We start from the raw sequence: 144,179 nt of genomic DNA, 5'->3' as shown, positions 1-144,179 counted from the left end.
ATTTTGACCTTCCCATGTCATGGGAATAAACAATGGCAGTTATACAAACAATTCAAAGGAAATTAAAATAATGGCAACCTCTGTGACTGTGACTGTGATGCATTATCCTTCCTCATCCTTCTCGACCTATCTGCAGCCTTTGACACGGATGATCGCACCATGCCTCTCCAACGCCTCTCCTCCGTTGGCCAGCTGAATAAGGTTTCTCTCGCCTGGTTCTATTCTTATCTATCCAGGCATAGCCATAGAATCAAGTACAATGGCTTCTCTTTGCACCGTTACCTTTGGAATCACCCAAGGATCTAACCTTGGCCCCCTCCTATTTCTCATCCACCTGCTGCCCCTCGGCAACATCATCTGAAAACATGACGTCAGGTTCCATATGTACGCTGATGACACCTAGCTCTACCTCACCGTCACCTCTCTCAACCCCTCCACTGCCTTTGTGTTGCTACATTGCTTGTCTGAAATTCAGTTATTGATGATCGGTGGTTTCTGAAAATATTTATCAATTTCGTTTGTACAACAAACATTTCCTTTTGACCTATTCTAAGCAATCACATTGCTGGCCAGTACAATGAGTATTTTCAGAAGGTTAAATGTACTCTGACTTTACACCTTTTTGTTATTCTCTGTCCAACCACATGGTGCACATATGTCAGGTAACTTATATTGTGCAGTTATACGAATGCAATTGTAAACTAAGAATTACACTATTAACCTACACTGACTCAATCATGTGAAGTCATTGTGTAAATGTTCATTTTAAGTCTGCACCAGCTGAATATTCCAAACAAAAATGCAACACAGTGGATTCCACTGCAGTGAGCTTTCTGAAATTCCAGAATGATAAAGTAATTTAAAACAAAAATAAAACTTCAAACTACTTCTTTTATAGTTGCAGTTGATGATCATAAAACATTGCTGAAGCTAGCATATTCCCTTGTGAATTTTATAACAAACAGACTTGTGCACTAGTAAAATTGATAATGAGCATGATTTTGTCTAATTCAAGCTCTCCATTGTAAACCTTTTGGACGAAAAATTCGGCTTCGCAGCGTCTGATTTTTCACCGCTACGGGTGCCATTTTGTGATGAAAATGCCGTCCGCACGCACACAATTCGTGTGCGTGCCGCGCCTGATGCCATCTTGGCGAGGGCGTTAACATCGGCGCTGAGAGCGTGCGCCAGGAGTATGTAGAGTAGACAGATCCTGATGGCGTGCAATGCTGATTTAACGCCAGTGATACCTTTTTCATCCTCAACGAGGGAACTAACACCTTGTGTTAACGTCACACAGCCGAACATGTGTTCTGCAGCTGCAAGGACCCCCTACCAGTGATATTTAAGGGAATCATCATCTGCCCTCAGGTTAGATGCTGATTAATTTCTACTGGCTCTGTGTAAGTTTATGGAAGTGTTTGGAGCTTTCTAGAATTGTTTGAAGTTGGTGAGGTGAGGGCTGGAAGTGGAGAAGGCCTTGGCTCTAACTTCAAGGGTTTTGGTCAGACCACTGTCATGGGTGCTCGAGTTGTCATTCCCCTTGGCCTGCAGCATGATGGGGATATGGAGCAGAGGGAGCGAAGAAGAGGACAAGCTGCTTGCAGAGGGAGGAGGAGGGGTAGGAGGGGCCTCAGCAGGAGACTTTACCCACTTAGGGTCTGCTGAGCAATTATTTTACCTCAGCCTGAGCCTCGAGCAGTGTGTGAGGTATCTGCACTTTATGAAGGATGTGCTCACAGAACTCTGCCACCTCTTGCAACCAGACCTGCAGCCTCACACCAGGGAAAGGACGTTGCTGCCAGTGGCTGTGAAGGTGGCCGTGGCCCTGAACGTCTTCATGTCGGGATATTTCCAGGCTGGAGCAGGCGACATCTGTAACATCTCCCAGTTTGCCACCCACTGATGCATAAGAGAGGTGGCCGACGCTCTTTATGCCAGGAGAGAGGACTTCACTGTGTTCTCTCTGACCAAGAGAAGCAGGTAGAGCGAACACGTGGCCTTGCCAGGATAGCAGGTTTTCACGTGATGCAGGGCACCATTGTTTGTATGCATGTGGCTTTGCGGGCACTGCATCTAAATGCTGAGGTGTACCGCAACTGTAAAAGTTATTGCTTGCTGAATGTGCTGTTGGTGTTGCTCTGCACGTGATGATGGTGAATGCTTAGTATCCTGGCAGCAGTCATGATGCTTTTATTCTGCGCCAGTCTACTGTTCCATCAGACAAGCCAGAGGGCGGCTACTGGGCGATGTGGGCTATCCGCTGAACATTTGGCTCGTGACTCCACTCTGCAACCCAATCACACGTGTGCAGCAAGCATAAAATGAAAGCTATACTGCCACAGGGAATCTGATCGAGCAGACCGTTGGTGTCCTTAAACAATGGTTCCACTACCTGGACCACTCTGCTGTACACACCAGAACGCGTCTCAAGATTTGTCCACAACCTCGGCATCATGAGGGCATAGCCCTTACCGCCAGGCATACGGCAACCAGCTGAGAAGGGGAAGAGGAGGAGGAAGAAGTGGCAGAGAAGGAGCAGGAAGAGAAAGAGGAGGAAGGGGAAGTGGAAGAGGAGGAATAGCCAGAGGAAGAGGCGGCAGGGAGGAAGCAACCCAAACAGCCTTTTTCTGGCCAAGCTGTCTGTGATTGACTCATCTGACTGTGGTACCAGTGAATACAACTCCAATTCAACAATGGTGCTATACCTCACTTTCCCTCTGTTACTGACCATCACAGCATGCTCTTGGCTACAATGCTGAAATTAAAGCTAGCACAAAAGAACCACTCCAATCCAACTTTGTACACCAATCCATCCAATGTTACATAACAAAATCAACCAATCACCCTTATGTAATCCCTTAGTGCCTGTCTTGTGTGTGCCTTTACCTATCATGGTGTTCCTACGAAGTGCTACTCCAGTGGCTGCAGCATGGATGGTGGAAGGCGGCTGACTTTCAGCGGGAGACGCTGCAGATGGCCTTGCAGGATGAGCTCGAACAGCTCCGGCTGTAGACTGCACCACCTCAGCATGGACAGCACCAGTCTGGGCTAGCTGACTGACCGGCAACAGCAAGGGCCACTGGCAGAGTGGCAGTGGTGGGAAGACGAATGCTGTCACCCTGAGAGAGGATAGTAGGGTCTTGTTCCACGGAACCACCGCCACTCCCCCAGCATTCCTAGTTATCTGTTGAATGGACAGACTACTGGACTAGCTGTGACACCCTACACGCCCCTTTCAACACTGGTAAGTGCAGCCACAGAGGCAGCAATCTGAGCTTGTGTGGCAGCAAGCTGACTCTGCATGACAGAAGGCTGAGCTTGCACTGCAGCACTCGGGTGGCTTCTGCTTGTGCTCCAATGAAAGCCAAGACATCAGCCATCAGATGCTGCATCATGGTTGGGTCCACACGTCCGCTAATGGATCTGCCCACCCCTTCCATGCTGGAAATCATGGGCTCAAGTTCTGCGCAAAGCCCTGTGCAAGGTTGGTTCCGGACTCCTCCATGCTCTTTGATGCACAAAGCATCTCATTGAGTACACCCATCAGCATTCTTCTGTAGGCCGCCCCATCGAAGTCCTCATCTGAGTCCTCTGCAGCAGAACTCGTGTGCGACCGCGCCCTCTGGGGAGCTGGCACCTGCGCTATCCTTTCCCTCTGTCTTGGCTACAGCCCACATGCCCGGTGACTCACCACATGCAAATCCGCCTCTAGCCTACCCTCTAAACTATGTGCAGTGCTCAGCAGTATACCTGAGCTGGTGACTGTGAGCGTCAGATCTTTCTTCATCATCACTCTCCTCTCCCTCTTCCTCTTGCACCTCTGGCTGGGCAGATTGGATTCTTGGGTCTCTGAAATGTGAAAGGCACAACGGGAGCATTGTGATGAGGGGAGTGGGGAGAAAGCAAGAAGTGCATTCGTACTCCGTGTGCAGCTTGTAAATCAGAAAATATTGTGCGATGAGGGGCAAGTGGGATGTGAGAAGGAGGATTAGGTATGAGAATACCGGCATCTTGTATTCTTTCAACCCTGCCATGGCCACGAGCTCAGCGTTCCCCCTCCCAAGTATTGCAGCACCGTCTCCTCCATAGGGGTGAGGTTAAGCAGGCACACCTGTTCCCCAGTGGTTAGGTGCTGCTGGCACCAGTTATAATCCACCTTTTCTTGCAAGAGAAAGGAAAGTCTGTCCGTGCGTGTGGTGCAATGCGTTTGGGGTGATGTGCCTGTCATGGTTGAATAGCTGGCAGTGTGTTCAAGCTGTGACATGTGAGTGTGAGGCTTTCAGCAGTGTCAGTGTGCGAGGGTGAGGTGAAACTATGAACGTGTCGTGTTTGGTAGAGATTGTTAGTAGACGAGTGATGGGCATGTGGTGCATTGGGCAGTGTGTGAGGCTAGTGGTGCAGATGGTGGGATATGGCATTTGAAGATGAATTCACTGACCTTGACAACTGGTATGTGGTCATTAAACTTCTTCCTGCACCGCGTCCAAGTCCCCTGGGCTACATTTCTGACATCCACCACAGTGGCTATCTGCTTCTACTGCACTTTGCATTGTTGCCTGGAGCACCCACTGGTCCACTGTGGGAAGCGGATCTCTCTCCTCCTATCCACCTCCTGCACCTCCGGTGCTGCATCCAAGAACCTTGGTGCACGCTCGCTGTTGTGTCATCATTGGCTGGTTTTCCCTGCCTTCCCCAGCCAGTTGAATGAGCTACTGCAGGAGGAATGCACCTCCCCTTTAAGAGGTGCAGACTGCCTTTAAGAGTGCAGACTAGCTTTAAGTGGTGCTAGCCTAGCACAAACTTGGGACCCCTGCTGAGCATTCGGCCACTCAGCAGCGGGTTCAGCGCTGGGCTGAATGCCATGAACATGGAAATAAGCAGGTAGCACAAAGTTCACGTACTGCCTGCATTCCTCCGAATGGGCTATCCTTTGATTGGTCACACATTGCGATGTCCATGCCCATTTTCAGAGGCAAATCAATTTCTAGGCCTTAGGCTTTTCTAAATATGCATCTCTAGAGCAACATTTAATTTTTTCAGACTGGTATAGATGCAGTATTTCAGGTTAGGATAAATAAAAATATACGCCAGCAGAATAGTTGATTTTCCAATTCCATACTAAAATCAATTGACCGAATGATGTGCCCATCTCACAGCAGCCAACAGGTCATATGCACACATGCTCAATCCTCTTTTTAAAAAATTCATTCATGGGATGTGGGCGCCACTGGAAAAGCCAACATTTATTGCCCATCCCTAATTGCCCTTGAGAAGGTGGTGGTGAACCGCTGCAGTAGCAGTTTGGTACAACTGAGTGTCTTGCTAGACCATTTCAAAGGGCAGGTAAGAGCCAACCACATTGCTGTGGGTCTGGAGTCTTGCTGTGACACTTTCTGCCAAGAAAATACTCAAAACAAATAAATACTATTCTCTTTTTAAAGGTGCATTTATACTGCAACTTTAGCATCGCTACAAAGCAGTTTGCGCTTTGCAGTGATGTTAACTGGCTAGTGTAAAATTCCCATGAGGTGGTGGTCTAACGCCACTTGGGTTTGACACTTCACACAGTATGGCCTAGAAATTGGCCCACTTATCGCCACGAGTCACCCCTGCGATCCGGTCTAACAATGGCAGCCGCCACTCTATCGCCCTCCTGTGGCACGGGACTCACTGGCACTTTAGTGAGGGCCTTAGGGCTGCCGATAGTAACGTTGGCCCTGGAAATGTAAGTTAAGAGAGCCTGACGTCAGTCAGTTTGCAACAGCGACTTAACATCATCTCAGCGAACTTGGATTTTAGAGTTCACCACTGGGTCCTCGGCTCGCCATGAAAACCCAGCGTTCAGCAGACTGAAGGAGGTGCTATCAGCACCTCTTAAAGGGACACACATCTTGCAGGTAAGTTTGCATTTAAGCATTTTGCCTGGATTGTTTTTATTTTCTTGAAAGATTTTTAAGTGTTCAGAGAGCGCTACTGGATGCTTGCAAGGCCTCCGATGGTAAAGGAAGGCCTCTGACAAGACAGAAAATGCTTGAAATACTCAACAGTTCAGGCAACATCCGTAGAGAGAGAAACAGAGTTCACATCTCAGGTTGAGATGCTGCCTGACATGCTTAGTATTTCCAGCAATTTAAGCTTTTATTTCAGATTTACAGCATCCGCTCGCAGAGTGAACAAGAAAACGTAGAAGAGAAAGACGCAGAAGAGGAGGAAGCAGAAGAAGGGGATTACACAGGATTACATAGGATATATGGCACCGAAACAGGCCATTCGGACCAACCAATCCATGCCGGCGTTTATGCTCCACTCAAGTCACCTCCCGTCTTTCCTCATCTAACTCTATCAGCAAAACCCGCTATTCCCTTCTCCCTCATATGCTTGTCTAGCATCCCCTTAAATACATCTATACTATTCGCTTCAACCACTCCCTGTGGCAGCGTGTTCCACATTCTCACCACTCTCTGGGTAAAGAAGTTCCTTCTGAATTCTCTACTTGATTTCTTGGTGACTATCTTATATTGATGGCCTCTAGTTTTGCTCTTCCCCACAAGTGGAAATACTCTCCTTGAATCTACTCTATCAAAACCTTCAATAATTTTAAAGAAGAGGATGAAGCAGAAGGAAGGATGCAACCCAGAGAGCCCCTTTTTGGCCGGGATATCCAGGATGGAATCATCTGCCTGTGGTACCTGTGACCACAACCAGAAATCCCCTCTTCAGCATTAGTCCCACCTTACCTTCCCTCTGTTACTGTCCATCACAGCATCCTCTTGGCTATGATGCTGAAATTAAAGCCATCACAAAGCAAACTTTCCAATTCAACTTTATACATCTATCCATTCACTATGAGATCAAGAAATCAACTCATCACCCTTATGCATTCCCTTAGTGATTGTCTTGTGTGTGCTTTTGCCTATCCTACTAATGTCATGCAGTGCTACCCCAGTGGCTGCAGCATAATTGGTGGAAGGCTGCTGACTTTCATTGGGGGACACTGCAAATGGCCTTGCTGGTCAATCTTGAGGAGCTGGTGGCTGGGAATATGAAGTCGAGTGTCGGTGTTGTTTCTTCTTCTTCCTCTTCCTCTTCCTCTTCCATCACTGGATGGGAGAATTTCAAGGCCTATAACTTTAGCATTGTTTCAAAACTGGGTTACCAATTACCAAGGGGTCTCTTTGACCTGCTAGGTGCTTTAGAAACCTATGCAAATTTAAATGTTTTAGAGAATGTAAACACTGTTCCATGCTCTCTAAACATGCAGAGGATTAAAATGAATAACCCCTGAAAATGAGCATGGGGATCGTGGTACGCAATTAACCTGTGCCCATTTATTATGGTGCAGGCTGCAAGTTAAATTCATACTACCTGCTGCTTTACATGATTGCTGCATGCAGCCAGCACTACCCACGCTGTTCATTGGCTGCATAAATCAGAAGGGGGCTCACAATTGGCTAGCATACTTAAAGGCAGCCTGCACCTCTTAAAGAGGTGGTGCATTGTGGCTGGAAGAAGCGGTGGGAGTTGTCTCAGAACTGAAGCTGGGCTGTGATATTTTGAGGAATGGCTGAACATGTGAGAAAGCGAGCACCAAGATTTTCTGACAATGCACTGGCAGTTTTGGTGCGAGACGTGGCGAGAATTATAGACATCTTGTATCCGCAGGGGACAGAAGGCCCTTCAGTCATATGCTCATGAGGCAGTGGGAAGAAGTAATGGCGGAGGTCAATGCCAAGCGTGCTTCTCCAAGAAGTTTAACAATCTAACATGGGTTGTCAAAGTGAGTGAATTCAATCTTCAAATGCCATATCCTACCAAATGCAGCACTAATCTCATCCATGCTCAATTCCCTATACCCCCATCACCCATCTACCAACAATCTATTAATTAGTACTCATACCTTCAATTCATATGCTTTACCTCACTCCCACACGTTTAGCAGTGTTGCAGTCCTTGCACCAACAACTTCAACCATGATAGCCACATCACCTAAACCTATTGAAGGGCACTCATTGACACACTTCCATCTTCCTTGCAGGAGAAGGTGACGTACAACAGCAGGAAAGAACTGGAGGAGGACAAGCGTGTTTGCATGTTTTAACCCCCATGGAGGAAACAATGCTGGCCATCATGGGAGGGTCATTGCCGAGGCCATGGCCAATAGCAGCAGTGATGGATCAATGATGAGAATATCTGAATACATAATCCTTCTTCTCTCGCCCCACCTCTCCCTCATCCCTCAATCTCTTCTGACTCACAAGCTGCAGATGGTGTAGGCACAATACTCTTACTTTTCCTCTCCCCTCACCACAACCCAACCCTCGTCCCTTTTTCATTCCATATACTGGAACCTTCCCAATTGGAGGAGGAAGACGAAAAAGACAGTGAAGATGAAGAGACACCGTCACTCGATCTTACACCAGCTCAGAGATTGACAATGCATGTATTTTAGAGCGTAGGATAGAGGAGGGATCTGCGCACGGTGAGACACCAGGCACAAGCGCACGGCAGCCAATGTGGGGAGAAAGGATAGTGCAGGTGACAGCTCACTGGAGAGCGAGATCGCACACAAGTTCTGCTGCAGAGGAGGCAGACGAGAAATTCAATGGACCAGGCTACAGAAGGCAGCTGATGGGTGTACACAACTAAATGCTTGGTGTACTGGAAAACCTGCCACATAGCTTTGCACAATGTTAAGGAGCTTGGAGGAGTCCAACTCCAACTTGTACAGGGATTTGGGCAGAGCTTGGAGCCCATCCTTTCTAACATTGATAGGTGGTCAACTCCATCAGGACACTTTTGGAACCCATTATGGTGCAGCGTCTGATAGCTGAAGTCACAGCTTCCATTGCAGCATAAACAACTTCCATCTAAGGTCTGTGTTTTACTTCCTTTATTCATTCGTGGGATGTAGGCGTCATTGGCAAGGCTAGCATTTATTGCCCATCCCTAATTGCTCTTGATAAGGTGGTGGTGAGCCGCCTTCTTAAACTACTGCAGTCCATGTGGTGAAGGTGCTCCCACAGTGCTGTCAGAGAGGGAGTTCCAGGATTTTAGAAACATAGAAACATAGAAAATAGGTGCAGGAGTAGGCCATTTGGCCCTTCTAGCCTGCACCGCCATTCAATGAGTTCATGGTTGAACATGCAACTTCAGTACCCCATTCCTGCTTTCTCGCCATACCCCTTGATCCCCCTAGTAGTAAGGACTTCATCTAACTCCTTTTTGAATATATTTAGTGAATTTGCCTCAACAACTTTCTGTGGTAGAGAATTCCACAGGTTCACCACTCTCTGGGTGAACCTGTGGAATTTGATCCAGCAATGATGAAGTAACGGTGCTACATTTCCAAGTCAGGATGGTGTGTGATTTGGAAGGGAACGTGCGGGTGGTGGTGTTCCCATGTGCCTGCTGTCCTTGTTCTTCTAGGTGGTAGAGGTCACGGGTTTGGGAGCTGGTGTCGAATAAACCTTGGCGAGTTGCTGCAGTGCATCTTGTAGGTGGTGCACACTGCAGCCACGGTACACCGGTGGTGGAGGGAATGAATGTTGAAGGTAATGGATGGGGTGCCAATCAAGTGAGCTGCTTTGTCCTGGATATTGTTGATCTTCTTGTGTGTTGTTGGAGCTGCATTTATCCAGGCAAGTGGAGAGTATTCCATCACACTCCTGATGTGCCTTGTAGGAGGTGGAAAGGCTTTGGGGAGTCAAGAGGTGGGTCATTTGCTGCAGAATACCCGACCTCTGACCTGCTCTTGTAGCCACAGTATTTATATCGCTGGTCCAGTTAAGTTTCTAGTCACTGGTGATCCTCAGGATGTTGATGGTTGAGATTCTACAATGGTGATGGCATTGAATGTTAAGGGGAGGCGGTTAGACTCTCTCTTGTTGGAGATGGTCATTGCCTGGTTCTTGTGTGGCGCAAATGTTACTTCAAGCCCAAGCCTGAATGTTGTCCAGGTCTTGCTCTGGGCATGGACTGCTTACTTATCTGAGGAATTACGGATGGCACTGAACACTATGCAATCATCAGCGAACATCCCCACCTGACGTTATCATTGATGAATCAGTTGAAGATGGTTGGGCCTAGGACACTGCTCTGAGGAACTCCTGCAGCAATGTCCTGGGGCTGAGATGATTGGCCTCCAACAACCACAACAATCTTCCTTTATGCTAGGTATGACTCCACCCAATGGAGCAGTTTCCCCCTGATTCCCATTGACATTCGGTCAAATGCCGTCAAGGGTGACCCCCCCCCCACCCCCCCCCCTGGATGTTGATGGTGGGGGATTCAACAATGGTAATGCCATTGAATGTCATGGAGAGGTGGTTAGTCTCTCTCTTGTTGGGGATGGTGATTGCCTGGCACTTGTCTGGCATGAATGGTACTTGCCATTTTTTAGCCCTAGCCTAGATGTTGAACCCATCATGGTGCATCGTTTGATGGCCGATGTCACAGCTTCCATTGCAACACAAACAGCTTCCATCAAAGGTCTGAGTGCTCGACTGGAAGCTCAGACTGCTGCCTTCCAATCTCAGACTGCTGCCATCGTGGCTTTGGTTACAACTGTTCAAAGTGGTTTCCGGGATATCACAGCAGCCCAGCATCTATTCTACAACGGATCAGTAGGATTGCTGAGGCGCCGGCCCGGGAGAGTGGCAGTGGCTCCATGGAACAGGAACTTGCTGTTCTCGCTCAGGAGGACAACATTCCTGCTCCATCTCTGCCACTCTGCCTTCCTTTTGGCCATCGGCCAAGCAGGCCAGATTGCTGCAACCCAGACTGCGATGATGCAGTCTGAAGACAGGCCTGCTAGGCCCAGAGCTGCTCAAGGGCATCCTCCAATGCTATCTGCAATCTACTCAATTGAATGTCAGCAGCCTTCCACCATCCACGCTGCAGCTACTGGGAAACAAGAACTAGGATAAGCAAAGGCACAGGGAAGACAGGCACAATGGTACGCACAAGTGTGATTAGATTAATTCTGTGTGCATTATTTAATGATTGAATTTATAAATTTGGATTGGAATGTGCATTTTCTGATGGTTTTTATTTCTGTGTTGTTGGAGAGAGGACAATGTGATAGTGATAGAGAAAAGGAGTGTGGGACTGTTGGTGACTGGGGAGGTATGGCTGAGGTTACTCGTGTCACTCATGAATAATGTGATCATGTAGAGACCAGGCAGAAAGGGGCTGTCTATAATTGTAGCCTCCCTTCCTGTTCCTACACTTCTTCTTTTACTTCCTCCTCCTCAAATTCCTCTACCTTCTCCTTCTCCTCCTGCTCTTGCTCCTCAGCTTCTCGCCTGATATGTAGTGGCAAGGGCTGTTCCCTCAGAATGGCTAGGTTGTCCAACATGCAGCATACTACCACAAATCTTAATACCCGCTCAGTTGAATCCTGTGGGCCTCCTCCAAAACGGTACTGGCAGCGGAAGCATTGTTTGATGGTGTGGCCTACAATGCTCCTTGTGGCATCATGGCTCTCATTATAGGCCTGCTGTGCATGTGTGTGTGGGTTCCTGACCGGAGTCAGGAGCCATGTCAAGAGGGGATAACCCTGTCGCCCAGTAGCCAGCTTTTGCCATGGTGGGTCAAATACATGTGGCACAAAGGATTGCCGCAGAATGAAAGAATCGTGCCTACTGCAAGGACAATGGGTATTCACCTGCATGGTGCACTGCCTGTGGTCACACACCAGCTGGACATTGAGGGAGTGGAAGCCCTTTTGGTTCATGAAAATGGCCGAGTTCGGATGAGGAGCACACAAGGCAATGTGCATGCAGTCAGTGGCACCCCGCACCATGAACAAGCCTGCAATCCCTGCTAAACCTCAACTCTGGCAAGAGGAATTGAGATGAAAGTGTTTCTCTGAATATAGAGAACCTCTATTATACAGCAGTGCACAGCAAACTGCGAGATGTTGCTTATATCTGCAGCCCTTACCTCTGTGGCCCGACCTCGCCCCTGCTCTCGGTGGCCCGACCCTTGCCCCCTTACCTCTGCAGCCCGACTTCACCTCCTTATCTCGGTGGCCCGACCTCGCCTTCCCTTACCTCGGCTGCCCGCCCCCGCACCCCCCCCTCCCTCTCCCCCCACCAACTCCACCTACCCTGGCCCAGGCAAAGATGTTCCGAAATCCGGAAATACATGGAATCCGGAACGGCCTAGTTCCCGAGGTTTCCAGATTTCGGACGTCACACTGTATACAGCAGTGCACAGCCAACAGTGAAATGTTGCTTATATCTCCAGCCGCAGCCTGAAAGGAGCCAGGTACATAAAGGTTAAGAGCCACGGTTAGCTTGACAGCCACAGGCAATGTGGTCCTGGCCCTGTTTTGAGGCTGAAATTGAGGCTGCAGCTGTTGGCAGATTTCACTCACGACCTCTTTAGCAAAGCAAAGACGTCTCAAGCATTGGTCATCGCTGTGGTTGAGGTAAGAGAATTGTTCCCTAAAGACCCTTGCCGGATATGGCCATCTGCTGAGAGCCCTTCTCCCCCTCCTCCTCCCTCTTCTAGCAGCTTGTCCTGCTCTGCTTGGCCTCTCTTCATTCTCCCAGTCACGTTCAATTCCAAAAGGAAGACCTACCAGGCCACCTATTTCTCGAAGCAACTTCTTTAAGCACACAATTTTAAATGACAAAAAAATAATTTAAGACCAACCACACACTCCCTGTAGATTATTCAAACTTTAGCCAAGTATAGAAAATCTTCAAAAATGTGTCTAATTGCACCAGCAACCAGAAGAAATAATCCAGCAACTAACCGATATGTAGTTCATAATCCCTTTAAGTAGCGCTAGTGGGTGGTCCTTCATGCCATTTAACAGCGTGTTCAGCTATCTACTAAGATAGGACGTAGGCTGGAGCTATTCACAAATGGCAGTATTGGCATCAAATCAGCGATGCACATTGATTGACGTCATAACCTGCCTGCTCTGCATGCTGCCGTTAGTTACTTGTGCGCAAACCTCTTTACCAAGATGGTGTCCTGCGCACTTCCTGTCAGAAAGGTGCGATTGCAAGGGAGCGGAGGAGGCCAAAAACTGGTATATTCTCCATCACAATATCCTTGTTAATACTAATCTGACTGACAAAGTAACACATAGGCCTCTTATGGGGTCTTAACATTAAATTTGCCTTATCAATAAAATATGATCCCCTAGAGCCACAGTCCTCCTAGGATCTCTTAAGACCCCATAAGAGACCTATGTGTTACTTTGTCAGTCAGATTAGTATTGACAAGGATATTGTGATGGAGAATATACCAGCTTTTCGCCCCCTCCGCTCCCTTGCAATTGCCTCTAACTCCTCCCTGGCCACTCTCTCAGGCTGAACCAAACTGTGTGCAACCATGGTGTCCTGTTTCTCCCTAAATAAGGTTCAAAACCACATCACCTAGGTCACTTAATTCCACGTCATCAACTTATCTGCCACAGAAACACTTAACCGTGCTAATGTCAGTTCCAGGCTTGATTACTCCAATGTCCTCCATGGTAGCTTTCTGACTATCATCCTCCATAAACTCCAACTTGCCCAAAGCTCTGCTGGTTGTATCCTGTCCCACACTAGGGGCTAGATTTTACACTTTTGTGCAGATTGCCCAAAATTGGGTGTTATTTCCGGCGCGGGCGGTAAAAATGGGTTTTCAGATCGCTGGCTTGTCGCCCATTCTTAAATCCCCTAGTCTCCATTTTTGAAATTGGGCATTACCACGAGCGATGTGCAATGCGCGTTAGCGTTAAATCTCTCTGACCTTCTGCCATAAAGTGTCGCCGTCCTTAGCAACGGCATGACAACGCTCAATTCCCGTGATTCAGGAGGTCAGAGTCATCATTACATGCGCAGAAGAGGAGACAGAGAGAGAGGGAGCAGAGAAGGAATGAAAGCATGTGTGGCTGTGGTGTGTGCTTGTTTGGCTGTTGTGGGAGACACGAAGGAGATTCACCAGCAGCAAAAAGCCTAATAAGCACCAAGAACATAGTTGACACTGAATTTTTGTCCAACAAATAATACATAACTTGGAAGGGATAGAAGAGGCCTTGGAGCTGGTAGCCAGGAACACTGGTGGCAGAGGGCTCCCAGTGGTCCCGGAGCATGGCACTGCACCCCAAGGTGCCGCACCCCCATTGCCAACGACACATGAGAGCCAGGAGCAACATCTTGCTTCTGGCTCAGAGCATGTTCCCACCTCGTGACCGTCCTCTCCCGTATCTGTCCAAACAGCGGTTCAGCCATCATTCCCCCCTAATGAAGCAGCGCCTAAAGAGCTCTTCGGCCAGGCGACTTGGAAGCAGGAGGGGAAGGGGAAGGGGTAGAGGTGGGGAGGAGAAGCGGGGGGGGGGATGGATAGTGGGGTGCATGGCTATAGGTGTTGTCTGGGGCATATTTTTAGGTTGCTGCTGCTATTTTGGTGGGTTGTTTTGCATTTGTGTTCTGTTTTGCTGGAAATGGGGACCATTGTAATGATGTAAATGTGATAAATTTGTTGTGGGCTGGGGCGGGGGTGGGGTGGGCTGGTTTTTATGATTTCAGACAAATAGTCGGGTTAAATGTTTTTTATTCAACATAATCTTGTTGCGCATTGGCTCAGATAGCTGCACCGTTACACACTGGTGATTCCTTAACATGAAAGGGTATAATTACACTTAACTTGAATCAACTTAAACTTTAACTGTCACCAAGGTGATAACCACTATTGATGTATGATCTGCACACCCAGCAGTGTGTCAGCTTTGTAAATACCACCAACGTTCTTTCAGACAAAGCGCTCATTTATGAGCTCCTGATGTAAGAGTCTTGCAGCTATGTAGCCTCCACAAGCCCTTTCCTGCATGCTATAGGGGGGCGGGGGCATGGCTTCAGCATCAGCCTGATTGTGTGGCCCGATGTCAGCATCCACCTCCTCGTCCTCCTCTTCCTCTCTCTCCTGTGGACTATCAGACCCTTCTGGCAATTCTTGTCCCCTCCTGATAGCCAAGTTGTGCAGAATGGAGCACACCACCATGAATTGAGCTACCTGCTCAGGGGTGGTATTGGAGCTCGCCTCCTGAGTGGTCCAGGCATCTAAAGCGCTGCTTAAGCACTCCAATGCTTTTCTTGACAATATTGCGAATGGCTCTGTGGCTCTCGTTGAATCAGCCAGGTGGCGAGGCCATATCCTTTGTCACCAAGCATCCAGCATTGGCCTTGTGGCTGATTGGTAAACAAGTCAGATACAGTGCTCTCACGCAGGATGTGAACATCATGGATACTGCCCGGAAATTGAGCATTCACTGCATAGTAATTTGCTGGTGGTCGACAACGAGTTGCACATTCAGGGAGTGGAATCCCTTGTGGTTCCTGAAAACCTCGGCATCCTGAAAAGATACCCGCATCGCGATGTGCATACAGTCTATTGCTCCCTACACCTTGGGGAAGTTTGTAATTCGGTAGAATCCTAGAGCCCTCTCAGTCTGAGCCTCCCTGGTCATAGGGAAGCTGATAAATTCCATCCTGCATGCGTACAGGGCTTCAGTCACCTGTCTAATGCAACAATGTGCGGCATGCTGTGATATACTGCAAATGTCGCCAGCTGAGGCCTGAAAGGAACCCGACGCGGAGAACAACAGTGCCGCGGTGACCTTAACCTCGACGGACAGTGCAGCCCTGATCTCACTGATAACCTCTTTGTGGAAGCGCAGTCTCCCAAGGCAGGTGGTGTCACACAAGTTGAGGTAAGACCGCTTCTCCCTGTACTTGCGGGGTTGTAACGTCTGATCCTCCTCATCAGTCTGTCACATCTTACATTGGGCTCATGATACTGTTAACTGTACCTTCTGCCATCTCGAGTCTGCAGCGTGTGAGTGGTGAGAAATGGCAGGCCCCATTCCAACAGCTATCTGTTTTCCACCGATTGTTCACAAAGAATGAATGTTCCCACTAAAACACCTAGTAAATTCCAATCGTCCACAGTATGAAAAGATGTTTGTCCAGATGTTCACATCATCTCCAAATACCTTCAGAGTACATCCGAACTCCCCGAGGTTGAAGCAGAGCAGCCTTTTAAATGATGCGACCTGTGATTTAGAACATGGCGTCCATACCACTGTGAATAGTTAGTTCAACTTTTTCCCAGTGTTTTTTTATCGGTGAGCAAAATTGTCGGCAAGATGTGTGCGAGGTGCCGAAAGTAAAGATGGGCAACATACTGGGCGTTAGTTTCAGCAAATATGATCTTTACAACAAAAAACAGTGGGCAGGCGGTATTATTAAATCTCGCCGTTAATTACATGCTGAAAGTAACGCTGGGAGATATTATGGGCGTTGGTTTCGCCATTCTGATGATTCCGCCCCAAAAAAGTGGGTGGGTGGTTATTTTCTCCCGGCGCTACGTACATGGCGAAAGTAACGCTCGGCGATAACTGTCCGAAAAATGGGCGTCAGTTTCCATTTTGTGGCTAAATGGGCGATATCTGGGTGTTACACCTCATTTCAGCATTAAAATGGACGTTAAGTGGGCGTTATGCATGGCAAAATAATGGAACATCTAGCCCTAAGTCCTGCAGCTCATCACTTCCACGTTTACTGACACGCACTAGCTCCCAGTTCTCCAACACATTCAATTTAATATTCATTTTCTAACCTACAGATCTCTTGGCCTTGCTCCACCCTCTCGCGGAATCACCTCAAGCCCTATATCCCACCTGGCATGTTCTGCTCCTTTGTCTCTAGCCTTGTGTGCATCCTTACTCCTTTCACTCCACCATTCAGCTGTGACAGCCTTTCTTTCTGGAATGCCCTCCTTACATCTCTCCGTCCCTCTCCATCTTTAAAAACTCCCCCAAAACCATCTTTCCAACCAAGCTTTCGGTTATCCCTCCTGATTGATCCCTTCCTTGCTTGACATTCATTTTTCTTGTTTACCTCCATTAGCAAAGCTCTTTATGGTGCTTTCTAATTTAAAGGCACTATATAAATGCAATGTGTTGTTATTGTTGCTTGCCTGTATTTCGATGTTTGCCCTTATAAATCTTATTCATTTTTATTGTGGCTTTTGCCCTGAGCCTTCATTAAGATATTGACTCGAACTTAGCAGGAATCAAATCTGAGATGGGTTGGCTCCTACAAAAGGGCAAAGGGTTCTTTGGGATTTTCATGCAAAAAGGAGGGCCATGAAAAAACAGCGCCATGGAAACATTCACAAAGGCACATGGGAAATCTCCTGATTTGCCACATGACCAGTCCACCCTTGATCAAATCTAACCTTAATAGGCCCCAAATGTGCACTAATTTCTTGGCTATTAATCATTTCTGGTACACAGCTAAATACTAAACCTAGTCCAAACACCCACTCTAGTATAGTGCCTCACTTCACACGTCAGATTATGAAGTAGTTACTGATTAGCTCTATGAAATTATTTTCGCCCTTTCCTTGGTTCTATTTGATCCGTCCACATCATGTCTAGTGTACAGAAATCTCCCACACTTATAACATTAAGATTTGTTTGTATAATGTATGCACCTGTGAGCATGCTCACGGACTCCCAGGCTGCCTGCATTTTCTGCGGTCTGGAGAAGTCCGTGTTACACGTTTATATAAAATGTGTGAGGGTGCAGCACCTCTTCCATTATTTGAAGGGGCTGCTCTTCGATTTCTGGCTACACTTCAGTTCCACGCTCCTGATCTTTGGGCACCGGGGGTGAAGGGAAGCGGGCAGGTCGGAGGGCCTCCTCGTAGGACTGCTCCTGGGCCTGGCCAAGGTGGCCATTAACTGGTGGGTGATCGAGGGGGTCATTCAGCCCGACTGCCTTCCTTTCTTCCATGGCTACATTCGTGCCAGGGTGTCCCTGGAGATGGAGCACACAGTGTTCACTGGTACGCTCGCGGCCTTCCGCGAGAGGTGGGCGATGGAGCGACTGGAGTGCATAATTTTAACAGGGAACAACATTTTAATGAATTTGATTTGTCAAGGTTGCCTTTAATGTTTATTAGTTAATTTGTGCCTTTACAAAAGGGGGCACTTGATTTAAATTTATATCAAAATAGTTGTGGAGCTGTTGCACTGTGAATGGCTTAGTCAGTCACGTGATGTTCACAAGACTCAATAAAACCCCAGTTAATTGAGTTTAGGTTCTCCATGCTGAGGCATGCAGATGTGAGCCTGGGGAATGAACTGATAGTGTTCAGTTTGTTGTTAAACCTTCGCTAATAAACCAGCTAGTTCTTTACAGCAAATGTGAAGCTATGAATTCTTAAACAAAGAACTCATGAAGCAAATACACTACATTGTGCAACCTTTCTTAGTTGCAGGTCTCAGCATCTGTTGGTTCACCTTGAGTTACAGGTCAGTAACAGTCGCTATATTTTAATCTTGCTGCCCTTTTCGTTACTAATTTCTATTCAGATGATGCATTTTGCCATCATCTTTTCTGTTGTTATCTCTAGTTCTTCAATAATTGTTATATCATCCCTTATCAATATAGTTACTCCTTTGCCTAACTGAATAAGTCCATTAAAAGTTTTCATTTAAGGCTTTTTGCAGCTGTTCGGGGAACAGTGCTAGAACATTGGTACAACACCACTCTCATAATGCTAGCACAGCAATGTAAAAAGAGCTTGCAGATTCAAGTACCAGGAGCCATTGTAACCTTGGTACCAGAGCCTGGTGACTCAATCATGCTGACAACTATACAAATTAATTGTTTTCCAAATTAAGCCCTAACCAGCAGATGGCAGCATTATCCTCTCAACCTTTAAACATTGAGGCCAAGAAATTTGTTGATGTCGTGCCCATTTTACAGGCGTAAAACGGGCACCTTAGTCTCTAATGTGTCAGGCAGTGTGCACGTGCACATTCTGCGCTAGAAGTGTACTTCCCGCCATATTGGTAAAGGCTCCAGTATAGAAGATACCCAGGGTCCACATCTGAAATAGGCTTTAGTCCTCATCCTTCTCGCCCGCCAACGTCTGTTTGAGGATCCCTTCCCAAAATTGGGCAGCCATGGCCGACAGTGTTCAGGACAACTCTGTTTATGTGCGACCACTGGAGACCATTGTAGGTTGCCATCAAAAAGTTTTTTAAAATACGGAACTGAACCTGGAGCCAGAAGCAGCAGGGGTGCTCCTCCGGGCTCCACAGCAGTCTCAAAGACCGTTGCCTAGCCCAGCTCAGCCCTCTCCGATCGCCTCCTCCCCACCCCTCCTGATTGGCCTCAAACCTCTCGATCGCCCATCCCTCCCTCTCAATCTCCCCCGCCCTTCCCCCCAAATTTCCACTCTTCACTGATGAGAGCAACAAAAAAACAGGAAATCAATTCATCATAGAGACTCCTCCGTGTACGAAGAAACCCACTTTTGACATATGTATTTATACACGCGTGTATTAGCAGATCTCCCATGGTGTTGCTCACTGTGAATCAAAAAATATGCTGGTATAGGACAATAGGAATGTTAGTCAAAAAGTGTGATGAAGAAGGTGTCACAGGAAGCAAGTATGATGCTTATAGAAAGCATATATACAAGATTTTCAATATATTATTAGCACATCCTCCATGGTGTTTCTCGTAATGAATTGGGGATTGCACAGATTTAAAATAACAAGAGTTACAGGAAGTAAGTGTGATATGTACAGGAAGCTCGTGCTATATGTAATATATTACTAATGGGTTTTAAGATTCTAAAGGGACTAGCCACTGTCGATCATGCCAAGCGATTTCAGCTTACCCAGAACAGTAGAACCAAAGGACATGGCCTGCGCTTGAAGGCAGAAAATTTAGAATTAATCTATGGAAATATTTCAGTGAGCGAGTGGTTAATCTATGGAACAAGCTCCCTAGGGAGATGACGGAAGCAGATAGAATTGATTTATTGTTTCAGAAAATAACATTTTGGGATTCAGTGTAGGAGCAGTTTGCGACCTGACATGTGGTGAGTGTAGTATTCTTGGGAGGAACAGGGGAATTTAGACCTTTGGTTCCCAAAGCTCTCCACAACTGGTGTTTACCTCACGTCATGTCTGAGTCTGTTGTAAACTGATTGATAAGAGATTGATTGGATGGTTAGTCAACAACTCCATTATCATTGTATTGTGTGACTGCCAGGATGGTAGAAGGGGAACTAGATGGACATTGGTCTTTTTCTTGGAATAATTGCTTCATGTTTTGTCCTGGTTTTACTGACTTATCTACTTATTTTGAAATTCATTCAGGCAGCTTCACAGGTAAAAAATATTTATTATATCTCACCGCTCTCGGCAAGCCCTGATGTATTGTCCATATACCTTGTACAATAGTGGGGCTGCAATACCATTAAGAACCTGCCAATGTCACTGTTGAGAACAGAGTGACTTTTGCAGGTTCAATAATACAATCAGCAATTGTGAACTGCAATTTTAAAAAAGACTTACATTTATATAGAGCCTTTCACGCCCACCGGACGTCTCAAAGCGCTTTACAGCCAATGAAGTACTTTTGGAGTGTAGTCACAGTTTAATGTGGGAAATGCCTATCTCAATACATCTCTGCCGATTTCAATACAGAGTAAAGTGAATATTTCAATACATTTATGAATTTTAAATATTGCAAGTTCGATTTGTTCCAAAAAAAGTGAAAATCAATAGACATAAAAATGAGAAAGGCTTGCAGTTGAAGGTTGTGGTAGATGAATATTTCTATATTTCTATATGAATATTTCTATAATTAAAACCTCTGTACATTGTTAAAATATTTCATTATTATTCACAAAATAAAGCCACCATAAAGTGATTCCTAGATTTCCATATTTTAACCATGTTTTTAACTCAATATATGTTTAATATGTATGTATTCTCGACAATATGTCTTGCAGGCTCTTGCTATAGGGCACTGGTCCCAGCGTCCACGATTGGCCACAGTCACCAGATCCGCCCATGCTTCCTGCAAGCTGTTATGGTTCAGAGGCGGTCTGTGTGGACAGCTGGTGTGGAAACAAATCTTTCAATTTTCTGATTTTATAAATTGGATAAAGACGATGGAAACTAACACACAAATGGAGAAGAACCAGCAAAAACTATGAAATGCAAAAATGGAAAGAGTGGAGAATGGAAATGTTACGCGAATGAAGTACTGCATTTCAAGCACCACACCAAGACCAGATAGTCACCAGATGGCCAGCAAAGGAAAACATTGTTGAAAAGAAGTGTTTCGTGCCAAAAGTCAATTAATGCAAGCAAGGAATGAGACAAAGAGAAAACTGGAAAGAACACGCAAAGAAAGTAAGAATAAAATGAATTTAAAGGAACATTCTGATCTCACCAAGACCTTTCACAGAGTTTGTAAAGCAGTGGACTGCAATGAGTAATATGATAATATAATTACACTATTGTACATTAACTGGCCTGCTGTTCCCTGAGGGGCTACTGACCAGTACACTCATGAACAGTGCTTCCTCTCTCCTGCTCTAGTTGCATGTCAATCATTAATCTGTTTGCTGTTAGATTTTAATGAATCAAGACCCAGTTTTCAAAAGCTGTTCTCATTTGAAATGATGGTGGAAGCCACGAGGAAGAAAATGTGAGGCAAATAAAATGTTTAAAACTTACATTTTCAGAGAAATAAAAGTTTGGGGAAGATAGATTAGGTCAGGCTAGAGAGAGAAAAGTAAAATTGAAGGAAGGGAAATAAAAGCAGGGCAGAAGGAGAATGGGGACAGTGGGCCAGTTCAGTGAAACAATTAAAAAATTCACATTCTGTTTCATTCAAAATATTTTATGTTTTTGTATTCTAGGTTTAATATTACAGTAATAAAACTTCCTGACATTCGAGATTTTTATTATTCTAATAAAGTATGTTTGGAATAAACCATTCCTACTGATTTACGATTTGACCATTCATAAAATGGAGAATGGAGGAGCAGCATTGAAAGAGGAAGGCATGGAAAACACCGAAACCATTTCAGCTCTTTAGAGTGCCTTTTTAATTGAGAAATAGCCAATGCTGAATCTTCCCCACTTTAGGTGACAGCAAAAGGTGACTCCGTATGAGAAAGATGTTCTGCAAAAACATCTTAAAGATGGCTGAGGCCGAGTATGAGTCAGACTGTACCAGTTCACTGGCACTGAGACCACTAGTACAATATGCACATCACAAGCTTTATTAAATGAGATTGATAAAGAAGTATTCTAATCTTTATGAAGGAACTACTTAATAAGATACACATCTTTGCCCACTTTGATATTGGAGTATGAGGAATATCTTCATCCTGCTTTTGGTGAAGAAAACGGAAGATGGGGAAAAGAGGTAGGGCAAAGACTAGGAAAAGTCACAGTAAGAAAAGCAGACCATTTCAGAAACAAAAGTTTATATAGGGGGACAAGTTAGGAGAAGTCAAAGGAACTCGGAGAGAAGATTAGCCGTTATAGAATTATAGAAGTTTACAGCTCGGAAGGAAGCTATTTCGGCCCATCGTGCCCGTGCCGGCCAACAAGAGGCTATCCAGCCTATTCCCACTTTCCAGCTCTAGGTCCGTAGCCCTGCAGGTTACGGCACTTCAGGTGCACATCCAAGTACTTTTTAAATATGGTGAGGGTTTCTGCCTCTACCACCCTTTCAGGCAGTGAGTTCCAGACCCCCACAACCCTCTGCGTGAAGAAATGTCCTCTCAAATCCCCTCTAAACCTTCTACCAATGACTTTAAATTTATGCCCCCTGGTTTTTGACCCCTCTTCTATCCATTATATCTAGGGCCCTCATGATTTTATACACCTCAATAAGGTCTCCCCTATGCCCCCTCTGTTCCAAGGAAAACAAACCCAGCCTATCCAATTTGTCCTCATAGCTAAGATTCTCCACTCCCGGCAACATCCTCATAAATCTCTTCTGTACCCTCTCCAGTGCAATCACGTCCTTCCTGTAATGCGGTGACCAGAACTGCACGCAGCACCCAGCTGTGGCCTAACCAGTGTTTTAGTTCTTTTCCCCTCTCTCCAACTCCTTGGTAACAGTGTTGTAGTTGCAGTCCCCTACTTCCTCTCCCCTGAAGTATTGAAGCAGTAGGCCCCTTCCTCCTATTCCTGGTACACAGGTTTGCAGGCCTACAGACAGGAGCAGTTGCAGGACCACCTTCCTCCACAGCTCACAGCTCCAAGTGAATAGGCCATGCCTTCAACAGCTCTACAACTATTTTTGTAGACAACATTAATCAAGGCATCATCATCATAGGCAGTCCCTTGGAATCGAGGAGGACTTGCTTCCACTCCCAAAGTGAGTTCTTTGATGGCTGAACAGTCCGATACGAGAGCCACAGACCCTGTTACAGGTGGAACAGATATTTGTCGAGGGAAGGGGTCGGTGGGCCTGGTTTGCCGCGCAATCCTTCTGCTGCCTGCGCTTGGCCTCTCCGTGCTTTTTGCGCCGAGACTCGAAGAGCTCAACGCCCTCCCGGATGCACTTTCTCCACCTCTGGCAGTCTCCGGCCAGGGTCTCCCAGGTGTCAGTGCTGATGTCGCACTTTACCAGGGAGGCTTTGAGGGCATCCTTATAACGTGTCCGCTGTCCTCCTTTGGCTCGTTTACAATGAAGGAGCTCCGCATAAAGCATTTGCTTAGGGAGTCTCGTATCTGGCATGCGCACTATTTGGCCTGCCCAGTGAAGCTGATCAAGTGTGGTCAGTACTTCAATACTGGGGATGTTAGCCTGGTCGAGGACACTGATGTTGATGTGCCTGTCCTCCCAGGGGATTTGCAGGATCTTGCGGAGACATTGTTGGTGATATATCTCCAGTGACTTGAGGTGTCTTCTATACATCGTCCATGCCTCAGATCCATACAGGATATTACTTCAGCACTGTAGACCATGAGTTTGGTGATAGATTTGAGGGTCTGGTCTTCAAAAACTCTTTTCTTCAGACGGCCGAAGGCTGCGCTGGCGCACTGGAGGTGATACTGAATCTCCGCATCAATGTCTGCCTTTGTTGATAAGAGGCTCCTGAGATATGGGAAATGGTCCACGTTGTCCAGGGCCGCACCGTGGATCTTGATGATTGGAGGGCAGTGCTGAGTGGCGGTGGCAGGCTGGTGGAGGACCTTTGTCTTACAGATGTTAAAGCGTAAGGCCTATGCTTTCATATGCCTCAGTGAATACATTGACTATATCTTGAAGTTCAGCCTCTGAATGTGCACAGACACAGGCGTCGTCCGCGTACTGCAGCTCAACGACAGAGGTTGGTGTGATCTTGGACCTGGCCTGGAGGCGGCGTAGGTTAAACAGCTTCCCACTGGTTCTGTAGTTTAGTTCCACTCCAGCAGGGAGCTTGTTGAGTGTGAGGTGGAGCATGGCGGCTAGGTAGATTGAGAAGAGGGTTAGAGCGATAATGCAGCCTTGTTTGACCCCGGTCCGGATGTGGATTGGGTCTGTAATGGATCCGTTGGTAAGGATCACAACCTGCATGTCATCGTGAAGCAGGCGAAGGATGTTGACAAACTTTTGGGGGCATCCGAAATGGAGGAGGATGCTCCATAGACCCTCACGGTTGACAGTGTCAAAGGCCTTTGTAAGATCGAAAAAGACCATGTATTAATCAAGTGCCCCTGGTTAAAGGGGGGCACACTCCAGACACTTTGGCCCCAAGTTTCCACACGCGGCGAAAAAGGCACACCTCAGAGCTGGGCGCCTGTTTTTCGCGCCGAAGATGGCGCCGGAAAAAAAGTGCGGTATTCTCGAGCTCCTTGGAGCTCGATGTCTGCTTGATGTGGCGCACAGGGGGCGGAGCCTACCACTCGGCCGATTTTGTAAGTAGGAGGGGGCGGGTACAATTGAAATGAGGCTTCTTGGTGCCGGCAACCCTGCGCGTGCGCGTTGGACCGTTCGTGCATGCGCAGTCTGAACATTGGCACTCGGCCATTTTTAAAAGTGCTGCAGAAAAAGTGAAGATTTGTTTCTTGGACCCCTGCAAAGGCTTGTATTTTAATTTTCTTGATATTTCTGTGTGTGAGGGGGTGCTTTTAGCAGCACTGCTGAATAAATCACCTGCTTATCTTATAGTGTAAATGCTCTCACATTTTTTTGTATCTGATTTAATTTTGCACCTAAAAAGTGATCCTGAAGTTTAAGTGTTCTTCAGAGTGTAAGATTTTTCACAATGAAACTGTTTTGTAAGTGGTGTTGACAATGCAGCACCCATTCTGCAAATTTAAATATAAAACTGTCGATGTGGCTGCCTCTCCCTGTCCAAATGGCCTCAGTCCCCCTCACAGCTCGAAGGCTGCTGCTGATTCTTTGGCTGCCGGCCAGCCACTGACGCCGCCCCTAAAGCGTGGCTGAATGGCCTCAAGAACCTTAATGAGCTGCGTGTGTCCTGTGTTCATTCTTCGGCTCCCGGCCAGCCACTGACGCCGCTGCAATCCCATGGCCGAATGGCCTCAAGTCCGTCCGGGTGCTGCATCTTCGCGGGGAATGAAGGCCTGCCTCAAGCACCGCAGCTCAGCTCGAAGGCTGCTTGCTGCCTGCCGCTGCCGTCGAGACACTGACGCCACACCGCTGCCTGAAAGGCCTGCCTGAAGCACTTTCACACAGGTAGGAACGTGGTTTATTTAATCTTTTCTTTGCTTATAAATTTTTATTCAGGTTGGATTTATTTGTATAATATTTGTATAAGTATAACTAAGGATTGATTGTAGAATTTAATGACTTCCCTTCCCACCCCCTCCCCCCCCCACCTCGTTCCCGACGCCTAATTTGTAACCTGCGCCTGATTTTTTAAAGTGTAGACAAGGTTTTTTCAAGCATACAAAAATCTTCACTTGCTCCATTCTAAGTTAGTTTGGAGTACGTTTTCACTGTGGAAACTTTCAAATCAGGCGTCAGTGGCCGGACACGCCCCCTTTTGAAAAAGAAATTCTGTTCCAAAGTGAAACTGTTCTACCTGACTAGAACTGCAGAAAACTAAATGTGGAGAATTCCGATTTCTAAGATATTCCGTTCTACACCAGTTGCTCCTAAAAATCAGGCGCAAATCATGTGGAAACTTGGGGCCTTTCAAACCTAACCAGTGTTTTATACAGTTCAAGCATAACCCACCTGCTCTTATATTATATGCCTCAGCTAATAAAGGCAAGCATTCCGTATGCCTTCTTAACCACCTTATCCACCTGGCCTGCTACCTTCAGGGATCTGTGGACATGCACTCCCAGTTCCCTTTGTTCCTCTACACTTCTCAATGTCCTACCATTTAATGTGTATTCCCTTTCCTTGTTAGCCCTCCCCAAATGCATTACCTCACACTTCTCTGTGTTAAATTCCATTTGCCACTGTTCTGCCCACCTGACCAGTTGATTGATATCTTCCTGCAGTCCGCAGCTTTCTTCTTCATTATCAACCACACAGCCTATTTTTGTATCATCTGCAAATTTATTAATCATGCCCCCTATATTGAAAACTAAATCATTGATGTATACCACAAAAAGCAAGGGACCTAGCACTGAGCCTTGCGGAACCCCACTCGTAACATCCTTCCAGTCACAAAAACACCCATCAACCGTTACCCTTTGCTTCCTGCCTCTGAGCAAATTTTGGATCCAATCTGCCACTTTGCCCTGGATCCCGTTAACTCAGTAACATAAGTTCTCAGAGCACAGGTAATAGTTAAATTGAACAAAGAAGCTACCTGATATACCAAGGATTTGCAGAAGGCATAATTTATATATTGCAGCACGTCGCAGAGAAAGACTAAACTAGCTCAAGGTAGAGGAATCAGTTTTCACCTGAGAGTAGGACTACTTCTGAAACAAAGAGACTATAGACCATTCTACTATTATTGTAAGCTTAAATACAAAGCATACAATTACTATCTGTTCTGCTATTAATAAGGTACAAATGATGGAATATTTCTGGAATGCACACTCTCAGCTTGGAACCTTACCAATCCAGGAGTTCATGATTTTCCATCCAGTAGCTTTTGGAGAAATCAGCCTGATAACGTAATTCTCAAAATCAAGAGTTGAACAGTATTATGTCATTTCAAGTAGAACACAACTGCTGCTGTTGGGACACGGATCTGCAGATACTCCACCTATTTTTACAGCTGTTTGTGAAAACTTTCTTTTAAAGAATAAACAACAACAACTTGTATTTATATAGCCCCTTTAATGTAGTGAAACTTCCCAAGGCGCTTCACAGGAGTATTATGAGATTTAAAAATTTGACACCGAGCCACATAAGTAGAAATTAGGACAGGTGACCAAAAGCTACAGGCAACAGAAGGCACGGCCGCCAATGATTGAGCGATTATAATCAGGGATGCTCAAGAGGGCAGAATTAGAGGAGCGCAGACATCTCGCGGGGTTGTGGGGCTGGAGGAATTTACAGAGACAGGGAGGGGCAACACCATGGAGAGATTTGAAAATAAGGATGAAAATTTTGAAATTGAAGTGTTGCTTAACCAGAAGCCAATGTCAGTCAGCGAGCACAGGGATGATGGGTGAACAGGATTTGGTGCGACTTAGGACATAGGCAACTGAATTTTGGAGCACCTCTAGTTTACAAAGGGTAGAATGTGGTAGAACACCAGGAGTGCATTGGAATAGTCAAGTCTAGAGGTAACAAAGGCATGGATGAAGGCTTCAGATGCAGATGAGCTGAGGCAAGGGCGGAGATGGGCGATGTTACAGAGGTGGAAATAGTTATATTGTGGATATGTGGTCGAAAGCTCAGTTCAGGGTCTGTGCAAGGTTGCGAACAGTCTGGTAAGATAAAGAGCTAATAAAGAAATGCAAAATACAAGCCTTTAAAAGAGTAAGTGTGGTATAATTTATGAAAAACACAGGAACTATTCCAAAGAGTGAGAAGCATCCTGAACAAGTTCACACCATAGATGTTCCAGCAGTTTATGAAGTAGGTTCAGAAGTAAACAACAACCTGTATTTATATAGCGCCTTTAACGCAGTAAAATCACTTGAGGCGCTTCGCAGGAGTGTTAGCAGACAAAATTTGACACCAAGCCACATAAAGAAATATTAGAAAAGCAAAATACTGCAGATGCTGGAAATCTGAAATAAAAACAGAAAATGCTGGAAATACTCAGCAGGTCAGGCAGCATCTGTGGAGCGGGAAACAGAGTTAACGTTTCAAGTCGATGACCCTTTGTCAGAACTGGAAAAAATTAGAGATGTAACAGATTTTTAAGCAAGTGTACGGGCAGGGAAAGGGGGAAGGGAAGGTGTGTGATAGGGTGGAAGGCAGATGAAATTAAGGGACAAAAGGGATGATGGTGCAAGGCGAAAATAGATGGTAATGGTCCAAGTTAAGAAACAAAAGTTGGGTCTAGATGAGGTGGAAATGGAAATGGCAGAATTATCAACAGCTGCCAATGGAAAAAAAAATAGAGACAGAGGTTATGGTCTGAAGTTGTTGAACTCGATGTTAAGTCCAGAAGGCTGTAAAGTGCCTAATCGAAAGATGAGGTGCTGTTCCTCAAGCTTACACTGAGCTTCGTTGGACAGAAGACGGAGAGGTCGGAGTGGGAGTGGAGCAGATAATTAAAGTGACAGGTGAGATATTAGGACAGGTAACTTGTATAATAGTAACTGAGCACTAGAGGGACCCCTGGCGGGAGCATGCATACTGCAGCAATTACGTTGCTTGGTCTCCTCTTATATTGTTTGTTCTATCTAAAGGGTTTGTTTCAAAGACTCTGAAATAAAAACAGCCACTACATTACCACACAACTTTAAGTGTATATCAAACATAACAAGAGTCTCTGCGGGAAAAATTGGCCTCCTTTGCGCCTCCTGTTAGCATCTCCGGGGGTGGGGGGGGGGGGGTTGGGGGGATAGCGGGATGCTACCGGCTTTCAGACCAGGCTCTGCGAGAGTATCGATGCCCGCAGACTTCACTTGCAGATTTGCAGAGGTGGTAAACCTTAACACCACGATCTTCTGCACCCTAGAGATGGTGGTGTCATCTGGTGCGCAGCGCCCCGGTACCGCCCCGGATGCTGAATTCGCTTCCGCCCACAGCAGCATCGCCGGGTGTCAACACCGATAGCTGCAGGAGGCGTTGGGAGGTCAGCCGGCCGCTTGGGGAGCAGCAGTTAAAGGGATTGTCGGTGAGGTATGCAAAATTTTTATAATCAAATCACTGTGCACTTTTCTCCAGTCTTCTACTGCCACGATTGATCAGCCCTGCACTCTGTTAGCGTGCTTGGGGCTGATCGTTGCCGATCACAGGTCCATTGCCGAGCAATGAACATAAGAACATAAGAAATAGGAGCAGGAGTAAGCCATTTGACCCCTCGAGCCTGCTCCGCCATTCAATAAGATTATGGCTGATCTGATCTTGGTCTCAACTCTTGACTCTTGACTTCCTTATCGTTCAAAAATCTGTCTATCTCCACCTTAAATATATTCAATGACCCAGCCTCCACAGTTCTCTGGGGTAGAGAATTCCAAAGATTCACCACCCTCTGAAAGAAGAAATTCCTCCTCATCTCCGTTTTAAAAGATCGCCCCCTTATTCTGAAGCTATGCTCCCTTGTTCTAGATTCCCCCACAAGGGGAAACATCCTCTCTGCATCTACCCTGTCAAGCCCCCTCAGAATCTTATACGTTTCAATAAGATCACCTCTCATTCTTCTAAACTCCAATGAGTATAGGCCCAACCTGCTCATTTCTTTATAAAACAACCCCTTCATCTCAGGAATCAACCTCGTGAACTTTCTCTGAACTGCCTCCAATGCAAGTATATCCCTCCTTAAATAAGGAGACCAAACCTGTACACAGTACTCTAGGTGTGGTCTCACTAACGCCCTGTACAGTTGTAGCAGGATTTCCCTACTTTTATACTCTATCCCCCTTGCAATAAACGCCAACATTCCATTTGCCTTCCAAATTACTTGCTGTACCTGCATGCTAACTTTTTGTGTTTCATGTACAAGGACCCCCAGGTCCCTCTGTACTGCAGCATTTTGTAATCTCTCCCCATTTAAATAATAATTTACTTTTTTATTTTTCCAATCAAAGTGGATAACCTCACATTTTCCCACATTATACTCCATCTGCCAATTTTTTGCCCACTCATTTAGCCTGTCTATATCCCTTTGCAGATTCTTTGCATCCTCCTCACAACTTGCTTTCCCACCAACTTTGTATCATCAGCAAATTTGGCTACATTATACTCGGTCCCTTCATCCAAGTCATTAATATAGATTGTAAATAGTTGAGGCCACAGCACTAATCCCTGTGGCACTCCACTAGTTATAGTTTGCCAACTTGAAAATGACCCATTGATCCCGACTCTCTGTTTTCTGTTAGTTAGCCAATCCTCTATCCATGCTAAAACATTACTCCTAATCCTGTGAGCTCTTATTTTGTGCAGTAATCTTTTATGTGGCACCTTATCAATTGCCTTCTGGAAATCCAAATACATGACATCTACTGGTTCCCCTTTATCTACCCTGCTCGTTACATCCTCAAAGAACTCCAGCAAATTTATCAAACATGATTTCCCTTGGATTTGTTTAGTGCAGAGCCCTCTGCATTGGCCGTTCCCTTTAAGGGAGGAAAGGAGTCTGTGATCCTGGCAGCACTGCACTGGACATTACAGTCCCTCTTACCTGGTTTAGCATTCCAAGGGAAGTGGTAGCGCTTGATCATCATAGGCCATCCCTCGAAATCAAAGAAGACTTGCTTCCACTCCAAAAGTGAGTACTCAGGTGACTGAACAGTCAAATATGAGAATTACAGTCTCTGTCAGTCCCACCTGCGACAGTCATTGGAGGAAAGGGTGGGTGGGGAGTCTGGTTTGCCACACACTCCTTCCGCTGCCTGCGCTTGTTTTCTGCATGTTCTCGACGACGAGACTCAAGGTGCTCAGCGCCCTCCCGGATGCTCTTCCTCCACTTTGGCCAGGGACTCCCAGGTGACGGTGAGGATGTTGCATTTTATCAAAGAGGCTTTGAGGGTGTCCTTGAAACGTTTCCTCCGCCCACCTGGGGCTCGCTTGCCGTGTAGGAGTTCCAAGTAGAGCACTTGCTTTGGGAGTCTCGTGTCGGGCATGTGGACAATGTGGCCCGCCCAACAGAGCTGGCCGAGTGTGGTCAGTGCTTCGATGCTAGGGATGTTGGCCTGATCGAGAACACTGATGTTGGTGCGTCTGTCCTCCCAGGTGATTTACAGGATCTTCACTTCCCTCCTGGAGCGCTAAACTGGAAGTTCACGTCCACTGTTTCTAGCCCTCTGTGCTTTGTTACTTTGAAACATCAACGCCAAAGGAGCTGTGCACATGTGCGATTTCAAAACCTGCATGAACATGTAACAGGTCCAGCTTTTACCAACCTACAGTTGATTTTACTAGGTGTAGTAAAATGCAATAATGCTGCATTTCCAATTGTCACGGTTTATTTTTTGTACGATTATACTTCAGCATATGCATGCCTTTTCTTTTTGTACTGTGACCATTTGATTTATACCTAGGCAAGAGAAAAATAATTTTAGCCATCCATTATTTATTAAGCACTATAACCTGTCTTATGTATTCTGCTACTCAAGCAAAGAATGATGCTCATTTTAAAAATCAATTTCATACAGACAGCACTTCCTGATTGTATTTCAATTACCAGAGCACACGGCTCGGAACCTTATAATGTAATCGTATACTACTGCTGACTCATCTAATGGTGAGCAATTATTTTCTAATATAATCATACATTTTCTGATTTTGTGAGTGCAGTTGATGGAATTTGCTGTAACCCAATTATCAGCATATCTCTGAGCCTTTGTCAACAGGATTCGGAGTTCAATGTGAACCCAAATGGTCTGACGTAATGTCCTCTGGTAATTTCAAAGAATCTGAGTAATCTTGGATAATTAAATTAATGTTTGAGCAGAGTTTAGCTAGAATTTCAGTGGTTGTGCTGTCATCACTGCTTGTCCCTGCTGGCTGTCAACTTTCAGAACATGGGGGTTAAAGAGTCAGTGGGAGAGATAGAGGACGCATTACCAACATGAAAGGAGATGCCATGGGCAACAGGAATTGTATCACGGAACTGGAAGATGTCACGATCTTTATACTGAAAGATATTCATTACAGAATTGAAGACCTCAATAATAAGGATCCTAATATGAATTGATTGAGATGTCCAAGGGTGAGGAAAGAAGACTGAACCCACTAGCCTTTTTTCATATGAATCCGGATTCAGTGAGACTGCACCACCAGCCTAGACCCTCACCAGTCAGTAGCACAGGTTGGAGATAGGGCTACAGAATTACAGGGTTGACAGCAGAGTCATGACTCACAGTGCGGAAATGCTGGCAGAGAAACCAATGCACAGAAAGATCAGGCAGCGCATGCTGCGTTCCCTGTGAGTGTCGGAGTCCCTGACTCTGGAATCAACCATTATAGGCCCAATTCAGTGACCCATACTCAGCACTCGCAAGCTTTCACATCACGAGTGCAGCCTCACTGCACTCTATAATTTGCTCTAAAATTTTTCCCCAGGCTTTATATTGGTTTACATGTTGGTGCAGTTATACATTCTGCTTATATGTCATTTACAAGAGCATTCATTAATAGGATCCTGCTGGCATAGACTAGGCCTGTGGCAGGTGGTGAGAGAACCAACAAGAGGGAAAAACTTTCTTGACCTCGTCCTCACCAATCTACCTGTCGCAGATCCTTCTTTCCATGTCAGTATTGCTATGATTGACCAGTCCTTATGGAGACGACGTTCCATCTTCACACTGAGGACACCCTCCATTGTGTTGTATGGCACTCCCACGTGCCAAATGGGATAGATTCAGAACAGATCTATCAGCTCAAAACTGGGCATCCATGGACCATCAGCAGCAGCAAAACTATATTCCACTACAACCTGTAACGCCAGGGCCCAGCATATCCCTCACTCTACCAATACCATGAAGCCAGGCAACCAACCTTGGAGTGTAGAAGAGCAGCACCATGCATACCTAAAAATGGGGTCCCAATCCAGAGTTACAACACAGCATTACATGCAAGCTAAACAGCAGAAGCAGCATGCTGTTGACAGAGCTAAGTGATCTGACAACCAACGGATCAGATCAAAGCTCTGCAGCCCTGCCACATCCAGTCGTGAATGGTGCTGGACAATTGAACAACTAATGGGAGGAAGAGGCTTCATCAACATCCCGATCCTCAAGGATGGCGGAGCCCAGCACATGAGTGCAAGAAACAAGGCTAAAGTGTTCACAACCATCTTTAACCAGAAGTGCTGAGTAGATGATCCATCTTAGCCTCCTCCTGAGGTCCCAAACATCATAGGTGCCAGTTTTAAGCCGATTCACACCACGTTCTATCAAGAAACGGCTGAGCATACTGCATACAGCAAAGTAGGGCAGTGTTCTAGGCCCAACCATCTTCATCTTCTTCATCGATGACCTTCGCTCCATCATAAGGTTAGAAATGGGATTGTTTACTGATGCCGTGTTCAGTTCCATTCATAATTCCTCAGATAATGAAGCAGTCTGTGCTCACGTGCAGTAAGACCTGGACTATATCCACGCTTGGGCTGGTATGTGGCAAGTAACATTCACCACACAGACACAAAGGTGAAGATGAACATAAAAGAGGACTGCAGTTTTTAGATCTGCGTCTGAACCTTATAGCTTTTTATGAGAATGAGACAGTAGATTGTTGATCCTAAGGGGATGATACAAGGTTCCCAATCAGCTGCTTACCCACCCCAGTACAGAAAGAGCCTGAGAATCTGATTAAGAGTTTCAAGAATTGTATGTTAAGCCACCTTGTCCACATAAATGCCAGGCAATGTCAATCTCCAACAAGAGTGAGTCTAGAGAGTCGAACCATATTCCCTTTACATTTAATGAGTGTAATACCATTATTGAATCCCCCACCATCTACATCCTGGACCAGCCACATAAATATTGTGGCTACAAAAGCCGGTCAGAGGTTGGGTATTCTGCAGCGAGTTACTCACCTATTGACTCCTCAAAGCCTTTCCGCCATTTACAAGGAATAAGTCAGGAGTGTGCTGTAATACTGCAATACATCACGCTCCTGACTTGTGCCCATGAGTGCAACTCCAAAAACACTCAAGAAGCTTGACACCATCCAGGACAAAGCAGCCCGCTTGATTGGCACCCCATCCACCACCTTAAACATTCAGTTCCTCTACCAGCAGCGCACTATGACTCCATTGTGTACCATCTACAAGATGCATTGCAGCAACTCATCGACAGCACCTCCCAAACCCGCAACCTCTATCATGAAGAAGGACAAGTGCAGCAGGAGCATGGGAACACCATTACCTCCAAGTTCCCCTCCACGTCACACACCATCCTGACTTGGAAATGTATCGCCGTTCCTTCATTGTCACTGGGTCAAAATTGTGGAACTCCCTCCCTAACAGCACTGTGGGAGTACCTTCACCACTTTGACTGCAGCGGTTCAGAGCCTTCATGCACAGCCGACGTCTCAGCAACACGGCACGGTGCCCCCGAGTCGGCTGCGGGGCAGATGAGACTGTCACCCACCTCCTTCAGGATTGCGCCTTCGCAAGGCAGGTTTGGAAAGAGATACAGTGGTTGCTGTCGAGGTTCATCCCAAGCAGCTCCGTAACACAGGACTCTGTGCTCTACGGGCTGTTCCCAGGGACACACACCGAGACAGACATCACCTGCGGCTGGAGGGCCATCAACTCGGTCAAAGACGCTCTTTGGTCTTGCCGAAACTTGCTGGTCTTCCAGAGCAAGGAGATGTCCACGTCTGCGTGTTGCAGATTGGCGCAATCCAAGATCCAGGATTACGTGCTGAGGGACGCACTTAAAATTGGTGCAGTCGCCACAAAGGCACGGTGGGGAAGGGCCACAGTTTAAAGCCCTTCTGCCACGGTAAACCCGGGGGCAGGAATCAGTACAAAACTCCCCTCGGGCTGTACATGCAACTTCTTTTTCATGTACATGGAGCACCATGATCTGTCAACACCTATGTAGTGCCATGTACAATACAAGGTCTGTTTCATAATGCACGTTGAAAAGAAAAAAATGTAAATGTACCGTCACCCATTCCGTGTACTGTATAGTGATACATGTAATGTAATTTTGTTGAATGTACTACAAGGTATCCCGTATTGTACCAAATTGTACTTGAACTGAAAAGCAAGGAAATGTATCGAACGGAACTGCCGTCAGCACCCAAATGTAGTGTATGGGATTGCTGACCGCAGCTAAATGTACTGAACTGCCTTTGAATGTACTGTACAAATTTTTTATATGAATAAAGTATATTTTGAAAAAAAAACTTTACTGCAGCGGTTCAAGAAGGCAGCTCAGCACCTGCCCAAGGGCAATTAGGGATGGGCCATAAATGCTGGCTTTGCCCACATCCCATGACCGAATTTTTAAGAAGTTATAAGTTGACAGATTTAAATATCTCAGAATCAGGATGCTTTCTTAGCGCTGGCCACAGGTACTCCATACAGGGGAGCACCAAAGCTGATCAACCATATCTAGGTATGACATAGGTTGGATCACCTTCTTCGGCGGTCCCTCGTATCGAGGGTGACTTCCTTCCATGCCAAAAAGGGTTGAGTTCACAGGTGTTTCCATGAAGGACCTGATATTGCAGGTCCCGAACTACATGTTGAAGGGTGGAAGATGCCTGTGCGTGGATTTTTTTAACGTGTGGTGGCCATTGCACACCAGCCACCACACGGGCTTGACAGAGCTCGGTCTTGGTCCAGTGGCAAAGGTTAACCAAGACGACTGGAGACCAGCTCTGCTGCACGGACCTAGTGTGCACACATATCGCAGTGTGGGCTGGTCCGTGCTGCCCCATGACCCTCGGCTCTTCTGGGCCCCGTTCTTTTGGTGTCTGGAGCATGTGAGTGTTTGTTCTATTTTTCTTACTCTCCCGATCACCGCACAGACACAAAGGTGAAGGTGAACATAAAAGGGGACTGCAGTTTTTAGATCTGTGCCTGAACCCTGTAGCTTTTTATGAGAATGATACAGTAGATTGTTGATCCTAAGGGGATGATACAAGGTTCCCAATCAGCTGTTTACCCACCCTGTCATGTATGCATGTTAATATATGTACTGTAACACTAGACCACTGAATGTAGCTTCACCCTGTATACAATATACCTGTACCACCAGAGGGTGCTGTTTTGAGACCTATGGGTCACCTGTACACTACAGGTAACCAAGTATAAAAGGGAGCTCATCTTTTGGTGTCCTCACTCTAGGAGCTGCAATAAAGGACGAAGATCACTACAGTTCAAGTACTATACCCTTACCTCGTGGAGTCATTATTAGAGTGCTTGCATATACTACAACTGGCGACGAGGTTATGAATTTCCACTCACAATATGTCTAACCTAAGTAACTTCCAACAATTCGCTGATGGGGAAGATTGGGATGCCTTTGTGGAAAGGTTAGAACACTTTTTCATCGCCAACGACCTGGCTGGGGATTCACCGGTCTCGCTGGCGAACAAGCGCAGAGCCAACCTGCTCAGCAGTTGTGGGCCCACTATCCATGGCCTCGTCAGGGTCCTGCTAGCCCCAGCGAAGATGACGACCAAGAGCTATGAGGAGCTGGTAACTTTAATATAAGAACAACTTAAACCTAAAGAGAGCATCCTCACAGCCAGACACCAGTTCTCCACCCACCGGCGGCCCGAAGGCCAAGAAATTGCTAAATACGCTGCAGATCTGAGAAGGCTGGCTGCATCGTGTGCTTTTGGTGACCACCTTACCGAAGCACTAAGGGACATCTTCATTATTGGAATAGCCACGAGGGCCTCCTCCACAACCTGCTCCCTGCGGACACTATGGTCATCCTGCAGAAAGCAATCAAAGTGAGCCAGGCCTTCATGATTTCGGTCTTCGACTCCAAATGGATGATGACCCACACCCAGGACTCTAACCCGACGAGTACAGTGAACTGAATGGCGACTTTCAGAGGCAAGACTGCTGCCCCAAGTCCCGCAACCCTGAGTCCGCCACATGGTGCCAACCGGCTAGCCCCGTGCTAGCACTGTGGGGGAAACCACAGGGCCCACCAGTGCCAATACAAAGACTACACCTGCAAAGGCTGCAACACTAAAAATCACCTTCAGCGAATGTGTAGAAAATGTTTTACTCACCGAGTCGCTGAAGAGTTGGCCGATCACCTGGACTCCAGTGCTGATGAAGACAAAGTTGCTCAGCCCCTGGAAGAAGAGTACGGAATATATACCTGCTCCACCGAGAGTTTCCCCGTGGAAAATGGAAGTAGAAATCAACAGGGTTCCGGTTTCGATGGAGATTGACAGAGGGGCGAGCCAGTCGTTAATGAATTAGATGGCCTTTGAGAAACTCTGGGACAATCCCGCTAAATGACCCAAAAAACCCCCAATCCAGGCAAAGCTGCTCACCTACACAAAAGGCACCATCCCAGTCATTGGCAGCGTGGAGGTCCAGGTGTCCCATGGCGGCGCGATGCACAAGCTCCTCGTGGATCGTTGCCGGTGATGGTCCAACGCTGCTGGGAAGAAGTTGGATGAAGCAAGTCCAAATCTGTTGGAGCAATGAAGGCCTTCGGGCCCCGGCGATCGACATCCTACACGGTCCCAAACTTGGATCCATTGCAGCACCTGGAAATCCTACTGTCCGATTAGACTGGGCGGCGACGACACAGACTGCATAACTCAACGAGATGATCCAACCTGAACGACCACACCTCACCTTCCAGGCTCCAGTGGCAGGACTCTGAGGGAAGAAGATCGGCGCAGAAGGTAGATTCCCGGCGTCCGTGGCAGAACCTGGGGAGAAAAGGATCACCGCAGCCTACCTCGTGGAGAGAGAGAAGATGGCGCCCGCACCACGAGGCGAAGCTCCTGGAATCAAGATGGCCGCAACCAGACCATGAGGGGTAGCGTTGAGGGAGCAACATGTGTCACCGAGTGGTGAACTGGATTGGGATAAAGATTGCAAGGTCCTCTTAAAGGAGACTGGCAACCCAGAACAATTAAAGGGACAGTTACACTCTTGGCACAGCGATGTCGGTGATATTAAAGATAAAAGTGTAAAGAATGAATGCAGGTATATAAATGCATTGTTGAATGGTGATGCCAGCAATGCTAATGGGAAAAATGTAAAGAATGCTTCAAAAGATAATGTAAGTGACAAGTTTGCACTGTTGAACAGTGATGCCAGTAATGCTAACGTGACAAATGTAACCTTTGTAAGTGACAAACGTGAAAGTGTAAAGAAGTATAACAATGTCGAAGTAGCTAGTAGTGATTGGAGAACCCCTGGTGGGAAACACCCAGGTCCAGTGACTACAGTGATCATGTAGCCTGCGCTTCCGGGACCAATGTGATGCCCCAGGAAGGGTTCACACACACCCAGTGGGAGCATACCCACTGCAAGGACAGCAGTCAATGGGCAGCACAGCCACCACCATTGGCAATCTGCCCCAGATCGACCCTACCCCCCCTGGTCACCAGGGTCAACACCGGGAGCAAGAGACCAGTACCCTCCAGCGTTCCCGGCGGAACCTGGGATGACCAGACTTCCACCACCAATGGAGGACAAGGAGGCTACACCACCCTGTGGCCCTGCCCACCACTAAACGCCACCACCTACCCATTCTACAAGGTATGTACCTTACCCAAAGAACTTGCTCCACCACTGCGGAATCCTCCAACAGTGACACCCACATGGACTATATATGGGGGGATGGGGGGGAAAAAATGGATGTGTGTAGCCACGAGCACATGGATCACACCTGGCACCCACACAACCCTCACCACAACCTCCCACCGCCCACTACTGATCACCGCCCATGTCATGGCAATAAGGACGTGGGAAATGCTTAGGGGGGAGTGTTGTCATGTATGGATGTTAATATATGTACTGTAACACTAGACCACTGAAAGTACCATCACCCTCTATATACTATACATGTACCACCAGAGGGTGCTGCTGCTGGAGACCTATGGGTCACCTGTACACTGCAGTTAACCATGTATAAAAGGGAGCTCACCTCTTGGTGTCCTCACTCTAGGAGCTGCAATGAAGGCCTAAGGTCACTACAGTTCAAGTATTATATATACCCTTACCTCGTGGAGTCATTGTTAGAGTGATTGCATATACTACACACCCCAGTAGAGAAAGAGCCTGAGAATCTGATTGTTTCAAGGATTGTGTGTTAAGCCATCTTTTTCACTGCTCTTTATTATGCAGTTTATTAGTATCCAGAGGCACCAGACTGAAAATCAAGATTTATGGTTTATATTTGTGATTCTCAGCATTATATATAGTTAGAGACATGACAAAGATTGTGGCATCAGATTATGTGACTTTGCATGTTTTGGGGGAAACTGAATCCATTTGCAGTTTAAGGCCAGAGCTTGGAGACTCACCAGGGACTGAACTAAGTTAAACATGAAAAAAACAATAACAGTAAGCGGCTTTAAATTTAATGATCCATTATAGACTAGAACATTGCAATAGCTTTTGTATGTAACACATCGGGGAAAGGGAGGAATTTCTAGATAGTTTTCTAAACAGTGCAGTCACACCTCAGAGGAAAGGACAAGTGTAGGATGGGGGGAATGATTGTCAGTCAACAGGGCAAGGGGAACCAAGGGAGTGAAAGCAGGAGGTCCCTCGTACATTGGTCTTGTCCCACAGGCGCAAGGTACTTGCTATCTGTGAGGATAAGGATGAGGCTGTGGGGTGGACAGAATGCTAACCATGGCAACATGAAGCAGGAGGCAGTCAAAGGTTGGGTTGGGGGGGGCGGGGGGATGGTGGATGGGGAGAGCAGAATAGAAAGGTTGTAGATATTGGGGATTCGATAATTAGGAGAATAGATAGCGTCCTCTGTACTTGCGACCAGGAGTCCAGATGTGTTGGCTACCTGGTGCAAAGATCAAGGATAGGGCCCTGAACTTAAGGAAAGGTAACTTCGACGGTATGAGGCGTGAATTGGCTAGAGTACACTGGAAAAGGATACTTAAACGGTTGACAGTGGATAAGCAATGGCAAACATTTAAAGATCACATGGATGAACTTCAGCAATTATACATCCCTGTCTGGAGACATCAGTAGTGGGGAAAATGTTGGAATCATTAAGGATGAAATAGCAGCGCATTTGGAAAGCAGTGACAGGATTGGACCAAGTCAGCATGGATTTATGAAAGAGAAATCATGCTTGACGAATCTTTTGGAATTTTTTGAGGATGTAACTAGCAGAGTGGACATGGGAGAATCAGTGGATGTGGTGTATTTGGACTTTCAAAAGGCTTTTGACAAGGTCCCGCACAAGAGATTGGTGTGCAAAATCAAAGCACATGGTATTGGGGGTAATGTAGGGGAAATCATGTTTAACTAATTTACTGGAATTCTTTGAGGATATAACGAGCATGGTGGATAGAGGTGTACCGATGGATGTGGTGTATTTAGATTTTCAAAAGGCATTCGATAAGGTGCCACACAAAAGGTTACTGCAGAAGATAAAGGTACGCGGAATCAGAGGAAATGTATTAGCATGGATAGAGAATTGGCTAGCTAACAGAAAGCAGAGAGTCGGGATAAATGGATCCTTTTCGGGTTGGAAATCGGTGGGTAGTGGTGTGCCACAGGGATCGTGCTGGGACCACAACTGTTTACAATATACATAGATGACCTGGAAGAGGGGATGGAGTGTAGTGTAACAAAATTTGCAGATGACACAAAGATTAGTGGGAAAGCGGGTTGTGTAGAGGACACACAAAGGCTGCAAAGAGATTTAGATAGGTTAAGCGAATGGGCTAAGGTTTGGCAGATGGAATACAATGTCGGAAAGTGTGAGGTCATCCACCTTGGGGAAAAAAACAGTAAAAGGGAATATTATTTGAATGGGGAGAAATTACAACATGCTGCGGTGCAGAGGGACCTGGGGGTCCTTGTGCATGAATCCCAAAAAGTTAGTTTGCAGGTGCAGCAGGTAATCGGGAAGGCGAATGGAATGTTGGCCTTCATTGCGAGAGGGATGGAGTACAAAAGCAGGGAGGTCCTTCTGCAACTATATAGGGTATTGGTGAGGCCGCACCTGGAGTACTACGTGCAGTTTTGATCACCTTACTTTAGGAAGGATATACTAGTTTTGGAGGGGGTACAGAGACGATTCACTAGGCTGATTCCGGAGATGAGGGGGTTGCCTTATGATGATAGATTGAGTAGACTGGATCTTTACTCGTTGGAGTTCAGAAGGATGAGGGGTGATCTTATAGAAACATTTAAAATCATGAAAGGGATAGACAAGATAGAGGCAGAGAGGTTGTTTCCACTGATCGGGGAGACTTGAACTAGGGGGCACAACCTCAAAATATGGGGGAGCCAATTTAAAACCGAGTTGAGAAGGAATTTCTTCTCCCAGAGGGTTGTGAATCTGTGGAATTCTCTGCCCAAGGAAGCAGTTGAGGCTAGCTCATTGAATGTATTCAAGTCACAGATAGATAGATTTTTAACCAATAAGGGAATTAAGGGTTACGGGGAGCGGGTGGGTAAGTGGAGCTGAGTCCACGGCCAGATCAGCCATGATCTTGTTAAATGGCGGAGCAGGCTTGAGGGGCTAGATGGCCTACTCCTGTTCCTAATTCTGATGTTCTTATGTTCTTAAGTACTGATGTGGATAGAGAACTGGTTGGCAGACAGGAAGCAGAGAGTTGGGATAAACAAGTCCTTTTCAGAATGGCAGGCAGTGACTAGTGGAGTGCTGCAGGGCTCAGTGCTGGGACCCCAGCTCTTTACAATATACATTAATGATTTAGATGAAGGAATTGAGTGTAATATCTCCAAGTTTGCGGATGACACTAAACTGGGTGGCGGTGTGAGCTGTGAGGAGGATGCTAAGAGGCTGCAGGGTGACTTGGACAGGTTAGGTGAGTGGGCAAATGCATGGCAGATGCAGTATAATGTGGATAAATGTGAGGTTATCCATTTTGGGGGCAAAAACACAAAGGCAGAATATTATCTGGATGGCGGCAGATTTGGAAAAGGGGAGGTGCAACGAGACTTGGGTGTCATGGTTCATCAGTCACTAAGGCCCCAAGTTTCCACATGATTTCCTCCTGATTTTTAGGAGCAACTGGTGGAGAACGGATTATCTTAGAAATTGGAATTCTCCACATTTAAGTTTTTTGCAGTTCTAGTCAGGTAAAACAGTTTCACTTTTGAACAGAATTTTTTTTTCAAAAGGGGGCGTGTCCGGCCACTGACGCCTGATTTGAAAGTTTCCACAATGAAAACGTACTCCAAACTAACTTAGAATGGAGCAAGTGAAGATTTTTGTACGCTTGAAAAAACCTTGTCTACACATTAAAAAATCAGGCGCAGGTTACAAATTAGGCGTCGGGAACGAGGTGGGGGGGGGAGGGGGGGGAAGGGAAGTCATTAAATTCTACAATAAATCCTTAGTTATACTTATACAAATATTACACAAATAAATCCAACCTGAATAAAAATTTATAAGCAAAGAAAAGATTAAATAAACCATGTTCCTACCTGTGTGAAAGTGCTTCAGGCAGGCCTTTCAGGCAGCGGTTTGCCGTCGGGACTGACCGACGGCAGGGAGAGAAAGCTGCAAGAAGCCTCAGTGCTGATCATGGAAAGGCAATGTGGTTTTATTAAAAAATGTTAAAAATTGAACCGCTACAAAGAATTTGAATAGTCTCAAACAAGTGCATGTGTCCTGTTTATCACAGTCTATCTTTAATTACACACAGAAATATCAAGAAAATTAAAATACAAGCCTTTGCAAAGGTTCAATAAACAAATTTTCACTTTTTCTGCAGCACTTTTTAAAATGGCCGAGTGGCAATGTTTACTTCAGACTGCGCGTGCGCGAACGCTCCAACGCGCATGTGCAGGGTTGCCGGCACCAAAAAAATTCATTTAAATTGTACCCACCCCCTCCTACTTACAAAATCGGCGCAGTGGTAGGCTCCGCCCCCTGTGCGCCGCGCCAAGCAGACATCGAGCTGCAAGGCGCTCGAGAATACCGCGTTTTTTTTCAGGCGCCGTTTTTGGCGCGAAAAACAGGCGCCCAGCTTGGAGGGGCGCCTGTTTTGCCGCGTGTGGAAACTTGGGGCCTAAAAGTTGGCATGCAGGTACAGCAGGCGGTAAAGAAGGCAAATAGTATGTTGGCCTTCATAGCTAGGGGATTTGAGTATAGGAGCAGGGAGGTCTTACTGCAGTTGTACACGGCCTTAGTGAGGCCTCACCTGGAATATTGTGTTCAGTTTTGGTCTCCTAATCTGAGGAAGCATGTTCTTGCTACTGAGGGAGTGCAGCGAAGGTTCACCAGACTAATTCCAGGGATGGCTGGACTGTCATATGAGGAGAGGCTGGATCAACTGGGCCTTTATTCACTGGAGTTTAGAAGGATGAGAGGATGAGAAACGTAAAAGATGCTGACGGGTCTGGACAGATTAGATGCGGGAAGAATGTTCCCGATGTTGGGGAAGTCCAGAACCAAGGGACATAGTCTTAGGATAGGAGGTAGGCCATTTAGGACTGAGATGAGAAGAAACTTCTTCACTCAGAGAGTTGTTAACCTGTGGAATTCCCTGCCGCAGAGAGTTGTTGATGCCAGTTCATTGGATATATTTAAGAGGGAGTTAGATATGGCCCTTACGCCTAAAAGGGTCAAGGGGTATGGAGAAAAAGCAGGAAAGGGGTACTGAAGGAATGATCAGCCATGATCTTATTGAGTGGTGGTGCAGGCTCGAAGGGCCGAATGGCCTACTCCTGCACCTATTTTCTTTGTTTCTATGTTTCTATATCTTGGAGCAACTCGAGGGGGAAGATCCTGCTGTTGTGGTCCATGCTGGAACCAATGACCTAGGGAAGAAAAGAAAGGAGGTCCTGCTGAGGGAATATCAGAAGTTAGGAACTAAATTAAAAAACAGAACCTCATGGGTGGTAATCTTGGGTTTATTACCTGAGCCATGGGCTAATTGGCAAAGGGATAGGTATATCAGGAAGGTGAGTGCGTGGCTGAAAGACGAGTGTGGGAAGGAGGGGTTCCATTTCATAGGTAACTAGCACCATTACTGGGACAGAAAGGAGCTATACCACTGGGCTGGACTCCACCTGAAACAGGCTGCGACCAGGGTCCTAGCGGAAAGATAGATAAGGATTGGACTTTGAACTAGCAAGACGGGGGAAGGATCTGGTGAAAATAATATCATTCTGAAGAAAAAAGAAAAAGGAATAAACTGTCAGGGAAAAAATACAGTTATAAAACAGAAGTGTAAAAAGACTGTTAAAAATAAAGTAAAAGGAACAACGATTAAAGACAAATTAAACTGCCTGTACCGCAATGTACATAGCATCCAAAATAAAACCGGGAAACTGGAGGCAATAATCGGTAGCGAGGAACCAGATGTAGTAGAAATAATTAAAATATGGTACATAAAGAACAGGACTGACAACACAATCAGACAGGATAGGGAAGGAAGAAGGTGGGGTAGCTGCACTAATTAGAGGTAACATAATGGCAGTAGAAAAAAGGGACATAACTAATAGAAGGTTGGAAAAAGAGTCCATAAAGATTGAAATAAAAGATAAGAACTGGCAAGAAGAGGCAGTGAAAGAGTTAGATAAAAACATAGAAATCTACAGCGCAGTAGGAGGCCATTTTGGCCCATCGTGTCCGCGTCGGCCAACAAAGAGCCACACGGCTCTCGGTCAGCAGCCCTGAAGATTACATATAAACCTATGAACAATGAACAATGGTGGAAAGGTAATGAGCACCCAGCCCAACCAGTCCGCCCCACACAACTGCGACACCCCTTGCACCAAAAGATTCTACACACCACCCCAACCGAAGCCATGTACAAGGAATGGAGTTTTTCAATGTGTGCAGGACACCTTTCTTACCTAGTATGTAAAAAGCCCAACAGGGAGCACTGTCTGATACAGTAATGGGAGATGAACCAGAACAGATAAGAGAAGTAACTGTGGGGGAACATCTAGGCAATAGTGATCACAATATAATAAGCTTTAAGATAAAGATTCAGAATGACATAAATAAGGCAAAGACCAAAGTAATAAATTGGAAAAAGGTTGATTTTAAGAGGATGAGAAAGGCACTCAGGAATGAAACTGGTAACAATTACTGACAAACAAAGAAATAGAACAGCAGTGCGAAACATTTAAAATGGTGATCACTAGAGTCCAGGAGAAAAAAATCCCACTAAAAAGCAAGAATAAAACTAGGCAGTAATGGCACTCCATGGATGAATAAAGAAATAAGGGCAACATTAAAATGAAAGAAAAAGACGAGGATGACAAAATGGAGTGCACAAATGATTTCAAAATTAGTCAAAAAATAATTAGAAGACATTAGAAGAGATCAAAAATGATATAAAGACATTGAAGATAGAAAGGGTGAGATAAATGATAAACTAATCAATAGAATAAAGATTAGATAAAACATCAGGATTGCATCTGTGCATATTTAAAGAAGTGAGGGAAGAGATAGCAAAGGCACTATCACACACAAACACACACACACACACACATACATATATATATATATATATATATAATTTAAAAAAGGGAATAGTGCCAGAGGATTGGTGGATAGTTAATGTGATTCCTATATTTAAAAAGGGAGATAGAACAAGTCCAGGTAACTATAGATCGATTAGCTTAACATCGGTGCTAAGAAAGATAATGGAATCCTTACTAAAAGTTGTAGTAGAAAAATATCTAGAAAATGAAAATATAATCAAGGTTAGTCAGCATGGACTTCAAAAGAGGTCATGCTTCTCTAACCTTATTGAATTCTTTGAAGAAGTAACAGAAAGGGTAGATAAGGGTAATGTAGTAGAAGTAATATATTTGGATTTTCAAAAGGCCTTTAATAAGTTACTGCATACTAGATTGATAACTAAGGCCATAACATGTGGAGTCGGGATAAGTAGCAGAATGGATAGCAAGCTGGCTACAAAACAGAAAACAGAAAGTAGGAGTTAAAGGTGGGAAGTGGTGTGCCAAAAGGATCAGTGCTGGCACCATTGTTGTTCACCATTTACAAAAATGATTTGGACTCAGGAATCAGAAGTACAATGTAAAAATTTGTGGACAATACCAAATTGGGGGTATAACTAATAGAGGAGGACTGCGACACAATACAGCAAGACATTGACCTGGAAATCCCGGCCTCCCCAGGTCCGTACGGAATGTGTTTGGACCAGGGACGGCATCGCAAAAGCCGGTTTTCAGCGCACAATGCGCATGCGCTGAAAACCAGCTTTCCAATGTGTCAAGCTCACATCCTCCATATTTCAGGACATTCGCATGGGCAAGATTGCAGTATTTATCCCTATCTTTCCCAGCAAATGTCCTGAAAACTCTTGTGCCCGATAAAAGCAGACACGTAGCCTACTTTTACAGGCATAAGAGCTTTAAAACATACAAAAACATAGTAAAATAAAATTTTAAAAACACATTTTATTGTTAAAACCCCGGCCCACTAAGGTAAGTTTATTTTAAAACATAATTTTTAAAACTTTTTGAAAAGAATCAGAAAAATATGTATTTTTTCTAAGATATTTAATAACTTTAATTTCAATTAATTTTAATTCTGTGAGGTGTGTTCTTTATTTTTTTATTATGGTGTTAAGTGTGTTTGTTTTTTTTTCTCATCAATAGCAATGAGAACTCGTAGATACGGAGTTCTCTTTGCTATTAATGAGAAAGCTGTGGAATACTGTGCCTGACTGGTGCACCTTCTGCGTCCGAACCTCAAAGATGGGAGGGAGCGCGCTTCGCAGCGCAGGAAGAGGCGGCCTCCCCACCGGAATCCCAGGTGCCTCCGGGACCACCAGGAAAATTCGTAAAAATTCTCCGGTCAGAGGTGTTCGTTCGAAAGAAGCCTCCGACCGGAATTTCAAGACCATTAACAGACTTGCAGAACCTGTGTGTAATTGGCAAATGGACTTCAATATAGAAATTATGAGGTGATACATTTTTGGTATGAAGAATAAGGAAGGCACATACTCTGTCAAAAATAACTAGCTAAACAGGAGCAGAGGGATCTAGGGGTACAGATTCACAAATGACAAAAAAGTAGCCACACATGTCATAAAAAAAAGGAAACAAAATACTGGTTCATTTCTAGAAAGGTAGAATTGAAAAGCAACAAAGTTATGTAAAACTTGTATAGTATCTTGATTAGACCACACCTGGAGTACTGTGAACAGTTCTGGTCTCCATATGAACAAAAGTATATAGAGGCACTGGAGAAGGTGCAAAAAAGATTCACGAGAATGATACCAGAACTGAAAGATTATACCCATCAGGAAAGATTGAACAGGGTAGGCTCGTTTCTCTTGCAAAATGTGAATACTGAGGGGTATCCTGATAAAGGTCTTTAAGATTATGAAGGGTTTGATAAGGTAGACGTAGCAAAGATGTTTCCACTTGCAGGGGAGACCAGAACTAAGGGCCATAAATATAAGATAGTCACTAATAAATCAAATAGAGAATTTGGGAGAAACTTCTTTACCCAGAGAGTGGTTAGAATGTGGAACTTGCTACCACAAGTAGTTGAGGCGAATAGCATAGATGTATAAAGACACAAGGGAGAAAGAGATAGAAGGATATGTTGATAGGGTTAGATAGTGAAGGGTAGGAGGAAGCTCATGTGGAGTATAAACACCAGCATGGACCTGTTGGGCCAAATGGCCTTGTTTCTGTGCTGTAATTACCGTACATCTGTGTAAGTCTACAGCAAGATATTAGTTAAGATTGTGATTGAGCGAATGCTTTAGGAAGAAGATCACAGCCTCCCTGAGTTGTCTGAATAAAGAGTGAGGAGACTTGAAAGATCTACAGAGATGAGGACATTTTGAGTTCTTTCAGTATGTCCACCAATTTCGGGCCCTTAGGATTTACAAGCAATCTGTGATTTTATAACCTACTTACAATACTTACATGACAAAGATTACTTAGCAACAACTTGTATTTATATAGCGTCTTTTACGTAGAAAAATGTCCCAAGGGTGTAATCAGATAAAAATGGACACCAAGCCAAAGAAGGAGCACATTTCACAACCTCAGGAGGCCCCAAGGCATTTTACAGCAGTGTTTTTATTTTGAATTGTCATCACGGTCACATGGTAGCCAATTTGTACATAGTAACAGCACTGTGATAATGACCAGATAATCTGCTTTAAATGAGTTGGTTGAGGGATAAATATTGGTCAGGACACCGGGAAGAACTCGCCTGCTCGTCTTCCAAATATTGCCATGTGACCTTCTATGTCCACTTGAGAGGACAGACGTCTCATCCGAAAGACGGCACCTCCGACAGTGCAGCACTCCCTCAGTATTGTACTGATGCGTCAGCCGAGACATAGTGTTCAAGGCTCTGGAGTGGGTATTGAATCTACAATCTTTTGACTCAGTCTGATAGTGTTACACAAAGCCAAGGTTTATAGTTCACAGAAGTGGAGGAGGCTGACCTGTAGAGCTTCTAAGTTATTTTTTTGCAACCCTTTACATAAAACTCCAAAACAGTTAACTGCATTTCAGAGACAATGCATGTGAGTTTACAGAGAATATAATGCTAAATTTTATCATGGGTCATTTTAGAAACTGTTTTGATTCAAGTGTAGCACTGAGCTGCGAATATACCACACAGATGAATTGAAAATGAGTCCTGAAACAAAACAATTCTGGAATCTCAAAATATTTTTCAAGTTTAGACGGGTGACTGTTGCCCTTACACTGTGCTGCCAGCATCTGCTGCAGCTGAATGAGCTGATTCTGCATCAAGTAGAGGCCATTTGTCTGCATAATTCTGTGCCCGTTAATGGAACAGATCCCATTGTTGTTCATGAAGAGTATAGGATTGAGTATAAGGGCTGGTATGACCGTGTGTGCTATCAGTACCACGTTACACTTTTGGGAAGCCTATCACACAGAAAAAGTACAGAGCTCTCTCTCTCATGCTGCTGGCTGCTTTCCATGGGGATAGGGATGAAGGAATTTACCAAGTAAAAACAAAACCATAGCCACGTGTTGTAAGCATCGGCGCACTGCCAATAGTATACACAGCATATCATCTCCATCTGTTGCTTGGAAAGATCCAATAGCATAAAAGCTCATGGCTGTGGTCACTTTGATGGCCACTGGCAGAGCTGAGATCGCCATGAAACTCTGAGTTCTGACGAAGGGTCACAGACCTGAAATGTTAACTCTGGTTCTCTCCACAGACGCTGTCTGACCTGCTGAGATTTCCAGCATTTTCTGTTTTTATTGTCATGGAACTTGTTTGAAGGTCTGGCTTGAGGTGATGACATAATTCTGTGGCTACCTGGTGAAGCATAGGCAGCAAAGGCAGATCTTCTCAGACATGGGTGAGTAGTTCCACCTCAATTTGTATGCACTGATGGTTGGATAAGGATGGTGTGTGGGCAGTCTGTCACACGTGTAAATACATCTTCTTCTTATGCCTTTCCAGACCCACTCTTCCTCTTTGTTTCACCAGCAACTAAACAGATATATAATCTACTCTGAATAATTGTCACTTTTTAACTGAAAAGATTAAATTATCCAATATTTTGAATGAATCAATATAAATAACAGCAACGTGGGAGTTGGGTTTGAAAATGAATTATCAGATGATTTGAATTAAGCAAATTTAAATTAAGAGAAGTAAGTAGACTCTTTTTCTATAAGTTCAGCTCCCAGTTGCCTCCTTTCAAATTTGAAAGTCCAACATTTTTCCAGTCTTTCCTCATAAAAAGAACATAAATAGGAGCAGGAGGCCCTTTGGCCCCTCGAGCCTGTTCCGCCATTTAATAAGATCATGGCTCATCTGATCTTGGGCTCAGCTCCACTTCCCTGCCCAACTTCCCTGCCCACTCCCCATAACCCTTCACCCCCTTATCGCTCAAAAATCTGTCTATCTCCACTTTAAATATATTCAATGACCCAGCCTCCACAGCTCTCTGGGGCAGAGAATTCCACAAATTTACGACCCTCTGAGAGAAGAAATTCTTCCTCATCTCAGTTCTAAATGGGTGACCCCTTGTTCTTAAACTATGCCCCTTAGTTCTAGATTCCCCCACGAGTGGAAACATCCTCTCTACATCTATCTTGGTGAGCCCCCTCAGTATCTTACATGTTTCAATAAGATCATCTCTCATTCTTCTAAACTCCAATGAGTATAGGCCCAACCTACTCAACCTTTCTTCATAAGTCAACCCCTTCATCCAGGAATCAACCTAGTGAGCTTTCTCTGAACTGTCTCCAATGCAAGTATATCCCTCCTTAAATAAGGAGACCAAAACTGTACGTGGTACTGCAGGTGTGGTCATACTCCATCCCCCTTGCAATAAAGGCCAACATTCCATTTGCCTTCCTGATTACTTGCTGTACCTGCATACTGACATTTTGTGTTTCATGTACAAGGACCACATATCTCAGTCTTTTAATACTAGAGATTAGCCTTGTGGTTCTTCTCCGACCTGTTTTCAGGTCTTGAATGTCTTCCTTGTGTCGCAATGACCAGAGCTGGACACAGTTCTCAAAGTGTGGTCTGACCAGAGCACTATACAGTTTGGATATTACGCTTCAATGCTTCACTACTTTGGCTTTAAAGTTTAGCATTGTTTGCTTTGTTCATTATTACTCCACAGTGGTCTGAGATGTTGAGTGTTGAATCTACAAACCCCCGATACCTTTCAATTTCACTCTCAGCCATTTTACTATTTCATGGAGTACTTACATTATGCATTTTTTCCTTCCTATGTGCAGCACTTTACACTTATCCATATTAAATTTCATCTGCATTTCTTCTGCCACTTCGATGTCATTTTGTTGTTTCAAAGCTGTCTGTGGGAGACAGTCCCAATGATATAATAAAACAAAATGTGATACTGGGCAAGTGCATGAGTGATCCATGACTAATGAAGAATTTGATTGAAGATATTAAGAGACATCAATGCTAATTGGTATAGACAGGGCCAGGCCATGTGGGGAAGATCCTAATAACTTTAAACATTTCTCAATATTAAAAGGAACCTTGTTTGTAGCAGTTCATATTCAGGACAAGATTGGAAGCTGAACAGACATTAATGGACTAATAATCAGAAAGAACTGACATGCTGTGTTCCAGGCATCGAGCCAAGCAGTCAGGAGATGATCAGAACATTTAAGAAGATAGTAAGGTACAAACCATGAGCAATGCAATGATAGTATTGTGCAGGCACACTAAACAGGATTACTTTATTTTAAAAAGACGGATTTATGTAGCACCTTTCACGACCACAGGACGTCTCAGAAAGCACTTTACAACCAAGTAAGTACTTTTGCAGTGTTGTCACTGTTGTAATGTAGGAAACACGTCAGCCAATTTGCACACAGCAAGCTCCCACATACAGCAATGTGATAATGACCAGATGATCTGTTTTTGTTATGTTGATTGAGGGATAAATATTGGCCAGGACACCGGGATAACTCCCCTGCTCTTCGTTGAAATTGTGCCATGGAATCTTTTACATAGAAACATAGAAAATAGGTGCAGGAGTAGGCCATTCGGCCCTTCTAGCCTGCATCGCCATTCAATGAGTTCATGGCTGAACATGCAACTTCAGTACCCCATTCCTGCTTTCTCGCCATACCCCTTGATCCCCTGAGTAGTAAGGACTTCATCCAACTCCTTTTTGAATATATTTAGTGAATTGGCCTCAACAACTTTCTGTGGTAGAGAATTCCACAGGTTCACCACTCTCTGGGTGAAGAAGTTTCTCCTCATCTCGGTCCTAAATGGCTTACCCCTTATCCTTAGACTGTGTCCCCTGGTTCTGGACTTCCCCAACCTTGGGAACATTCTTCCTGCATCTAACCTGTCTAACCCCATCAGAATTTTAAACGTTTCTATGAGGTCCCCTCTCATTCTTCTGAACTCCAGTGAATACAAGCCCAGTTGATCCAGTCTTTCTTGATAGGTCAGTCCCGCCATCCCGGGAATCAGTCTGATGAACCTTCGCTGCACTCCCTCAACAGCAAGAATGTCCTTCCTCAGGTTAGGAGACCAAAACTGTACACAATACTCCAGGTGTGGCCTCACCAAGGCCCTGTACAACTGTAGCAACACCTCCCTGCCCCGTACTCAAATCCCCTCGCTATGAAGGCCAACATGCCATTTGCTTTCTTAACCGCCTGCTGTACCTGCATGCCAACCTTCAATGACTGATGTACCATGACACCCAGGTCTCGTTGCACTTCCCTTTTCCTAATCTGTCACCATTCAGATAATAGTCTGTCTCTCTGTTTTTACCACCAAAGTGGGTAACCTCACATTTATCCACATTATACTTCATCTGCCATGCATTTGCCCACTCACCTAACCTATCCAAGTCGCTCTGCAGCCTCATAGCATCCTCCTCGCAGCTCACACTGCCACCCAACTTCGTGTCATCTGCAAATTTGGAGATACTACATTTAATCCCCTCGTCTAAATTAATGTATAGTGTAAACAGCTGGGGCCCCAGCACAGAACCTTGCGGTACCCCACTAGTCACTGCCTGCCATTCTGAAAAGTACCCATTTACTCCTACTCTTTGCTTCCTGTCTGACAACCAGTTCTCAATCCATGTCAGCACACTACCCCCAATCCCATGTGCTTTAACTTTGCACATTAATCTCTTGTGTGGGACCTTGTCGAAAGCCTTCTGAAAGTCTAAATATACCACATCAACTGGTTCTCCCTTGTCCACTCTACTGGAAACATCCTCAAAAAATTCCAGAAGATTTGTCAAGCATGATTTCCCTTTCACAAATCCATGCTGACTTGGACCTATCATGTCACCTCTTTCCAAATGCACTGCTATGACATCCTTAATAATTGATTCCATCATTTTACCCACTACCGCTGTCAGGCTGACCCGGTCTATAATTCCGTTTTCTTTCTCCCTCCTTTTTTAAAAAGTGGGGTTACATTGGCTACCCTCCACTCGATAGGAACTGATCCAGAGTCAATGGAATGTTGGAAAATGACTGTCAATGCATCCGCTATTTCCTTGGACACCTCAAGTACTCTGGGATGCAGTCCATCAGGCCCTGGGGATTTATCGGCCTTCAATCCCATCAATTTCCCCAACACAATTTCTCGACTAATAAGGATTTCCCTCAGTTCCTCCTCCTTACTAGACCCTCTGACCCCTTTTATATCCGGAAGGTTGTTTGTGTCCTCATTAGTGAATACCGAACCAAAGTACTTGTTCAATTGGTCCGCCATTTGTTTGTTCCCCGTTATGACTTCCCCCTGATTCTGACTGCAGGGGACCTACGTTTGTCTTTACTAACCTTTTTCTCTTTACATATCTAGAGAAACTTTTGCAATCCGTCTTAATGTTCCCTGCAAGCTTCTCTCGTACTCCATTTTCCCTGCCCTAATCAAACCCTTTGTCCTCCTCTGCTGAGTTCTAAATTTCTCCCAGTCCCCGGGTTCGCTGCTATTTCTGGCCAATTTGTATGCCACTTCCTTGGCTTTAATACTATCCCTGATTTCCCTTGATAGCCACAGTTGAGCCACCTTCCCTTTTTTATTTTTACGCCAGACAGGAATGTACAATTATTGTAGTTCATCCATGCGGTCTCTAAATGTCTGCCATTGCCCATCCACTGTCAACCCCTTAAGTATCATTCGCCAATCTATCCTAGCCAATTCACGCCTCATACCTTCAAAGTTACCCTTCTTTAAGTTCTGGACCATGGTCTCTGAATTAATTGTTTCATTCTCCATCCTAATGCAGAATTCCATCATATTATGGTCACTCTTCCCCAAGGGGCCTCGCACAACGAGATTGCTAATTAATCCTCTCTCATTACACAACACCCAGTCTAAGATGGCCTCCCCCCTAGTTGGTTCCTCGACATATTGGTCTAGAAAATCATCCCTTATGCACTCCAGGAAATCCTCCTCCACCGTATTGCTTCCAGTTTGGCTAGCCCAATCTATGTGCATATTAAAGCCACCCATTATAACTGTTGCACCCTTATTACATGCACCCCTAATTTCCTGTTTGATGCCCTCCCCAACATCACTACTACTGTTTGGAGGTCTGTACACAACTCCCACTAATGTTTTTTGCCCTTTGGTGTTCTGCAGCTCTACCCATATAGATTCCACATCATCCAAGCTAATGTCCTTCCTAACTATTGCATTAATCTCCTCCTTAACCAGCAATGCTACCCCACCTCCTTTTCCTTTTATTCTATCCTTCCTGAATGTTGAATACCACTGGATGTTGAGTTCCCAGCCCTGATCATCCTGGAGCCACGTCTCTATAATCCCAATCACATCATATTTGCACAGTTAATTCATCCGCCTTATTACGGATACTCCTTGCATTAAGACACAAAGCCTTCAGGCTTGTTTTTTTAACACCCTTTGTCCTTTTAGAATTTTGCTGTGGCCCTTTTTGTTCTTTGCTTTGGGTTTCTCTGCCCTCCACTTTTCCTCATCTCCTTTCTGTCTTTTGCTTTTGTCTCCTTTTTGTTTCCCTCTGTCTCCCTGCATTGGTTCCCATCCCCCTACCATATTAGTTTAACTCCTCCCCAACAGCACTAGCAAACATTCCCCCTAGGACATTGGTTCCGATCCTGCCCAGGTGCAGACCGTCCGGTTTGTACTGGTCCCACCTCCCCCAGAACCGGTTCCAATGCCCCAGGAATTTGAATCCCTCCCTGCTGCACCACTGCTCAAGCCACGTATTCATCTGCGCTATCCTGCGATTCCTACTCTGACTAGCACGTGGCACTGGTAGCAATCCCAAGATTACTACTTTTGAGGTCCTACTTTTTAAATTTAGCTCCTAGCTCCTTAAATTCATTTCGTAGGACCTCATCCCTTTTTCTACCTATGTCGTTGGTACCAATGTGCACCACAACTGGCTGTTCTCCCTCCCTTTTTAGAATGTCCTGCACCCGCTCCGAGACATCCACCTGAGAGAGCAGACAGGGCTACAGTTTAACGTCTCATCCGAAAGACAGCACCTCTCTGTGTAGCATTCCCTCAACACTGCACTGGTGTGTCAGATTTATGTGCTCAAGTCCCTGGAGTGGGACTTGAACCCACAACCTTCTGACTCAAAATGCTACCTACTGAGCCACAGCTGATAAAATGACTTCACTAGATAACGAATGGACTACTGTGTTAAATGTTAAGAATAAACAGAATGCATTGATGTAATCATCACGCTAGCAATAAGTTACTAATATAAATGGTACAACACACAAAAGCTCAGTGGGACTTGAACTTCTGCCTTTGACCAGTGAAAGCAGATTAGAACTACGCACTAACAACTCTTCCTGATGAGTCTGCCCATGAGTATCTGTCTATATAAAGTGAACATGAGATTACTGCTACATATGGGACTGTGTAATATGATTACAAGTCATTAAACCGATGTCTCATTGTTTTCTAATTTTCGTGCTTGTTTAAAGACATTGAACAAGAATGACTTGCTTCAACACGAGTTCACAGATGTTTCAATGAAGGACCCGATGTTCCAGTCCTGCACTCCAATTGAGGGGGTGGAAGATGCCCGTGCGTGGATTTTTTTTAACGTGTGGTGACCGTTGCACATCAGCCACCACACGGGCTTGACAGAGCTAGACCTTTATCCAGTGGCAAGGGTAAACCAGGATAACTGGAGACCAGCTGTGCTGCGCGGACCTAGTGCACACACATATCGCAGTGTGGGCTGGCCCCTACTGTCCCTGGGCCCTCAGCTCTTCTGGGCCCCGTACCCTCATTCACCGCACCTCTGTCACGCTTTCTCGCCGCTCCTCCGGCAATAACCTACCAAGTGACAGCCAATGCTGCACCGAAGAGTATTTGGGAATCATTTTGCAGTGATGAGAGTCTAATATAACATTGTAATTTAGGTATACATTTCTTCACATGAAAAATGAGCTTGTTTGATCACCATCATAGGCAGCCCCTCAGAATCGAGGAAGACTTGCTTCCACTCTAAAAGTGAGTTCTCAGGTGGCTGTACAGTCCAATGTGGGACCTACAGTTTCTGTCACAGGTGGGGCAGACAGTGGTTGAAAGAAGGGGTGGGTGGGGAGTCTGGTTTTTCCGTACATTCTTTCCGCCGTCTGCGCTTGATTTCTGCATGCGCTCGGCGGCGAGACTAGAGGTGCTCGGCCCCCTCCCGGATGCTCTTCCTCCATTTTGGGCGGTCTTGGGCCAGGGATTCCCAGCTACACTTTATCAAGGAGGCTTTGAGGGTGTCCTTGACACATTTCCTCTGCCCACCTGGGGCTCGCTTGCCGTGTAGGAGTTCCAAGTAGAGCGCTTGCTTAGGGAGTCTCATGTGGGGCATGCGGATGACGTGGCCCGCCCAACGGAGCAAGTCAAGCGAGGTCAGTGCTTCGATGCTGGCCTGAGCGAGAACACAGAGGTTGGTGCGTCTATTCTCCTAGTGGATTTGCAGGATCTTGCGGAGACAGGGTTGGTGGTATTTCTCCAACGCTTTGAGATGTCTCCGAGCCATATAGAGCTCGTTTGTTATGCTCTAGTTAAATTATTGAACAGACTTGAGAATAAAGAACTGAATACAAAATCATCTAAATCAGCATAGCTCACATTAATTTAGTGTAACAATGCAGGATTTTTTTTTCAAATAACTAAACAAAGGTGAAGAGTTAAAGGCAACAGTGGAAAGCACTCCTAACTTGTAAAAAAATAAAGAGAAGGTAAATGAGAAAGTAATAATTAATTGATGCCATCTTTTTTTTTCCCTTCAGGTTTTTTTAAGTCAGAGTGGAAAGGAATTCCACAGTTTTGAGGACCTGGGAAAGCGGGAATTAACATCAATCCGGTAACTTTTCTTATATGTTGAAATCAAGATAGCAACATATATTGGATGAAAGAAAAGTTGGGAGGAAAAAAGATTGCAGTTAGAGGCAAGAACGAACACTTATGAGAGGATATGCTTTTTCCTGTATCCTGTTTAGGAGTACAAAAGAAATGCTAGAACAACCATTTTTGATATGGGAATACTATTTAAGCCTTGGCAGAGAGCTAGGGGTTGGTGAAGGGGAAGACGTCTTTAGCACAAAACAGGAAATTGAGTCAGTTGAGGAAAGTGGAGATAGGTCAAAAATGTAAATTGATGGAGAAGGACACAGGCTGGAACCATCAAAAGTAAAAGCAGATAGCTGTTGCTTAGACTTGCAAGAGATTGTTTGCGAGGAATTAGAAGAAGCTTTCACTGCCCTGTTTAAAGATATGGAGAAAACTGAGTGATTCAGCTATTCCACTGAGGGACTGGAGGTTGTGAGTATTAAGGGAATGCAGTGTGTAGGAGGGTGCAGACTGTCGAGTGGAAAATCCTTAGAAGGGTGGATGGAGTTCAATAATAAGCAGAAAAGATTATTGATTTGAAGGAACAGAATGGAAGAGGCCTGAGTAATGGCAGGGAGGAGAGAAGAGAGAAGGGCAAGAGTCAGGATGAAAGAAGGTGGGCACAGCTCTTCTGGGGTGACTTACTAAACAGATGCCACCATGTACATTTCTGATAATCACTTAAAATATTTTTTGATGAGGCAACAATCATAGGCAGACACATAGCATACCTGACCCCAGAAGCAATGGCCTAGAAATTGGATCTTGCTAAGCCTGTTTCACCCAAGGGTCAAATATGGCAGATGCGGTGCCACTCACATATATTGGATCAGGAACCTCTGTAGGCATGTTGGACATGCCGGAAATTAAAGGCTCATTATTTAAATATTATAAAAGGTCCGACACTTGTAGGACCCTCTAGTGAAATGTTTCCATCCCAGCACCTGACTCGCCATATGACAAACTCACCCAGCAAATCTAAACGCTACCAGGCAGCAAGGAACCAGCAGGAATGCAATTTAAAGTTGCTGGTTTGTCTTCGGCTACTAATTAACTTCTGGGCTTTTTTTTTTTTAAAAAAGGTTATTTTCTGTGTTCAACAACTGAATTGTGAGTTTGTTTTTTTGCTGGTGCTGGACTGCTCTTATTTGGCTCGAGAACAGTTTAGTTCAAGTTAGAGGTGGTCAGTTAGGTTTGCCTTTTGGCTGGGGGACGATGGGGAGCAACAAAGACAGGAGAGAACAGGAGCAGCTGGGAGAAGAAGAGGGCACTGTGCAGGAAGCTAAGCCGACAAGCAGGCATTCAGGCAAGCACTTCTCCGACCTCAACTTCACTGAGGAGCAATGCACGAGGCGTCTTCGCTTCAGCAAGGAGGCAGTCAGTGAGCTGTATTACCGTCTCCAGCCACAACTCCAGCTTAAAACCAGGGCATGGACAGCACTGGCTGCAGCCGTCAAGTTCACCATGGCCCTGAACTTTTATGCCACATAGTCTTTCCCAATTGCAGCAGGTGACATCAGTGCTATCTCCCAGTTTGCTGTGCACCACGGCATCAGGGAGATCACCAAGGTTCTCTATACCAGGAGGAACATCGACATCACTTACCAAATGGAGAGAGAAAAAGAGGAAGCATCAGGCTTCATCCATGTCAGGGTGCCCTGCAGTCCAGAGTGCCAGTCTGCACCCCGTCACCATCCTGGCATCGTCCTAAATAGAAAGGCAGTGCAATCCCTCAATGCCCAGCTTGTTTGCTACCACATATAATGTGTCATACAGGTCTCTGCCCGGTTTGCCTGGCAGTCATCATGATTTATTCACCCTGTGCCAGCCCTCTGCCACCTTTATTCCAACTGTGCTGTCAGGTCACAGACTGGCTACTGGGTGATTGCAGGGTATCTCCTCCAAACATGGCTCATGACTCCAGCTAGGAACATGGGCACACTCTGGTGGCACTGCCCCTCATGGTGGATGCCACTGTCGAGCAAACCACATGCTCCAAGTTGAGCAAATGGTCTCCGCAAAGCCACGGCACAAGTTGGAACTAGACTCGATATGCAGTCAACATGGCATGCAAGCTCACTGGCAGACTGCCCAGTGCACCTATTATTTCCTGGTGTATGCTCACCAGCCTTCTTCGGTGGACCAGGCCCTCGACGTCAGCATCCGAATCCCCTGCAGCAGGCAAGCTGGCACCTGTGGTATCCTAGCAGCCTGCCCCAGCTCCTGCACACTTGTGGCTGGTGATAAATCCCACAGTCCAAATACATCTCCCAAATGGCAGAGTTAGTCATGAAGGAGGAACAGAGGCGACAGATTTGAACTGCTGGTACTTGCCATTTTGCATTTATTTAACAAAAGTCTAATTACACAGAAAGCGAAACAACAAATATGGCCAGAATGGTCCATTTCATGTAATACTGCCATCCTCGCCTTCTGTAAAATACAGGCATAAAATGTAGAAAAAAAATTCTTGCTCACTGAAGATCTTTGGAATCCTGTAAAAATGTTTAGAGATGGCACCTGCAGGTCACAACTTCATACTACATAAAATATATTTTTATTGCCAATTACAAGATGGTTACAAAAACTCTCTTTGGTATTGTTTAAAGTACATTTGATCAGACGACGATCAGGTTACAGTCAATGAAGAGATATATATTCTTCAGTACTATTTTAGATTAGTGCCAAAAGTGTACAGATACAAAAAGTCTTAAATTAGAATAATTCTATTTAAAAGTTTAACAAAAAGTACATCAACAGCAATACAAGCTTAAAACAGGACACAACTGGTTAAAGCAGATCAAATTGGTCACAATCCAGTTTTGCACAGGTAATACTATCAGTTTCACCAATAACAGATAGACTGAAGGGTAGGCACTAGTTTGAGCTGTTTAAGACGTGCGTAAATAACCAAACTCTGGCAATTATGAGTGCAAGCATGGGGTACCCAATGTACCTTAGCCCAACAAACTGCCCATTTATCCCCATACAGGTATACCTGTATGGAGCAGATACAATTCCAGGAAGTTCCACCTGCTGAGGCTTAGCCAAGAGTTGATATATAACTATGCTCGTCATCAGCTGATTCACAAAAAAAAGTTATGGTGGGGAGAAGAGGATAGTTTTAATCCAGCCCCCTCAGAATCAGACCAGCCGCCCATTTTAAACCGTGTCTGAATTTCCTTCCATTTGAAGTTGATGGAAAGCAGAAATGGACAGCTGCTCCCAGTTTCCCACCAGGCAGGTTCGGATAAAATTAAGAAATTGTTCCAATGATTCCAAAATGCCATTCCAAGAGGTACAGCTAGTGCTACTAGTTCGGCTCGGCACCCCACCCTCCCCCCCGCAAAAATATTTGGGAACATCTAAAACAAAATGTATACTGAAAAAAAGGTCTGTGGGCTTATCTTGCCACATACCTTTAGTCTACAGCTTCCACTTCATTCTGACAGTATAGATTAGTCATCTGTTTTATACTAGGGTATAAATCTATTCATGTACACAGGGAACTTTAACCTGCCAAAGGAATCTTATTTCTGCCTCATGTTCTATTGCAACTGATATACTAGCATGAAAGTTATTGATATTTGCAGTGAATTTGCTCGCTTTCCCCAACAAAGAACTCACTGCAATAAGTTTGCCATCAACACACAAGACTTGACTATTGCTGTACATGTGCCTAGCTAGCCCCTATGGATATCATTTGAATGGACAGAGCACTGGTTTGATTAATGTTTAGCTCTTTCAGTTTTGCCTCTCCCTTATAAGTTCCCTCAGACACACTTATGCAGTGGTATGGAAACATAGGAGATCAAACTTTAAATTAGAATACAGTTCCTGTTCAGTGTTTTGACATTCTCCATATTTAATATTGTGGATCTTGATGGCATTTCCTTCCTGTGACCTTCCTAATTTTTCAATTTAATTTCCAATTAGGGAGCACAACCTTTTTTGTAGCACGATGTTCATGAAGACAAAGGAAGTTAAAAAGGAATGGTATATCGAAATTCTCTAAGATTACAAACACAGCACAAGCCTTTTCAACCCTGCGGGCAGTGGATATTAAGTGGATATTTTTGTACCAACTTGCACTGCAATTCAATAGCTTTCACCTCACTTTGAAAGTGCAGAAACAGACAGACACACGAGCCTAGTGTCAGACTTCAGGTCAGGTAAGCACATTAAGCAAGAGCGGTGTGCCGCTCTACAGTTAAAATAGGCTTTTATTTAGCAGATTGTTAGTATAATTATTATGATTGCGATTCTAATGGCATCAAAATTACCAGTTAGAGAACACAGCATTCATTAGCTGTATTATATACAGGAGTAATCCAAAATCTTGTTGGTCTAATCTCAGAGAATTCATGTGATTTTCAAAACTTGCATCAGAAATCAAAGATATAAACTAGTTGTTACTATTAATATAAAGCAAGTGACAAAATTATATGAAAAAAATTGCCATTTTTCCCCCATAATTAAATCACTGGTAATGAAATTTGCAGGATCACAGATCTTTCATTAGCAGATTAAATTATGAAGGCAACAGCCAGTCTCCCAATTTGAGAAATAAATGTTACACCATGTGCTCAAATACCTAGCAGTTCACATTCTAGAAGTGAAAGTATAAATTTTCATTTGAGAAATACAAATCAGCAAATTCTACAAGAAAAACATTCCGTCTCGCTGCAGTTATCAAAATTACATGATTCACAGAAGCACAGCTGGATCTATGAGGTGACATTTTACAGGCGCTTGCAGCTGCCGAGGTGCACTCCACAATTTGGACAAATGTGTTCCACATCCTGAAGACCATCAACGCAAAATGGGATCAGGCAGCAGCCAAACGCACACCTGGTGAAAGTAGAAATGTCAAACAATTAGAGCACAACCAAGAAATAAGATTTAGTAGGACAAGCAGCTTATGAAAAAGATGACACTATGGAAAGAGACCAGATCAAAGTAGCATTATTGTTGAGAAAAAATAAAACACAGTCCAGTCACTTGGGCAAAACTGTGCATTATGTAAACATGGCCACAGACAGCGAGCTAAATGTGTAAAGTGTATTTAACCTCAGCACGATCTTCATGAAGCAGCATTTACTTTCACTGTATCTTTTCACAATGTTACTTTGGTTATACATTAGAAGTTGCAAAATGGAAATGGGCCGAACTAGTCCATCTCGCGTGTTGCCTTCCACACGAGTAAATAGTTCTAATCACATTTACCCACCCTGTTCCCATACCCTTAAATCCCTTTTCTTTTCATCCACCTAGCCAATCTAATTTTGACTGTTCATTGAATTTGTTCAAAGTGCATAAGATTCACATTGTAACAGATTGATGGAAGCTTAAGAGCCAGAGATTGTCAAGTCCGCTAAATCAACAACCTACATTTATATAGCACCTTTAACATAGTGAAATGTCCCAAGGCACTTCATAGGTGTATTATGCGCCAAAAAATGTGATACCGAGCCACATAAGGAGAAATTAGCGCAGGTGAGCAAAAGCTTGGTCAAATAGGTTTTAAAGGAGCATCTTGAAGGAGGAAAGTGAGGTAGAGAGGCGGAAAGGTTTAGGGAGGGAATTCAAGGCCGACTTCCCTCAGTTCCAAACTACATTTAGTTTTTGAAAACCATTGTACGTGATTATGAAATGCTTAGCTCGGTTGGTAGCTCTCCATCACTTTAAGATTGTGGGTTTATGCCTCACTCCAGGATTTGAGCACATAATCTAGGTTGACACACCAGTGCAGTACTGAGCAATTGCTGTGCTACTAAATATGCTATTGTTCAGATGATACAACAAACAGAGGCTTACTCAAGTGGACATAAAATAGCCTGTGGTTTATTCCAAAAAGAGCAGCATTCTCTGTGTCCTAATCAATATACACCCCTCAAAGTTCATGGGACCTGTTGGAACTTGGTGAACATAAAATTCACTCACATTTTTCTACATGAAAGGCGTATTTAAATGCATGTTTCCTGTCACATACACCTACAATGTAGCAACTTCATCTACAATAAATTATTTTTTGAGTGAAGAGCTTTGGGATTTCTTTCTGAAGTTTCTCAGGATATGGGCAACACTGGCAAAGTCACATTAATTGCCCATCATTAACTGCCCCAAGGTGGTGGCAAGCAGGCCTTCTGCAACTGCCACAATGGTGTCGGTGCTCCCATAATGGTATTCGGTGAGGAATTCCAAGTTTTTGAAGGAGTGCCGGTAAGGGAAGAGCAATATATGTCCAAGTCAAGATGATGCTTAACTTGAGATTTTAGCAGCTGAAGTTCGCTGGAACAATTGGGCCCAATTTTGCCCAGGAGTTGCTCCATTTTTTTTGGAGCAACTAGATTTTTTTTTTTTTTTTTTTTTTTTTTGAGTGAGCATCTTAAAAATTGTAATTTTGCCCATTTAAATTTGCTCTCATGCAAGTGAGTTAGTTAAGTTTTTCTTTAGTTTTTTGTCCCAAAAGGGGGCATTACCAGCTACTTACACTCGTTTTGGCCATTTAAGCAAGTTTAGATAGCTAAATGCTACTCCAAATTAACTTAGGCCAGGGTACGTAGCCACTTGTGTCTGCACAGGGAAGTGACGGGAAGAGAGGACCTTGCAAAGCACTAAACACCTTCACAACAACATTAAAGAAGCACAAATATATTTAAAGCATCATGCACTAAACAAAGTATAAAAATAAGCATTCAATAATAAAAAATACAAAGAAGCTGAGAGGACCTGCACCTAGCACCAAGACTTACAAAGCACAAAAAGTAATAAGCAATTAATCAATAAAAAAAATAGAAGGAACCCTGCATCTAAAGCACCAAGACCAAAGTAATAAGCAAGCAATCAATAAACAAATAAAAAATAGAAGTCCTACCTTCGGGCACACAGCAGGCAGTCGATGAGGGAGCCCATTCAGCCAGGGCTAGGGACAGCGTGCTTCAGGCCCCGCCCACACAGTCAACAGAGCATCGCAGAGACAGAGATTCGGGCTGCGAGGAGCTACTGCACATGCGCGCGCACTCTAGCGCGCATGTGCAGAGGTCCTGGCACTGTTTTCAGCGCCGGGTCCTGGCACTGTTTTCAGCGCCGGGGCCTGCCCCCCTCCCCCCACCAACCACTGGATGTGCTGTGCCATGCTGAGGGGCGGGGAGAATTGGAAGGTAACTTTTCGGTGCCCTTTTTAAGTCAGAAAGTTGGCGCACCTCATGGAGGTGTACCGTTTTTTTTTTTATGGGCGGGGGGGGGGGGGGGGGGGGGGAAGGAAAAAGGGGAACTTGGGCCCAGTAACACTGGAGGAGCTCCAGCAGCAATGCCCTGGCAAGCAAGGCCATTTTTTGGTGCATCAGGCATGACTCCAGACACCACCTTCACTTCAAACAGTCAGTAGACCTCAAATCTATATATATCTATATAAATAAATAAAATTAAAAAAATTAAAATCACACATGCATAAATCCTGTTCTATTAGAATTATTAATGCAGAATTGCATGACCTAACCCTTAATTGTGAAACTTTTAACTGCTTCTGACTGATTTGATTTAATCGAGTGGCTAAGAAACCACTACTGTTGCACAAAAACACCTCATTCACTATAACCCAAATCTAATCAGATAAGATTTATTAGTAAAGGATTTCAGAGTCAGTAGCTAGAGTTGGGAGCAAACAAGAATTTGAATAGATTTCTACCAGCTGCAATTTTAAAAACTGCGCTATTATTTTCAGTAATTCATCGACTATATATTTTGGAAAATTGCAACAATTTTTAGCTGACTAAACCTAGTGTGTTCCTAACACAGATGAGACTGCACACAGAGAGGTTAAAGTAACAGTGACCTCAGTCTTTAATAAGACATTCCAGAGTGAGGAACAGGCCTTGGGGGGCTGGCTTATATACAGTGCTCCTAAGGGATGCTGGGATCCCTTGGGACTTCAGAGGATGCACTCCCTGGTGGCGAAACATGGGAGTGCATGCTTTACAGATACAAAACATCACTTCTCTCTCCCTTCCCCCCCCCCCACCAAAGTCAAAGTAAAAACTATTTACAAGGTGAGGCGGTCGGGAGCCTTTCTTTCCCTGGTGGACTGCCTCAGTACAAATGTCTATTCTGGTGTGTTGGCTGTGCCCTCGCTGGGCTGGCATATTGTTGGCCCTGCAGGGCTGCTAGGTGAGCCTGGCCTTGCTGGGCTGTTGGGCGTGATGGGTTCGATTTCCTGGTCTGGGGTGGTGGCATTGATCCTTTGGGTGTGTGTTGTGGGCTCGAAAAAGGTGGTGTCTGCTGTGGGTTGTTGAGGGCAGTCTGTGAACCGCAGCCTCGTTTGGTTCAGGTGCTTTCTGCAAATTTTTCCATTGTCTAGTTTGACTACAAACACCCTACTCCCTTCTTTAGCTATCACCGTGCCAGCGATCCACTTGGGACCATGTCCACAGTTTAGCACATACACAGGGTCATTCAGATCAATTTCCCGTGACACAATGGCGCGACCATCGTTTACATTTTGTTGCTGCCGCCTGCTCTCTACCCGATCATGCAGGTTGGGGTGAACCAGCGAGAGTCTGGTCTTAAGTGACCTTTTCATGAGTAGCTCAGCCGGGGGCACCCCTGTGAGCGAGCGGGGTCTCGTGCGTTAGCTGAGCAGTACTTGGGAGAGACAGGTTTGGAGTGAGCCTTGTGTGACTCGCTTAAGGCTCTGATTGATTGTTTGTACTGCCCACTCTGCCTGCCCATTGGAGGCTGGTTTAAACGGGGCCGAGGTGACATGTTTGATCCCATTGCGGGTCATGAATTCTTTAAATTCGGCACTGGTGAAACAAGGCCCGTTGTCAGTGGCTAGTATGTCAGGCAGGCCGTGGGTGGCAAACATGGCCCTCAGGCTTTCAATAGTGGCAGTGGCAGTGCTTCCCGACATTATTTCGCATTCAATCCATTTTGAAAAAGCATCCACCACCACCAGGAACATTTTACCGAGAAACGGGCCCGCATAGTCAACATGGATCCTTGATCATGGTCTGAGGGCCAGGACCACAAACTTAATGGTGCCTCTCTGGGCACGTTGCTCAACTTATCCATCCAGCTCGTTGGCTACAAAGTACTGGTCTAGCCGTTCGACATAGGCTTCCCAGTCCTCACCCTCCGAGAACTTCTCCAGGATGCCCAGTTTGCTGCATTTATGCGTTGGATTCGTATACTCGTCGCCTGTTATTGTGTTCCTAACACAGATGACACTGCACACAGGGAGATTAATGTAACAGTGACCTCAGTCTTTATTAAGACATTCCAGAGTGAGGAACAGGCCTTGGGGGCCGGCTTATATACAGTTCTCCCAAGGGATGCTGGGATCACTTGGGACTTCAGCAGATGCACTCCCTGGTGGCAGAACATGGGAGTGCATGCTTTACAGATACACAACAAAACCAAGTAATAAAAAGCTGAAAACACAAACTAAGGTGCTAAAATCTAGCCCACAATTCCTCCCTTTTCTTCCTTCCCTTCCAGAAGCCTGATTTAGAAACATAGAAAATAGGTGCAGGAGTAGGCCATTCAGCCCTTCGAGCCTGCACCACCATTCAATGAGTTCATGGCCGAACATGCAACTTCAGTACTCCATTCCTGCTTTCTCGCCATACCCCTTGATCCTCCTAGTAGTAAGGACTACATCTAACTCCTTTTTGAATATTATATTTAGTGAATTAGCCTCAACAACTTTCAGTGGTATAGAATTCCACAGGTTCACCACTCTCTGGGTGAAGAAGTTTCTCCTCATCTCAGTCCTAAATGGCTTACCCCTTATCCTTAGACTGTGACCCCTGGTTCTGTACTTCCCCAACATTAGAAACATTCTTCCTGCATCTAACCTGTCTAAACCCGTCAGAATGTTGAACGTTTCTATGAGATCCCCTCTCATTCTTCTGAATTCCAGTGAATACAAGCCCAGTTGATCCAGTCTTTCTTGATGTCAGTCCCACCATCCCAGGAATCAGTCTGGTGAACCTTCGCTGCACTCCCTCAATAGCAAGAATGTCCTTCAAGTTAGGAGACCAACTGTACAACTGCAGTAACACCTCCCTGCCCCTGTACTCAAATCCCCTCGCTATGAAGGCCAACATGCCATTTGCTTTCTTAACCGCCTGCTGTACCTGCATGCCAACCTTCAATGACTGATGTACCATGACACCCAGGTTTCATTGCACCTCCCCTTTTCCTAATCTGTCACCATTCAGATAATAGTCTGTCTCTCTGTTTTTACAAACAAAGTGGATAATCTCACATTTATCCACATTATACTTCATCTGCCATGCATTTGCCCACTCACCTAACCTATCCAAGTCACTCTGCAGCCTCATAGCATCCTCCTCGCAGCTCACACTGCCACCCAACTTAGTGTCATCCACAAATTTGGAGATACTACATTTAATCCCCTCATCTAAATCATTAATGTACAATGTAAACAGCTGGGGCCCCAGCACAGAACCTTGCGGTACCCCACTAGTCACTGCCTGCCATTCTGAAAAGTACCATTTACTCCTACTCTTTGCTTCCTGTCTGACAACCAGTTCTCAATCCACGTCAGCACACTACCCCTAATCCCATGTGCTTTAACTTTGCACATTAATCTCTCGTGTGGGACCTTGTCGAAAGCCTTCTGAAAGTCCAAATACACCACATCAACTGGTTCCCCCTTTTCCACTCTACTGGAAACATCCTCAAAAAAATTCCAGAAGATTTGTCAAGCATGATTTCCCTTCCACAAATCCATGCTGACTTGGACCCATCATGTCACCTCTTTCCAAATGCGCTGCTATGACATCTTAATAATTGATTCCATCATTTTACCCATTACCGATGTCAGGCTGACCGGTCTATAATTCCCTGTTTTCTCTCTCCCTCCTTTTTAAAAAAAAAAAAGTGGGGTTAGATTGGATACCCCCCACTCCATAGGAACTGATCCAGAGTCTATGGAATGTTGGAAAATGACTGTCAATGCATCTGCTCTTTCCAAAGCCACCTCCTTAAGTACTCTGGGATGCAGACCATCAGGTCCTGGGGATTTATCGGCCTTCAATCCCATCAATTTCCCCAACACAATTTCCCAACTAATAAGGATTTCCCTCAGTCCCTCCTTCTTAATAGACCCTCTGACCCCTTTTATATCCGGAAGGTTGTTTGTGTCCTCCTTAGTGAATACCGAACCCAAGTACTTGTTCAATTGGTCTGCCATTTCTTTGTTCCCCGTTATGACTTCCCCTGATTCTGACTGCAGGGAACCAAAGTTTGTCTTTACTAACCTTTTTCTCTTTACATATTTATAGATGCTTTTGCAGTCCATTTGAATGTTTCTTGCAAGCTTCCTCTTGTACTCTATTTTCCCTGCCCTCATCAAATCCTTTGTCGTCCTCTGCTGAGTTCTAAATTTCTCCCAGTCCTCGGATTCGCTGCTATTTCTGGCCAATTTGTATGCTACTTCCTTGGCTTTAATACTATCCCTGATTTCCCTTGATAGCCACAGTTGAGTCACCTTCCCTTTTTTATTTTTACGCCAGACAGGGATGTACAATTGTTGTAGTTCATCCATGCGGTCTCAATGTCTGCCTTTGCCCATCCACTGTCAACCCCCTAAGTATCATTCACCAATCTATCCTAGCCAATTCACACCTCATATCTTCAAAGTTACCCTTTAAGTTCTGGACCATGGTCTCTGAATTAACTAACTGTTTCCTTCTCCATCCTAATGTAGAATTCCACCATATTATGGTTACTCTTCCCCAAGGGGCTCGCACGAGATTGCTAATTAATCCTCTCGCATTACACAACACACAGTCTAAGATGGCCTCCCCGCTAGTTGGTTCCTCGACATATTGGTCTAGAAAACCATCTCTTATGCACTCCAGGAAATCCTCCTCCACCGTATTGTTTCCAGTTGGTTAGCCCAATCTATATGCATTTTAAAGTTACCCATGATAACTGCTGCACCTTTATTGCATGCACCTCTAATTTCCTGTTTGATGCCCTCCCCAACTACTATTGTTTGGAGGCCTGTACACAACTCCCACTAGCATTTTCTGCCCGTTGGTATTCCGTAGCTCCACCTATTCCACATCATCCAAGCTAATGTCTTTCCTTACAATTGCATTAATTTCCTCGAACCAGCAACACCACCCCGCCTCCTTTTCCTTTCTGTCTATCCTTCCTAAATGTTGAATCCCCTTGGATGTTGAGTTCTCAGCCTTGGTCACCCTGGAGCCATGTCTGTGTGATGCCAACCACATCGTATCCGTTAACTGCTATCTGCACAGTTAATTCGTCCACCTTATTCCGAATACTCCTCGCATTGAGGCACAGAGCCTTCAGGCTTGCCTTTTTAAACACACTATGACCCTTTAGAATTTTGCTGCAAAGTGGCCCTTTTTGTTTTTTGCCTTGGGTTTCTCTGCTCTCCACTTTTCCTCATCTCCTTTGTCATTTGCTTCCGTCTCCATTTTGTTTCCCTGTCTCCCTGCATTGGTTCCCATTCCCCTGCCATATTAGTTTAACTCCTCCCCAACAGCACTAGCAAACACTCCCCCAAGGACACTGGTTCCGGTCCTGCCTAGGTGCAGACCATCCGGTTTATACTGGTCCCATCTCCCCCAGAACCAGTTCCAATGCCCCAGGAATTTGAATCCCTCCCTGCTGCACCACTGCTCAAGCCACGTAGTCATCTGAGCTATCCTGCGATTCCTACTCTGACTAGCACGTGGCACTGGTAGCAATCCTGAGATTACTACTTTTGAGGTCCTATGTTTTAAATTTAGCTCCTTAAATTAGTCTCTTAGGACCTCATCCCGTTTTTTACCTATATCGTTGGTACCAATGTGCACCACGACAACTGGATGTTCACCCTCCCTTTTCAGAATGTCGTGCACCCGCTCAGAGACATCCTTGACCCTTGCACCAGGGAGGCAACATACCATCCTGGAGTCTCGGTTGCGGCCGCAGAAATGCCCATCTATTCCCCTTACAATTGAATCCCCTATCACTATCGCTCTTCCACTCTTTTTCCTGCCCTCCTGTGCAGCAGAGCCAGCCACGGTGCCATGAACTTGGCTGCTGCTGCCCTCCCCTGATGAGTCATCCCCCTCAACAGTACCCAAAGCAGTGCATCTGTTTTGCAGGGGGATGACCACAGAGGACCCCTGCACTACCTTCCTTGCACTGCTCTTCCTGTTGGTCTTCCATTCCCTATCTGGCTGTGGACCCTTTACCTGCGGTAAGACCAACTCGCTACACATGCTACTCACGTCATTCTCAGCATCGTGGATGCTCCAGAGTGAATCCACCTTCAGCTCCAATTCTGCAACGCGGTCCGTCAGGAGCTGGAGGCGGATACAATTCCCGCAGCTGTAGTCGTCAGGGACACCGGAAGTGTCCCTGAGTTCCCACATAGTACAGGAGGAGCACATCACGTGTCCGAGCTCTCCTGCCATGACTTAACCCTTAGATACACTTAATTTGGCTACAACAATGTTAACAGGTTACTTACTGATATAAAAAGAAAAAGAAAAGCTACTTACCAATCACTTACCCCTTTGGCTGTGACGTCACCTTTTGATTTCTTTCTACTTTTTTGCCTTCTCTCCCCGCTGCAGCTGCACAAAGCTGGGCCTTTTGTCGGCCTGGAACACTGCTGCTCCGCCTCTCTACCTCCCGCTCAATTTAGCTCACATTGAGATTTGGTACAATAACCAAGGCAAACCACCTGATTTGCCTACTACTGTATTACATAACAGCTCACTCCAGAAGAAAAAAAAGTTACAACAGAAAACACCGCTACATTATAAAAGTGTTCTACTGTGTAGGCAAATCAGGTGGTTTGCCTTGGTTATTGTACCAAATCACAATGTGAGCTAAATTGAGCGGGAGGTAGAGAGGCGGAGCGGCAGTGTCCCAGGCCTACAAAAGGCCCAGCTTGTGCAGCTGCAGTGGGGGAGAGAAGGCAAAAAAGTAGAAAAAAAGCAAAAGGGGACGTCACAGCCAAAGGGGTAAGTGATTGTTTACACGGCAGTTTGTATTCCAGATATTTTCATAAAAAAGGAAAAAAGGTTGTGCAACATCCCCCAAATGGCCTACATTTACAAACAAGTCAAAGAAAGGCACTACTCAGAAGGACAATAAGGAAAGCAAACGGAGTAGAAGGTAGAGAAGCCAAATTAATTCCCAATAGCAGAAGTCAGCTTCAAGAATGAATGGTTTGTGTATGGATGTCGCCTGTGGTTTGTGTATCTGTGCTCAGACATCTCGTCTTCACAGGAGCAGAAACCGGCAGAAGAGAGGCGCCTTAGAATTCCACGAGGATTTTTCTGGGATCCGGCCATATCTTTTCAGCTGATTATGCCATTTCGCCAATTTCCATCTGGCAATCCAACCTTCCAGAATCTTGGGGCCAGATTTGTATTTATACAATACTTCATCACATCTCACAAACATAAGAAACTTCACATACAAATGAATTACATCTGAAGTGCAGACACTTGTGGATGGCATGCACAGAGCTCCAGTTTCAGATAACTAACTCCTGACACAGCACACAAGATGACTGGATCTTTTGCTGTGAACATTAAAAAAAAGTTCCGCAGGGAGTTTAAAGTTGCTGGTGGATCAGCTCGACCATGTGACACTGCGGCTTCACACAGGGTGGAAGTTATACTATAGCCAGTGCAAGGGCCACAGGCTGCAAGACCACCAGCTGGAGGGACAGTGGCTCTCATAATTCTCTGTGTTTGGGAGTCAAATAAAAAAAAGGGAAAAAATCTGGAACGAAATCGGAAACAGAATTTGATGGAAGCACAGCAGCCTAGTTACTAACGGGACAGAACATTTTGGACCAGGTCCTTACTCAGAACAGAGAAGCGAAAAGAAAGCAAACTTGTTAATATAAATCCAAAATAAAAGTGGGAAGGATGGGAGAAACAAATGCTCCAAGCACAGAGGGAAATTACTGGGCTGAATGATCTGTAACTCACAGAGCAGGAGATTGTTAGATGAGAGTACATTAAATAAGCTTGGTCAGGCAAGCTGTGACTCAGTGGGTGGCACTCTCGCCTCGGAGTCACAGGTTATGGTTCATAATCCCACTCCAGGGACGCAAGCACAAAAATCTAGGCTGACACTCCAGTGCAGTGCTGAGGGAGGTGCTGTCTTTCAGATGAGACATTGAGGGCAGACAGGGTCTCGGTTTAAGTGGACATAAAAGATCCCATGGCACTATTTCGAAGAAGAGCAGGGGAGTTATCCCCGGTGTCCTGGCCAATATTTATCCCTCAATCAACATAACAAAAAAATTGTTTAACTGGTCATTCATTGTCATCATAGGCAGTCTCTCGGAATTGAGGAAGACTTGCTTCCACTCCCAAAGTGAGTCCTTTGGTGGCTGAACAGTCCAATACAAGAGCCACAGACCCCGTCACAGGTGGGACAGACATTCGTCGGGGGAAGTAGGGGGGTGGGATTGATTTACCACACGCTCCTTCCGCTGCCTGCGCCTGACCTCTTCACACTCGCTGCGTTGAGATTCGAAGAGCTCAACGCCCTCCAGGATGCACTTTCTTCACCGAGGGCAGTCTTTGGCCAGGGACTTCCAGGTGTCAGTGGGGATATCGCACTTCATCAGAGAGGCTTTGAGGGTGCCCTTGTAACATTTCCGCTGCCCACCTTTGGCTCATTTGCCGTGAAGGAGTTCCACAAAGAGCAATTGCTTCGGGGGTCTCGTGTCTGGCATGCGAATTATGTGGCCTGCCCAGCGAAGTTGATAGAGTGTGGTCAATGCTGGGGATGTCATTATCTGGTCATTATCACATTACTGCTTGTGGGAGCTTGCTGTGCGATAATTGGTTGCCGTGTTTCCCATATTACAACAGTGACTACACTTCAAAAGTACTTCATTGGCTGTAAAGTGCTTTGAGACATCCAGTGGTTGTGAAAGGTGCTATAAAAATGTACGTCTTTCTTTTTTTTTCAATAAACTAAAAAGCATTAGAAACATAGAAACATAGAAAATAGGTGCAGGAGTAGGCCATTCGGCCCTTCGAGCCTGCACCACCATTCAATGAGTTCATGGCTGAACATACAACTTCAGTACCCCATTCCTGCTTTCTCACCATACCCCTTGATCCCCCTAGTAGTAAGGACTACATCTAACTCCTTTAAAGACATTGATAATATTAAAAGAAACAAAGATGTGAATAGCTAAGGCAGAGAGGTCCATCGAGAAAAAAAAAGAAAATAGGAGGAATAAAAAACAGGCTGCAGATCAGGCCTGTAGTAAACACAGGACTGCCTATGATGACAATGAATGACCAGATAAACAATTTTTTGGGCTTCCAGTCCCAAAGACCAAGGTCAAAAACAGGTAACACTAGGGGCGCAGAGTACCACTCACCTCCCTCACCAGCACTGTGCCCGTGTTTCTGTAGGCTATGTTGAACACTTTGTTCTGCCCCTACTGATCCCTCCCCGAGCTCCTCTTCCCTTACACTGGTGACTGTGTTGGCCCTGCTTCCAGCTCACGCTCTGACCCCAAGCCTCATTAATTATGCTTCCAATTGTTAATCTATTCCTCATGGGTACAAGGTTCATCTCCAACTCTTCCCTTCCTGGATTTTCTTCCATCTGTGCATCTATCTCTGGTGACGGGCTTGCCACACACATCTATTGCAAGTTCACCGCCTTCCACAATCACCTAGAGTATGCTTCTTCGTACGTTGGGTCTTGCAAGGACTCCACCGGTTTCTTCCAGTTCTGTCTCCATTGCATCAACTAATAACTTTACCATCCACACCAAAACACCAATTTTTCATCAACCAAGGACTACCATCTACAGTGACAGGACCCTTGACTGCCTCGGACTCCTTCCTGCATCACTGCCACCACCACCCCCTCAATCCCCTTTCATAAAAGGATTGCTCTTGTCCTGAATCTTCTACCCTACCAACCTCCATATGCCACCATTTACATTATCCAAACACCAGAAACATCTTTCCTCCCCATTTTCTCAAAGGACTTTCCTCTAGTGAAATCCTGCTATACTCTTCCAGCACCTTCCCATGCAAGCTTAGAAGCAACAGCTGTCCATTTCAGAATGGCAGGCAGTGACTTGTTGGGTACTGCAAGGTTCAGTGTTGGGACCCCAGCTATTTACAATATACATGAATGATTTAGACAAAGGAATTGAATGTAATATCTCCAAGTTTGCAGATGACACTAAGCTGGGTGGCAGTGTGAGCTGTGAGGAGGATGCTAAGAGGCTGAAGGCTGTAGGAGAGTGGGCAAATGCATGGCAGATGCAGTATAAGAGAGATAAATGTGAGGTTATCCACTTTGGTGGCAAAAAGAGGAAGACAAAATATTATCTGAATGGTGACAGATTAGGAAAAGGGGAGGTGCAACAAGACCTAGGTGTCATGGTACATCAGTCATTGAAAATTGGCATGCAGATACAGCAGGCAGTGAAGGCAGCAAATGGCATGCTGGCCTTCATAACGAGAGCATTTGCGTAGAGGAGCAGGGAGGTCTTATTGCAGGTGTACAGGGCCTTGGTGAGGCCACACCTTGAATATTGGTCTCTTAATCTTGCTATTGAGGGACTGCAGCGAAGGCTCACCAGATTGATTCCTGGGATGGCAGGACTGACATATGAAGACTGGATCGACTAGGCTCATATTCACTGGCATTTAGAAGAATGAGAGGGGATCTCATAGAAACATATAAAATTCTGACAGGATTGGTCAGGTTAGATGCAGGAAGAATGTTCCAGATGTTGCAGAAATCCAGAACCAGGGGTCACAGTCTAAGGATAAGAGGTCCATTTAGGACCGAGATGAGGAGAAACTTCTTCACTCAGAATTGTGAACCAGTGGAATTCTCTACCACAGAAAGTTGTTGAGGCCAGTTCGTTAGATATATTCAAAAGGCAATTTGATGCGGTCCTTATGGCTAAAGGGATCAAGGGGTATGGAGAGAAAGCAGGAATGGGTACTGAAGTTGCATGATCAGCCATGATCATATTGAATGGTGGTGCAGGCTTGAAGGGCCGAATGGCCTATTCCTGCACCGATTTTCCATGTTTCTATTCACCACCTCCCACATCCCAAACATTTCTTAGAATCATGGAAAAATTACACCGGGAGGGCATTTGGCCCATTGCGTCCGTGCTGGTCGAAAAAAGCTACCTAGCCTAATCCAACCTTCCAGCCCTGCAGATCATGGCTCTTCCAAATGCACTTCCAAGTACTTTTTAAAATATGATGAGGGTTTCTGCCTCTACCACCCTTTCAGGCAATGAGTTCCAAACCTCTCACCACCCTTTGGGTGAAATTTCTTCATCTCCCCTCTAATCCTTCTACCAACTACTTTAAATCTATACCCCCTCTAAAAGGGAAATAGGTCCTTCCTATCCACTCTATGTAGGCCTCAATGTTATATATCTCAATTAAATCTCCCCTCAGCCTCCTCTGTTCCAAAGCAAAGAAGCCCAGCCTATCCAATTTTTCCTCACAGCTAAAATTTTCCAGTCCTGGCAGCATCCTTGTAAATCTCCTCTGTACCCTCTCGAGTGCAATCACATCTTTCCTGTAATGTGGTGATCAGAACTGTATGCAGTACTCTAGCTGTGGCCTAACCAGTGTTTTATACAGTTCTAGCATAACTTCCCTGCTCTTGTATTCTATGCCTCCGCTAATAAAAGGAAACATTTCATATGCCTTATCGACCTGTCCTGCTACCTCAATTTAATGTCCCCTCAGCCTCCTCTGTTCCAAAGCAACACCTGTCCATTCACCACCTCCCACATTCCAAACACTCCTCAGAATCATAGAAAAATTATGCCAGAGAAAGAGGCCCATCGTGTCTGTGCCGGTCGAAAAAGCTACCCAGCCTAATCCCACCTTCCAGCCCTGTAGGTCATGGCTCTTTGGGCCTAAGTTTCGGGTGGAGTTGCTCCTAGTTTTTTGGAGCAACTAGTTTAGTTTGGTGTATGTTAGAAATTGCAATTCTCAGATATTAGTTTGCTCCAGTTCTAGTGAGTTAGTTTAAGTTGGCTTTAGGTAAGGTATTTTTTTTTCCAAAAGGGGATGCATCCAGCCACTCAGGCCTGTTTTGCAAGTTTCGGCAGTGAAAACTTACTACAAACTAACTTAGGATGGAGCAAGTATCCACTTTTGTAAGTTCTGAAAAACCTTACCCAGAGTTAAGTTTAGTGCAGGCACAGCCACAGACAGGGGGGATGGGGAGCATTAAACACAAAGGACACATCAACATCACAGCAGGGGTTGAGGGGGGGGGAAGGGAAGTTAGAGGATTTTCCATAAACACCTTCACAACAACAGTAAAGCAGCAAAATACATTTAAAGCAGTAAGCACAAAACAAAGCAGTACATTTATGAAGCACAAAAAGTAATAAGCAATTAATTAATGAAAAATAGAAGGAACCCTGCACCTAAAGCATCAAGACCAAAGTAATAAGCAATCAATCAATAAAAAAATAGAAGTCCTACCTTTGTGAAGGGAAGGTGTTTCTGTCAGTATCTCTCTCTGTACCCGACAGCGAGGGGGGTGGTGTGTGCGTGTGGGGGGGGCTAAACGCGGGGGAGGAGGGGCGGGAGAAAGAGGCGCTGGATGGAGGCACCCCTGCTCTCCTCCAGCCCTTCGATCATTGAGTGTCCCCCAACCCACGCTCCTCCCCCACCGATCACCTCCCCAGTGCCCCCTTTCCACGCTCCTCCATCCCTCCCTGGTACACGCACCATTCTGAAACAGACTGGGGAAAAACGCCCTGCTGAGCCATTGCGCAGGCGCGCACGTTGCAACGCGCACGCAACAAAGCCGGCAGGTCTTCAGACACGCAGGGGCTTAGCCCCGCCCACCTGCAGCTTGCTCCACCCCAGGAAGACTGCGCTGCGCCACGACACGCCACGGTCCCGGAGGACTGGAGAATTGTAGCAAAATATTCCGGCGCACCTTAGAGCCCTGGCAGGTCACGCAAGTCTCGGAGGTGCGCCGTTTTCACCTGATGCCGAAACTTGGGCCCTTTAAGTGCACATGCAAGTACTTTTTGAAAATGTGATGGGGCTTTCTGCCTCTACCATACAAGCCGGAGACATACCCCTTCAAATAGAAAGATTTGTTTCAACCAATGTCTATCTCGCATATACATACATATCTGGCAGCATACATTTAAAAAGGATTTGATTCTTTCATGCTGAACATTCAGAGAAGAGTGTTATTTGGATAACCTACCCAATAAGGCAGAGACCTCCACAGCTAATCCACGTCAGCGCTCCTGGCGAGTGAGTAATACGGGTTATAACTACCTGGTTACAGGACCGACAGGTAGTCTGGATTGGCTGGAAGCTGAAGGTTTGTGCCGGCTGCACATAAACAGTCTGCAATACTGAGGGAAGTAAAAAAAAAAAAGCTTCTGTAAGCACATCCTATATAGCAAGAACAAAATATATTAGTAAATCTGTCCTTTTTTAAAATTCATTCATGGGATGGGGATGTGGGTGTTGCTGGCAAGGCCAGCATTTATTGCCCATCCCTAATTGCCCTCGAGAAGGTGGTGAGCCGCCTTCTTGAACCGCTGCAGTCTGTGTGGTGAAGGTACTCCCCACAGTGCTGTTGCAGAGGGAATTCCAGGATTTTGATCCAGCGACTATGAAGGAATGGTATATATGTGGTTGACCCAGTTAAGGTTCTGGTCAATGGTGACCCCCCCAGGATGTTGATAGTGGAGGATTCAATGATGGTAATGCCATTGAATGTCAAGGGCGCTGGTTAGACTCTCGCTTGTTGCAGATGGTCATTGCCTAGCACTTGAGGCACGAATGTTACTTGCCACTTATCAGCCCTAGTCGACCAGGTCTTGCTGCATGCGGGCATGAACTGCTTAATTATCTGAGAAGTTGCAATTAGAACTGAACACTGTGCAGTCATCGGCGAACATCCCCACTTTGGACCTTATGATGGAGGGAAAGTCATTGATGAAGATGGTTGGGCCTAGGACACTGCCCTAAGGAACCCCTGCAGCGATGTCCTGGGGCTGCTGATTGTTGTGGTTGTTGGTCAGTCTTCCTTTGACTCCAGCAAGTGGAGAGTTTTTCCCCCCCGATTCCCATTGACTTCAATTTTACTAGGGCTTCTTGATGCCACACTCAGACAAATGCTGTCTTGAGGTCAAGGGAAGACATGCTCACCCCATCTCTGGAATTCAGCTCTTTTGTCCATGTTTGGTCCAAGGCTGTAATGAGATCTGAAGTAGAGTGGTCCTGGCGGAACCCAAACTGAGCATTGATGAGCAAGTGCCGCTTGATAGCACTGTTGACGACACCTTCCATCAGCTTGTTGATGATTGAGTGTAGATGGATGGAGTGGTAATTGGAAGGATTGGATTTGTCCTGCTTATTGTGGACAGGATATACCTGGGCAGTTTTCCCCACAGTGTCAGATAGATGCCAGTGCTGTAGCTGTACTGGAACAGCTTGGCTAGAGGCACGGCCAGTTCTGAAGCCTTCAGCACGACATCCGAGATGTTGTCAGGGCCCACAGAGTGAATCGAATTGGCTGAAGACTGGCTTCTGTGATGGTAGGGACTGCAGGAGGAGGCCGATATGGATCATTTACCCGGTATTTCCGGCTGAAGATGGGTACAATTGCTTCAGCCTCATCTTTTGCACTCATGTGCTGGGCTCTGCCATCATTGAGGATGGGAATGTTCAGCCTCCTCCTCCTGTTATTTAATGGTCCACCACCATTCATGACTGGATGTGGTAGGGCTGCAGAGCTTTGAACAGATCAGTTGACTGTGGGATCGTTTAGCTGTCTATAGCATGCTGCTTCTGATTAGAAAGCATGTAGTCTTGTGTTGCAGCTTTCCTAGGTTGATACCTCATTTTTAGATACACCTGATGCTGCTCCTGGCATGCTCTTCTGCACTCTTCATTGAACCAGGGTTAGTCTCCTGGCTTGATGGTAATGGTAGCATGAGGGATATGCCGGGCCAGGAGTTTACAGATTGTGGTGGAATACAATTCTACTGCTGCTGATGGCCCACAGCACCTCACGGATGCCCAGTTTTGAGCTGCTAGATCTATTCGGAATCTATCCCATTTTGCACGGTGGTAGTACCAAACACGATGGAGAGTGTACTCAGCGTGAAGATGGGTTTCCAAAAGGACTGTGGAGTTGTCAGTGTCTCTGGATCATTAGTTTTGGCATCGAATTATTAAAGTTCAAGTATTCCTACCCCCATTTTTACTTTCCTCCCTTTAAGGTACCTCCATGGGTAAATTATGTTCTGCATATGCCCCAAGTCCATATCACCAAACATTGGGGAGAAGGGACAAGTGGCGGGAGAAGAGAAACAGAGGCAGCAACTTACATGGTCAAATGTACTGTGCCCAGTTGAACAGAAGCCTGTATATGTACAAATGCTCCCAAGTTGAAGATAATCAATAAAAGCCATCAAATGCAAGTTTGAAAAGCCAAAATGGCATTCAGGAACAGATCAGAAGTTCAGGCTTGAGGTTCTGTTAATAACGAGGGCCTTTGGAAACTCACGTCACAGGCAGATGCCCAGACGATTCATTTCAATAAATCTTGATGGCTTAGTGAATAAATGCATTGCCTAATGTTGTACGAAGCCATAGACCCTGAAAGGTCCACGTTCAACTCTCTCTGATGAATTGACAGATTTCAGCTGCAGTAGGGATGCTCCAATTGGTCAGAAAACCCTGAGCTAAGGAAGGAAAGAAAAATACTCCAAGTTCCCACTTTTGATCAGTACCCAGTAACCTATGCTAGGAAATGCATCAAGTCATCATCATAGGCAGCCCCTCAAAATTAAGACTTGCTTCACTAAAAGTGAGTTCTTAGGTGACTGAACAGTCCAATACGGGAATTACAGTCTCGGTCACAGGTGGGACAGACAGTCGGTGAAGGAAAGGGTGGATGGGGAGTCTGGCTTGCCGCACGCTCCCTCTGCTTGCTCTCGGTGACGAGACTCGATCTTGGGCCAGGGACTCCCAGATGTCGGTGGGGATGTTGCATTTTATCAAGGCGGCTTTGAGGGTGTCCTTGAAACATTTCCTCTGCCCACCTGGGCACAGCAGTTCAAGAATGCGGCTCACCACCAGTTTCTCGAGGGCAATTAGGGATGTGCAATAAGTGCTGGCCCGGCCAGAGACGCCCAAATCCCGTGAACGAATTTAAAAAAAGGATCAGCTGGTCAGTGAGGCTCCCCCTACCTTTGAGTAGCCTGCTGGCACGAATATTAAAGACCAGTATGAATGGTCAGCACACACCAGTGCATTTTGAAGAGGAAGGGAGAAAACTGGAATGATTAGGTTACCAGTTTCCTTTTGCACTCCCCAAGGGCAAAAACCTAATTTTGGACATGAATGAAAACCATCATTCCTAATCTTTCTAAAAGCACGCAGCACTACTAACTTTGAATGACCCTTTTATCTGCAGTCTACAATGTGTGACCAGTGTACGCCATACCATGATTAGAAGTATATATTTAAACCCTTGCAATTAGTTTCCCATCTAGTAACCAACACGTGAGCAACTGTTTTGGTCATGTGCCAAGAGTTCACTTTAGTGCTTTCCAAGGGATTCTACTGACAGACTTACCCACAGGAGGGTTAGCAGGCTGGGCTGGGTACTGAGGAACTGACATACCAGGACTTCCCATGGGAGGCCCTGCAGGATAAGGCTGAGGTCCAGCATTCCCCTGGTAGCTTGGTGGCTGCATTGAATCAGCATAGGCAGGAGGTGCACCATAACCACCTTTCGACTCCATTGGGTCAGATATCACCTGAAATTCAAGAAAATATGTAAGAAATTCTGCTCAACTCTTCCCCAAGTATCAAATCTAATGGCAGCTTAGAAAATCTTAAATTTTTGTTCTGGGTAATAACCTAGAGTAGAATTATGCTTCAGAATTTGCTGATGTCTTTGCTCCATCTTCACACTGTTCCTCTAAGTTACACGCTGGAAATCAAAGCGATCTGTATGCGACACACTTTAGCTAAACAGGTATTGCAAATCCTAAACCAACAGTCGGTTACAAAGGATGCCAAATGTCTAATTACATTATTATAAATTCACAAGCAATAGGTTTACTGCTGAACTAGTTTGGAAAGTAACGTTTGTCCTTTGTCAGTCATTCTCTATGTCCACTGCTAATATTCGAAGAGCTTGGGACTTCTCCCCAGTGGCCTGGCTATCCAATTAATCCCACTCCCCTGCTAGTTCCCCATAGCCTGTAAATTTTTTTCCTTTCGAGTATTTATCCAATTCTCTTTTGAATGTCGCTATTGAATCTGCTTCCCTTACCCTTTCAGGTAGTGCATTCCAAATTACAACTCACTGTGCAAGAAAAACATTTCCTCTGCTTCTTTTGCCAATCACCTTAAATCAGGGTCCTCTGGTTACAGACTCTCAGTTTCTCTCTATCAAAAACCATTCATGATTTTGAACACCTCGATCAGATATTTTATTCTTCTCTGCTTTAATGAAAACAACTCCAACTTCTCCAGTCTCTCCATATAACTGAAGTCCCTCATCCCTGGTAGTATTCTAGTAAATCTCTTCTGCAACCTTACCAGGCCTTGACATCCTTCCTAAAAAGTGTGCCCAGTATTGGACAACACTCCAGCGGAGGCTTAACCAGTGTTTTATAAAAGGTTTAGCATAACTTCCTTGCTTTTGTACTCTATTCCTCCATTGATAAAGCCAAGGATCCCATATGCTTCTGTAAAAAAAAACAGCATCAATTTGTTGTGCCACCTTCAAAGATACAACCCCAAGTCCCTCTGTTCCTGCAGCCCCTTTAAAATTGTACCATTTAGCTGATGAAATGTAAAGCATTAAATTTCATCAGTCATGTGTGCGCCTATTTCACCAGTCTGTCGACATCCTCCTGAAGTCTGTTAACATCTGCTTTATTGTTGATTACACTTCCGAGTTTCGTATCATCTGCAGACTTTGAAATTATGCCTTGTATACCAAAGTCTAGGTCATTAATATGTATCAAATAGAGCAATGGTCCTGATAACCCCTGGGGAACACCACTGTTCACCTCCCTCCAGTCTGAAAAACAACCAACCACCACTATTCTCGGCTTTCTGTTCCTTAGCCAATTTTGTATCCATGCTGCTACTGTCCCTTTAATCCCACAGGCTTTAAATTTCCTTACAAAGTATACTGTGTGATACTTCAAATGCCTTTCGCAAATCCATATACACATCAACCGCACTACCCTCATCAACTCCCTCCATTATTTCATCAATGAACTCTATTTACCTTTAACAAATCGCGCTTGTTGTGTATCTGTAAGGCATGCACTCCCATGTTCCGCCACCAGGGAGCGCATCCCCTGAAGTCCCAAGGGATTCCAGCATCCCTTGGGAGCACTGTATAGAAGCCGGCCCCTAAGGCCTGTTCCTCACTCTGGAGTGTCTTAATAAAGACTGAGGTCACTGTTATTTTAACCTCCCCAAGTGCAGTCTCATCTATGTTAGGAACACAATAACTGGCGACGAGTATACGAATCCAATGCAAAGATGTAGCAAACTGTGGGCATCCTGGAGAAGTTCTCAGAGGGTGAGGACTGGGAAGCCTATGTCGAACGGCTAGACCAGTACTTTGTAGCCAACGAGCTGGACGGAGAAGGAAGCACTGCAAAAAGGAGAGTAGCCCTCCTCACGGTCTGTGGGGCACCGTCCTACAGCTGCATGAAGAATCTTCTGGCTCCGGTGAAACCCACAGATAAGTCGTATGAGGAGCTGTGTACGCTGGTTCGGGAGCATCTTAACCCGAGGGTGAGCATGCTGATGGCAAGATATCGGTTCTACACGTGCCAGCGATCTAAAGGTCAGGAAGTGGCGAGCTACGTCGCCGAGCTAAGGCAATTTACAGGACAATGTGAGTTTGATGGCTACCTGGAGCAGATGAGACTTTTTTGTACTGGGAATTGGCCAAGAGACCATCCTACTAAAACTTTTGACTGTAGCGACACCGACCCTCAGTAAGGCCATTGCGATAGCACAGGCGTTTATGTCCACTAGTGATAACACCAAACAAATCTATCAGCACACAAGTGCTGTTCATAAATTCTAGCAATGTTCATAAATTAACTGGAACGGTGTTTGCGAGCAGAAATGTACAGGGCAGAAAGCAAGAGTCTGCAACTGCTAGCAGGCCTCAGGTGACCCAGATGACTGAGTCCCCAACCAAGGATAATGCAAGGCAATTCACACCTTGTTGGCGTTGTGGAGGCTTCCATTCAGCCTATTCAGAAGGGTATGTTTGCAAGAGCTGTGGAACAATGGGGCACCTCCAAGCCTGCTAACCACCGCGTGGCAGAGGAAGATTGGTCCATGATGGATCAAAGCAATTTCGAGCCTCAGGAGAGAGGAGGCAGATGCTGAAGTACATGAGGTGCACACATTTGAGACGAAATGTCCACCTATAATGCTAAATGTAAAATTAAATGGCTTACCCGCAGCCATAGAACTGAACACTGGAACTAGCCAATCCATCATGAGTAAAAAGATGTTTGAGAGACTGTGGTGCAACAAGGCACTCAGACCAGCCCTGAGCCCCATCCACACGAAACTGAGAACATACACGAAAGAGCTTATCACTGTCCTGGGCAGCGCCATGGTCAAGGTCACCTACGATGGCACGGTGCACAAACTGCCACTCTGGATTGCCCCGGGCGATGGCCCCACACTGCTTGAAAGGAGCTGGCTGGGCAAAATCCGCTGGAACTGGGATGCCATCCGAGCACTATCACATGTCGATGAGGCCTCATGTACCCAGGTTCTTAAATTCCCTTCCTTTTTTGAGCCAGGCATTAGAAACTTTTCCAGGGCGAAGGTGCAGATCCACTTGGTCCCAGAGGCATGACCCATTCACACAAGGCGCAAGCGGTACCTCATGAGGGAGTGTGGAAATTGAGCTGGACAGGCTGCAACACGAGGGCATCATCTCCCCAGTGGAATTCAGCGAGTGGGCCAGCCCGATTGTTCCAGTACTCAAAAGTGATGGCACGGTCAGGATTTGCGGCGATTATAAAAGTAACTATTAATCATTTCTCGCTACAGGACCAATACCCGCTACCTAAGGCAGACGACCTATTTGCGACGTTGGCAGGAGGCAAGACATTCACCAAGCTCGACCTGACTTCGGCCTACATGACCAGTAGCTGGAGGAGTCTTTGAAGGGCCTCACCTGCATCAACACGCACAAGAGACCGTTCAGCTACAACAGTTTGGAATTCGGTCGGCTGCAGCGATCTTCCAGAAAAATATGGAGAGCCTACGCAAGTTGGTACCACGCACGGTGGTTTTTCAGGACGACATTGGTCACGGGTCGGGACACCGTCGAGCATCGACAAAACCTGGAGGAGGTCCTCCAGCGACTGGATCGCGTAGGGCTGCGGCTGAAGAGGTTGAAATGCGTCTTCGTGGCAACAGAAGTGGAGTTTTTGAGGAGAAAGATCGCGGCGGACAGCATTCGGTCTACAGATGCCAAGAAAGAGGCCATCAGGAACGCGCCCAGGCTATGTGGGTCCACTTCTCGGTAAAATGTTCCTGGTGGTGGTGGATGCTTTTTAAAAATGGATTGAATGTGAAATAATGTCGGGAAGCACCGCCATCACCACCACTGAAAGGCTGAGGGCCACGTTTGCCACCCACGGCCTACCTGACTTACTGGTCATGTTTCACCAGTGCCAAATTTGAAAAATTCATGACCCGCAATGGGATCAAACATGTCACCTCGGCCCCGTTTAAACCAGCCTCCAATGGGCGGGCAGTACAAACAAACAGAGCCTTAAACAAGTCACAGAAGGCTCACTCCAAACCCGCCTGTCCCGAGTACTGCTTAGCTACCGCACGAGACCCCACTCGCTCACAGGGGTGCCCCCGGCTGAGCTACTCATGAAAAGGACACTTAAAACCAGACTCTCGCTGGTTCTGCATGATCAGGTAGAGAGCAGGCGCCAGCAACAAAATGTTAATGATGGTCGCGCCACTGTGTCACGGGAAATTGATCTGAATGACCGTGTATGTGCTAAACTATGGACATGGTCCCAGGTGGATCGCGGGCACGGTGATAGCTAAAGAAGGGAGTAGGGAGTTTGTAGTCAAACTAGACAATGGACAAATTTTCAGAAAGCATCTGGACCAACGAGGCTGCGGTTTACAGACTGCCCTGAACAACCCACAGCAGACACCACCTTTTGAGAGCCCACAACACACACCCAAAGGATCAACGACACCACCCTGGAACAGGAAATTGAACCGATCACGCCCAACAGCCCAGCAAGGCCAGGCTCACCCAGCAGCCCTGCCGGGCCAACAATACTCCAGCCCAGCGAGGGCACAGCCAACACACCAGAACAGACATTTGTACCAAGGCGGTCCACCAGGGAAAGAAAGGCTCCCGACCGCCTCACCTTGTAAATAGTTTTCACTTTGACTTTGGCTCGGGGGGTGGGGGGGGTGGGTGGGGGGAGTGATGTTGTGTAACTGTAAAGCATGCACTCCCATGTTCAGCCACCAGGGAGCGCATCCCCTGAAGTCCCGAGGGATCCCAGCATCCCTTGGGAGCATTGTATATAAGCCGGCCCCCAAGGCCTGTTCCTCACTTTGGAGTGTCTTACTAAAGACTGAGGTCACGGTTACTTTAACCTCCCTGTGTGCAGTCTCATCTGTGTTCAGAACACAATAGCGCTGACTTTCATTTATTAGCCGATACTTTTCCAAATGGCAATTAAATGTGTCGCTGAAAGTTTCCCCACCATCTTCAGTGGGCTGACTGGCCTGTACTTGACGTGGACTATATACAGCAGACACCTCAAAGCGCTGGAGAAGTAGCACCAGCACTGACTCCGCAAGATCCTGCAAATCCATTGGCAGGACAGATACACCAACATCTGTGTTCTTGCTCAGGCCAACAGCCCCAGCATCAAAGCACTGACCACACTCGACCAGTTCCATTGGGCGGGCCACATCGTCCGCATGCCCGACACGAGACTCCCAAAGCAAGCACTCTACATGGAGCTTCGACACAGCAAGCGTGCCCCAGGTGGGCAGAGAAGACACTTCAAGGACACCCTCAAAGCCTCCTTGACGAAGTGCAACATCCCAACCAACACCTGGGAGTCCCTGGCCCAAGACTGCCCAAAGTGGAGGAGCAGCATCCAGAAAGGCGCTGAGCACAGAGATACATTGGTGAGAACACACAGAAAACAAGCGTAAACAGCGGAAAGAGCGTGCGTCAACCCAGGCTTCCCCAATCACCCTTTCCTTCAACCACTATCTGCCCCACCTGTGAGAGACTGTAGGTCCCGCATTGGACTCCTCAGTCACCCAAGAACTCACTGAGTGTGGAAGCAAGTCATCCTCGACTCCTTGACAACTTGCCGGGTGCAACATTTGCAATCCTCCAATCTTCTGGCACCACCCCCATATCCAAAGAAGGATTGTCAGATTGTGGTCAAAGCCTCCACAATTTCCACCCTTACTTCCCTCAGTAATCCAGGATGCATCCCATCTGGATTGGGAGACTTTTCTACTTTTAGGACTGCCAACCTTTTAAGTATCTCCTCTTTATTTTTAACCTATTCAATATCACTACTGCCTCCTCCTTTACTGCTATATTCTCTTCTCTTAGTGAAGACAGATGCAAATTGCTCAGTTAGTAACTCAGCCATGCCCTTTGCCTCCACAAGAATATATTTTTAGTCCCTAATGGCCCCCACCCTTCCTTTTAATATTTGTGTGTTTATAAAAGACTTTTGGGTTCCCCATTGTTAGTTGTTAATCTATTCTCATACTCTCCCTCTGCCCCTCTTATTCCCTATTTTAGATCACCTCTGTACTTTCTATATTCAGCTTGGTTCGCTACTGTCTTATGAACCTTATAATTGTCATAAGCCTCCTTTTTCAGTGTCATTTTATCATCTATATCTTTAGTCACCCAGGAAGCTCTAGCTATGGATGCTCTTTGTTGCCTCCTCAGGGGAATGTGTTTGAACCATCTCCTCTTTGAAGGCCTCCCATTGTTCAATTAGTTTTGCCTACCAATTTTTTATTTTATTCCAATCCACTTGGGCCAGAACCCTTCTCAACTCACTGAAGTTAGCCCTCCTCCAGTTAAGTATTATTACTCTCGATTGTACCTTGTTCTTTTCCATAACTATTCTAAACAACTAACAAAAAGGTCATCAGTTACTCAATTACACAGCTCCATTTGTCTTTGCACAATAAATATTAGGCAAACTAAATCAAACATAGACAAGCTGACACAATGAGCTGAAATATCACGATTCAGTTTGTGTTTTGTTAATTAGTGCCCGTGGTAACCATAACTCTATTGTAGGAACCGTCCATGAGAACCATCAGGCAGGTAAGCAAGAGGAACATATAAAGTATGAAAATGATTCATTCGATCTGCAAAACCATTGCTCGGGTGGGGGTGGGGGGGGGGGGGGGGGGAGAAAGAAATTGATGTGCATTGATAGAGAATGCAAACAGGCTGCATTTAGACAGGCTGTGAAAACTCACAGACAAGTCAGAGATGCTTCGTGAGTGTTAGCATGTTGCATTACGGCATCAATCAACTTGACATTTTAGGACCTTGGGTAGCGAGCCAATTAAAAGGTTAAAAGACTATTAATTGAGCCAATAAGGTCAAAGAAGGCAAGTTCTTTTCTGTAAATTGATCCAGGTATAAGTACAGCCATTTTGACCATGTGGTGCCAGAAGAACAAAGACCTGGCTTAAAGCCAAGAACTTTTTACTGCTGTCTGCCAAAAATAAAGAAGTTAAAACTACAATCAGAGTTCGTATTTCATTGGAAATTAAGAGATCTAACAATTTTGGCGTCAGGAACAGGATCGCTGAGGAAAGAAACTGAATTTTGGACATCAGACCTACATATTGAGGTAAGGACACCTCTTTTTAAAAAGTCCTCAGTCAAAAGTCTAAATTCGCCTCTCCTACGCGATTCCGAAAGCCTCCAGTTTGCGAACCATCCGGTTGGTAGTCAGCTCGACGTCCCATAGATGTCTAAACTTCGGCGGTGTGTTAGTTAATTAATCACCGACCTATTGATCGGCTAGCAGGCCTACGACTCGAGACCCCAGTAAAGAACTCAGTATAATGGCAGCAGGAGATAAGAGCAAAGAATTGCCTACAACTGTTAAAGGTGGGCAGGCACCACCTGAAGTTGCGCTAGATTTAATTCTCGAACAGTTGAAAGAATACATAGAGCAACAATTCAACTTATCTAAAACCTGTATTAAGATTCAACAAAAGTACGGAACCTCCAAAGGACAATGGTCCTTGGACGAGATTAAAAGGGTCTGGGGAAAAATGACCCGTATGAAAAATAAGGAGCGAACTAGATGGTCCCTAGCGGTTATGGGCCCGATTCGAAAGTGGAATGAAATTATAATGCGTTCCCAACATGATCGAGAACTGACCAGTACAAAGGATCAATTGCAAGCTGTTTGTGCACAGCTGCGACAGAAAAAGCTTGAACTTGAAAAGCTGGAAGCGGAAGTTAAAGATCTTAAAGGTGAAATTAAAGAATGGAAAAAATCATTAGGTCAAGAGACAGTAATAGGAAAAGGAAAATGTATTGATCAATTCCCAGGGTACCCATGTTTGGATAAATTAAAAGCGCAAACCCGAAGACACGACCAAGGAATAGATACGGATTCTGAGTCCTCCGACAGTACAGTGTCGGAGGATGATGAAGAATTATGGGTGTGCTTTGCCCCGTTTAAAAAAAGACGAGTTGTAGTCAAATCAGAAGAGACTGCGGATGAGGGCAGAACCAAAAAAAACAAAGAGAAGGGTGTACGAAGAATGCTTATTTCATGATCCGGCAGACCCAGAGAAAATTGATAAATGGTCCAAGGAATTGCCCCAATCCAAAGAAAGGGGGGAGTAAAAACGTGGGACCAATTGGACCGCTTAAGAAATATATATCAACTTCAGCCCTGGGACGGAGTGCAAATTTTGACCATAATGGTGCCAAAAACACAGGGAAGAAAATTGCATGACAAGGTAGAAGAAGCTTTGGGGCAGGATGAGCAAGAATTAGATGCAGCGTGGGAGGCGATTAAACACTGGCTGCAAGCCTTCAGTCCAGCTAAGACAGACTGGGGAAAAATTGCAGCCTGCCAACAGAAAGGAACAGAGGAGGTCCTGGAGTATGACGAGCGGTTTAGATGCACGTGGCTAGAACATTCGGGTATGAATAATACGGATGAGGAAATGGATGAACAAGCGTTTGGATCCCTGAAAGCAGCTTTCGTGGCAGGTCTAAAGCCAGAACTGTCCAAAATGCTTAAGGTAGTGTTACCGGACTGGGAAGGTAGAGGAACGAACTTTGCAGCATTGGTGGATCGATGTAACCAATTAGATCGGGATATGGGAACGAAAGTCCGAGCTGTACAGGCTATGGGATGGAAATCCCAGGATTCCGATAAACAGTTATTAGGAAAATTACCCGGAAAATGTCATTATTGTGGGAAAGAAGGTCACTGGGCCAAGACGTGCAGGGAAAGACAGCAAGGTCGTGGCTGGGGAAGAGGACGCAGCCAGGGATACTATTCAGCCAACAAGCCAGGCTTGTCACAAGATAACGACCTCATAGAAGCATTTAAGCGACTGACAATACAACAACAGGAGGAGTTACTTGGGATAGCAAAAAACGATTAGAGCCCACCCTGGCCCCCCTCCTAGCACTAATACAACAAAGGGGAGATGGGCTATATATAACTGAGGGTGGGCGATAAGGATGTGGACTGTCTTTTAGACACAGGGGCGGAATTAACATGCTTACCTCTACAATATGGAGATTTTTTGCCATTGAATGGTAGGGCACGTACAGCCTATGGAGTTGGGGGCCATAAAATGGAAATTAAAAGGACAACACCGGTACTTATAGGGCTGGGTCCACATGAACTAACCACGCTGATCTGGATAGGCCCAGTAGATCAACCCCTTTTGGGAATGGATGTTCTAATCCAAGTAGATTCATCGTTGCATTTCGAGAATGGTCGAGTAACATAGTCAATTAGAACTTTGAAGAAAGAAGAATTGAAGGAACACCCGATATGGGCTAAGAAATAGAACGATTGTGGCCTACTCCAGATGGAGCCTGTGTCATTTACAGGGACCAAGCCTCCATGCACTAAACAGTATCCCATCAGTCCAACTGCCATCGCGGGAATCTTACCGGTTATTCAGCAATTGGAGAAACAAGGGGTGCTTATTAAAATGCATAGCTCCTCCAATAGCCCCGTGTGGCCGGTACAGAAATCTAATGAGACTTGGCGTTTGACTGTCGATTATAGGAAAGCTAACCAGTGTATTGATCAAAAAGCTCCTTTGGTCACAGATCCCTCCACCATTTTTATTGCCCTCAAACCGGAACATAAATATTTCTCGGTTACAGATATGGCCAACGGATTTTGGTCGGTGCTTCTGGCACTGGAGGTTCGACAGTGGTTTGCTTTCACGGTCCAAGGACAACAGTATACTTGGACCCAGTTACTGCAGGGTTTCCACAACAGCCCTACGGTATTCCACATGGCTTTACAAAGCCATTTGCGAGAATTACCTCCCCTGTCATCCAATATGTAGACGATATCCTGCTCGCTTCAAACACGGAAGAACAGCATGAACAAGATTTACGAGCTTTGTTGGATCACCTTCGGCTGAAAGGACATAAAGCCAGCATCGACAAAGCACAAATATCCCAAGAAGAGGTTGTATACCTGGGACAAAAGATTTCACAAGGAAAGAGAGAACGTACCCAGGATAGAACTGCAGCCATTCGGGCTGCTAAAAAACCCACCACTATTCAGGAACTAAGGTCTTTTTTGGGATTGTGTAACTTTAACAGAAATTGGATTGACTCCTTCACACAGCTTGCTCAGCCACTGAATGATATTTTAAAGGGGAAACATGCCTCTAAAGAAGCCATCACCCTCACTAAAGAACAGCAAGAGGCCTTCCCGAGTTGAAAAAGGCTTTGTGTTCGGCACCGGCTCTGGGAATCCCCGACAGTGGTAAGCCATTTACCCTGTTTGTCCATGAGAAAGAAAGATATATGACAGCTATACTGACACAAGAACATGGGGATCGGCAAAGACCTATTGGCTATTATTCAGCAAAACTGGATGCGGTAGCCCTCGGATGGGGAAGTTGCCTAAGGGCCATGGAAGCTACATGTCGAGCGGTAATGACCACTGCGGGCCTAGTCCTCGACCAAAAGTTGATTGTCAAGTGTCCCCGACACTTTGCTGTCTATGAATAGAATGTCTCCGGTGACGGCAGCTAGATGGACCCGCTGGACAGCAGTTTTGGAAGCTCCTAATCTCCATATCGTCCGGGCCAGCCCGGTTAATCCCGCAACTATGCTCCTGATGTCAGAATCGAGGGAGCAAGAGGGGGGAGAATGTGAAAAGCATGACTGCGTGGAGATTTTAAAAGAAACAGAAGAAGCAGCCTTAGCAGCAGAGGAGCCTCTGCACAACCAAGACCTTATCCTGTTTACAGATGGTTCCTCCTTTGTTGACAATGGTACCAGAAAAGCAGGATGGGCAGTTACAACCTTATATGAGGTAGTGGCAAAAGGATGTTTACCCTCAGGAACGTCAGCACAACAGGCCGAGTTACGGGCCGTGTCAGAAGCATGTCAAATAGCAGAAGGACACAGAGCTAATGTCGACACAGATTCGCGTTATGCTTTTGGAGTCGCTCATGACTTTGGTCTGTTATGGCGGAAAAGAGGATTCCTCACTGCTGCTGGTACACCTATCCGAAATGGAAAAGTCGTCAGAGACTTATTGGAGGCCATACAATTACCTCAGGAAATGTCCACCCTGAAGTGTAAGGCCCATACCAAGGGAAATACCACAGAAGCACAGGGAAATGCCCTAGCCGACCAGGCAGCTAAAGATGCCGCCTCACAGGGCGTTCCCCCAGAAGAACCAACACAGATGTGCAGATTGAAAGCACTCAGGACTCTGACACGAGACCTTCAAACAATGCAAGGCGAGTGCTCCCGAGAGGAAAAATGGACATGGATTGAGGCAGGAATTAAGCGATGTGAAGATGGTGTCTGGAGACAAAGAGTTACCGACAAGCCAGTCGTGCCACAAACGCTTATGCCTTTTTTTAGCCCAACAGATTCACTCGTGGGGACACTTGGCCTCACAACAGATGACGGCACGGTTCCAGAAAAGCTGGTGGGGTCGGGGATTTAAAAAACATGCCCAGCTGGTAACAGACCGCTGTGTGGTCTGCCAGAAAAATAATTCTGGACCCATCACGGTAATGCCCCAACTGAGGCCCCCTGCCCCTGTCGGACCATTCCAGCATCTGCAGGTTGATTATATATCTCTTCCTTCATGCCAAGAATACACTAACATTCTTGTCATGGTCGACAGATTCTCTAGATGGGTAGAAGCTGTCCCAACTAAAAGAGCCACAGCCAATCATACTGCAAAGGTCTTGTGTAAGTATTACATTCCCCGATGGGGAGTCCCGAGTAGCATTGACTCAGATCAGGGAACACACTTCACAGGTGCTGTCTGCCAAGAAGTCTGTAGGTTACTGAACATTACGTGGGATTTACACTGTCCTTATCATCCACAATCATCAGGACAAGTAGAGCGAATGAATCGAACTCTGAAACAACGGCTTGCCAAATATCACCAAGAAGGAACACCATGGTCCCAGGCACTACCAATAGTGCTATGTAGCATTAGGGCAACCCCGAACAGAACTACAGGTCTAAGCCCATTTGAAATTATAACAGGAAGACCCATGTCGCTGCCAGGAACTATTGATTTAAGGAAAGCTGATGTTCACTTAATGAGTGACACTTTTTTATCATTGTCAGAACTTAACCAATGCTATTAGTTCTGTTTCCCGATAGGTATCGGCAACTTGGGGTAATCCACCCGAAGGAGGACACGACATCATCCCGGGAGTCTGGGTGTATGTGAAAAAGTTGCATAAAGAACCTTTGGGTGCCAAGTGGGAGGGACCCTATCAAGTGTTATTGACCACCAGGCAGCTGTTAAAGTCCAAGGAAAGAAAGCCTGGATCCACGCTTCACACGTTAAACGAGCACCCGTAACGGAAGCTGAAATCTAATAAGGACAATTACTTTTTGCGAAAATGTATAAATTTACTGTATTATTGATTGTAGGTATTCTAGGCATAGGCCTACTTCTTACTAGCCGACCTTCTGCACCATAGGGGAATAGTAGGGTAGAAGGGAATTACATGTAAATACCTTTTTATATATGTCATACATTTATGCCAAACAAGGTAACATTTCTAGTTGTTGGGTTTGTGCGCATATTCCTATTCACTCAAAGGGAGGGATTCCCTTGAGGCCAATTCCCTTGAATATCTCGGAAATGGCTGAGTGGATAATTAATCAAAACAAAACAGGCAATGCGTTTCAGGATACGGAAAACTGGGCACGTAAATGGAAGTCAGCAGGTTACAATCTGACTACCTTTAAAGGGGGATACCAACCGTGTTACAATAATTCCAAACGGCCCCCATTTTTTGTTATCACTAATACAACGGGAATAGGAAGACCGGGGGAAATTGGTCTGTCTGATTAGAAACATCAAAAGGAGGCCAAAATATGGGGTATAGTAACTGCTCCCAGAATTATAATATAATCAAGCCACAGAACCGTCCAAACTGGGCCGATGTGGGAATTCTTAACGTAACGGGGATTCTGAATAAAACAGATGGAAAAGCCTGGACAGGCCCCGGAGTGTTGCTGACAAAGAAACAGCTAACATGCATTGCCTATAATGGCACCTATTGGGTGTGTGGCCACAAGGCCTACCCTTGGCTGCCCCAGAATTGGATGGGATCCTGCTATTTAGAATACATTGTGCCTTCTTTGCATCGTATAAAGTCACTGTCGGAACATTTACACCGTCCTAAGAGAGCTATCACAGAAACAGAGAGGTTCTTTGCCATTCTGATCCCCAGGTATGGGACCGCCAAACTGGCAAGGGAATCCATTAACATGGCATCCGTTGTGGAACGGGTAGCCAATGATACCTCAGAGGCCCTAGTTAAAATCAATGCAGAAATGGTAGCAATCCGCACAGTAGCCCTACAGAATAGACTGGCCCTTGATTACATCCTGGCTGAAAAGGGAGGTACTTGCACCCTACTCGGAACTGAGTGTTGCACATATATCCCAGATAGCTCCGAAGAAATTACCCACTTAGCAGAGCATATCCAAAAGGAAGTAGAAAAACTTAAGCAACCCCCATCATTCACTTTGTGGAGTGGAGCCACTGAATGGCTAGGTTCAATAGGAACTTCATTGGTGGAAGGTTTAATTCTATTTGTTGTAATTATTTTACTTTTATATTGTTTGTTTATGTTGATTAAATGTTGTTGCAACCAGGCGGCTGTAGCTGCTGTCCCGCAGGAGAGACACCTTGCAGGTCCCAGCAGACCGTCTGTACGTGGCACAGGAGTATGTTATGCTTAAGGGAAGGTTGTTTACTGGTTGAACTAAGATACTGATTTGGATTAAATTGGAATAAGGTTAATTAACCTACTAAAACCAGACTTCCATTGTGGCCACGATGGAACTCAGGTTGTGTAAATTTGCGTGGAAGCTACTAGTCCGGACATGTGGCGAAACACATCAACAAATTTTAGAAGGAAACTCTATTAACATGTATGAAATTATTTTGTAGAATGTTTAACCAGTGATACCTGATGTTTTATGATTCAGTTTGTGAAAGAATCAAAGGGGGGGATTGATAGAGAATGCAAACAGGCTGCATTTAAACAGACTGTGAAAATTCACAGACAAGTCAGAGATGCTACGTGAGTGTTAGCATGTTGCATTAAGGCATCAATCAACTTGACATTTTAGGATCTTGGGTAGCGAGCCAATTAAAAGACTATTAATTGAGCCAATAAGGTCAAAGGCGGCGAGTTCTTTTCTGTAAATTGATCCAGGTATAAATACAGCCATTTTGACCATGTGGTGCCAGAAGAACAAAGACCTGGCTTAAAGCCAAGAACTTTTTACTGCTGTCTGCCAAAAATAAAGTTAAAACTACAATCGGAGTTCGTATTTCATTGGAAATTAAGAGATCTAACATACAACATCTGACATTTATTGCGTAATACATAAATTATCCCCCACCCCAAAGAGAGAGGATAGCGATGAGGCTTTAATAAGGAGACATGTGTAGCATTAAACAATCCACAAGGACTCGACAGTTTTAAAGAGGTCTTTAAAAGGCAACATTGGTCTGAATAAAAAGAAATGCAGAAAATATTGAAAACTCAGGTCAGGCAGCAGGTGTGGAGAACAGATATAGAACGTTAGTAACCTGAAATGTTAACGCATCGGTTCTCTCCATACACACCGACTCACCTGCGGAGTACTTCCAGTTTTGTTTTTATTCAGACCAAATGTTGCCTATTAAGGCCCTTATAGCATTATTTTAAACAGGATACTGCAAACTTGGGCATCTGGCACCATAGAGCAACAGCAGACTTGTAGCCATGGCTCTGTGGTAGCACTCTTGCCTCGGAGTCAGAATGTTATAGGTTCAAGGTCCACTCCAGAGACTTGGGGCTCAATTTTCCCCAGTGTTTTGCGCCAGTTTTTTTTGGAGCAGGCTGCTTTTTTTGGCCCAAGTTAAAAAAAAACACAATTTCCCCAATCAATTTGCACCAGCGTAACTCAGTTACGATTTTTTTAGGTTCGGTTTTTTTTCAGCCAAAGGGGGTGTAACCTTCCACCCGTGCCAACTCTGCCCATTTAGGCAAGCTTGGCCAGCTGAGAGTTACTCCCGTTCTGCTTAGGCCAGCATATGTGGCCTCTGCAGAAAAACCTTCTGGAGAGTTAAAGAAATCGGTGCAAGTGCAGGAGAGAGAGAGATAGAGAGCATTTTTTGGGATGTCGGGCAGGGTTTCATTTTGCAGCCTCAGCTCACATTGTGTCCTTAGTTACCATGGCAGCCTGAACTTTTTGGCGCAGATCAAGGCTCCAGCCCCAAAACTAAAGGACAAGTTAGGCCATGCCAAAATGAAGAAATCCAATGGGGAAACTTAGAACTTTTTTTTTTGGCGTACTTAGGCCCCAAAAAACAGGCGTAACTCTTCAACTGCGTCAAAAAAAAGCTTTGGGGAAAATGGAGCCCATGATCACAAAATCTAGGTTGACATTCCATGGCGGTACTGGAAGAGACAATAAATCAAAGCCCCAGTTGCTAGAATGGATATTTAGCTGGTTTCAAGAAAGAGAGTAGGGGTAAAGGGTAGCTACTCACAGTGGCAGAAGGTGGGTCATGGTGTTCCACAAGGATCAGTGCTGGGACCACTTATCAATTTATATTAATGATTTAGATGTTAGAATCAAAAACACAATTTGTAAATTTGCAGAGGACACGGAATTGGGAGGGATAGTGAATACTGATGAGTACTGCAACAAATTACAGGAAGACAATAAACAAACATTCAGAATGGGCATATAATTGGCTAATTAAACTCAACACATTTAAATGTGAGGTATTACATTTTGGTAGGAAGAATAGAGAGGTTGCGAGACTAGGTGGAGTGGAGGAGCAAAGGGACCTCAGAATACAAATACACAATCACTAAAAGTAGCAACACAGGTTAACAACGCCATAAGAAAGCAAACCAGTCACTGGGGTTTATTTCTACAGGGATAGAATTGAAAAGTAGTGAAGTTATGTTAAACTTGTTTCGAACCTTGGTAAGACTGCACTTGAATACTGTATACAATTCAGGTCGCCATATTATAAAAAGGATATAGAGGCACTGGATGCAGTGAAGATTTACAAGGATGATGCCAGAAATCAGAAAAGGATGAACAGACTGGGTCTCTTTTTGCTTGAAAAATGAAGGAAGGTTGAGGGGTGACCTAATTGAGGTCTTTAAAATTAGGAAAGGTTTTGACTAGACACAGAGCGTTTCCACTTGTGAGGAAGAGCATAACTAAAGGCCATCAATAGAAGACAGTCACCAAGAAATCCAATAGGGAATTAAGAAACTTCTTTACCCAGAGAGTGGTGAGAATGTGGAACACGTTACCACAGGGGATAGTGGAAGCAAATAAAATAGATGCATTTAAGGGGAGGCTAGATAAGCATATGAGGGAGAAAGGAATAGAGGGTTACGCAGACAGATTTAGATGAGGAAAGAAGGGAGGAGGCTCGAGTGGAACATAAACGCCAGCATGGACTGGTTGGGCCCGAATGGCCTGTTTCTGTGCCGTATATCCCATGTAAAAAATCCCATAGCACTATTTTGAAGTTCGCTCCAGTGTCCTGGCCAATATTTATCCCTCAACCAACAGTGAAAAAGAGATTATCTGGCCATTATCACAGTGCTATTTGTGGACCTTACTGTGCGTAAATTGGCTGCCACAAGAGAGTGACTATAGATGCTATATAAATGCAAATCTGTCTCTCTTTAGACCCAGTTTATCCTATGCCTGTCAAGTCTTCTACCAGTGTAAAGAAACTGGATTCATAAGGACATAAGAAATAGGAATAGGAGTAGGCCATACGGCCCCTCCAGCCTGCTCTGCCGTTCAATAAGATCATGGCTGATCTGATTATGGACTCAGCTCCACTTCCCCGCCCACTCCCCAGAACCCCTTATCCCCTTATCATTCAAGAAATTGAATTCAATAGCATAAAGGCTGCCAGCCAGCTCCAAATTGAAAGACTATTATAGCAGCTGAACATGTTTACATATCTGGTTCATTCAGTTCACATTGTGCTCACATAGTACTGTATACACAGATAGCTTGCAGGTAGACATTGAAGAACTGCCCATGCAGTACCTGCTTGGTATCATTTTGCAAAGCAAAACTGGAATGAATTCTCAACTGTGACTCTTTGCGTAGGGCGGGGATGGCGGCGATATATAGCTGGTAATGTTTGTATTTACACGGTGCCTGATCGTGTTTAATTGTTTAAAGTGCTTTGAACAATTAACTACTTTTGAAGTGCAAGGCATTCTTCTGTAACCAAGCATGGAGAGGGTTGGTTCTATGCAACATGCACCTTGCCCAGTTGATCATAGACTGCCTTTTCAGTAGAAACACAGGGAACCCAGCCTGTCGATAACCCAGCCTCGCCCTGCACCCCCTTCCCCACATAGATTTAGCCTTTTTGGGAAAATTTGTATGAAATCTTTTTGAACACTTTTACATTGTCTGAAACATAAACAGGACCAACGAGGCAAGAAACGTCTGGCATAGCTTGGCCATTTGTAAAAACCCTGATTGTAATTGAACAGATATTTACACTTCACAACACCTGGCACAAAAATCAAACACTTCCTCCAACTTTGTCTATTTTAAGGAATGATGACTTTAAGATACATCTTAGTCAATAACCAAGAATTATCTTGATTGGTTGGTCCTGAAAGGGACCTTTCGTTGACACGTCCGTTGCTTTCATGCTTTTCAGACAGTGAGGTCACTGCCGGGAGTTTGGTCGTCGTCTTGATGACATTAGCTGGCAAGTTCTTGGTGAACTCGCACACACAGGGAGACCATGTGTAGTTTGTCATCAGCTCCCAGAACACTGCTCTGCCTCATGGGGCTGCAGCCACCACACAAAGATCGTGGACATGCAGCTAAACATTGCCAGGAGAATGGTGTCCGGGCCAATCAAGTCCACTCCAACTGAATGGCTCCCAGTGCCGTTCCACATTGCCCTGCCTGCCATTCACCGAGCTCCCGTGAACAACACAATCTTCCCGTTCACAAAGACTTGAAAACCTCACTACTTAAGCACTTAAAATCTAGGAACAGCAGCAAATATTCACGTGGCTGGTATCGACCCTCTATCCAGATAGACAGAATCGCGGGACGTATGCAACATCCGGAACAAACACCTCATCGCTGAGCCAACAGCAGCGGTCCCTGGCTTCGACCACCCTCAAAGACAGTGGATAGACAGACAGCGCTCAACTAAATCCGCTCAGTGGTCAATACAATCACCTGCTCCACAAGCGGATGATGAGGGATGACCCGAAGTGCAACTGTGGCCATGAGTCCCAGACCACAGAACACGTCACATCAACCCGCCCACTGCGATCTGTCGCGGGAGGCATCTCATTTCTCCACTCGGCATCTCAGCAGGCCATCGAATGGAGAGCCAAACTAGACATTCCGTTATTAGCTCTTCCAGTCATAAGAAACAAACAACAACAACAACAACGTCGAGAATTAGGGGGAGAAATTCACTATCCAGGCACTAACAATTTCAAACTTTTACAAAAATCGTCGTTTGCGCTCCAAGAAGGAGCAAAATCGACAGCAGGTAGGGCAGTGAGTTCAGCAGCGCTGCACACTAGGCCATGCAGTGCTACCACGTTGAAAGGCTCCTTTCTTCCCTTAAAGGAAGGGCCATCGCTGCAGGCGGTGCAAAATAAAAACAAACTTATCTGAACCACGACGGCAGCCACGATCCCACGCGATCAGCTCGGCACTCAAGCAGAATGCCAGGCTGATCAATCGCGGGCAGGAACCCACGATAAAACTGGAAGGAAAAAAAAAGGTAAATGTGTTTTTTTGCACTTGCCTCGGCCACCTCACCTTTAAGCCTTGTCCCCGATGCACGCCTCCTGCACGCGGTGTTTTCACCCGGCGCTGCTGCAGGGGCGGAAGGCAATTTCGGGTCCGGGGCAATGCACACAGCAGTGACATCATGATCTCTGGGCGAAGGAGATTGGGGCACAACAGTGTAATGCTGCCGCAAAACTCCCGCCGATTATGGCGGGAGTCGATGTCATCGCCGCGCCCGGTTGCAAAGCCAATTTTACCCCCTTAAGATTCTTTAACACCCTACAGTGTGGTACCAACTATTAGCAGCAAATAGAGGGTGCTGCTGAATTTCATCCTTGATCAGAGATCTCTATACTGCACCACGTTTCAGGAACTAGAAACTGCCGCACACTGCATTCATATCTTTCAACCATAGGCCTCAGCACAGTGACTGAACAGTTGTTATCTCAGTTATATTTTCAGCATGGAAATCAGATGAAAGAGAACAGGAAATGGAAGCCACCTCCCCATCCTGTGCTCTCCCTGCCATTTTGATCTTTCTGGCAGCTCTGAATGTGCAACAGGAAGATCTTTTTATATCAACGTGCTGCACACGATAAAGCAAAAACAAATGTACAGCAGGTCTCCAGCACCGACACAGACTGGGATTGTAAGAAAATATTTGTGGAGGAAAAAAAATTCATTTTATGTGCAAAGCATAAAACACCATAATGCCAAGAAAAAAATGCTTTTACAAACAGTCTAATTCATGGCTTTTTCAGCTGTAGGACTCAAGAGTGTAATCTTCCTGGTGTTACAATTGCAAGTGTAACAGGACCGATCCTACTCAGGGACACATTTTTGTTGCACCATAGATCACTAGTTAATTCTCCCCTCCAGTCACACACAAACCAAAATAAATATCCAAAACTGGCTTTATACATTTTGTTTTAAATCATCAGGATTTGGACAACACTGGCACAACCACATTCACTGCCCAGAACTAGGTGCCCCGAGATGGTGGTGATGGTGGGCCTCGATCTTCATCTGCTACAGTCCTTGGGACGGTGGTGCTCTTTGTACATAGGAACAGGAGTGAGCCACTCAGACCCTCGAGCCTGTTCCGCCATTCAATTAGATCATGGCTGATCTGCATATCAGCCCTGCCTACCCGCCTCTGTTCCATATTCCTTAGTACCTTTGCCTAACAAAAATTTATCACCCTCCGTTTTGACTGTCAATTCAACTAGCCTCAACAACCTTTTGAGGGAGAGTTTTCCAGAATTTCAATACACTTTTTGAAGAAGTGCTTTCTGACATTACCCCTGAACAGCCTAGCTATAATGTGAAGCCCCCCCCCCCCACCAGAGGAAATAGTTTCTCTCTATCTACCCCATCAACTCCTTCGATTATCTTAAACACCTCAATTAGATCACAACTTAATCTTCTACATTCAAGGGAATGAGTCTAGGTCTATGCCCTCCTGTAATGGTCCACGTCTCTGAACCATATACTGTAGACACCTCAAATCGCTGGAGAAATACCACCAACGACTTCTCCGCAAGATCCTGCAAATCCCCTGGGAGGACAGACACACCGTTAGCCTCCTCGATCAGACCAACATCCCCAGCATCAAAGCACTGACCACACTCAACCAGCTCCGTTGGGCAGGCCACATTGTTCGCATGCCCGACACAAGACTCCCAAAGCAAGCACTCTACTCGGAACTCCTACACAGCAGGCGAACCCAAGGTGGGCAGAGGAAGCGTTTCAAGGACACCCTCAAAGCCTCCTTGATAAAATGCAACATGCTCACCAACACCTGGGAGCTCCTGGCCAAAGACTACCCTAAGTGGAGGAAGTGCATCCGGGAGGGCACTGAGCACCTCGAATCTCATCGCTGAGAGCATGCAGAAAACAAGCACAGGCAGCGGAAGGAGCGTGCGGCAAACCAGACTCCCCACCCACCCTTTCCTTCAACGACTGTCTGTCCCACCTGTGATTCCAGTATTGGACTGTTTAGTCACCCAAGAACTCACTTTTAAAGTGGAAGTAAGTCTTCCTCGATTCCGAGGGATGGCCTACGATGATGATCTAGGTCTATGCAATGTCCTCATAATTTAACCCTTTTAACCAGAGTACCTTTCTGGTGAACCTGCGCTGCACCCCATACTAAGCAAAAGACCCTTCTAGAGGTGCGGTGCCCATAACTGAATGCAGTACTCGAAATGGGTTCGAACCAGAGCTCTAAATATCTGGAACATAACTTCCACCCCTTTATATTCCAGTCCTGAAGATAAAAGCCAACATTCCATCAGCCTTTTAAATTAAGTCTTGTACCTGTCCACCAGATTTTAGTGATTTCTGCAGACCCCAATGTCTCTTTGCTCATCCACAGTTCCTAACTGCTCACCACTTAGAAAATACTCTGATCCATCTTTCTTAATTCCAAAGTGGAGGAGCTCACACTTTCCCACATTGATTGCCATCTGCCATAATTTTATTCACGCTGCTCATTTAATTTGCAACTTTCTGTTCCCGTCTACATCATTTACTGTGTTACATTCAATGCCGTCAGCAATCTTAGATACCTGTATACGGCTCTCTATTCAAGTAATTTATAAATAGTGACAAGCTGAGGCTCAGTACAGATTCCTGGGGGACACCATTAGTCAGCCTGCCAATTTGCATACCCATTATCCTCACTCTGTCTCCTACCTCCTAACCAATTCCCTACCCAAGCCAACAGGTTGCCTTCAATTCCATTTTTTTTTTTAAATGTGGAACTTTCTAGAAGTCCATATCTCTACCACAGGTGTTACTGCCTCAAAAAAATCAGCGAGGTTCGTTAGAAAAGACTTACACTTTACAAATCCCATGCTAGCTCTCTCTGATCAGCTCGTATTTGTCCGAATGCTTAGTCACTCTGTCCCTAATAACAGATTCTAATAACTTTCCCACTTCAGACATTAGGAAATTATAGGCATTATTCATCTAGTTTATCTCTCCTACCCTTCTTAAATAATGGAATGACATTGGCAATTTTCCAATCCAAGGGGACAACTCCTGAATCGAGGGGGTTTTGGAAGATCATGACTAATACAACAATTTCCTCACCTACTTCTTTTAATACCCTGGGGTGGAAACCACCATTGCTTGTACAACTGAGTGAATTGTTGGGCCACTGAGTCAACCACATAAAAATGACATGCAGACCAGGCCAGGATGGGTAGGGTTTCTTCCCTGCATGGCATGAGTGAACCAGTTGGATTTTTAAATCTGGCACTTTACTTGGTCATTTGTTCCTGGTGCTAGTCCACAAGTTACCAGAATTTGTGGTGCGATTTGAGTTTATGACTGAGTTGTTAGTCTAGTATCATAACCAAAGAGGCTGAAAACTATTTCAGGTGGATTCCTGACAATAGCAGCACTTCTCATCAAGTCCCACAATGGTCTATTCCAGGTAATTCAGTCAGTTTTTGGAGTAAAAATTCAAATTATTCAAAAATCTAAATTAAGCGACATAAACAACACAGGACAGTGCAGTTGGGGCAAAAGATTTGAATTACAAAATCATTCATAAGTGTCAGCCTTGGCTCAGTGATAGCACTCGGAGTCAGAAGGTTGTGGGTTCAAGTCCACCAGAGACATGAGCATATAATCCAGCTTGACATTTCAATGCAGTACTGAGTGAGTGTTAAATTGTCGGAGGTGGTGAATTTTGGATGATTAAACTGAGGCCCTGTCTACCCCCTCAGGGGAATGTAGAAGATCCTATGATATGATTCGAAGAGCATAGGCGTTCTCTTGGCATTCTGGCCATTATTTATCCTTCAGCCAACATCACTAAAACAGATTATCTGATCATCACCCAATTAGTGTGTGAGGTCTTGCTATGCACAAATTGGCTACCACTCTTCCCTACATTGCAACAGTTCAAAAGTACGTCATTGGCTGTAAAGTGCTTTGAGATGCCCCAAGGTCGCAGAATGTTAAATGCATGTCTTTCTTTATTCAAATTTGAATTAAGAGTAGAGTGTATTGCGAATAGCATCCTGAAAACTGATGTAAAGTCTTTGTCTGGTGACAAGATGTACTGGTGCTGTGTCCCCACAGCAAAAGCTCATGCCCAAAATGCTCCATATAGTAAATTCTGCATCTTAGCTGCAGTATCAAAGGAAGTGACAGAACGAAGTTCAGGCATTCCAAGTTCTATAAAGAGCTGGGAGTAGGGCGACAAAAGGAAATCTGCTCTTCTCCAAGGGTCTAGTTTAAGGACATTTGTAGGAGAGGAAGTCATTTCCAGCCTTCAGCTACTGGACAGCATTTGATGCAGCGCATCACTATCTACATGAAAAAGTAACATTACAACAACTTGTATTTATATAGCGCCTTTAACATAGTGAAAGGCCCCAAGGCATTTCACAGAGGATTGAGAATAAAAAATTGACAGAGCCGCAAAAGTAGAAATTAGCCCAGGTGACCAAAAGCTTGGTCAAAGAGATATGTTTTAAAGAGCGTCTTGTAAGGAGGAAAGAGGGGTAGAGCGCTTTAGGCAGGGAGTTCCTAGGCAACAGAAGGCATTATAAATCAGTGATTGGAGCGATTATAATCAGGGATGCTCAAGAGGACAGAATTAGAGGAGCGCAGACATCTCAGGGGGTTGTGGAGCTGGAGGAGTTTACAGAGATCGGGGTGGGGGACGAGGCCATGGAGGGATTTGAAAATAAGAATGAGAATTTTGAAATCGAGTTGTAGCTTAATCTGGATCCAATGTAGGTCAGCAAGCACAGGGGTGATGGGTGAGTGGGACTTAGAAACATAGAAACTTGGTGCAAGTTAGAACATGGGTAGCCAAGTTTTGGATCACCTCTAATTTACGTAGTGTAGAATGAGAGAGACCAGCCAGCCAGGAGTGCATCAGGTATAAAGAGAAGCTATAATGATTTTCTAGCTGAGCATTGGTGTTATGCTGGCAAGGAGAATCGTTATAGCTTGGAAACAGCACTCAGAGGTACCACTGCTACAAGATTTGAGCCTTGTACTCAAATTGGTCAAGGGGAGCACAGTGGGAACTTTATAAGTTCATGGTGTATTGGTCCAATAGGTCCAGTGAATGGGCCATTCACTATACCCATAGCTAGATCACTTCTGCAAGCCTTCTATTGTGCAAAAGTGCACTAACCTATATTATCATTCCAACTATCGTTCCAACATCCTCAGCCTCAAAGTGTTTTAAAAAAAGATTGAAATGAAGACAAGAGTAAACATTCTTTCCAGAATTTAAAGTTATTTTTCTTTTGCATCTCCAATGCAACTCAATCAAGACAGTTGCTCACATCTTTCACAAATCCAATCAAAAGCTACCAACTCTGTGACATCTGCACCCTTAGGTCTCATCTATTGACTTCTTGTCCTCATTATCTCCTCTGATCTCAGGTTGAACATTTTATCCATTGCAAAAGCTGCCTGATAAGCTTGAGGCTAGACGTTCCACTATGGTCGCTATCGTCCAACAATGGGCGATTATTTCCAGCCTTAGTGCTTTTTTTTTTATTTTTCAGGATCGCTGGAATATCGCCCATTTTAAAAAACGCTATTATTGCCTTTTTAATTTGGGCGATAGCCTTAGCGATGTGAAATGGGCCTTAGCGATGTATTCAGTCATGAAAAGCTGGCATCCAGAGCAACAGCTATTCTGAGCATGCACTTTTTTTTTCAGACAAAGAACTTTTCCCACGGGGGTTGAGAGAGAGAGAACAGGGGACCTGGTCCCCATCAACATTATAGAACTTTTCTTTTATTCTAGCCCCTGCTGCTTTATAAAATAAAATCCATCAGCCAACTGAGGTGAACTCCATTTCCTTCCTCATGGGATGACATACCCTAGTTCTGCTTCTACTTGTACTGTGGACCAGAGGGGGGGGGAAATCCATGATTAATATTAATCCTGACATTACAGCAATGTACTTGTATGTAACTTCTCTCATTTTATTCTCCCATCTCTATTCTGCAGTATGTGATTAGTGATCAATACTGATTGAGAAATTACAGCTCTCCACCCCCCCCCCCCCCGCCTTGCCCCCACCACAACCCCATTTCACTATAAATGCCCTTAATTAGTCCTTATAAAAATAGTGATTAGGTCATTGGCAAGAGTCAAAAAGGCCCTTAAAGTCACTCAAATTGATTCTCCTGACAGCCTTTAACTACGGATCCTCCCCGTAGTGCTGAGTTATTGCAGCTTTTCTTCAGCCTGTTTTTGGGCCAGCAATCATTTGAGCAAAAATGCCGACAGTAGCACTCGGCGATAATCTGGGTCATAATTGGGCGCATGTTTCCATTATGAGCACAATTCTCGGCCTTGCACGAGGATAGAAACATAGAAAATAGGTGCAGGAGCAGGTCATTTGGCCCTTCGAGCCTGCACCACCATTCAATATCATGGCTGATCATGCAACCTCAGTACCCCACCCCTGCCTTCTCTCCATACACCCTGATCCCTTTAGCCGCAAGGGCCACATCTAACTCCCTTTTGAATATGTCCAACGAGCTGGACTCAACAACTTTCTGTGGCAGAGAATTCCACAGGTTCACAACTCTCGGTGAAAAAGTTTCTCCTCATCTCGGTCCTATATGGCTTACCCCTTATCTTTAGACAGTGACCCCTGGTTCTGGACTTCCAACATCGGGAACATTCTACCTGCATCTAACCTGTCCAGTCCTGTCAGAAATGTATAAGTTTCTATGAGATCCCCTCATACTTACTGGGATTTAGAAGAATAAGCCTAGTCGATCTAATCTTCCCTCATAGGTCAGTCCTGCCATCCCGGGAATCAGTATGGTGAACATTCGCTGCACTCCCTCAATAGCAAGCACATCGTTCCTCAGATTAAGAGACCAAAACTGCACACAATACTCTAGGTGTGGTCTCACCAAGGCCCTATACAACTGCAGTAAGACCTCCCTGCCCCTATACTCAAATCCCCTCGCTATGAAGACCAGCATGCCATTGCTTTCTTTACTGCCTGCTGTACCTGCATGCCTACCTTCAATGACTAATGTACCATGACACCCAGGTCTCTGCATCTCCCCTTTTACTAATTTGTCACCATTCAGATAATAATCTGCCTTCCTGTTTTTGCCACCAAAGTCGATAATCTCACACTTATCCACATTATACTGCATCTGCCATGCATTTGCCCATTCACCTAACCTGTCCAAGTCCCCTGCAGCCTCTTAGCATCCTCCTCGCAGCTCGCACTGCCATCCAGCTTAGTGTCATCTGCAAACTTGGAGATATTACCTTCAATTCCTTCGTCTAAATCATTAATGTATATTATAAATAGCTGGGGTCCCAGCACTGAGCCCTGTGGCACAATAGTCACTGCCTGCCATTCTGAAAAGGACCTGTTTATTCCCACTCTTTGCTTCCTGTCTGCCAACCAGTTCTCTAACCACATCAATACATTACCGCCAATACCATGTGCCTTAATTTTGCACACTAATCTCTTGTGTAGGACCTCGTCAAAAGCCTTCTGAAAGTCCAAATACACCACATCCACCGGTTCTCCCTTATCCACTCTACTAGTTATATCCTTAAAAAACTCTAGATTTGTCAAGCTTGATTTCCCTTTCATAAATCCATGCTGACTTGGACTGATCCTGTCAGTGCTTTCCAGATGCGTTGCTATTACATCTTTAATAATTGATTCCAACATTTTTCCCGCCACCGATGTCAGGCTAACCGGTCTATAATTCCCTGTTTTCTCTCTCCCTCCTTTTTGAAAAAGTGGGGTTACATTAGCTACCCTCCAATCCATAGGAACTGAACCAGAGTCCATGGAATGTTAAAAAATGGCCATCAATGTATCTACTATTTCTAGGGCCACTTCCTTAAGTACTCTGGGATGCAGACTATCAGGCCCTGAGGATTTATCAGCCTTCAGTCCCTTCAATTTCCCCAACACCATTTCCTGATTAATAAGGATTTCCCTCATTCCCCCTTCTCGCTAGACCCTCAGTCCCCTAGTATTTTCAGGAGGTTATTGTGTCTTCCTTAGTAAAGACAGAAGCAAAGTATTTGTTCAATTTGCCTGCCATTTCCTTGTTCCCCATTATGAATTCACCTGATTCTGACTGCAAGACATTAGTCTTCATTAATCTTTTTCTCTTCACATATCTATAGAAGCTTTTGCAGTCAGGTTTTTATGTTCCCTGCAAGCTTACTCTCATACTCTATTTTCCCCCTCCTAATTAAACCCTTTGTCCTCCTCTGCTGAATTCTAAATTTCTCCCAGTCCTCAGGTTTGCTGCTTTCTCTGGCCAATTTATATGCCTCTTCTTTGGATTTAACACCTTCCCTAATTTCCCTTGTTAGCCACGGTTAAGCCACCTTCCCTTTTTTTATTCTTACGCCACACAAGGATGTACAATTGTTGTAGTTCTTTCATGTGATATTTAAATGTCTGCCATTGCCTATCCACCGTCAACCCTTTAAGTATCATTCTCCAGTCTATCCTAGCCAATTCGCGTCTCATACCGTCGAAGTTTCCTTTAAGTTCAGGACCCGAGTCTCTGAATTAACTGTGTCACTCGTCATCGTAAATGAAGAATTCTATCATATTATGGTCACTCTTCCCCAAGGGCCCTGCACGACCAGATTGCTAATTAATCCTCTCTCGTTACACAAGACCCAGTCTAGGATGGCGTCATTTTTTTTTTTAAAAAAAAGGTAGGCCGGGCGATGCAGCTCATTCAGCAGTGCCGAAAGTTGGGCCGGCAATAATTGGGCGCTAGTTTACACTTCTCAGCAAATATGGGAGATAGCCCGCATCTCAGCTCTTATATGGATGCTAAATGGGCCGTAAGTCCAACTTGTGGTTTCTTCCTTCATGCAAAAATAATTAATTTCCACCTCAACTCTGAAAACCTTGGTCTAAAGACACCAATACTGTTCCCATATTTGAAATAGTTCTCTTGTAAACTGAAACAGGATATATCTATATTTTTTTTTTAAAAAAGGCCTCTAATCACAGTTTGTAACATTTGAATATTTTATTGATATTACTTTTATTACTTCTCCAAATCTTGCTCGCTTCTTCCTCCCAAGTTTCAAATACATAGTGGGTAGAATAAATCTCTCCATTCATTCTCAGTGTTGAAATTAAAAACACTCATTGTACTCCTAGTCGAACTCACTATTTCCCAGCACCTCGTTCAATCTTCACTTCCTCCAACAGGCTCTTCTTCCAGCAACATACTAAATCAAACTTGGCATCAGTTAATCACTACTTCATACGCTGCCCTATTCTTTTCAAACATAATGCTGATCTGCTCTGCAGGCCCTGGCATTTTATCCATGTTCTTTCATTTAAAATATTCAGCCACTCTCCAGAACAGCTAAAGAGCGAGCGAGGCCACCATAGATCATGTGTGTAGGCTGTGAAGGACCAGTATGGGCAACACACAGCAAGTCTGCCACTGGTCACGGAATGTTTTGGGGTGAGCACTTTAAATGTTAGGCTGCCCAAAATTGATACACTCACTCCCCACTGCTGCCTAGATTCCTCCTCGGGTTCCGCCCAGTGCCCGTTTCGATCTGATCTGGAGTGGGCGGGAGGGGAGAGTCGCCGGGAACGACCCACTGACATCAGCGGACGGCCGAGTGGCGTAAGCGGACTCCCGCCCGCCGAGATGCTAGATTGGTGCCAGCGGGGGTCGGCACTAGAACAGGGGTGGACCGCTGTGAGGAGGCTGGTCTGTCCCCGACGGTAGGTATGAAGAGCTGATAAAAAACATGAGGGGGGGGGGGGGGGTAAAACATTCTTAAATTTTTTTCTGTACAGCCACTTACCTGGATGGGGCCCCCTGAAGGTGTTCCGATGTTTTTTCTTTGCAGGTCTTTGACCCTCCGTGGGCCCTGACTCCATCCTCAGTGGCATTTGGGCGGCAAGCGCCTTTGCTGCCGAGATTGGGATCTCCCGCCGGCTGCCGCCCAGATTGGCAGCGCAAGTCCCTCATTTGCTGCGTTTTGAAGGATCTTTTTGATGAAAACCCCACCAAAAGTACCATCAGGTACTTCGGCGGACATCGGGCTGCACTTGGGCGGGTGGGCACCTTCACCAAAGTCGGGCCTAGGATCTTCTGGTTATTTGTCTTCCATAGGTCTGTGGCAAACTAGGCCTTTAAACTGTTCAATATATGCTTCCACCTTTTGTAACCTGTATGGCTCTTTACCATAACTGAAGACAGGGCAGGGTAACTGCTGTCCTTGTAACACTGATCACACAAGGCTGTTTTTTGCAGAATATTTTGCACTGAGGTTAGGGGATTTCAGCAGTGGGAAACTTGTCCTCTTTGAGCATCCAGCCCCGGCCTCTTACATTTTCAATTTTAACTCGGCTTTACTCCAATGTACTTTAACCCAAACTTCTGAAAACCATTCCCATTTCATCATTGCTAAATGTTTTGCGTTCACACCCCAACTAGACCTATGGCATCTCCAAGTGAGATCATTTTAGTGTTTAGTGCCAAATTATGGGGCAGGTTTGTCCAATAAAAGAGACTGGAACTACCTAAATTTATTTCACTTGGGATTTTTCCTGGTAACGTATAAACTTCTATTTCATCAGTCTAGGCTGGATTCAAATGTAGATCACAAAAGTAAACAGTGTAAAATGCGGCAGCCATCAAGAAAATGTTAGGTAGGAGATTTACGATCAAAACGAACATATCACAAATAAATAATGATGTTAAATCAAAAGACAAAAGTCTCACTACCAACTTTGAGAGATTTGGCAATTGGGTCGCCTGATGTTAATTCTAAATCATAGTTTATATAAACTTAAAAAAACATGTTTAACCTTAAGCACGGTAACATGGCTGCAACACCATGCTATTTCCCCCATGGTGCCCAACGTAGCATTGCAGTGGGAATCTCTGAAACAAGTGGTTGCTGGAACCTCATTTGCCTGAAGCGTGTTCGGAGGTGGAGATTTTGGCTGGCTTGTAAGGGCTCAAGTTTCGGCCTGAGTTGCTCCTATTTTTTTTGGAGCAACTAGTTTAGAATGGAGCATCTTAGAAATTGCAATTCTTGGCATTGAGCTTGCTCCAGTTCTAGTGAGTTAGAATAGTTTCATTTTAGAACAGTTTTTTCCCCCAAAAAAGGGGGCGTGTCCAGCCACTTACATCTGTTTTGCAAGTTTAGGCAGTGAAAACTTACTCCAAACTAACTTAGAATGGAGTAAGTGTAGAGGTTTGTACGCTCAGAAAAACCTTGCCTACATTTTAGAAATTAGGCGTAAGGAACGAGAGATAGGGGTGGGTGGGGAGGGGGGGGGAAGAAGGGAAGTTTACAAGCATTAAACACTTCGCTTTTACAAATAAAGAGCCATCATCAATAATAAATGATAAATAAATCAATAAATCAACCCATAAATCAAACAAAAAAAAAAATTAAAACATTAAGTTTCTACTCACCTACTGCAGCACCGAGCGCCCTCCATCAGCGTGCTGGGCCGACCAGGTATTCGGACGGGCCCAGCGATGATCGCCGCCGAGGACTTCAGACAGGTCCACCCCCAGCAAGGTGCCGGGCGGGTGGGCCCCGCTACGGTAAGGGCTGTCGGACCACTCGGCCCGGGATAGGGGAGTCGTCCCTTCAGCCAGGGATAGGGTCGTCGTCGCCCGGAGACAGGACGCGTTGGGAGGACCAGGAGCTACTGCGCACACGCACAGCTGCCGACACTGTTTTTGGCACAGGACTGTAGCTCCGCCCCTAGCAGCTCCTACTGCGCCACACCGAGCTGGAAACGGGCCTAGATATCAGAGAATCGCGAGGTAAGTATTCGGCGTAATTTCTGTTCTGCAAATTAGGCGGGCCTCTCCGATGTATGCTGTTCTAGCGGGGGGGGGGGCTGAAACAGGAGCCCTATGCATCCCAAGTACTTTACTATTGCACTGTTGACTTGAACCCACCACTTCCTGTATAGATCAACTGTAATTGCTACATCAATTTTCAAAAGACCTTCCAGTTCCCATAAATGAAATCGGGAAGTACATGTAATTTTATAAATACTGACTTTCAAAACTGTTCACTCTGCCGAAGGCAACTGTACAATAAAATTTAAGCAACTTAAACACTTCATTGGCTGTAAAGTGCTTTGATACGTTCAGTGGTCATGAAAGGTGCTCTTCTTTCTTTCTTTCAATGGCAGCTATTTGCATTTTTCACTGGCCAAATGCCAGAAAATAAGTAAAAATATTTTCATCAAGAATACAGTATTCAACAGTTAATTAAATATAAATGATTGTGCTTCCTGTGCTAGTTTAGTTTTGGCAGCTGTACAATACAGATGATATCAGGGTGCAAGTCTTTCCAGAGTTCCAAAGAACAGGCATTACTACTAGTGAATACAAATGCAATTCAGGGAAACTTTGGGTTTTAGAATGGATTAGCATTTACCTCTAGAAGATACCTTTTAGCATGCAAAACATCTCAAAATGTCAAGTACCAAATCAGAAATTTTACACTTCAATATCAATCAAAATATCATCTGTGGTTTGGGAAAATGTTGGAATCCATTATTAAAGAAGCAGTCGCAGGACATTTGGAAAAGCATAATTCAGTCAGGCAAAGTCAGCATGGATTTATGAAGGGGAAGTCATGTTTGACAAATTTGCTGGAATTTTTGTGGATAAAGGGGAACCAGTGGATGGGGTGTATTTGGACTTCCAGAAGGCATATGACAAGGTGCCACATAAAACTTTACTGGATAAGATAAAATTTCACGGGGTTGGGGATAATATATTAGCATGGATAGAGGATTGGCTAACTAACAGAAAACAGAGTGTCGGGATAAATGGTTCATTCTCAGTTGGCAATCAGTAACTAGTGGCGTGCCACAGGGATCAGTGCTGGGACCCCAACTATTTACAATCTATATGAACGACTTGTATGAAGGGACCGAGTGTAACGTAGCCAAGTTTTCTGATGATACATCGATGGGAGGAAAAGCAATGTGCGAGGACAAAAAACCTGCAAAAGGACAGACAGGCTAAGTGAGTGGGCAAAAATTTGGCAGATGGGGTATAATGTTGGAAAGTGAGAGATCATGTACTTTGACAGAAAAAAAATTGGAAGAGCAAGTTATTGACCCCGAAATTCCGATGTCCCGGGTCCGTACGAAGTTTCTGCGGACCCGGGAAGGCATCGGAAAAGCTGGTTTTCAGCACGCAATGCGCATGCGCTGAAAACCGGCTTTTCCGATCTGTGAAGTCTCTGGCTTGACAGATCTCACGCATATCGGAAGCGAGGACACTTGCAGGGCAAGATTTCTGATATTTACGAACATCTTGCCCAGCAAATGTCCTCAAAAATCTTGCGCCTGAAAAAGCAGGCGTATAGCCTACTTTTACAGGCGTAAGTGTTTAAAAACATACATCTACATTAAAATTAAATTAAATAAACACATGAAAACATATTTTATTGTTTAAAAACCCTCCCCACTACGGTAAGTTTATTTTAAGGCATCTTTAAAAAAATTTGTGAAAATATATATTTTTTTTAATTAAGAACTTTAAATGATTCTTAAATATGTAGTGTATTTTTCTTTTTTTTATTATTAGTGTTGTGTGTGTTTTGGGGGGGGGGGGGGGGGGGGGGAGTTCTCATTCATAATAATGGGAACTCTAACTTAGTTCCCATTATTATGAATGAGAACATACTATACCTGATTGGCTGCCCAGAGCCATGTGACTACAGCTCCAGTCCTGCGCACGTCCTGACGTGCACGCACTCTGATGCGTAGGAGTGAAGGCCTCAGGTTCGGAAGTTCGAGCGGGCGCAGCAGCAACAGGTAAGTGCGCATCTTTTTTCCCCTTTTTCACTCGTTTGCCCGTGGGAAGACCGCGATCAGAATTTCAGGCCAAAGAGAGAAAAATCGCAAAGTGCTGCAGTACAACAGGACCTGGGGGCCCTGGTGCAGGAAACATAAAAGGTTAGTATGCAGGTATATAGCAAGTGATCAGAAAGGCCAATGGAATCTTTGCCTTTATTGCAAAGGGGATTGAGTATAAAAGCAGAGAAGTCTTGCTACAGTTATACAGGGTATTAGTGAGGCCACACCTAGAATACTGTGTACAGTTTTGGTTTCCATATTTACAAAAGGATATACTTGCTTTGGAGGCAGTTGAGAAGGTTCACTAGGTTGATTCCGGGGATGAGAGGGTTGACTTATGAGGAAAGGTTGAGTAGGTTGGGCCTCGACTCATTGGAATTCAGAAGAATGAGAGGTGATCTTATCGAGACGTACAAGATTATGAGGGGGCTTGACAAGGTGGATGCAGAGAGGATGTTTCCACTGATGGGGGAGACTAGAACTAGGGGACATAGTCTTAGAAAAAGGGGCTGCCCATTTAAAACTGAGATGAGGACAAATTTCTTCTCTGAGGGTTGTACATTTGTGGAATTCACTGCCTCAGAGTTGTGGAAGATGGGTCACGGAATAAAGTTAAGACCGAGATAGACAGTTTCTTAACCGATAAGGGAATAAGGGGTTATGGGGAGCGAGCAGGGAAGTGGACCCAAGTCCATGATCGGATCAGCCATGATAGTATTAAATGGCAGAGCAGGCTCGAGGGGCCATATGGCCTACTCCTGCTCCTATTTCTTATGTTCTTATGTTCAAATCTATTCTTGGTCAAAACATGCAAATAATGGACCTGAAATTATGGTTGTTTCGACAGCATACACTGCCAGAAGCCTTTTGAAAGGCCCCGCAAGTTCCGGGTTTCTGCATGCACTGCACATGCGTGAAAACCCGACAGCTGCGATCAAGTTTTGCATTGACAGATTTACACATCTGCTGCAAACACACTTGAATTGGGCTATTTGCCGAACTACTGCCCACAAAACCCTTACACCTGGCAAAAGGCCTACTTCTTCCAGCAAAAGGGTTAAAATTAAAATGTTAAAATGATTAAAACATACACATACATTTAAAATTGGTTTTGTAAATTTTGGCCTGTTTTAAAAGGTTTAAACGATTTTTGCAAAAAAAAGTTTTATTTTAAATGCTTAATGGATCTTTGAGTTAATTTTGAACATGGGAACATTTATTTTTAAAGTGGTGTGAATTCTCATTTATTTGGGGATTTCTAATATGCTTACGGGGATTCCGTACGTAATTGAAATCCCCACAAGCATCAGAGGAATCCCCCAGAGGGCCCAATTGATCCTAGGTACGCTTGCGAACCACTGGGATCCATGGGCGTTTACCTAGGCCTACGTCGGCAGGGCCGAGAAGGGAACATTCCGTGGCCGGCGAGCCAGGAGGGAAGTACGGAAATATTTTGCTAGTTAGTTATAGAGGTGTACTCCAGCGGTATGCCTCGGACCGCAAATTCAGGGCCAACTTTTTGCTGTAGGGTCATTCAACAACTGGCAAATTGATCCCTCGATAGTCAGACAGCAGATTCAAGAACTCTGGCTGAGCAGCACAAACATGTGAACAACTGCCACCATCCCCCCACCCCCAAATGAGCAGTGGTTTCACATCAAAGTAATACTTGCCAGCAGCCACAACGCCGTGTCTCAATTTTTATTTATTTATTTTTAAAAAAAATAAGAAATCTAACTGGAGGAAAAGCCTACACAGAACAACGTGCAATGTGCCAACCAATTTGGATGTTCTAGATATCAAAATTCGACTGCCACATACCAGGTTTATTCAGCAACTGCTGAATTCAAATCTTCATGCAAGGGGCTTTGGCAATAGTAACTGTGGTGAAGTTGACACCCCTTCCAAGATTCTGAGTAACAGCTTGGTGTCTCTCTGCCACACTCCCAGCCCCGATATCCCCTTGCTCAGTACCTTTACCATCCAATTTAACGTGACCACTCCTCGTCCGGAAAAATCCCTTATGCAGAACAGGCCAGGTCCCGAGGGTTCCGGATAAGGGAGGTTCAACCTGTAGGAAATAAAAATTTAACTCCGAGCCGCACAAGTAGAAATTAGTGCAGGTGACCAAAAGCTTGGTCAAAGAGATATGTTTGAAGGAGCAGGGCTGTAATAATACCCACCCTCCTGTATGGGTGTGAGGCATGGACGATGTACAGAAGGCACCTCAAGTCTCTGGAGATATATCACCAACGATGTCTCCGCAAGACCCTGCAACTCTCCTTGGAAGGACAGGCGCACCAACATCAGTGTCCTCGACCAGGCTAACATCCCCAGTATTGAAGCACTGACCGCACTCGATCAGCTTCGCTGGGCAGGCCACATAGTACGTATGCCAGATACAAGACTCCCTAAGCAAATGCTTTATGCAGAGCTCCTTCATGGTAAACAAGCCAAAGGAGGACAGCGGAAACGTTATAAGGACACCCTCAAAGCCTCTCTGGTAAAGTGCGACATCACCACTGACACCTGGGAGGCCCTGGCCGCAGACCGCCCAAGGTGGAGAAAGTCCATCCGGAAGGGTGTTGAGCTCTTTGAGGCTCGACGCAAGGAGCATGAAGAGGCCAAGCGCAGATAGCGGTAGAAGCGTGCAGCAAACCAGCCCTACTAACCCCTACCCCTGACGAATGTCTGTCCCACCTCCAACAGGGTCTGTGGCTCCTGTATCGGACTGTTCAGCCATCAAAGAACTCACAGGGAGTGGAAGCAAGTCCTCCTCGATTCCGAGAGACTGCCTATGATGATAATGATGAAGGAAGCGAGAGAGGTAGAGAGGTGAAGAGGTTTAGGCAGGGAGTTCCAGAGCTTGGGGCCTAGGCAACAGAAGGCACAGCCACCAATGGTTGAGCGATCATAATCAGGGATGCTCAAGAGGGCAGAATTAGAGGAGCGCAGACATCTGGAAGGCGGGGGGGGGGGCTGGAGAAGATTGGAGAAATAGAGGAGCTAGGCGAGGCCATGGAGTGATAACAACATTTGGTTGTTTTTTTTTTTCAGGGCAAGCGCTAAATCCTGAAGTTACCGTCAGTTTCAGAGGGGTAATGACGATGAACGCTGATAGTTCATCATTACCACCGCAAAATCCAGGCCAATATTCCAGCATTAACTTAACTTTCATCAGCCTGTTGCCGTAGCTTTCAACTCTCGTTGCTGTAGTTACCTTTGAAGGCTTCTTGGTCTGTTACTGCAGAGGCTTATTTCACGAGGGCTTGTGTAAATACAATAAAATCAATTACGCAAGCCTGAAAAGTGCGCAAGATAAAACAAAACTATTTAAAAAAACACTATCTGGATCCTGGAGTGTTCCACATTCTAATTTAAGTAGAGATGTGTGCCTGTCAAAGAGTTGACTAGATTAATCCAGGAAGTGGCTGATATTAATACTCAAATAGCAAACTTTTGAGAGACTAGAATAGGTTTAAAATAAAAACAATCCACAGACTTCTTTAAGCATACAAGGTCTTAGAAGTGAAAATCACATTCCTATGAAACACTGATGAGGCCAATTTTGAGTATCCCATTATGGGAAGCACAGATTAAGTTCTTAACAACACAAGACCATATGGAACAACAGCAGGGTTAGCCATACAGCCCCTCAAGCCTGCTCGGCCATTCAATTAGATCATGGCTGATCTGATCTTGGCCTCAACTCCTTTCCTGCCTGCTCCCCATAACCCTCGACTCCCCGACAGTTCAAGAATCTGTCTATCTCAGCCTTTTATAGATCGCTCAGCTTCCACAGCTCTCTGGGGTAGAGAATTCCAAAGATTCATGATCCTCAGAAGAAATTCCTCCTCATCACCATCTTAAAATGGGCAACCCCTTATTCTGAAATTATGCCCCCTAGTCCTGGGTTCCTCCCAGCATCTCAATTCACCAGGAATTGAAAACTGGAGCTCGGAGGAGAGATGAGATACTGGGACTATTTCCATTGGAGCAGAGAAGGTTAAAAGATTTAACATAGAAAGTAGGTGCAGGAGCAAGCCATTCGGCCCTTCGAGCCTGCACCGCCATTCAATATGATCATGGCTGATCATGCAACCTCAGTACCCTACCCCTACCTTCTCTCCATACCCCCTGATCCATTTAGCCCCAAGGGCCACATCTAACTCATTTTTGAATATGTCCAACGAACTGGACTCAACAACTTTCGGTGGCAGAGAATTTCACAGGTTCACAATTCTCTGGGTGGAAAAAGTCTCTCCTCATCTCGGTCCTATATGGCTTACCCCTTATCTTTAGGCTATAACCCCTGGTTCTGGACTTTCCCGACATCGGGAACATTGTTCCTGCATCAGTCCTGTCAGAATTTTATAAGTTTCGATGAGACCCCCTCTCATTCTTCTAAATTCCAGTGAGTATAAGCCTAGCCGATCCAGTTTTTCCTCGTATGTCAGTCCTGCCATCCCAGGAATCAGTCTGGTGAACCTGCGCTGCACTCCCTCAATAGCAAGCATGTCCTTTCTCAGTTTAGGTGAGCAAAACTGCACGCAATACTGAAGGTGTGGTCTCACCAAAGACCCTGTACAACTGCAGTAAGACCTCCCTGCCCCATACTCAAATCCCCTCGATATGAAGGCCTGCATGCCATTTGCTTTCTTTACTGTCTGCTGTACTTGCATGCCTATCTTCAATGACTGATGTACCATGACACCCAGTACTCATTGCACCTCCCCTTTTACTAATCTGTCACCATCTAGGTAATAATCTGCCTTCCTGTTTTTGTCACCAAAGTAGATAACCTCACATTTATCCACATTATACTGCATCTGCCATGATTTGCCCATTCACCTAACCTGTCCAAGTCCCCTGCAGCCTCTTAGCATCCTCCTCGCAGCTCACACTGCCAGCCAGCTTAGTGTCATCTGCAAATTTGGAAATATTACATTCAATTCCTTTGTCTAAATCATTAATGTATATTGTAAAGAGCTGGGGTCCCAGCACTGAACCCTGCGGCACCCCACTAGTCACTGCCTGCCATTCTGAAAAGGACCCGTTTATTCCCACTCTTTGCTTCCTGTCTGCCAACCAGTTCTCTATCCATGTCAATACATTACCCCCAATACCATGTGCCTTAGTTCTGCACACTAATCTGTTGTGTGGGACCTTGTCAAAAGCCTTTTGAAAGTCCAAATACACCACATCCATTGGTTCTCCCTTGTCCACTCTACTACTTACATCCTCAAAACTCTAGAAGATTTGTCAAGCATGATTTCCCTTTCATAAATCCATGCTGACTTGGACTGATCCTGTCACTGCTTTCCAAATGCGTTGCTATTACATCTTTACTAATTGATTCCAGCATTTTCCCCACCACCGATGTCAGGCGAACTGGTCTATAATTCCTTGTTTTCTCTCTCCCTCCTTTTTTAAAAAGTGGGGTTACATTAGCTACCCTCCAATCCATAGGAATTGAACCAGAGTCTATAGAATGTTGGAAAATGATCACCAATGCATCTACTATTTCTAGGGCCACTTCCTTAAGTACTCTGGGATGCAGACTATCAGGCCCTAGGGATTTATCAGCCTTCAGTCCCTTTCATTTCCCCAACACCATTTCCTGACTAATAAAGGATTTCCCTCAGTTCCCCCTTCTCGCTAGACCCTCGGCTCCCTAGTATTTTCGGGAGGTTATTCGTGTCTCTCTTCGGTGAAGACAGAACCAAAATACTTGTTCAACTGGTCTGCTATTTCCTTGTTCCCCATTATGAATTCACCTGATTCTGACTGCAAGGGACCTACATTGGTCGTCACTAATCTTTTTCTCTTCACATATCTATAGAAGTTTTTACAGTCAGTTTTTATGTTCCCTGCAAGCTTACTCTCATACTCTATTTCCCCCCCTCCTAATTAAACCCTTAGTCCTCCTCTGCTGAATTCTAAATTTCTCCCAGTCCTCAGAGGTTTGCTACTTTTTCTGGCCAATTTATATGCCTCTTCCTTGGATTTAACACTTTCCCTAATTTCCCTTGTTAGCCACGGTTGAGCCACCTTCCCTTTTTTATTCTTACGCCAAACAGCGATGTACAATTGTTGTAGTTCATCCATGTGCTATTTAAATGTCTGCCATTGCCTATCCACCGTCAACCCTTTAAGTATCATTCTCCAGTGTATCCTAGTCAATTCATATCTCATACCATCGAAGTTTCCTTTAAGTTCAGGACCCTAGTCTCTGAATTAACTGTGTCACTCTCTATCTTAAATGAAGAATTCTACCATATTATGTTCACTCTTCCCCAAGGGGCCCCGCACGATCAGATTGCTAATTAATTAATCCTCTCTCGTTACACAAGACCCAGTCTAGGATGGCCTGCTCTCTAGTTGGCTCCTCGACATATTGGTCTAGAAAACCATCCCTTATACACTCCAGGAAATCCTCCTCCACAGTAATGCTACCAGTTTGGTTAGCCCAATAAAAGCGTTTACGATTATGAAGGGTTTTGATGGGGTGAATAGGGAAAGACTATTTATTCTGGTTGGAGAGTCGGTGAAAAGTGAGCCTTCAATTTAAAATGGTCACTAAGAAAGTGAGAAGGGTATGGAGAAGCGTCTTTATGCAGAGGGCCATTGAAATACTTTTCCACAGGGAGTGGTTTAGGCAGAAACCATTACATCATTTATGGGACAATTGAATAAATAGAAGAAGAGCATGGGCAGCGAGATTAGTTTTGGATTGCTCCAGCAAAGGGCTGGCACAGGTATTAAGGGACTAATAGCCTCCTTCAGTCTTGTAAATTTCTTTGGTTCTATAACAGGCAACAGAAGTTATTGGTCAGCCTGCACTGTAGTGTACATTTTACAAGTTCACAGTGCCAGCAGGCACCAGAGAACTGAACTATGAACTAGCAAAGGAAACAACAACTTGCATTTATACCTTTATAGCCTTGTACCTTTGTACCTTTAAATGTAGTAACATTCGCCAAGGTGCTTCACAGGAGCATTGTCAAACCCGAGCCACATAAAAGGAAATGGTGGGACAGGTGGAGGCAGGTTTTAAGGAGCATCTTAAAAAAGTAGAGAAGCAGAGAGGGTTGGGAAGGGAAATCCAGAGCTATAGGGCTAGGCAGCTGAAGGCACGGCCACCAATGGCAGAGCGATAAAAATCAGGGCTGCAAAGAAGCCAGAATCTCAGGGGTTCTGACAAAGGGTCATCGACCTGAAATGTTAACTCTGTTCCTCTCTCCACAGATGCAGCATAACCTGCAGAGTATTTTCAGCTTTTTCTGTTTTTATTTTACTTGAGCACATAATCCAGTTTAGCACTGTCAAAGTGTTGTCTGTCAGATGGGATAGTAAACCAAGGCCTCATCTGCCCTCGCAAGTGGATGTAAACGATCCCATGACATTGTTTCAATGAAGAACAGGGAAGTTCACCATCATGTCCTGGCCAATATTTATCCCATAGCCAACATCACAACACAGATTACTTTGGTCGTTATCTCATTGCTATATGCAAAATTGGCTGCTGCGTTTCCTACATTGCAACAGTGACTACACTTCAAAAAGTTCTTCATTGGCTGTAAACTGCTTTGGAAATGACCCAAGGTCATGAAAGGCACTATATAAATGCAAGTTATTTGCTTTGCAGTCTGTACTGTTGTCAAGGTTCAGAAAAGCTAGAATCATGCTACATTGGGAGCATTTCCAAAAGCAACACTACCTATTTTCACCTTGCAGATCTAAAAATACCCACAGAATACTTCTCACTTATTCCAGCCATCAATAAAAATAAAATTTCTAAAAGATAAAAAGAAAAAAAACCTGATCAATGGTCTGTTTTCTATTATAACTTTACAGCATGCATCAGACTGCCTGGCATCCTATCTAAACAAAAGGTCAACTGCACCAGCCAACATAACATTGTAACCAATGCACAGCACCAATAGCGAGAGGCAGAATGCACAGCATTGCTACTGAGAGACTCTGCCTGGAGTTCTTACTAACAAACCTGGCAAATCAGCATCGTATTGAACATTTAATGTTAGTGTAATGCAAACGATTATGCCACTCCAATAGTGTAAAATTCTGGGAACACAGGAAAAAGTTGTTTTTGGTGGTCAATGTGATATCTTAACCTACTGGTTAACTTAACAGATAGAAAGTTATATGAGCCAATCACGATTCTCTTATTGCACAGATAGCATGCTGGGTTGAGACCATGGATTTGTGACACTTTCACAGAGGTGCAAGACTACAGATAACTTTACTTTATATGGAGCTATCATTTTACAATAAGTTGCTCCAAGGTTTCCAGGAATTTTCCATTTACTTCCAGCATTATCCTTTAAAAAATTAGTTCTTATTGCTGCAAATAGGAAATATATAACTCAATTAAATATTGTAATCCATTAAAATTTGAAGGCTGCAACAGAGATACTTCCCAAATGACAGTACCAAATCAGGGTTGCCAACCAACAGTATGAACTTCATGTTGACTGTTTACACCAGTAGCACCATTTCAAGAACAATATGCATGTCAAGCACCTGTAAATGGTGACCACAGCACTTGCAAGCAATTCTGCACAAGGGGCCTCAAAAGAGGTGCTGGGCCTCTGCTTTGCACATGCAAATGGCCCAACACCCGTTTCAGGTACGAGCCCTGGGCGTATGCTGGAGCCTTTAACCAATATGGCGCAGAATTGGATGGCCACTTTCCAGTGTAAAACGGGTTCAAGGCCAGCGAATGTCTAGGCCAGTGTCAGCACTTCAAAACTAATTCGCTGGATGTGACACATTGTGGGATGTCCTGAGGATGCAAAAGGAAATATATAACTGCAATATATTTATTGTGTTTAATTCAGATGGACAAGGCAAAGTTTCCCAGATTCATTCCTAAAAGTGGACCTTCCAACACGAGCCTTTAGATATTAGGATATTCAGCGGTCTGTTGCTGGTGCGCAGCACACAAGTTTCAGTATATACAGTTGGTTTGCTCTAATCCCCATGCACTCCTCTCTGAACTCATGACCTTGACTGGCTTTAAACTCAATTGCACCAAGAGGAATCACGTCTCAGGCATATGCTTCCTCTAAATGGACCCATTTGCTTTTTCAGCATTAAAAAAAGAGTGCAGATTAAAGTTCACAATGACTATACAGAAGCAAAATATCTTCCATATGATATCCTAATCAAGAGGATATGACTCAATGGCCTCTATAAAAAGAAACAGACAGGAGCAGGCCAGTCAGCCCCTCAAGCCTGTTCCACCATTCAATGAAATTATCGCCGACCTGTACCCTAACTTCATCCACTCGCCTTGGCTCCATACAGGGCCGGCCTAATGGGTGGTCACCGTGGTCGGGGAGGGGTGAAAGATGCCATGCAGGAAACCCAAGTTGATTCAGTATTTTTTTTTTTTAAAAACACAAATCACAAAACCAGTTCGAGCAGCGAATTGCTATGCAATCAGATTGAGCAGAACCTCCCTCACCCCCAGACCCTTCAACAGGGAGTTCCAAGAGTGATTGTTCCGTTCGGGGTTGTCAATCAAGCAATCACCACTCCCATTGGGAATGTGGCTCAAGCAAGCGAGCAAATGAACGGCGGGCTAGGTGCGAACCGGGAGGGGAGTGCGAACGCCATATGTGCAGCGCAAAGTGGAAAAAAATCTCCCTCTATCCACCCTATCAGTTCCTTTCAAAATCCTAAAAACCTCAATTAAATCACCCCTTACCCTTTTATATTCCAGGGAATACAAGCCTAGTTTATGTAATCTCTTTTCATAATCTAATCCTTGGAGCGATGGCAATATTCTGGTCAATCTGCACAGCACTCCTTCCAAAAAATCAATATATCCTTTCTAAGGTGTGGTGCCAGAACTGTACACAGCACTCCAGATGTGGTCTAATCAGGGCTTTGTACAGCTGTAGCAATATTTCCTCCCCTTTATATTATAGCTCTCTAGTTAAAAAGCCTAACATTCCATTAGCTGATTACCACGTTTCTTACTCAAAATCTGCATATTTTCCCCTACGATTCATTAGTCACAATTGGTTACCAACCTGAAAAAGGCTGCCTTTCATCAACAGCCTTCTAATTGATTGAATGGATGGATGGATGGATATTGTGTAATAATTATGGTGTTGCTAATTTGCAAAAACTTACACAAATACTGCAAAGCATTCTTCTTGTATGTACTCTGCTGCCCGCATCCTAACTTGCACCAAGTCACAGGCTCCATCCCTCTCCGTAGTATCTGTCTGCGCCAAGTCTCCCTCACCCATTACCCCCATGCTCGCTGACCTACATTGGCTCCTGGTCCAGCAACGCCTCGATTTTAAAATTCTAATCCTGTTTTCAAATCACTCCATGGCCTCCCCCCTCCCTATCTCTGTAACCTCCTTCAGCCCTACAACACTCCCAACATCTCTGCACTCCGCCAATTCTGGCCTCTTGCACAACACCAATTTTCATCGCACCGCCATTTGTGGCCGTGCCTTCAGCTGCCTCGGCTTTAAATAACAACTTTTATTTATATAGCACCTTTAACAAAGTAAAACGTCCCAAGGCGCTCCACAACAGTCTTACAACGTGTTAGATATTGACAAGGGAGGAAAAGAGAAGGAAGTGTAAAAAAAAGGTAAAAGGCTCGGATCTGAATAAATAAAAGTAGCCCTTTATTAAATACAGTAAAAGGAATATTCCAGAACACTTAGAACTCACAATACAAAATTATTTTTCTTGCAAAACATAAGTCTACCCCAGATGATTCAAAAAATATTTTTGTACTAAAAAAGGGAACTGCCCAACAATTTGAATTGTGCAAGAAACAATGCAGGAAATTAGTACTAAAAAAACTGGAGTTAAGGGAGTACAATTATCCTATTTAATTTGCCCCACCCAGCCTAGTTTATCTCCCTCTTATTTGCAACGGTTCTCCTTTAATCGAATAGCAATGTTTTTAAAACTAGTCAGCCTGATATTTTGTTTTATGTATTGTCACAGGACTGATCAAAACCGTGGCTAAATTAGATACAGATTCTGCCAGAGAGAGAGAGAGAGAGAGAGAAAAAATGAACCTCCTAGTGCACTGCCCGACATGTAAAGCTGGCTAGGAGGTAGTGGAAAATAACCAACTTCATTCACCGACTTTATGCAGCTAGCTGTGGGCGTGCCACAAACATTCTAACAAAGTTTCCATTTCCTCTCTCCACATTGAAATGCACACACACGTCGGTCTCAGAAACATTCACCCTCAGAAATCGCCCATTAATCATTCACACAGAAAAGGAAGCATCGTCCCCCCCAAACAAAATATTCACACCTGCCCAAGTTTGTTTTTACACGAACAAAATGCTTTTATCCCACGCAGTTACCCTACAACGGTTTTGTTTTTAAAAAAAATGGATTTATACCTCAACAATCTTCAATGAGCAAATCTTACAATTTAAAAAGAAGCAGGCATAAATCAACTGCTCCGATACCTTTAATCCGTTTCCACTTGTGGACTGAATCCAATCCGAGAGCAGACCGCAATAACTGCTCCCTTTACGTATTCCTCGAGTTGTGGCTCAAGCTCTGTACATCAGATGACTGGTCATAAACCACCCAGATAGCTGCGACGTCACACTGTGGACAAAAACAAATCGATCATTATTTACTAACTTGCAATTGAGCTCCTCCATATTGTGCAATTGTAATTATTTTTTTGTGAAGATATATCTGGTAACATTCTTTCAATGCCAATGAACAAAAAGTTCACTTGTTGATGGAACAACAAGAGAAGAAATTACAAATTTGCTGGTGTGCTACTAAGTCTCACAGACCAGGCAGGCTCATGTTAACTTGGAATCTTTCCAGAATAAATTGAATTGCTACAAGTGAGATGGGCTACACTTAGTAAGCCAGTAAGGACAAAGGGACATGTGATGAGTATTGAGGCAACAATTAAGAATCATTTAAACAAGGCGAAAACCGGATCCTAGAACAGACAGATTGTACAATTGACAGCAGCCGATAGTGTGAGCATCGGTACCAGCAGACACTGGGGGATGCGAGAGGAGACATATCTATAATAAGATGTGTATTATATATGAATGCTAGAACCATTAGGAATAAGATGTAGAAGCAGTGGGGAACTGCAATATAGTGAGATAATCAAAAACATGACTAAATCCAGAGGATGGGAATAAATACAGAATTCAGGTGTTAAAATACCGAATGGGCAAAAAAAGGTGGTGTAGATTATATGTCAGGGACGCTTGAGAGGTAAAAGAAGCTGATCCTGTGACAGGTAGGATGCTATAAAAACTAACTGCTCTGGTTAGACATCTTTAATGTAAATAATCCAAGCGAACATTAGGGGTATGCTATAGATCACCAGGTCAACAGAAGACAATTTGCTCTATGAAGCGATATGAAGGAAATAGGAGAGCAGAAAATTTATTTTAATAGGAGACAACAATCAACCAATTATTTTTTATTTGTTCCTGGGATGTGGGTGCTGCTGGCAAGGCCAGTATTTATTGCCCATCCCTAATTGCCCTGGAGAAGATGGTTGTGAGCCGCCTTCGTGAACCGCTGCAGTCCGTGTGGTGAAGGTACTCCCACAGTGCTGTTAGGGAGGGAGTTCCAGGATTTTGATCCACCGACGATGGAGCAAAAACAATATATTTCCAGGTCAGGTTGGTGTGTGACTTGGAGTGGAAATTGGAGGTTGGTTTTCTCATGCTGCCCTTGTCCTTCTAGGTGGTAGAGGTCGTGGGGTTTGTGAGGTGCTGTCGAAGAAACCTTGGCAAGTTGCTGAAGTGCATTTTATAGATGGTATACACTGCAGCCACGGTGCGCCGGTTGGTGGAGAGAGTGAATGTTTAAGGTGGTGGATGGAGTGCCAATCAAGTGGGCTGCTTTGTCCTGGATGGTGTCGAGCTTCTTCAGGGTTGTTGGAGCTGCACTCGTCCAGGAAATATAAATATAAAAAAATAGTTAAAGCCAAGTGGTTTAGAGTCAGAGTTGGTAAATGTAATGCTTTACTGTTTCCTGATCCAGTGTACTAAGGAAGCCATGAGAGACAGCACTCATCCTGATCCATTTGTAAAAGACCCAGAAACGATACTTGAAATGGAAGTTGAAAGATCCCTGGAGTCAGACATGCTAAAGGAAACGTATTGGGGGATGTTGGTCAGTAGAGGTGAAATGGAGCATATTTAAAAGTATAATGCTGAGCACTCATGATACAAATATTCCCAAAACCAACAAGCTCAGGTTAAACAAACTTGACCCTAAATAGATTAACAAACAAATTGTAAGTGCGACATGGGAACACTGGCCTATACAAATCCTGCAGGGAGAAAGGAGATGGAGCTCACTAGGATGAACATAAGAAAATGCAGAAACGCATTTAAAAGGGTGGCCAGGGAAACCTAGAAAAAAACGCTGGTGCCAAAGAATAACCATAAAAAATCTCAATAGCACAACAGCAAGGGGGCAGTTAGAGAAGAGGTGAAAACCTTAAAAGATGCAAAAGGACTCAAAACTGTAAATGAGCACAAAATAGTAAATATTCTAAATGGCTACTTCCTGCAAGTACTTACAAGGGATGACATGAGCACATGTCCTCTCCAAACAACAAAATCCTAAGTCAAATCAATGAGTGGAAGGCTCAACTTTGGTGGGGGTGTAAAATGGGCAATCGCAGATCGGCTGGCAATTATACACTCCACTTGATTTTCCTTACCATTGACATTTGTACATTTTGCTTAATAACTGTTATAAATGAGATGGAAGTCCTAAAGAGCCTAAAATGGCTCAGAACACACAAATTACTGTTTATTCCAGAGTGCTGGGGAGGAGATTTATGAAGTATTGACCATCATTATGAGGGAATCAAAGGAAACTGGGGAGCTACCAATAGATTGGAAACAGGCTAACATGTTTCCCATACTTAAAAATGGTGATGAAGCAGACACAGGAAAATACGTACTCATTAGTCTTATTCCCATCAAATCAATTATCAGGAGTAAATGGAAGAATCCAGTAAACAGCAGTCAGCAAGGGGAAGATGGTGCCTGACCAAACTCTTCTAATTCTTTGAGCAAGTGGCAAACCAAATGAACTGTGATGTGCTGTGCATTAACTTCCAAAAGGCTTTGATAAAGTTCCACATGAACGGCTATTAATTAAACCCAATTCAAGGTAGACTCTGCAACTGGATAAGAAACTGGCTTAAGAGTAGAAGACAACAAAGGAGTTATGTCAGAATGCTAGAAGTATTCAGAAGGGTGGCTTGGGCCTCAATATTGGGATCATTACTGTTTCTGTACTCCTTCACAGCAAACGAGCCATAGGTGGGCAGAGGAAACGTTACAAAGTCACCCTCAAAGCCTCCCTGATAAAATGCAACTGACACCTGAGAATCCCTGGCCAAAGCCTGCCCTAAGTGGAGGAAGTGCATCCGAGAGGGCACCGAGCACCTCGAGTCTCATCGACAAGAGCATGCAGAAATCAAGCGCAGGCAGCAGAAAGAGTGCGCAGCAAACCTGTCCCACCCACCTATTCCTTCAACGACTATTGACTATCTGCCCCACCTGTGACAGGGACTGTGGTTCTCATATTGGACTGTTTAGCAACTTAAGGACTCATGTTTAGAGTGGAAGCAAGTCTTCCAGCTGATACCACATGTCAGGTTTCTGAATTATGAAGAAAGACTGGAAAACTCACACCAAGTCGTGTTCACCCATCAGCCCTGTGCTCGCTGACCTTCATTGGCTCCCGTTTAAGCAACGTCTTGATTTAAAAATTCTCATCCTTGTTTTCAAATACTTCCATTGCTTCACCCTTCCCTATCTCTGTAATCTTCTACAGCCCACAATCCTCTGAGATATCTGAGCTCCTCGAATAATGACCTGTTAAGCATCCCCAATTTTAATCGCTCCACGGTTGCTGACCATGCCTTCTGTTGCCCTAAGCTCTGGAAATTCCTCCCTAAACCTCTCCGCCTCTCTATCTCTCTTTCTTCCGTTAAGATGCTCCTGAAAACCTACCTCCATCTGCCCTAATATTTCCTTCTGTGGCTTGGTATCAAATCTTGTCAAATTTTGTTTTATAACATATAAACATAGAACATAGGTGCAGGTGTAGGCCATTTGGCCCTTCGAGTCTGCACCATCATTCAATAAGATTATGGCTGATCAATACCTCAATAATCCTTTCCTGATTTATCTCCTTTATCTGACTCCCTCTTGAATATATCCAATGAACTGGCATCAACAACTCTCTGCGGCAGGGAATTCCACAGGTTAACAACTCTCTGAGTGAAGAAGTTTCTCTTCATCTCCGTCCTAAATGGCATAAGAACGTGTCCCCTGGTTCTGGACTTCCCCAACATCGGGAACATTCTACTCGCATCTAACCTGTCCCGTCCCGTCAGAATCTTATTTGTTTCTATGAGATCCCCTCTCATCCTTCTAAACTCCAATGTATAAAGGCCCAGTTGATCCAGTCTCTCCTCATATGTCAGTCCAGTCATCCCGGGAATCAGTCTGCTGAACCTTCGCTGCACTCCCTCAATAGAAAGAACGTCCTTCCTCAGATTAGGAGACCAAAACTGAACACATTATTCCAGGTGAGGCCTCACCAAGGCCCTGTACAACTGCAGTAAGACCTCCCTGCTCCTATACTCAAATCCCCTAGCTATGAAGGCCAACATACCATTTGCCTTCTTCACCGCCTGCTGTACCTGTATGCCAACTTTCAATGACTGATGAACCATGACACCCAGGTCTCGTTGCACCTCCCCTTTTCCTAATCTGCCGCCATTCAGGTAATATTCTGTCTTCGCCTTTTCGCCCCCTAAGTGGATAACCTCACATTTATCCACATTATACTGCATCTGCCATGCATTTGCCCACTCACCTAACCTGTCTAAGTCACCCTTCAGCCTCTTAGCGTCCTCCTCACAGCTCATACCGCCACCCAGTTTAGTGTCATCTGCAAACTTGGAGATATTACACTCAATTCTTTCATCTAAATCATTGATGTATATTGTAAAGAGCTGGGGTCCCAGCACTGAGCCCTGCGGCACCCCACTAGTCACTGCCTGCCATTCTGAAAAGGACCCATTTATTCTGACTCTCTGCTTCCTGTCTGCCAACCAGTTCTCTATCCACGTCAGTATATAACGCTCCTGTGAAGCGCCTTGGGACATTTTACTACTTTAAAGGTACCATATAAATACAAGTTGTTGTTGTTTTCAGTCTGGGAGGCATGTGAGAGGGTTTTTTTTATAGAGGTGTATCAGATTGTTAGTGGTATGGAAAAAGAGTAAGCTGGAATATTAATATAAATTAAACAGTTGGAGTGGAACAAAAGGATGTAGGTTCAAATTAATAAAAGGTAATTTGAGGACTGATATCAGGGAATTCTTCCTCACACAAAGACTAATTAACCTATAGAATGGGTTGCAGATAGAGCAGGGGAGGCAAAAAATCTCAACTTATTGAATAAATAATTGGATGCTATACTGGAGAGACGATGGGATTGCTCTGGGTGTATGAATTAAGAACATAAGAAATAGGAGTAGGAGTAGGCCATGTGGCTCCTCGAGCCTGCTCCGCCATTCAATAAGATCATGGCTGATCATCGACCTGAACTCCATTTTCCTGCCCAATCTCCATATCCCTTAATTTCCCCTAGAGTCCAAAAATCTATCTATCTCAGCCTTGAAGAGGGGACTTCATCATCTGTAACTCTTGTGATCTTTTGGTTCTGGTCTGTGTTGAATTAGCTGCTCTCAGCCGGAGTAGGAGAACTTAACTTTTGGTCTTAACTTTTGACGTTCAGTTACTTAAGGGCAGGGGGATCATCACAACAACTTCAAGCAACCCTGAAAGAAAGGGACCATAAACAAATAATGGACACTGTGTTCAAACAGAAAATGCATGCCAGTGAAATTTTTAAACTGTAATTATGTAATTAGGGTCAATAAAACAATTAAAGGTTAATTCTCCTGATCATTGATTCCCAATAAAAGCTTATTTTGCACGGAACAAAATGCAAGGACAGAGGGCTGAGACTCTTTCAGAGGCGTCTTGCAGATGAGGCATTGAACTAAGGCACTGTCTCCCCTCTCAGGTGGATATAAAAGATCCCATGGCACTATTCAAAGAAGAAAGGAGCAGTTCTCTCCTGTGTCCTGGCAATATTTAGCCCTCAACCAACATCAGTAAAAAAAAAAACAGATTATCTAGTCGTTATCACATTGCCATTTGTGGGACCTTACTGTGCACAAATTAACTGCTGCATTTGCTACATTACAGCAGTGACTACACTTCAAAAGTATTTCATTGATGTACTGATAGGGTGGTAGATACAGATTCAATAATAGCCTTAAAAAGGAAATTGGATAAACACTTAAAGGGGAAAAAAATTGCAGGAGTATGGGGAAAGAGTGGGGGAGTGGGACTAATTGGATTGCTCTTCGAAAGAGCCGGCGCAGACTCAATGGGTCTAATGGCCTCCTTCTGTGCTATTTTACGATCCTATGATTCATTAGCTGTAAAGCGACTTTGAACGTTCCGAGGTCATGAGAGGTGCTATATAAATGCAAGTCGCTCTTTTTTTTCTCAGTTCCCCGGATTTCTGCTCCTTTTAGGTTGACCCAGGAATTCTGAAATGTTTCTGAAGGGGAGAGCCTGCACCCGAAGTAGCAGCAGGCCCATCAAAGCCAGATTAATGAGGAGTGAGTGGGTATTCCTGACCCCTCTCCTTTCAGTTAGGAACATTTGCTGGGCTCCACAGCACAGGGCTGCCAAGACAATATGTTGCTGTTGCCTGCCACAAACCCCTGCCAACAGAAAGAAGATATACTGAATATTGTGTCTGTAAGCACTCTAGTAATGACTCCACGAGGTAAGGTATTGCACTTGAACTGTTGTGACCTTAGTCCATTTATTGCAGCTCTTGAATGAAGGTACAGTTATACTTGGTTACCTGCAGTGTGCAGCTCACCTCTAGGTCTCCACCAGTTGCAACCTCTGGTGGTACAGGTATATTGTATACAGTGTGAAGATACATTCAATGGTCTTATGTAACTGTAGATTAAGTATACAGGGTATATACATACACAACACTGAAAGCTAATTGATTTCTGCTTTGGCTATGCTGCCTCCTGATGTTCACAATCCAGGATGAACCTGGTTTCCTCCTGCATCCACACAAATTGATTGGCATAATTTGCAGTAGTTTTACCGCTAGCGAAGAGTAAACTCTCAAGAAGTGTAACAATGAAGCAGAATTGGGCTACATGAGTTTTTCCAGTGACTAATTGTATCATACAGAGTCAGGAAGTCCCATCTTCAATCCCTTGTTTGTGCTGATTTTGCCAACCTCAGGTAGGATAAGGGTACGGGTCCTAAAATTTTCCTCGGCACTCCTGTGTTCGGCAGGATTTATTTGTTCATGAATTTCACTTCTCACAGCGACATAGTGCACCTTAATGGAAGCAAAAGTTAAATTTCATTCTCAGATTAGTGGGATATGACAAGTGGTGCTTCCCAGGGATCTGTACTGAGGTCCCAGCTTTTACCGTATACACCAATGTCTTCGATGAATGAACAGGGAGTTGCGTATCCAAGTTTGCAGTTGACAGTTAGTTAGGAAGCAGAGAAAATTGTGTAGATGGAAGGAAGAACATACAAAGAGACACAGACAGACTAAGTGAGTGGGCAAAACTATGGCCAATGGAGTACGATATTTGTAAGTGTGAGGTCATCTGCTTTGGATGCGCAAAAGTAAATTGAAATATTTTTTAATGATGAGAGACCAGGGGTTGTGGAGCAGCAAAGAGATTAGGCATCCATGTACATAAATCACTAAAAACTAGTGCACAGGTGGAAAAAGGTGATCAAAAAGGTAAATGCAATTGTTAGATCTCTTAATTCTCAATGAGATGCGAATTCCGGTTGTAGTTTAAAATAACTTTATTCCAGCTATAGCAACAGAGTTCTTGCTGAGTTACATCTCTTTGTTACACTGCAACACATGGGAAAAAATGGCTGTTCTTATCCTGGATCAATTTACAATTGTGAGCTCGCCCCCTTTGACCTTATTGGCTCAATTGATCCAAAAGTCTGTGTTGTTAGTCCTTTGTGTTGTTGGCTCTTTGCCCAAAGTCCTGAAATGTCAAGTTGATTTATGGCTCAATGCAATGTGCTGGTTCTCATGTAAGCAGGGGTCTGTGATTGGGGTCTGTGACTGGGGTCTGTGTTTTCTCAACTTTGCAGCCTGCTTGAATTCTCTATCGATCCCCCCTTTCACAAACTGAATCATAAAACATCAGGTATCACTGGTTAAACATTCTACAAAATAATTTCATACATGTTAATAGAATTTCCTTCTAAAATTTGTTAATGTGTTTCGCCACATGTCCGGACTAGTAGCTTCCACACAAATTTACACCAACCCGAATTCCATCCTGGCCACAATGGAAGTCTGGTTTTAGTAGGTTAATTAACCTCATTCCAATTTAATCCAAATCAATATCTTAATTCAACCAGTAAACAACCTTCCCTTAAGCATAACATACCTCTGCGCCACGTACAGACGGTATAGAAACATAGAAACATAGAAAATAGGTGCAGGAGTAGGCCATTCGGCCCTTCTAGCCTGCACCGCCATTCAATGAGTTCATGGCTGAACATGCAACTTCAGTACCCCATTCCTGCTTTCTCACCATACCCCTTGATTCCCCTAGTAGTAAGGACTTCATCTAACTCCTTTTTGAATATATTTAGTGAATTGGCCTCAACAACTTTCTGTGGTAGAGAATTCCACAGGTTCACCACTCTCTGGGTGAAGAAATTCCTCCTCATCTCAGTCCTAAATGGCTTCCCCCTTATCCTTAGACTGTGTCCCCTGGTTCTGGACTTCCCCAACATTGAGAACATTCTTCCTGCATCTAACCTGTCTAACCCCGTCAGAATTTTAAACGTTTCTATGAGGTCCCCTCTCATTCTTCTGAACTCCAGTGAATACAAGCCCAGTTGATCCAGTCTTTCTTGATAGGTCAGTCCCGCCATCCCGGGAATCAGTCTGGTGAACCTTCGCTGCACTCCCTCAATAGCAAGAATGTCCTTCCTCAGCTGGGACCTGCAAGGTGTCTCACCTGTGGGACTGCAGCTACAGCCGCCTGGTTGCAACAACATTTAATCAACATAAACAAACAATATAAAAAGTAAAATAATTGCAACAAATAGAATTAAACCTTCCACCAATGAAGTTCCTATTGAACCTAGCCATTCAGTAGCTCCGCTGCACAAAGTGAATGATGGGGGTTGCTTAAATTTTTCTACCACCTTTTTTTTATGCTCCGCTAAGTGGGTAATTTCTTCGGAGCTATCTGGGATATATGTGCAACACTCAGTTCCGAGTAGGGCGCAAGAACCCCCCTTTTCAGCCAGGATGTAGTCAAGGGCCAGTATATTATGTAGGGCTACTGTGCGGATTGCTACCATTTCTACATTGATTTTAACTAGGGCCTCTGAAGTACCATTGGCTACCTGTTCCACAACAGATGCCATGTTAATGGAATCTCTTGCCAGTTTGGCGGTCCCATTCCCGGGGATCAGAATGGCAAAGAACCTCTCTGTTCCTGTGATAGCTCTCTTAGGATGGTGTAGATGTTCCGACAGTGACTTTATATGATACATATATGGCACAATGTAGGCTAAATAGCAGGATCCCGTCCAATTCTGGGGCAGCCAAGGGTAGGTCTTGTGGCTACACACCCAATAGGTGCCATTATAGGCAATGAATGTTAGCTGTTTCTTTGTCAGCAACACTCCGGGGCCTGTCCAGGCTTTTCCATCTGTTTTATTCAGAATCCCCGTTACGTTAAGAATTCCCACATCGGCCCAGTTTGGACGGTTCTGTGGCTTGATTACATTATAATTCTGGGAGCAGTTACTATACCCCATATTTTGGCCTCCTTTGATGTTTCTAATCAGACAGACCGATTCCCCCCAGTCTTCCTACCCCCATTGTATTAGTGATAACAAAAAATGGGGGCCGTTTGGAATTATTGTAACACGATTGGTACCCTCCTTCAAGGGTAGTCAGATTGTAACCTGCTGACTTCCATTTACATGCCCAGTTTTCCGTATCCTGAAATGCATTGCCTGTTTGGTTTTGATTAATTATCCACTCAGCCATTTCTGAAATATTCAAGGGAATTGGCCTCAAGGGAATCCCTCCCTTTGAGTGAATAGGAATATGCGCACACACCCAACAACTAGAAATGTTACCTTGTTTGGCATAAATGTATGACATATATAAAAAAAAGTATTTACATGTAATTCCCTGGATACTCTACTATTTCGCTTTGGTGCAGAAGGTCGGCTAGTAAGAAGTAGGCAAATGCCTAGAATACCTACAGTCAGTAGTACAGTAAATTTATACATTTTGGCAAAAAGTAATGGTCCTTATCAGATTTCAGCTTCAGTTACGGGTGCTCGTTTAACGTGTGAGACTTTAACAGCTGCCTGGGTGGTCAATAACACTTGGTAAGGTCCCTCCCACTTGGCACCCAAAGGTTCTTTATGCAACTTTTTTACATACACCCAAACTCCCGGGATGATGTCGTGTCCTCCTTCGGGAGGATTACCCCAAGTTGCCGATACCTTTCTGGAAACAGAACTAATAAGCATTGGTTAGGTTCTGACAACATGATAACAAAGTGTCACTCATTAAGTGAACATCAGCTTTCCGTAAATCGATAGTTCCTGGCAACGACATGGGTCTTCCTGTTATAATTTCAAATGGGCTTAGACCAAATGGGTTGCCCTAATGCTACATGATGTTCATGGTGTTCTTTCTTGGTGATATTTGGCAAGCCGTTGTTTCAGAGTTCGATTCATTCGCTCTACTTGTCCTGATAATTGTGGGTGATAAGGACAGTGTAAATCCCACGTAATGTTCAATAACCTACAGATTTCTTGGCAGACAGCACCTGTGAAGTGGGTTCCCTGATCTGAGTCAATGCTACTCGGGACTCCCCATCGGGGAATGTAATCCTTACACAAGACCTTTACAGTGTGATTGGCTGTGGCTCTTTTAGTTGGGACAGCTTCTACCCATCTAGAGAATCTGTCGACCATGACAAGAATGTTAGAGTATCCTTGGCATGGAGGGAGAGATATATAATCAACCTGCAGATGCTGGAATGGTCCGACAGGGGCAGGGGGCCTCAGTTGGGGCATTACCGTGATGGGTCCAGAATTATTTTTCTGGCTGACCACACAGCGGTCTGCTACCAGGTGAGTGTGTTTTTTAAATCCCCGACCCCACCAGCTTTTCTGGAACCGTGCCGTCATCTGTTGTGAGGCCAAGTGTCCCCATGAGTGGATCTGTTGGGCTAAAAAAGGCATAAGCGTTTGTGGCGTGTCTGGCTTGTCAGTAACTCTTTGTCTCCAGACACCATCTTCGCATAGCTTAATTCCTGCCTCAATCCATGTCCATTTTTCCTCTCGGGAGCACTCACCTTGCATTGTTTGAAGGTCTCGTGTCAGAGTCCTGAGTGCTTTCAATCTGCACATCTGTGTTGGTTCTTCTGGGGGAGCGCTCTGTGAGGCGGCATCTTTAGCTGCCTGGTCGGCTAGGGCATTTCTCTCTGCTTCCGTGGTATTTTCCTTGGTATGGGCCTTACACTTCAGGATAGACACTTCCTGAGGTAATTGTATGGCCTCTAGTAAGTCTCGGACTTCTTTTCCATTTCGGATAGGTGTACCAGCAGCAGTAAGGAATCCTCTTTTCCGCCATGACAGACCAAAGTCGTGAGCGACTCCAAAAGCATAACGCGAATCTGTGTAGACATTAGCTGTCTGTCCTTCTGCTATTCGACATGCTTCTGACAGGGCCCGTAACTCAGCCTGTTGTGCTGACGTTCCTGAGGGTAAACATCCTTTTGCCACTACCTCATATAAGGTTGTAACTGCCCATCCTGCTTTTCTGGTACCATTGTCAACAAAGGAGGAACCATCTGTAAACAGGATGAGGTCTGGGTTGTGCAGAGGCTCCTCTGCTGCTAAGGCTGCTTCTTCTGTTTCTTTTAAAATCTCCACGCAGTCATGCTCTTCACATTCTCCCCCCTCTTGCTCCCTCGATTCTGACATCGGGAGCATAGTTGCGGGATTAACCGGGCTGGCCCGAACGATATGGAGATTAGGAGCTTCCAAAACTGCTGTCAAGCGGGTCCATCTAGCTGCCGTCACCGGAGACATTCTATTCATAGACAGCAAAGCGTGTACAGTGTGGGGACACTTGACCATCAGCTTTTGGTCGAGGACTAGACTCGCAGTGGTCATTACCGCTCGACATGTAGCTTCCATGGCCCTTAGGCAACTTCCCCATCCGAGGGCTACCGCATCCAGTTTTATCGACTAATAGCCAATAGGTCTTTGCCGATCCCCATTTTCTTGTGTCAGTATAGCCTCCACTCCCCTCTGCTGCTACCTGACTTGCCGCCACTCCTGCGGCCGTCATCATCGCTTCTCTGGCGGCCACCGTAGCCGCCGACCTCCAGCTGCTGCCGCCGCCCGATTCTCCCTCTGCGTGGGCCCCTCCGATCCGCCGGCTCACCCCCCCCCATCCCCCCCCCCACTAGGCCCCTCTCTGCAGGGCTGCTTGCCTGTGGGGGCTAAGGCTGCAAGATCTCTGTGGCTTGAGGTCCGGGGCTGGGGCTTGCTCTGCTTGCCTGTGGGTGGATTGAGGCTGCAGCTCCAGCTCGGTCGGCGCTGCTCTCTGGGAACCCGGGGCACGGCAGCACCCCGGGGAGTAGCAGCCTGTGGAGCGGTGAAGTCTTCCCAGTTCCCACGGACCTTCCCCATTCACCTCCGGCCAAGGAGTGTTGGCCCATCGCCTGCAACGACCCACAAAGGTAAACCATGCATCTCGTCCCCGTGGGATACCTGCACCTCCGCTCTGCCAAGAACAGGTATTAGTTCCCTGGTGTAGGTACGCAACTTCGCCGTGACCGGGACCAGCTTGGGTCATGCAGCTGGGTTAATCCACAGTTTATCAAAAGTTCTCCGACTCATCAACGACTGACCCGAGCCCGTGTCCACTTCCATACTCACAGGGACGCCGTTGATTTTTACTTCCATTATCACTGGGGGCGAATCGTCAGTGCACGTATACAGTTCCAACACCTCATCTTCTTCTGCCTGCTCCTTGCTGAACAGTAGATCATCCCCCATCTCCTCAGCCACACGGTTAGTCCGATTTCTTTTACACATACGCTGAAGATGGCCTTTCGTGTGGCAGGTATTGCACATGTACTCCGCAAACCTGCACCGGTGAGCCCCATGGTTTCCTCCACAGCGCCAGCATGGTGCTGCTTGATTGGCCCCCCTCAGCGGACTCTGAGTTCCAGGACCCTGAGGTCCGTGCTCTCTGCCTTGGGCAGAGCCACGTTCTGCAGTTTTGTCCATGGTGGGCGCTATCCTGTGGACAATGCCTGCCGGGTTCGAGACTGTGTGGATTATTTGCTTGGTGCTGCAAGTCGAGGTCATATATGCCCGGCTGATGGTGATGGCCTTTGTCAGAGTGACTGTGAGTTCCGTGGCTAGCAGCTTGTGAAGGAGGCCCTCGTGGCCAATCCCCATAACGAAAACGTCCCGCAACGCCTCGTCAAGGTGTGCACCAAAATCACACGGCGCCGCGAGTCTCCTGAGGTCCGCAGCGTATTTGGTGACATCCTGGCCCTCAGGTCTGCAGTGATGGTAAAATTTGTATCTGGCCGTGAGGATGCTCTCCTTCGGTTTCAACTGGTCACGAATCAGTGTGATCAGCTCCTCATATGACTTGTCCTTGGCGCTCCCGGGTGCCAGCAAATCCCTGAGAGACAGTAAGCCTCATCTCCACAACTGGAAAGCAATATCGCCTTACGCTTATCTCTCATTGTGTCCGTATCCTCCGTCAGGTCGTTTGTTGTGAAGTAGTACTCGAGCCTTTCCGTAAAGGCCTCCCAATCATTGCCCACCGTAAAATCCTTTAGTGAGCCCAGAGTAGCCATGGTTTCGTGGTGTTCATCCGCTTCCTTGTCACCGATGTGGTGTATGCAGCACACAAATCACTGACTCCACACGGTCTGGTGTTAATCTAACTGCTGTGACCTTCGTCCTTTATTGAACAGCCTCAGAGTGACTCTCAGGTGTGGTGGTCAGCCTTTTATACTGCCTCTTGCAGGTCCTTTCAAGTTTCCCACCACAGCGCCCTCTGTGGTATATCATTGTGCTTATTATACATTTAAGATACCAGGACGATGCACACATCAATACATAACATAAGATATCATTCAATGGCTGAGCAAGCTGTGTGAAGGAGCCAATCCAATTTCTGTCAAAGCTACACAATCCCCAAAAAGATCTTAGTTCCTGAATAGTGGTGGATTTTTTAGCAGCCCGAATGGCTGCAGTTCTATCCTGGGTAAGTTCTCTCTTTCCTTGTGAAATCTTTTGTCCCAGGTATACAACCTCTTCTTGAGATATTTGTGCTTTGTCGATGCTGGCTTTATGTCCTTTCAGCCGAAGGTGATCCAACAAAGCTCGTAAATCTTGTTCATGCTGTTCTTCCGTGTTTGAAGCGAGCAGGATATCGTCTACATATTGAATGACTGTGGATGACAGGGAAGGTAATTCTCGCAAATGGTTTTGTAAAGCCATGTGGAATACCGTAGGGCTGTTGTGGAAACCCAGCTGTAACCAGGTCCATGTATACGGTTGTCCTTGGACAGTGAAAGCAAACCACTGTCGAACTTCCGGTGCCAGAGGCACCAACCAAAGTCTGTTGGCCATATTTATAACCGAGAAATGTTTATGTTCCAGTTTGAGGGCATTAAAAATGGTGGAGGTATCTGCGACCAAAGGAGCTTTTTGATCAATACACTGGTTAGCTTTCCTATAATCGACAGTCAAACGCCAAGTCTCATTAGATTTCTGTACCGGCCACATGGGGCTATTGGAGGAGCTATGCGTTTTAATAAGCAGCCTTTGTTTCTCCAATTGCTGAATGACCGATAAGATTCCCGCGATGGCAGTTGGACTGATGGGATACTGTTTAGTGCATGGAGGCTTGGTCCCGGTAAATGACGTAGGCTCCATCTGGAGTAGGCCACAATCGTTCTTATCTTTAGCCCATATCGGGTGTTCCTTCAATTCTTCTTTCTTCAAAGTTCTAATTGACCACGTCACCCGACTATCCTCGAAATGCAACGATGAATCTACTTGGATTAGGACGTCCATTCCCAAAAGGGTTGATCTATTCGGCCTATCCAGATCAGCGTGGTTAGTTCATGTGGACCCAGCCCTATAAGTACCGGTGTTGTCCTTTTAATTTCCATTTTATGACCCCCAACTCCATAGGCTGTACGTGCCCTACCATCCAACGGCAAAAAGTCTCCATATTGTAGGGGTGGCATGTTAATTCTGCCCCGTGTCTAAAAGACAGTCCACATCCTTATCGCCCACCCTCACAGTTATATATAGCCCATCTCCCCTCTGTTGTATTAGTGCAAGGAGAGGGGCCAGGGCAGGCTCTAATCGTTTTTTGCTATCTCAAGTAACTCTTTCTGTTGTTGTATTGTCAGTCGTTTAAATGCTTCTATGAGGTCGTTATCTTGTGACAAGCTTGGTTTGTTGGCTGAATTGTATCCCTGGCTGCGTCCTCTTCCCCAGCCATGACCTTGCTGTTTCGCCCTGCACGTCTTGGCCCAGTGACCTTCTTTCCCACAATAATGACATTTTCCGGGTAATTTTCCTAATGACTGTTTATTGGAATCCTGGGATTTCCATCTCATAGCCTGCAGGGCTCGGACTTTAGCTCCCATATCACTGTCTAATTGGTTACATCGATCCACCAACGCTGCAAAGGTAGTTCCTCTACCTTCCCAGTCCGGTAACACTACCTTAAGCATTTTGGACAGTTCTGGCTTTAGACCTGCCACGAAAGCTGCTTTCAGGGGTCCAAACTCTTGTCCATCCATTTCCTCATCCGTATTATTCATACCCGAATGTTCTAGCCACGTGCATCTAAACCGCTCGTCATACTCCAGGACCTCCTCTGTTCCTTTCTGTTGGCAGGCTGCAATTTTTCCCCAGTCTGTCTTAGCTGGACTGAAGGCTTGCAGCCAATGTTTAATCGCATCCCACCCTGCGTCTAATTCGTGCTCATCCCGCCCCAAAGCTTCTTCTATCTTGTTGTACAATTTTCTTCCTTGTGTTTTTGGCACCATTATGGTCAAAATTTGCACTCCGTCCCAGGGATGAAGTTGATATATATTTCTTAAGCGGTCCAATTGGTCCCACTTTTTCACTCCCCCTTTCTTTGGATTGGGCAACTCCTTGGACCATTTATCAATTTTCTCTGGGTCTGCCGGATCATGAAATAAGTATTTTGCATACACCCTTCTCTTCGTTTTTTGGTTCCGTCCTCATCCGCAGTCTCTTCTGATTTGACTACAATTCGGTTTTTTTTAACGGGGCAAAATGCACCCCTAATTCTTCATCCTCCGACCCTGTATCATCGGAGGATTCAGAATCCATATCTATTCCTTGGTCGTGTCTTCGGGTTTGCGCTTTTAATTTATCCAAACATGGGTACCCTGGGAATTGACCGATACATTTTCCTATTCCTATTACTGTCTCTTGACCTAATGATTTTTTCCATTCTTTAATTTCACCTTTAAGATCTTTAGCTTCTGCTTCCAATTTTTCAAGTTCAAGTTTTTTCTGTCTCAGTTGTTCACAAACCGCTTGCAATTGGTCCTTTGTACTGGTCAGGTCCCTATCATGTTGAGATAGCGTCATAATCTCATTCCGCTGTCGGATCTGTCCCATAACGGCTAGGGACCATCTGGTTCATTCTTTATTTTTCATACGGGTCATTTTTCCCCAGACACTTTTGATCTCGTCCAAGGACCATTGTCCTTTGGAGGTACCGTACTTTCGTTCGATCTTAATACAGGTTTTAGATAAGTCGAATTGATGCTCTATGTATTCTTCCAACTGTTCGAGGATTTCGTCTATCGAAACCTCAGGTGGTGCCCGCCCGCCTTTAACAATTGTAGGCAATTCTTTGCCCTTATCTTCTGCTGCCATAATACTAATTTCTTTACTGGGGTCTCGAGTCGTAGGCTATCCAGCCGATCAGTGGGTCGGTGATGAATTAACTAACACACCGCCGAAGTTTAGACATCTATGGAACCTCGAGCCAATTACCAACCAGAGGGTTCGCAAACCGGAGGCTTTCGGAATCGCATAGAAGAGGAGGTGAATTTAGACAATTGACCGAGGACTTTTATAAAGAGGAGTCCTTACCTCAGTATGTAGGTCCGATGTCCAAAATTCAGTTTCTTCCCTCAGCGATCCTGTTCGTGATGCCAAAATTATTAGATCTCTTAATTCTCAATGAGATGTGAATTCCGGTTGTAGTTTAAAATAATTTTATTCCAGCTATAGCAACAGAGTTCTTGCTGAGTTACATCTCTTTGTTACACTGCAACACATGGAAAAAAATGGCTGTACTTATCATGGATCAATTTACAATTGTGAGCTCGCCCCCTTTGACCTTATTGGCTCAATTGATCCAAAAGTCTGTGTTGTTAGTCCTTTGTGTTGTTGGCTCTTTGCCCAAAGTCCTGAAATGTCAAGTTGATTTATGGCTCAATGCAATGTGCTGGTTCTCATGTAGGCAGGGGTCTGTGACTAGGGTCTGTGTTTTCTCAACTTTGCAGCCTGCTTGAATTCTCTAGCAGCAATGTTGGTCTTTATCTCAAGGGAATTGGAATTCAAAAGTGAGAACGTGATGCTTCAGTTGTGCAGTGTATTGGCCAGGCCACATCTGGAGCATTGCAGCAGTTTGGTGCACTGAATCTTAGGAAATATATATTGGCCTTGAAGTGGTTACAGCACAGATTCACCAGAATTATATTGAGCTTAAAAGGGTTAAATTATAAGAAATTCTTGCATAAACTTGGTTTGTATTCCCTTGAGTTTAGAAAGTTGGGGGATGATCTAATCAAGGTGTTGAAAATAATACAGGAATTCGATAGAGTAGATGTAGAGAAATTATTTCCTCTGATGGGGGGAATTCAGAACAAGGGGCATAAGCTTAAACTTAGAGCTTGGTCATTTGGGAGTCAAATTAGACAGCATTTGTTTACACAAAAGGTAGTGGAAATCTGGAACTCGCTCCCCTAAAAAGGCTATGAATACTGGGTCAATTGAAATTTTTTAAGACTGAGATTGATAGATTTTTGTTGGATAAGGGTATCAAGGGTTATGGAACAGAAGCAGGTAAAATGGAGGTGAGGTACAGATCAGCCATGATCTACTGGAATGTCAGAACAGGCTTGAGGGCCTACTCCTGTTCCTATATTTCGATGGTAAATCGGGAGAACACACAAGGAAATTCCCGGCGACTATCTCCAGTAATGAACCTTAATAATCCCAGCCTCAGAATGCATATCCCATTGAGTCATCCGTATATTACATACCAACTTTAATTTTCAAATTATGGACAGTTTTGTGGATGGACTGATTAAATCAACACAAATTCACTTCATATTGGATATTCACAGTTCACAGAGAAAGACGTTTTTCATCCCATCAATCTAGATTCATTTTGAACCCATTTCTCAAATGTTGAATCCAGTTCCCTGCCGCTTTTGATTCATTTTTTAAATTATACTTGAGGACACATAGATAAGATGATACCGTAACTATTATATATGCAGACTATAGATATGCTCTCTGTGTAGTCACTGTATAGTTGCATAAGATGGAGACTTGTTTACCTGATGTACTATCAATAAGGTTTACACTGTGTATATACTATGCTGGCACCACTAGAGGGTGCAACTGGTGGAGACCGGGGTTTCCTGCCCTGGTAGCAGGGGCTGTATAAAAGGGTAGCCACCATGCGGCTGCCTCACTCTGGAGTTACGAATAAAGGACCAAGGTCACTACAGTTTGAGTACAACACATTGCCTTGTGGAGTCATTCATAAGTACATTACAGACATAATAACTGGCGACGAGAATACGGACTTTCACACGATTATGGCTACCTTTGGTGCACTAAATGACTTCGCAGAGGGTGATGATTAGGATGCCTTAAGACTCTAGCTATATTTTGTGGCAAATGGGGAGACAGACACATTGGCGGAGAAGCACAAGGCTATACTGCTGACCAATTGTGGGCCCGAGGTCTACCGCCTCGTCAGGGACTTGTTGGCACCCACGAAGGCCAATGATAAGACATACGATGAGCTGACTGAACTAATTCGCAACCAACTAAAACCAAAACAGAGCATCCTCATGGCCAGGCACAGACCTGAGGGCCAGGAGAGCGAGCCGGTCAGTGATGAACCAGGATGCTTTTGAGAGGCTCTGGACCAAAAGACCGAGCTGGTTCCAGTACAGGACAAGTTGCGCACCTGCACCAAGGAGCTGATCCCAGTCCTTGGTAGTGCGGATGTAAGTGTAATCCATAATGGCGTGGTGGACAAGTTACCTCTATGGATTGTTGCAGGTGACGCTACTCGGAAGGTGGATGGGGAAGATCGAGTGGAAATGGGAAGACCACTTCACTCCAGCGATCGATGTCCCCCATGCTCAGAGGCAGAGCAAAAGCTTACCGTCGCTTGGACCAGGCACCAAAGAACAGACCAGCGCATCATCTGAGGCACAGACCGTCCATCATGACTGT

General features: G+C 45.0%; 1 protein-coding gene across 2 annotated transcripts; it reads right to left on the bottom strand.

The window, feature by feature from the left end:
• Positions 1 to 59,171: 59,171 nt before the first annotated feature.
• On the bottom strand, positions 59,172 to 125,012 carry LOC139281168 (lipopolysaccharide-induced tumor necrosis factor-alpha factor homolog). 2 transcript variants are annotated; one of them, XM_070901191.1, is made up of 4 exons: positions 124,905 to 125,012; positions 80,522 to 80,705; positions 77,129 to 77,282; positions 59,172 to 61,708 (listed from the first exon to the last, which is right to left on the bottom strand). In XM_070901191.1, the coding sequence occupies exons 2-4, from the start codon at positions 80,688 to 80,690 to the stop codon at positions 61,600 to 61,602; spliced, it is 432 nt and encodes a 143-aa protein (XP_070757292.1). In that variant the 5' UTR covers positions 80,691 to 80,705; positions 124,905 to 125,012; the 3' UTR covers positions 59,172 to 61,599. The 2 variants fall into 2 exon arrangements, with proteins under 2 accessions (XP_070757292.1, XP_070757293.1); XM_070901192.1 differs by having other exon boundaries at positions 124,836 to 124,908.
• Positions 125,013 to 144,179: the final 19,167 nt, after the last annotated feature.

This window comes from Pristiophorus japonicus, chromosome 15, assembly GCF_044704955.1.
Source record: "Pristiophorus japonicus isolate sPriJap1 chromosome 15, sPriJap1.hap1, whole genome shotgun sequence".
NCBI classification, from domain to species: domain Eukaryota; kingdom Metazoa; phylum Chordata; class Chondrichthyes; family Pristiophoridae; genus Pristiophorus; species Pristiophorus japonicus.
This window is presented reverse-complemented; position numbering and strand designations above follow the sequence as displayed.

Bases quoted from the DNA above. Each gene is read 5' to 3' on its own strand.
- LOC139281168 (XM_070901191.1), bottom strand. From the start codon at position 80,690: ATGGAGTCGAAAGGTGGTTATGGTGCACCTCCTGCCTATGCTGATTCA. The intron at 77,283-80,521 runs GTAAGTCTGTCA...TACTTCCCTCAG, and splicing joins GCCTGCTAACCCTCCTGTGG to TATTGCAGACTGTTTATGTG. The intron at 61,709-77,128 runs GTAGGTTATCCA...TACTTTCACCAG, and splicing joins GGAGGTCTCTGCCTTATTGG to GTGTGCGTTTGGCTGCTGCC.